This window comes from Oreochromis aureus, linkage group 1 (genome assembly GCF_013358895.1).
Source record: "Oreochromis aureus strain Israel breed Guangdong linkage group 1, ZZ_aureus, whole genome shotgun sequence".
NCBI classification, from domain to species: Eukaryota; Metazoa; Chordata; class Actinopteri; order Cichliformes; family Cichlidae; genus Oreochromis; species Oreochromis aureus.
The window spans coordinates 25,389,458-25,522,100 of NC_052942.1; the positions used below are offsets into that span (position 1 = coordinate 25,389,458).

General features: G+C 38.6%; 4 protein-coding genes across 7 annotated transcripts in view; all 4 read right to left on the bottom strand.

The window, feature by feature from the left end:
- Positions 1–8,615, bottom strand: part of ppfibp2a (PPFIA binding protein 2a) — an 18,651-nt gene extending 10,036 nt beyond the window's left edge. Inside the window, exons 1-7 of one of the 3 annotated variants that reach the window (XM_039611340.1) lie at positions 8,549–8,615; positions 6,702–6,788; positions 5,575–5,688; positions 3,801–3,932; positions 1,518–1,610; positions 205–316; positions 1–3 (exon numbers count right to left, since the gene is read on the bottom strand). The exon at positions 1–3 is cut by the window's left edge and continues 30 nt beyond it. In XM_039611340.1, the coding sequence (XP_039467274.1) occupies positions 1–3; positions 205–316; positions 1,518–1,610; positions 3,801–3,932; positions 5,575–5,688; positions 6,702–6,788; positions 8,549–8,596 (589 nt within the window). In that variant the 5' untranslated portion in view covers positions 8,597–8,615. Of the gene's footprint in view, positions 4–204; positions 317–1,517; positions 1,611–3,800; positions 3,933–4,011; positions 4,159–4,799; positions 5,012–5,574; positions 5,689–6,701; positions 6,789–8,548 lie in introns of those variants that run through there. The other 2 variants (XM_031756941.2, XM_031756942.2) reach the window with 2 other exon arrangements.
- A 939-nt stretch (positions 8,616–9,554) lies between these two features.
- On the bottom strand, positions 9,555–11,027 carry LOC120439939 (liprin-beta-1-like). The gene is made up of 2 exons (XM_039611357.1): positions 10,935–11,027; positions 9,555–9,980 (listed from the first exon to the last, which is right to left on the bottom strand). The coding sequence occupies exons 1-2, from the start codon at positions 10,996–10,998 to the stop codon at positions 9,691–9,693; spliced, it is 354 nt and encodes a 117-aa protein (XP_039467291.1). The 5' UTR covers positions 10,999–11,027; the 3' UTR covers positions 9,555–9,690.
- Positions 11,028–19,923: 8,896 nt separating this feature from the next.
- syt9a (synaptotagmin IXa) lies at positions 19,924–40,067 on the bottom strand. Of its 2 annotated transcripts, XM_031756953.2 has the most exons (7): positions 39,246–40,067; positions 31,077–31,572; positions 29,866–30,421; positions 24,476–24,596; positions 24,208–24,379; positions 23,824–23,953; positions 19,924–20,409 (listed from the first exon to the last, which is right to left on the bottom strand). In XM_031756953.2, the coding sequence occupies exons 1-7, from the start codon at positions 39,391–39,393 to the stop codon at positions 20,341–20,343; spliced, it is 1,692 nt and encodes a 563-aa protein (XP_031612813.2). In that variant the 5' UTR covers positions 39,394–40,067; the 3' UTR covers positions 19,924–20,340. The 2 variants fall into 2 exon arrangements, with proteins under 2 accessions (XP_031612813.2, XP_039464993.1); XM_039609059.1 differs by lacking the exon at positions 19,924–20,409 and having other exon boundaries at positions 23,815–23,953.
- A 22,432-nt stretch (positions 40,068–62,499) lies between these two features.
- Positions 62,500–120,410, bottom strand: spon1a (spondin 1a). Its single transcript, XM_031756925.2, has 16 exons — positions 119,793–120,410; positions 118,750–118,856; positions 114,233–114,366; positions 104,850–104,923; positions 104,335–104,457; positions 100,270–100,418; positions 78,622–78,686; positions 71,366–71,567; positions 69,200–69,340; positions 68,162–68,237; positions 67,874–68,056; positions 66,234–66,404; positions 65,960–66,127; positions 64,484–64,648; positions 63,470–63,736; positions 62,500–63,395 (listed from the first exon to the last, which is right to left on the bottom strand). The coding sequence occupies exons 1-16, from the start codon at positions 120,022–120,024 to the stop codon at positions 63,232–63,234; spliced, it is 2,421 nt and encodes an 806-aa protein (XP_031612785.1). The 5' UTR covers positions 120,025–120,410; the 3' UTR covers positions 62,500–63,231.
- Between the last annotated feature and the right edge of the window lie 12,233 nt (positions 120,411–132,643).

Here is a 132,643-nt window from a genome sequence, read left to right on the forward strand (position 1 = left end):
CCTCTGAGAGAGAGAGAGACAGAAACTCATAAGACAGTTTACTTAGGGCTGCGACTGGCTTTTTCCATAGTTGTTACTTTAACTGAAAGTTAATGAATGCAAACAAGAGTCATTAACTGTGTCACCTATCAAGTTGGGTAACTTTGAGCGAGAGGCTGGTGTTGGCAGGTTGACTGAGGGCTTGAGGCTGGCAGCTTTGCTTACCTCTCTCTGCGCTCTCTGTGGTTAAAGAGGGTCTGGCCAGCAGCTGAGAGTGCAAGCTCTCAATCTCAGCGTTCTTACTGTGCAGGAGCTGCTGAAGGCTGCTGATCTCTGCCTGTGGGTAACACACAGTGAGAAATAAATGCCAGTAAGCGGGAGATGATGTGTACTGTATGTGCTATTTAAAGATTAACACCTAAAAACATTTCCACATTCATAAAAATAAGATGTATGTATGCATTTCAAGTTTAAGTGTCAGCACATGTCCTCGAGTGAAGCCCAAAACTTTTTTCCACCATTGCTTATATATGAAAACCCACAAGAAGGCACATAAATATCACTTCTCTGATGTTTAGAGTACCAAATGTTAGGTCATTGCTATCTGGAGTTTATAGGTTGTTTTGAAGCAAGTTACAGAAGGAACACACAGATGGCAATGAAATTAACTCAAGCTGATCTGTTTGCCTGTGTTTTCTATCAGCATGCGTGTGGAAGCAAATGAGCAGTGGAAAATAAACTTCATATCTCAAATACTAATCAGGACATTTGGCCCTGATGCTAGTAACCAAAGATTCCACCTGAGAACTGCAAGGAAAAATGTTTCTAGAAAATGTTGCATTTATTCATTATGGAATTCGCCAGGTTGCAATATGTTTTTGAATAACAGAGTATTCCAACTTATAATAATTATTGTCAGCCTCCCTTGAGAAATAAATACCCTAAAGCCAGTCGAGGTGTAACTATACAGTTTGCCAATTACCATTTACAGCAGCTTGTCTGTTGTGAACAAATAGATCTATAAGGGAATTAGCAGACGTGCCCTTTGAAACCAGATTTGCAAGGAGAGCAAACAAGTTGACACCATAACAAGGCATATTTAGCATTTAGTTGTGTATAGTTATTGTACCACAAACATAGCAAAAGAAAAACACTGGGAGAGATGTAAAAATAATGGGAGTGTTAGAGATTTTATCATAATAGAGGACAAATGGTGAGAGCAAGTAAAAATGGGAAAAGTCTAAAAGTTAATATCATTAAATAACTCCAAATTAGAACAGTAATGATTAAATAGCTATTATTAGGTCTATTTCTATCATGCTTTAACTTAGAAAGTAAAATAGCTTGCAGAGTTCCCAAATAAACATAGGTGTCTGAGAATGGGAGAACATGTGCAAAAGCAAATGACTCACTTAACTGGCAGGAACATCAGATTGGACAGCTTTTAGGAAAGCTGAGTGGACAGTTAGTGGTGGAATTTGGGCAGTGATGGTGTAGTGCAACGTCCACACAGCACATAAACCTGAACTTTCTTTTACCTTTGTTGCTTTGAGTTTCTTCTCGTACTGCAACTTCTGATCCTCCAGGTGTTCGACTTTGTCCTTGAGAATCCTGAGTTCCTTAAGTAAGCCCTGTAACAGAAAGAAAAAATGTTTTCTTTTACTTTTTAAAAATGATTTATTTATTTGTTTGTTTTTTTGTTTTTTCACACAAGACCAAGCACACTAAATGCAGCTCTTAACCGTTACAGGCACTTATTAGTTTTGCTGGTTTTTCTACAGCGACATAAATGCTGTTGAGGCTGTTTGGTGAGCGGTTGTTTCATTTGCATCTAAACCTAAGGATCCCACACACCAGAGTAAGACAACGCATGCTGTACGCAACAACAGAAGTCATGCAAGCAAGCTATGCCTACACTTTGTCCTCCACAGTAGTACTTTTGCTCTGCATCTGAACTACCCTCTTCCAGGGTAGTTGTGTTTCCGTCGGCCCCATTTGGAGCGCCCTCCAGTTTGTTCATTATCCCTGAGGTTTTGTCACAAGGCACCCCCAGGTTTGAATCCTGGCTTTCAGAAGACTCAGCGGGGCACTCCACAGGAAGTCTGCTGTCAGTTGGGATCTCCAGGGCCTTTTTCTCCTGGATCTTGCTATTGATTTCCTTCTGAAACTGATATATTTGCTCCTGCAGCTCACTAATGAAATTCACTACAGTCTGCCAGATGCAGTGGGAGAGAAAAAGATTGAGAGAAATGTTTAGAAAGAAAAGACGAAACATTGTGGGGCAGGTATCTGTCTGTCTGTTTGTGTGTAAATATATTAGTAGAAATTAACCTTTTCAACATTTTTTGATGTATTTCAGGTAGATATGGAGTTTTCAATAAATAACTGATTAAACCTTTGAAAAACGTACTTCATTGGTTGGTTTCCCAGTGTCAGTCTCTTTTCAAACGGGCATTGCTAAGCAGTTGTGTATGAACATGGGCAGCTATTTATGTTGATCATAACTATATCGCCATTTTCCAATTTATTTATTTTTTGTCATTTGCAATGATACATTTCAGTAGGGGTGAATAGGTTTGTGATTATTTCAGAGGTGATGCCTGTCAGTGTTCCTTCAGAAAGCAGCCAAGCAGCCAAGTTATGCTGGGACTGTGGACAGAGGAAGTCTCATTTGAGGTCCAGTACAGCGGATATGACAGATGATCCAGAGCGCCTTGATGGCTAAATTTAACTGTGAGCTTGCTGGCTCTACAGCAACGAGGCATGTGTAGAAGCATGAATATGTGTGGGCATGTTTGTGTAGTAGAGGCAGCACGTGGGAGACCATTAAAGTACATTTTTTTCTACTCTGTTTATTCTAAGCAGCTGGGAAAGTTGGACTTAAAAAAGCAAGTGAGAATTAAAAATGTAACTGTAAATTAGTTAAAAACTGCAATCTGCTAAAACACATAGTGCTTTACTGTGGGGGGTTTTTTCCTGCTTAACCTTTACAAAATTCAAAAGTCTTCAAATGATCTTTTTTTCAATATGGGGAGAATAACCTACTCAACCAGTAGACACCACTAAGAATAAAATTCTCTGGGTCGAAGCCTACACACACTCATATTTGGCCTGTCATCCACCATGCCTGAAGTCTTTTAACCTGAGGACACAAAGAGGCTTTGACCAGCAGTGTTTTGACAGTAACTACATACTATACAGTATCCTGTCTAGTAACAGTCCTGCTTTCCCTGCTTTCTCTTTCTAAAGTCGACACTGAATGCTCAGAGGTCTATTGGTAACCTAACACAGTAGCCTTAAGCAAATACAGGATTCAGTTGAGACTGACAAAAAAATTAAACTCCTTGAAGACTTTTTTTTTTCCTGTAGACTTTTCCCAGGAACAACAGAGCTGGGGTTTGGTTAAATGTTTCCCTTCATCTGTCCAGAATGTGTTTACGGTCTTCCATAAAATCAGCAGCAGGCTTCAAGGCTAGATCCATCAGAACACAAAGCAGATTTTTGTGTTTACCTCGTCATACCAGGAAGAGTTCAAATTTCCAGGGACTGAAGTGAAGTAGAAGCTGATGAAGATTTTAGATAATCTAATTTCTCCTGTCCCCACCATTTTCAGGGTGAAATGATTGATAGCCTACCAATTAAACTGAACAAGTGAATCAACTTTTGGTAGTGCTTAATATGGCTGCTTTTTGCTTTTGGATATATATTATCCAAGAGAAAATGACAAAGTGTTACATTGCTGACTTAAAAAAGTACATTTAATTGGAGTGTAAATATCTGGTGATAGGAATTGTGCTGTTTAATTTAGTGAGAAGCCATACCTCTGCTTTGTGTTGCCTTTCACCCCCATGGCCCTGTTTTCCTTCCATGTCTGCCAGCTTTAGTTTCAGGTAGGACACCTCCCCCATAAGACTCAGCTTCTGGTTCTCCAGCGACGCCCTATGCAGGAGTTCCTGCCATCAACAACATTCGGCAAGAGCATGAAGCAACACAAACAGACATACACAAATACATTATCCCCTTAATACTTACTGAACAAAGCCAACATTAAGCATGAGACACAGCGAACTACCAGCTCTGTAATGACAGTCCCTTCTGGTTTTAGAAGCTGTTTGAGAGGCTAAATATACACAACCCATGACCACTATTTATAATGCCCATTTCACAGCTCACTCAAAACACACAGCACTGGTGGAGAGAGTGAGAGAGAGAGAGAGGTGGCAAAAGCATGCCAAACATCCTTGAACAACATCAAAATAACTTAATATCTTCAACAGGTGCTTTTGTCCTGTAAACAGCTGCCTATCAAACCCAGTGCTAAGAGAGACTGCCACTAAATGGTTCTGCGACTGTCTGTGCTGAATGGCTGACAGGCTTGAGAGTCAAGCCAGACTATGCGGGCAGATGTATTACTAATTTGGTTGATGTCAAGCAGGTGCTAAATCACTTAAAGCCTAGAAATGATCATCGGAGGCAGGCAAACTGTACGTATGGATACATCCATTTAAAAGGCTGACTTTGGAAAGTATCTGAAATTCTTCCAGAGTGCACATGGAAAATATTAGAGCTTTGTCACCAGAAAGAGATTTACGGCTCAGGTCCAAAGCCTCATAATGACCATGTCTCCAAGAAACCATTCCCGGCTGCCCTTTGATACTCTCCACACTCGGGCAGCATGGCACAGACAAGTAGACATTGCAAATCAAATTCACAGCTAATCAGGTAGCTAAGAAACATTTCTGGCACTCTAGAAATTTGTCAGAACTGACTGAAACAGTAGAATGGAGCTTGCACTGCATTAAAAGAATAAGACATACTACCTGGTTCATTTTCCAGTGTCTGCATGAAGTAAAGGAAACCAAAGTGTATTTCTTTCATGGATGCTGTGGTATCAGTAAACTTTCATACGTCTATTCCATTCAGCGTTCTTTGCACTGTTTAACAAAGTCCTTGAAAGTATACACACTTGTACACTTGTAACTCTTAAAGGAGCACCACCTCATTTTCTTTTTTCTCCAGCCCATCTCTCCACCTTTTTTCAGCTGTTCCTCCTTCCTCATTTGTTCCTTTCTTCGTCCCTTTCACCCTCCCTCTGTTGTTTTCTCTCTCTCTCCCTCTCTCTCTCTCTCTCCCTCTCCTCTCCCTTTGTTTCTTTCTCTTTTAATGCCTGTTTGCAAGCAGTTCTGGTGGTTATAGATTAGGGGTGTGGCTACTCATGCTATGATCACCTGCCCAGCCAGACTAGTCTGGCCCTGCATGAACCAGACAGACATTCTGAGACGCTGTCCTGGAATGAGTCTGAGCGTCCTAAATATTTTGGTTGCTGGGGTAATCTGCAGCCAGATGCACTGGAATCTGAGCAAGGAATTTCTTTCCATGATGCTGAACTCATCCCAAATAACATTCTGAAGTTTATGAGAAAAAATAAATTAAACGATAGAGGGACAGTCTGAGGCCCTGTCCTAGTTAATTATATATGGGTAACAGTATTGAAATAATAGCTCATACCTTATTTTGTTCCAGCAATAAAAGTCAAGTATTTAGTACAAAGAAGGTTTTGACAAAAATGAGCATGATTTATAGTAAGTTGAATACCTGCTGTAACATTTCCTCTGTAGAGTTGAGTTTGTGCTGATGCTCCATCAAAGAACTCTGTAAATCGCTGATCTTCACCCCCTGCGCTTCCACCTGGTCTGTCAGCACACTCACCTGTGTGTTTTTGTGAAGGTGGATGGAAAGATATTAGACATGAGGATGTCTTTTCTAAGCAAAGGTTGGAGAATAAAATGGTTTTAACATCGCTTAGATGCAAACTTTATCACATAAATACAGCCTGGGCCTAGCATTCTTCAGGATTCAGATTTTCTCTTTTACTACAAAGTTTCTCACAGTGCACTATTTATTAATATCAGCTTTTCTCAGTTAATGACTGCTGCTCATTTTTGTTGACATTTCCACATCTGTGCCAGATCAAACTGTGTAAACATTTCCTTTCCAAAGAAATGAACTTTTTTTTGTGCCGGTTTAGGTGCTTGCCACACTTCAGTGACTCCAGCAATTTCAGCAGAAACCAGGTTAAATTTAAATCTGCAGAGAAACTATTAAGGCCACATAATAGCTAATCATATGCCAAAAAGCTGGCCCAACCAGCCAACTAGAACGGATTTTCCAAAGAAATGTTTCATGTGCGGGCTGAAGAAACAAACAGGGCATCTGACTTCTCTCACACACACAGCTACAGCACATGAAGGTGCTAGCCTCAACCTGTCTTAGACACACTTGCCGAGCAGTCTTGAGTGCGAAACACACCTACACATACTCTGACAAACAGATCACACAGAACAAGACATTCAAGTGTTGTAACGGCACCAAACCCACTTTGAAACTGTTACTTCACCCACAAGTTGAACAAAAACACAGTTACGCAACATTTGCAACACAATACTGAGACCTACCTTTGTCCTTTCACCTTCCTTCTCTCACCTCTCTTCTCTAACACTGCTATCTGATATGAGCGCTGATTAGATTTACTTCCTACTGAATGTGCAGTGTCATGTTCCAAATTTCTTTTCTTTTTCATACAGTGATTCAACTTTATTGTTACATATGTTGCCAGTGCAACAACCTTTTCATAGGTCATATACATTTTATAAACAGAACCCAGTGGAGATGTGTTCAAGATGCATGAAACAAGTGAAAAGCATCCAGAGAAATGTCTGTACCTGTAGAATTAGTGATTCTTTGTCTCCTTCCAGGCGGGACAAACGCTCCTGGTAAGACTCACTGTTAGCGTTTGAATGGAGGTTTACCTTCAGAATAGAGGGCAGCAGTTAGGCTCACTAGTTACACTGCTAATTGAGAGTAGCAGCACAATGGGTCAAATCTGTCTTGCAGACGCACACACACACATTTGTATTGTGTCTAATGTGTGTAATGTGTGCAAAGACTGTAAGAGGTTTAAAAGTTCTTATCGAGCATTAAAATTTGTGTAGAACATTTTTTTACCAGCTGATTACTGGGGGGAAGTGTTGGCTGACGTCTGAGTTCTGTTTAGTCAGGGATAATTCAGAACCTTTAGTGTACAAGGGCAGTAAAGAGCAAACAAATGACCTCGAATTTCTCAAAGATCAAGCCTTTCAGCAATACTCATAGGGACATTATATACTCCAGTTTAAAAGGTCTGGACAAATGAACTCAAGCAGTTTGTGATAATTTACATTTAAAAAAATGTATAGTCTTTCAAATAGTCCATGGATCATATTTTTTAAAAACTATTTTAGCAGTATAATATTTGAATATGCACAGCATACTTAAAATGTATTTACACACTTCTTTTTTCTTTACCCAAAAGGATAATATATCAAAATAATATGTTGCTTACAGTCTTCTTGCTTCCTTGCCTGATTAATTGTGTTAAGTTAAAACAATACAACCCTGACATTCAGGTCTTCCTCATATCATATGTGTTGGGACAGGAACAAATAATGGCATGATAATGATGTGAATGGTCTCCCTGTTGTTTAGATCTATACACAGCATTGAAACTTATCACCAGGTGTTAAAAGTCCATATATGTTCTTTAAAAAATAGCATTACTGAAGCTATCTGAAGCTTCAAATCAGCATTATAGTTGATACATTCAGAAAAGAGACTTTTTGAGGCTATCTTGGGAGTAACTGGAAGAAGGATAATTTCTTTTAACAATGTTCAAAAGTGAGCAGTCATTTCTAGTTTTTGAATCTTTGTGTTTTCATAGTTTTGATACAAATGTTATGTTATGTTGTTTTTTATGCAAAAACAAACTGAAAGTAACATTGCATTGTCACACAGTATTATGAACGTTAGTATTATCTATATAAACATTTTTAGATCATCAATTTTCCCCTTGCAGATTCTTAAAAAATACCAAACATATGATTAGCTTGTAGGATTGGCATGAAAAGGATTCCTTTAAGAATTCAGTAAGAATTACACCAAATGGGGGCAGTGACAAGTAACAACTTTAATGGAAGCAAGATGGTATGTGCTATTCAAAGACTCTATAGGTTAAAGAGTCAGGAAATGATCTCACCCTGTTTGTCCATTTATTATTCTCAAACAGTTTAACATATGACGCAGAAGTAAGCTCACTAGTCAACCTTGGTTTGCTTCACTGTTAATGATTCTGTAAAAGTGTTTTTTAGCTTCTTAAAAACACTTTTTGCAACCAACTTTTTTTTTAACGGAACATTGAAAAATTGGAAGCGTTTCTAACAGCCACACTTAAACTAAATGGAAAACGTTTTTCTAATCACATACCAGATAAAGACATTTGGTATTTTTAATGCTTCATAGTCATTGCCCCCTTTTCTGCTCCACAAGGGACCTGTGTGTTTAAGATGGCATGTGTTCTGCAGCACACCTCCTTAGTTCAAAAACTAAACACATCTTCCCTCAAATTATCTACCATGGCAACGGCAATTATACTGTAAAAGCAACAACACTGCAAGAAAATAAACAAACAAGACCCTGCAATTTTGGTTCAGTATGAAAGTAAGAAGAGTGGACATGCAAGTGGAAAACATCTTACCTTTCTGAGCCAGGCAAAATGTTTGTAGAAATCAATATCATACTCCATTCTGCAGGCCCATTACACTGCAGGTCTGACTTTTAATGTTAAAAACTGAAAGAATTCAGCCCCTGGTAGAAACCAGAACACAAAATCCATAGCGTTTTAAAAGAATGGCTCTTTACTGTGCTGCACTCTCTATCTCCTACTTTTATAGAGCCTCCACATTGCAGTTGCAGAGTGTGCAGAGAGGATCTAGGTCCGTGTGGTTTGGAGTCTGGGCTGCCTGAGACTTTTAGAGCTGAGCTGAATAAGTCAAACTATGCCAGTTGGCTGTACTCCCTTTCTTTCTTCTTTTCCCTTTTTGTACTTCTTTTCAACTGCCCCTCTTTCCTTCTCCTGTTTCTCTAACACATGTACTCAAACTGCTACAGTGTTTACCACAACTCAGCATTTCTTCTGCATCTCATGTATGATCATTCATCTTTTTCTGCCCTGACTTCCTTTCTCTGGACTTCTCTCTGCTTCTCTCCAGTATTCTCTTGCACTGTCTTAAGTACCTTCCAGCCAAGCTAATTTTGTGGGGCTTCCTAAAGGGGAACAGGGGAGAGGAAACTTTTTGCCACACATGCTTGTCAGATGTGGTGCAGAGAAAGAAGTCAGTACAGGCAAAGCAGAAGGGGAGGGGGGCACTATAGGACACTGAAGGGGAACACGAGCATAAAGTTTACAATATCAAAATTGAGCAGAAGCATAGTAAAAGAGGGCAAAAACTGTTGAAGGACGACTCAGACAACTACTGCAGAAAAGGAAATGAAGGAGATAAGGGAGAATTAAAAAAAACAACAACAACAACCAAAAAACGGCGAGCAGCTGCTTGTGCTTTAACCAGTAGCTCTGGATCTCATTAACACTGCCATTTGCAAAAGATCCTGCTTCCAGCTCACTGCTTCTTCACAGACAGGAAAAAGCCCTCCAGGTACTGATGGCCAGCATCAAAGACCTCCAAATCATGCAGCTAATAAAATCCATGTTCTTTGTAGCGCCAGTCCATGCCAAAATATTAGTATATGTATCAATTCAGTTCTCTTGTTGAACCAGAATTAGACATTAGCTTGTAAATATTTCATACTGAGGTATGGATTTGCATGCTAGGTGAGGTGTTATATAACTCTGTTATGACAAACCTGGGAATCAGTACTCACCCCACCTCTTCCCAACCATTTTAATATAATATCTGCAGTATCATCAGATACTTGTTTCCTGAGAGCATCCTGTCCTTCCTCATCCCCCTGCCCCTCCAGCACTGCCCTGAGGGCCTCAGTCAGCTGAAGAGCCTTGAGGGCAGGATCCAAGGGTGGGGGAAGGGTCAACTGTTGACTGCATTCTGGAGATTGATAATCTTTGACATCTAACCGCACACGAGCACTGAACAGGCCTTCCCCCATTTTCCCTGGGGACACATGAAATCAATACTGTAACATTCACACAGCTTAATTATTTAACCATCCTACTAGCTTCTTACAACTTCTTGGGTATTTGTCTTAGTACACAACTGATTAAGTCAAAGTTTCGAGGAAGCGCAAGTAAGAATAGTTCCAGAAATGACCTCTTGAGGGCACTAATATGCTCTCATGCAGCTTGCTGAATGTAAATAGCATCATACTTTGACTGTGGCTTCTTAAGTCCACAAATTAGAGGTTCAGCATGTAGTAGCAGTTAGTGTAATCATCATCTCTAAACTGCAGAAAGTTACTTTCCACATATAATATCTGAAGTTAAATTAAAGGACAATAATACACTCAGGACATATGGCAGACGTGGCCAGATGTATACTTTGTAAATATTGGTTTCTGCTGACAGAGTGTGATTATTAGTTATTGCACGTGAAATGGTTTTTCGCTGAAGCATGATAATGATCGAGCTGTCACCTCTATTAATAGAGCCTTGTTTTTTGACCCTTTGCAACAGCACCACTGTGGCTGTGACAAAGAGCAGCGACTCAAATGTGTCACCTCTGCTAGAAAACACAGTTGGGAAGAAGCCAAAATGTAAGTCGTGGTATTTGAATTTAGTATGCTGTGAGATTTTCAAACCAATGAGAAATATTAAAATTGCAAAAGTACTCTAAGAATGAGAAAGAATTAGGAAGACAGTTGCAAAAAGAGGCAAATCTGTTATCTCATAAAAACAAAAAACTGTTTTCACTTCCTCAAGACTTGTCTCTCATGCTCTACATGCTTTAAAACTCTGTTATCTTTATCTTTAACTTGTTTTTCTACTTACTGTGCAGAAATGTGAAGAACTCACACTCAAATCATGTGAATATATCTGGTTTTATGCAAGCCTGCAATTACAAACTGGGCAGTCTTTTGAATTTCAGATAACATGAGTAGGGACCTCTTACCAGCAATAATGTCATCCATTTGCTCCAGGGCAGCCTCCAACATATGGCTGGCATTCGATGCCATGGCAACACGCCGTCTTATAAAGAAGCAGGAGATCCTCACTCACTGGTATGACTGGAATGACTGAGGGTGAGAGATGATCAGCAGTATGGCAGAATGCTGCAGACTACTCCTCTTCCTTGTTGCACTTAGATCTTTTTACAGCAAACAGCTGAGTGACTTCCAAGTAAATAACCTCCTGAATGTGGCTTTTGGGTTTAAACTTTCCTCTCATTTTGTGACCAGAGCCTTACCCATTGTCAGTTCTGTTATCCACAAAAAGGCAGAACTCATATTTAGAATAGTTTGTTGCTTTGTTTTCAGTGTTTGTTTGTGTATATTTTTGCTCTACAAAAGATATCTGTGAATTATTTTGATCGTGCTATAAAAAGTATAAAATCACCCATATTTTTTAAAAGTTCAAATTCAAACATTTTTTTTGTTTTTTTTTTGTTTTTTTTAGCCGCAGCTGAGCACATCAGCAATTTGGATGATAGTGACTAGTTTTGATTGACATTAATAACAGACAATATGATTCACAATTATGCGCATGGCCCAATGAAGCCAATGAATCTGGAAAAAGCAGCAGCTGAGTGAGCAATTGCACCATTTGGAGTTTCAGTTTTGGTTATATTTCATTTAACTATTTGATGTCAGAGAGTTTTGACAGTCCCATAGGATATCTGACATGTAATATTATGATTTATTGCCGCTCTCATCTAGCAAAACAGCATCAACAGCACAAGCCTGTTAAAAATATGTGCTCATAACCACACATAAAAATATGATGAAGTGACAGGTTTTACTGGGGTAATGACGGTCTCACACCCAAAGAAAACATGGCTTTGTGCAGGAATGCTATTGCATGCATGTGACCGGATTTTATATTTTAAAATAATCTTCCTTTGTTTCAGTTTGACTAAACTCTATAAATAACAACGTTAAAGTTAAGTGGGCTAAGTTATTTATGAACCTCTTACAGTTGAATTCAGAGAAAACAGGGGAAATTACACTGATTACATATAGTGCAGCGTTTATTTTATTATATTTTATTTGATATTGCCACGAATCATGTTGTTCTTCCTTAGCTATTTTTCGTCTGTGGCTGGTAACTACATCATTTCCACCATGATTATATCTGATATAACCTAGCTTCTTATTCAGATACTATGATTTATTTACTACCTGCCTTTCATATTTTATTTCTGTTTTTAAACTGTGCAATGTTATATACAAAATGGCCAATAGGGTGCGTCACTAGGCAAGGAAAATATCTTTACATGGAGACATTCAGCACTTAAAAATGGAAAAAAAAATGCTGAAATAACAAATCAAATGGTTGAATTGAAGAGTTGTTGCATTGAATGTAACACAAATCCAGATCTAAGTCTCCTGTGGAAGCAGCTCCCAGTCTGGGTTCAGGAGACAGACACTCTCTATACTTTTGAGAATATTTTCAAAGCTCACCCCGTGATGAATCTTATTGTGATGGCTGGATTAGTTGACCCTGCTATGCTGCTATAGACTTCTTGTTGAGTTCCTTTAATGCACTGAGCATTCGTTCGCCACTCTTGTCTTTTCACTCTTGGGGCTTTTATATACCATAATTGCATGTCTTTGACTTTTGTGTCACTCCTGCAGTCTGTAGTCTGTTGTCCATGGTCTGTGTATGCTCACTTCTTTTTCCACTCTCTCTCCAACAAGGCAGACGGCTACCCCTCCCTGAGCCTGGTTCTGCTGGAGTTCTTCTTTCCCACCATTGCAAAGTCTTTGGCTCACTGGAGTTCTTTCTTTAATATTGTTGGAGGTTTACTTAAAATATAAAACAGATAGCTATTGTTGTGAACTGGTGCTGTATAAATAAAATTTAACTGATTGCAAGTATTCTGAAATTTGTGTATTTTATCATTTGCAATACAAAAATGCCCTATTTAGCTCACAGACGAACCTCTATTCGTCTTACCACCTAATTAATCTATTCATCTATCTTGAGAAAACACATGCCCACTAAACAGTTGTTTTATCTCTTTTATTCACAGTGTAAGTCTACATAGTTTCTAAGTTCCCAGACCTCAGGTAGATATTAGATGCTTGGAGATTTGAAAAACTTGCCTTAGATTGCAAAACCTAACATACCATGTTAACGCCCCCGGTCAGTCCACAAAGAGATACAAAAATATGAAAAACTGGAAATTTAAGTTTTTATTTTATTTTTTCACTCAGCTCTTAATGATCTCTACAATCACACTGATATTTCTTATGAATCTGTTATGAAGGCAAAGACCTAAAAGTAAATTGTTTCATGATTTAAAATGGACATCACGACCTTACCAAATAATAGAAAGCTTTCTTTTGGAGGACAAAGCCATCACTTGCTGAGCTTTGAAGCATTATCATGTAATTTCACAGCAAATTAAGTGAAAACTTTTCATTTCTAAACCTTCCAGTATTCTGCATCTTAAATTTTTTTGTAGGGTATGCAAACAGAATGTAAAGCTATAGCTAAGGTATTACATTTTGTCCATTTTCTACTGCATTTCTACAAATGATAGATGATTTTGTATTTTCTGTGTAGATTTAAAAACAATTAATTTCACATTTCATTGATGATAAACGATTATTGGTTTCTATGTGCCTTAACAGGTAAGTTGTATAAGAAACCCTGGAATATACAGATTGTTTATTCCAGGCTTTGGCAACAAGAACACTGGAATGGGTTTTAAATAACTGTTTCACAGAAATTTGACTTGAGTCCAAACTTTATGCTTAATTTGCCAGTTATTAGACAGTAACAGAGAGCTCCAGAGTAGCTGCAGCATTGAATTTGTGCTGTGGACTCACTTAACCAAGTGAAAAACACCAGTCAGGTTTCAGTTTCTCTTTCACAGTGCAGAAAATTGATTGCCTTAAAGATCAACTACAAAGCCGTAGTCAGCTTGTGGGGTTTCATTGAGCAGGTCTTAACCCAGGAGATAAGCACAATTATTGCACTGAGGAAGATGGGAAATTCACAGAATAAAAGCTTGCACTAGAGCTTTGTTTATACGTATCTATCCCAAAAATCTATCTTAAAACACAAACAGAACCCAAAACTGAAAATATTTCCTGAGGGCGAGATCATGACATTTTCTCTCAGCAACCCAAACTTTCTCTCTTCTATCTTTCAGGTTTATCGTTTTTGTTTTTTATCATCTCTCTGTTCAGTTGCTCCATATTTCTCCCTTTATGTTAATTACTTAACAGCAATGTAGTTGTGATTAAAGAGGATTAAGGAAAGGAGCAGAAACTATGATAACTTAACCTGATAACCTGCACTGAACCTGCAATGAAAAAATATTTGCAATATCTATTTTTTTCCATAAATCTTCTTTTTCTTTGCTGTTACTGTGACTGTGCTATTTTATAATGTTTTATCCCACTTTTGTTATCAATCCCAACATTTCTGCAGTATTTTGTCTGTCCTGTCTCTTTCTTATTTTTTCTCAGTGATTTAAAAATACAAATGATGTACATGTGATTTAAAATTAAAATGAAGTTTTAAATCCTACAATCAATCCTGGACTCCAAGCATCCAGAATCAGGACAGACTGAGAAACCTACTGCTCCAAATCAGCTGTGGTGTGACTCTGAGGAAGAGGTTTCCACCCATGGTGACAAATCTGGACAAATCCAGCAGTGTGTAAGAAAGCAGGGAGGAAAGATGAGCCAGGAAGCACCAGATAAGAAATGGAAAGGAGAACAGCTGGAGAACAGATGGACTGTTCTGTCTTCTTAAGGGACTGGTATAAAAGTTTCAAATAACTAGTTATCTATCCATAATCCAAATTTTAGTTATTTTTAAAGTAATGTCATGAAACTGATATTGTATCAGTTTCAGTGGTAGAATAAGCACTCGGGTCCTATTGAAAAGCTTCAAGTACAACTGAAAAGTTGTACATTCAAAACCAGTGGAAAAGTCTGTAAATGTTATAAACAACATGCACATGAAAAAAAAAAAGTTTTCATTCTGATCTTGTTAGTTAAGTTTTTCCTGTCTTCTTATGTTCCCCATGCTTAGTCTGTGTTTCTGTGATGTCTCCTGCATTTAGTTAGTTTTGTCTTTGTGTTTACTTTGACCTGCCAAGCTCATGTATCGTAGCCTCCGTCTCAGTGCTAGTTTCCTGTCTTATTTTGATAGTCTCTTGTTCTGTGTGTGTTGTGTTCAGTTTTGCTTCCCTCTTGCTTGTTAATCAATTCTGTTCACCTGCGCCTTGTTTTCCCAGCTGTGTCTCTTTCCCTGATTACCTTGTGTGTATTTAAGCCCTCAGTTATCCTTTGCTCTTTGTTGTGTTGTACGGTTTGTCTGCCAAAGTATTTATCTTGTGTATTACCTGCTTAGATTACTTTTGAAACCTGTTTCTTTCAGCCTTCTGAATTTGCTGCCTCATATAATATAGGTTTGTTCAAGTCTATTAAATCCTGTCCTGGAGTCTGAATTTTGGGTCCAATACACTTAAAATTTCCTAAAATGTGACAAAAGGCTGGTAATTTAAAGTTTTGTAAGTTATATAATTTGACTTCGATCCTCTTTTTTTTCCTGTCATATGTTATTTCCTATGTATAAAAAAATCATAACTTTTCATATATTTTAAAATAAAATTTCTAAAAAAAAACTGCAACAATTAGAAGCTAAAAAAATGTGTAATAACTTTGTTGCCTTTTATAAAACATGGGTTTTTATTTATGCCTTATCCTTGCCTCAAAGCTTTAGACCCCTTACCCATGCTGTGAGTGATGTGAAACATCCGCTTGACTCCTCTAAACTATTACCATATGCACAGCATTCAACTTTGTTCAAAAAAAACAAGTTCAAATGATCTTTTATTCCACAAGCCATCAAATTTCTGAATGTGAGTGACACATACGTTGCCAAATAGGTGAAAATCCTCCCTAAGATCCAAGGAGAGTGAAAGTGTCTGCACATTGTGTGCCTATCTTTTATGTTGATGTGCTTGTTTTTATGTGTTGTATGAATGTCAGGTGACTTCCGTTGCAAGCCAAATTCCCATACTGGGGACAAATAAATGTATCTGTCTGTCTGTACTCAAAAATACAGTGTATCCATATTCTGAATGCATTTCTTTCTTCACCTGGAGATCTTATGGTAACACAGGTTTTTATTCAAGGGTTAATGTGTTTGCTTTGACCTCAAACAAAATACACAGTTTATATCTTCTGATCTGCAGCCTCGTTTCAGTGATTGACAGATGGAATAGGTCAGTGATATTTTAACTGGCAAAGACAGGTTATTGTTTTTTGCTTATATTCTGCAATGTTTGAATTTACTTTTGTTCTTGGAAATTCACATAAAATCAGGAGTTTCTCAAGATTTTGATGTCACACAAGAAAAGTGCACATTCAAGGCTTCCATTTAGCTTTTAATAAATTCTGATCAGAGAGTGTCTGTATGTGTTGACATTTGTGTGTTTATAGTGTTTTAATCACTTGTGAGATCAGCTGTTACTTTTCTGTGGCTGTATTTTTTTAGTGTTAAACAATTTTAGTTGTGATTGCTTCATTCTATATCATCAATTCGCTACCATAACATGAACTGCGGATGAATGAGCTGTACAGTAATACATTCCTTCCCTTTCATGCTCAGAGACTGCATAAAATGTTATCAAAGGCTGCTACTGGACACAAGTGGTACTGAGCTAAGCTGCCTAGCTATAGAATAAAGAGGGGAAAAAAGGCTATGATTGTATGTAACAATGTTTTGAATATTTGTGGATTAGAATATGAAGGCTTTGAAGAGTCAAACAGCAGTAATTTAAATGTAGTTTTTGTGACTTAAGCAAACTGTACAAACGTTTGAATTATATTTTTAAAAAAAAAAGATGAAGCGAGATGGAAAATGAGTTTAGTGCCCCTAAAAATCAAGACAACATCAGATATGGGATTTTTCAACTTAATCGCTTTTTATTCTGCTGCAACATACTTTTAAATGCATGAACCAACTGGGAGGATGACACTGTGTAGTTACTCGGTTCCCTCTCACAGTCCAAATGAATGCATTATAGGTTCATTGTTAATGTGTGTAGGTCTCCTGTCCATGGTGTATACTTGGTTATCATCTATTTGTACAAAATGAAGCATCTTACCTCTTACCTCTTATGAAGATAAGTAAAGATCAGGTTTTCTATCAGGCTGAACTCGTTTTCCAGTCAGTAGTTTGTAGTATGTAGCATGCACTTGTAAGCCTCTTATTAAGTTTCTTTTTTAAACCTCTTCTATACATTTGGAAGGAGAAGGAGGACTGACCTCAAGTGAAGGTTTCCATACTTTAGATGAAGCTGAAGTTTATTTTTGAAATTTTTTTTTTTTAAATTTGCTGTCCTCGCATCTTGAAAAAGAAACAATAACAATACATGTCTAATATGACAGGTTGAGCTGACCAGGTGCAGCCAGAACCTTTGGATTAACATCTATAAAAAATATCTTGTTGAAATATGTGCCCTGTTGATATGGTTATTGACAGTTTACCATGCCACACGCAAGTCTTTAATGGTCTGTCTTGGTCTGTGATGTACGATTGTCTTTTTTTTGTTTTTGAGATACTGTTCTCACGGGCGCTACAAGCCATCCATTTAATCCGGATGGGAAACATTATTATTATTAATACTCGATGCACAATTTTCCATGAATACAGTTTTGCATGTAGTCAAGTGTTTTTGTAGCGTTTTATTACTGCTTCTCCTAAGGGAATGGTTTGAAAAATCCTTTTCAATAAACCACTCATCATTGTCAGCTAATAGTAAATACACAAAAACACTGTCATCTTCACCTCCTTCAGGTGACACACAATTTCAAAGATGGCCTTAAAGAGGAATTTCATTAAAGGAGAAAAAAGAAAAACATGCTCACTCCCTCACTCTCACATCTACCTACCTACTTGCCAAAAATCACCCCCCCACCCCCTTTTTTTTTTCTTATGTGGCTGTAATATTTTGATAAAATATTAATGTCCTTTCCTTCTGGCTGTTTTGAAATTAAAAATGCTTTGAGGATTATGCCTACCACTTTGATTTCTCTATTAAAACTGTGTTTTGCTCTATGCAGCCTGAAGAATATATTCAGTGCATGTAATAATAAGGATACATAATAATAAAAAACAATAAAAGATTGTTTATTTGCTCTTAGAAATATTTCTCCTAATTTCTGTTGACTGGCAGAGCTAACCTTTTACCAGTGCGTGAAGTAAAGAAAATAACTGAAGCACTTTGGTTACAGTGCCAGTCATAAGCCATTTAAGCAAATGAAATGAGAAAGGAGCTTAAGGGGACTGTCTGGAAACTGGTAATTAAGTTTCCTTTGATTTTCAAGTTCCAGCTCACCGAGTGAGTCAGGCAACTTCCTGGATGCAGTTTACTGTTGTTTACTTCTCACCGATAAGTTATGGCACTAAATTGTGACAACACATCCGGTGAATATTGTAAAATTAAATCAGCTTTTCACTACAAAGGGAACAACATCAGATGTGCTTTGTGAAAATATATTTTCAGTAGATTTCAGTAGGTTCATAGTAGTAAGTAATCTGGCAAAAATGAACTACGAAACATTATTTATTTAATAAGAAATAAGACAAAATGCAGAAGCAGTGTGTGAAAAACTAAATACACTCTTTGTGCTTCCATGGGAATTAAGAAAAAAAAGTAGGTGCACCTCTATATAGTTTTGACAGCTTTCTAGTCATCATCATGGGTGAAATCAGCAGTGATCTTAAGAGCTACATCACTCCATTAGCATGGTAAAGTTTAAATTGAGGAAAGCTCTCTACAAAGAACATAGCATGGCTTAGGTTTGCAAAGCTGCATCTGAACAAACTACAAGCCTTTTGGAACAATGTTCACAGATAATTGGAGACAGCATATCAGCGCAAACACTGCATACCAGCTGTCAAGAGGTATGTGCTGTGACGGGTGATTTTAGTTTGTTTTGCAGCTACAGGTCTTTGGAGCCTTCTGTCATTAACTTGACCATGAACTCCTATGTATATGATAGTATTATACAGCAAATGTCAGGTCATTACTCTGAAAGCCAAAACATGGCCAAAATTATAACATTAAGTAAGCCAAACATAAAAAATCAGAAAATATAGAAAATGATTACTTACTACAAGTTATTGCTGTTAAAGGTGGTTCCATATGATTCTAATTCATGGGGTAAGCTATGTTTTTTACCTGCTGCACTTTCATTTTGGCTTCATTTTTGTTATAAATGATGAATGATAATAAACAGTCTAATTGATTTTTGGTTGCATTTATTACTATTAAAACCCGATAAGGACTAGATAATTGTTTATTATGTCCTGATATGTAAAACCTTGGAAATAAAATATTATATAAAACCTTCATGTGCTTGCGTGAGCTGTTTGTCTTATATTTAGTGCTCTAAAACACTAGTCTTAAACAGTAATAAATTGCTCTTAATTTCATTATTTTTTGTTTAACATATTAACCAGATGGGGTTTTTTTGTTGTTTTTTGTTTTTATTTTAAATTTGTATTCAAATTTTTGTAGTGTTTATATTGTCTGTTTTGGTACTTAACGTTCTGTTTATTTTAACCTTCGTATACAGCACTTTGTGACTGCCTGTCTACGAAAAGCGCTTAATAAATAAATAAACTTTACTTACTTACTTTATCTTGAAGAGCTAGTATTGTGTACTATGGTTGCTAAAATGATAGAAATCTAGCAAAATATGAAATTCTTATTCACATTCAAATTAACTGAATTGAAACTGATGAACATTTTTCTATGGAATAATTTTTATTCATAACATTTAACATACTTTTACTTACAGGTATTTTGCCTAAAAATGAACTGTCACTGCACATCAACTGACAGAACAATACATCTTATTCAAAAATTAGAAACAAAAACCAACAAACAAGTAGAAGATATCCCATCAAAACATGACCTCATGCACCAATTCACAACCCAAAAAAAGAACAGTATGGCAGTTCAACTGGTTGTAAGTACATTGTGCAATTACAGACTCATCTCATTAAAACAAGTAACAAGACTATAAAAAAAGGGTAATGAGTTTATAAACTCAGGAACAGCTCAGACCTGAAATATCTGCCTGTGCTGGTTCTTTTTCTTATGGAACATCATAGAAAAAAAAACATCCATCTTTGCAGTCATTCAACATGCAACTGATCCAAAAGAGCAGAGCTCGAGACAGTTTGTGTCTTTCTTTTCCATAAGTATTAATGCATGTGTTTATTTTTTTATGCTAGGACCATATATGAGCAAAATTCTCTATCACATCTGCCCAAAGGTACATATAGCACAGCCTTCGGCTTATTTGAATTGTTGCTCATGGCTACGGAGAAGGAGGTGTCTTCAGAGAATTACAGGATCCTCCCTGGCTACTACCTGTGGTCCCCTGGTACTGCAAGAGAATAAAGCAGAAAGATTGCAATGATAGTTAGTGTAAAAGAAACAAACAAACAAAAAAACCCCATCTCTATTAGTCATATAAACAGATGTACGATGAGATCAAAAAAATCTAGAGCCAATCCTACCCTTTTATCTTGGAACAAATGTACTCACCACCTACAGAGCGATGAATTGGGCAGTGAAACAAACACTGTATGTCTGCCATTTCATTTTTTGATTTTTGGGAGGTCAGTTTATTTATGCATTCACTAAATTTTATTAGCATAGACTTTTTTTCTATGGCACCTTTTTCTTGCCAAGTCCAAGTGAAAGGATAAAAGCTTTTTTAGATAAAGTGGTTCATTTGGCATAGAAACACATAAACAGACCTGTATTTGAAACCTCACAGCATAAAAGTACAGTACTTTCCTGTTTTGTGAGTAGCATGAGAATAAGCTGACTCAAAATTGGGCAGGATAACTATGGTTTCTTTAGCATTCAGTGAATTTGGCATAGATACTTATTAGGTTGACCATCATTGTAAGTGAACAAACTGAAGGCCGATCATTAACTAAGAGCAATAAATGTTGCATCGAAACCAAAAAATAGAATTTTTGCCAGATACTATATTTCAGAAATCTGCTCATTGGCACTTAGGGAGTTTCATTCCTTGGGAAAGCCAATCTCACTCCCCTTGCTGTTTCCAACTAAGGGAATGCTGCAAATCAGACATTTAAATGCTGTTTATTAACTGTTTTTAACCCTTTGAGCTCAGCTACAATGTCTATCTCCTGTGGATAGGAGGGCACAGAATGTCATTTGCATGGAGGTTGGCCAAAGATTCTCACTTCAGGTTTGTATTTGTAACCTGTAAAACACAGTTTTGTCAAAGCAGTATTAATATCTGAGAAAATATTCTCAGGTAACCTCAACAACTACATCATATTCAGTTTATGAAAGGTAAACAGGTCTTACCACTGGGCTATTCAAGGAATAATGTGTATCTATAGAAAGAAGGTTCAGTGTGCAGGAAGTGATGGGTACATGAATACTTACCTTTGCTGCAGAAGAGGCAAAAATGAAACGAAGAAGGAAAAATATAAAGCCTGGAGATATTTTTGTCAAAATGGAACCTACTGCCCCACACTGGCTCCTGCACATTTTCAAGAGGCTTGGAGACTTTCCAAGTAAAGGACTTGTATGTTGAGTGCATCCGCAGATGATGACTAATGTCACTGAAAAGCCTGTGACTAAACTTAGGCTGCTATTGGAACTTGAAAATTCACAGGTCATCCCAATCATTTTGTAGATGTATATGTGTACCTGAAATGTATAGTAAAATCTAGTCACTATTAGACTGTGTAAATATTCTTAATTTCCATAGGTTAAAATGGTCACGTCTATTAATTATTATAACTTGAACAAGGGTTCAGTAGGTGTTGATATTGCTGGATAGAGGAGCACTGAACTTGTAGAGTGAATGTATGTATGAATGTAGTGAACTATCTTGGTTTATGAAGCTCTATGGATAAGTTCACACATAAGAAACTGAACACCCTTACCATTCACTCAATAGAAGTAGCTTAGACATTTCAAACTCACAATAGTTTCACTCCACACTAGAATAAAGTACGGCAATTAGTGCATGAGTTTTATTGGTGGCTTTAACCTGAAGGATATCTATTTTGCCATTTACAAAACATGCTGTATTGTGTCAGTGCTTTGTCTGCTATGTCTACCTTCCCTAAAAAGCTAAAAAGCTAAAAAAAAAAAAAAAAAGAAAAAAGAAAAAAGAAAGGATTTGGGATGAATATTAGGAATATCATAATCTCAGAGACAAGGGTATAAGGCCAAGTCATACTGGTAAATTACAAAGATGACTACAAGTTCTAAACTAGCTTGTATTTGTAGAAAAATAAACATTTTTACAGAAGGCGCTACATTGCTATGGAAACTTTGGCAGCCAATTTGATCTGTGGTGGAGCAGGTTATATTTTAGCCATCACACACAGATATGTAATTTCACATAAAATAGCATCACCATCTGTGGACTTTTTGGAGAGAGCCACTTTCTTTTTCACTGAAAATGATTAAATCAGACATATAATGTTTTTGAGCTTTCTAGGCTTCTTGTCAATTCTGGCAATAAAGTGATTTCCATGAAATGGCAGACATCCTCTCTTTTTTTGATATAGCTTACAACCATATTCCCTTTACCACTGACCAAAAATCTTTTCACAGCCGCATTGTAACAACACACTTCAGTATCAATGAATAGTAATGAGCTCAGTGTGCCTTAATAACTGGACAGTGATAAGCTTCCTACCCACTTACACTTTCTTTTTCTTTTTCTTTCATCTGTCAACTCTAACCTCAATTAATGATAAATGTTTTTTATCATTATGTTTATGTTATAAATATTTGATGCTGCTTAAACTTCAGGAAGATGGCCCAACCGACCTGAATACCTCAGGCAGCAGAAACCCAAGAAAGAGGAGGAACCATCAATGAAGGACAGGCCCCTGTATGGTATGTACCACTGGCACATAGATGAAGTGGCTGACATCCAGAATCCTACCAATGGCTAGACAAAGCTGGACTGAAAGACAGCACAGAGGCACTAATCATGGCAGCACAAGAACAATCTCTAAGCACAAGATCCATAGAGGCTGGGGTCTACCACACCAGGCAAGACCCCAGGTGCAGCTGTGTAAAGGTGCCTCTGAGACAATCCAGCACATAACAGCAGGGTGCAAGATGCTAGCAGGCAGGGCATAAATGGAACGCCATAACTGTGGCTGGCATAGTGCATGAGTTTTATCAGTGGCTTTAACCTGAAGGACATCTATTTTGCCATTTACAAAACATGCTATATTGAAGCATCTATTTCGAGTGTGGCCTGGAAATCCAAGGGTCAAAATGGGAGACGGTCCCTAGGGTGGTCGAGGATGACTGAGCTGAGATACTGTGGGACTTCAGATGGACAAAATGGTGATGGCTGACCAAATCGATATAGTAATGGTAGACAAGCAGAGGAAGATGACCGTAGTGTGATAGCCGTAGCAATACCGAATGACAGGAACATCAGGAAGAAGGAACACAAGAAGATGGAGAAGTATCAAGGGCTCAGAGAAGAGGGTGAAGGTAACAGAGGTAATCGGAGCACTAGATGCAGTGAGTCCCAAGCTAGGTGAGTGGCTCCAGCAGATCCCAGGAACAACATCCGAGATCTCTGTCCAGAAGATGGCAATCCTAGGAACAGCTAAGATACTGCGCAGGACCCTCAAGCTCCCAGGCCTCTGGTACAGGACCCGAGCGTGAAGCATAGACCCCCCTCAGGGGTGAGAGGGGAATTTTATACATATATATATATATATATACATATATATATGTGTGTGTGTGTGTGTGTCAACACATGTCATCTCACCTCAACGAGAGGATGCCAGTGGGCGACAGGTTTTCGGGGATATGTAAGCATTTCACTCCAGTGATCTCGACCGAGGCTGTCAGCATCATTGCCGACTCGACACACACCAATGACCTCATTATGGCCTACTCTGTAGACCCAGGAGGATAAGGGAGAAAGAAAAAAATATTATCAGTCCTCCCATGCTTTCCAAAAATAATAATGTCTTACATATTGTGTGAAAAGCAAACCACCCAAGACAATATGTTACAGAGACAAAGAGCTTGAGGAAATATTTACAAATGTTCTTTGAATATATTTTATCCGTTTTGCCATGCAGCAAGTATAAATTAAACATTGACTCATGCAAAAGATATAGAAACTACTCTATAGAAACTTTCGAACCGGTCATAATCCATCACAGCAATCAAAAGGCTGATCTGCTCTATGTTTTCTGGAGGGACATCAAACACAATGGCCTCATTATAGACTGGATTCAGAGTGTTCCTTTTTGTTGATGTCTTCCTCTTCTTCAATCTGCGACCGTCACACATCAGTGAAACTTTCACATATGGATCTATAAAAAATGACACAAACAAGAAAAATTCACTTGATTTACATTTGGGATACCAGTGGGGTGATGCAGTCACAGTCAGTATCAGATTTTAATTACCAGATGCACCAGTGATATCCATGGCCTTGAGGTTGCGAGCTTTTATCATGGTAATGGTCAATCTGCCCGCAGTAGGCAAATAACAAAGTGAAAACATCAGATCCCCAAGGTCCACATTATCCTAAAAGACACACAAAAATGTTTACTCTAAAATGAGTTTGATTGTTATTAAACCCCGATCCTTTTGTCCCCATGATAGAACAGAGAAAACCGACTCATAGTGTGTTAAAGCATTTATATTTCTTTTTATTCAATCATCTTCCGGAAGAGAGAGACCCCTGCACAGCTCAAACGCCAGTTGCAAGAGCTCTAACATTAGAATCATAAACTGTGTCTCATATAGGTGTTATTTTGGTACTTTACACGTCACACAGTCTCAAACATTGCTTATATGGAAAGTTCCTCTTTTCTGTGTCTTATCTATTAATATGCCTGTGCACTACAACTTCCTGTTTTTCAGTCTGGCTGAGCACTTAGTTTGTGAGTCAAAAGTGGCCTTGCTCTACAAGCCTTCATTATATTGTATATTGTATATTGTACATAAAACAATATAATGAGCAGATACACATTAAAAAATATTTCTTTTGTCCCTGACATTGTGTATTATTCTGGTCATTTATTTACAGTGTACAACTTTTCTACAAATACTATTTTCTGGCATATCGCTCTAATTAAAGCCTCCCATATTTCACCCAGCACAGAGGCTTCAGTTCAGCTGCTGCTCACTTATCACTAGTGCTTAAAATAACTCCACAAAAGAAGTGCGAACCAGGAAAGCACACAAATGTGTGTGGTAAAGACACCTACAGTAGAATCTCTTGCTGATCTGCTGCTATGTTGGTGAGATTGTGCTGGTATTTCAAAGCACGTGTCATCAACTCATCATCATCATGTGATCATTTACAAAGGTAAGCTCAGTAAATTCAACTGAAGTGCAAAAACAACAACACTGAAAACTAAGGATCTAGTGAGTTTGCTGCGCCATTAATTGTGATAATGACATCAAATTACTCAACTGCACTGAGAAATCTAAGACTGAGATTTGCCCCATATTGTTATAAAGCTCTCATACTAAAAGTAACAAAGACCAAGTGGGAATGTTTTTTGCAGCAGCAGGGCAATGAAAAAAAAACTCTTATGTATGCTAAGATGCCTTTTTAATTAAGATATGCAAAATAACTAATTTGTTATCCAAAGTATAATGTATGGTAAGTGCTAGTTTTAGAAGTATCTGTGAAAAGGGAGATGGCTGCAGAAATGTAATCTTATCTCCTATCAAGAGGGACATATCCATACAATTGGCATACAATTTCTACAGCATGTCTTAGGTATGTGACACACACTTGGACACTATTGAGATTTTTTTTTTTTTGTGGTTAAGCTAGAGAAACTCTGTGATATGCCATTTTGTGAGTGTGTATTTCTGTGTTGTTTTTTGTTTTTTTCTGAGAGAGAGAGAGAGAGAGAGACATCACCCATGAATTGCACTTGTATATTTTGCTACAATCATGATCAAGTACTCATCAAGGCTTTTAAATGTGAAGGATGAATTAACTCAAAAACCCCTCCAGAAAATGCATCCCACATCCCAGAACTATCTGTTTTACATGCTTCATGGTCTAAGAGTTGTGATACAGGTGGGAAAGAGATTATCACTGTGTTTTACGTGCTCCACAAAACCTCTTAGGCATCAAATAGCATGTAACATCTGCAGGTTGAATGTCATGCTCAGCGTTTCTGATAATCAGGCTGGTATGCCACAAGTATACTCTGTATTTAAAAGCTCAAACCATCAAATGTATTACACAGCTTTTGTTCATACTGAGACTGTCATTCTCAAATCCAGCAAAAATAACACGTTCTTCATTAATCTACAATCTGCTTCTATTGCAGAGCTAAACAAGCTAAAATCTGGCAATGACACATCAATATGGCCAGTCCCACTGGAAATCAAGACTTAATGATAATTCTTTATTTTCTATCAAATAAGCTCTGTGCACTGGTTACAGAATGTTCTGTCTATGTACTGGTGTCCAAAGATAATTAGCTCATTTATGAGGATATATGTGTGGGGCATCTGTGCCAATCTCTGAGAACAAGCATTTGTGCAAGTGTAAGAGTCTGTGTGTACTCTATGTGGGGTTTTTTTCTGTTTGTCTGCATTAGCTGAGTGCTGTGAAACTGACAAAAACTGAACAGTGTGAAAATGTGAGAATTCCAGATTCTCTTAATCGCTGGTTCCCATCAACCAGCCGTCACACGCCATTCTGTTCCAACCAGGCAACATTGATTAGCAATCAGTTAAACAGGGCAAAAGCGCACTGACCCAGTAAACATCCATATGTTGATGGATCAAAACAATCCCAATACTTTTTGTGAGCATTTTCCCCAGAAGGCTCTATCTGGCATGCTCATGTATCGTCATGCTGTTTTCTCAGCATCTCCTCCCCCCTCTTCATTTCTCACTTTTATGTTTTCCAGTATCTTCTGCCTCAAAAGATGTTATTTTACTGTCTGTGAATATCTCAGCCATTCTGAGCACTCTATAGAACCCATTAGCATGACATTCAGAATGCGTATAATATGCATTCACATCTAGTTACTTTTTCTGAGTAAGCTATTTCTTTTTTGTTTTACTTTAAACAATTTGCACACTAAAAGTAGGACACAGCTGATGACTTTGTCACAGCTGGGTTAAAACAGGTGTGTCCGTGTCTGTTTATGCATTTGTGCGTGTGATAAAGAAAGACAGAGACATGTTGAGAAGAAAAAAGGCAGGCAGAGATAGATAAAGAGAGAGAGACAGAGTAAAGACAGAAAGAAGAGAGAGATTCTGTCAGTATTTTTAGAGGCCATGAGTAGGAAGCCGTTAATGGTCTTTGGCACACTGTATGTGAGACTTTATGCACTAAAACCTTTGCTGCTATCAGTAGCCTGCAAATTAGACAGGCGTGGACTATGCCACAAATTTGAGCTCTGCGTTGTCATGATTTAAACTGACACAGCAATAAAAAGCACAAAATAACACCACATATCTAAATTTCGATGAGGTGAAACAGACGAGATCAAAAAGGCAAAAGAAAACTGATTACTGTGCCTTTACCATAGATAATAAAATGCATGGATAAATGTGGCAGCCTTGATGAGAAGAATACAAAAGCATGCTAGCCATACAAAAAAGTGAACATTATAAAATACATTTAATCACTCTTTTGAAATAATACCAGGGATTATAGGTATATATGCAGTAATACTCACTTAATTACATATTGCTGTTGTGAATAAACAATAAATATGTGTGATAATGCAATCTTAAGTTGCATGTAATGAAGTTCTAACAAAGAATGAGCGTTAAAAAACAAACAAATAAAAACAACCGCAACAAGTGCGTGGTGATAGATTTAATATTTAGTTGATTGTCTCCCATGTGTATTACTGTTCTTAATCTGAATGAAAGTATAATTGTGAAATGAAAATCTAAATTCAATGATGAAGCTCCTTATACTAGAGATGAAAGCATAACAATTTGTTTTACATTACTAATGGCCAGTGCATCAGGCACACAGACTCTACTAACTAATGTGCTCTCCTTATTAAAAATTATATGGCTGCAGTGCAGACATTTGCAAAAGATGTAGCAAAGTAGCAGACAAGACACCAACAGAGGCAGATGATGATTTGCTTATTAGATAAACAAGAAACAGACATATGCACAACACAGACACACAGCTGCTCAGTCAAATACTCCCATGCTTTTTTTGTCTGCTGTCGAACTGGCTTCATGTTTTGCTCAAAAGTAACAGTTAATTCTTATAGTTCGGCAGTGGTCAAAATATTGTTTTAAAGAAAAGTGCAGTACATTCAGTCATAGCAACACTGTGCTTTCTGAAAGATTTCAGAAAGCTGCAGCACTGCTAAAGTAAGTCCAGTTGCAAAGACACTCCACATCTTATTAAAATCTTTTTGATGAGAAGGTTAACTATGTTCCACAGTAAACATTTATTACAGTTTCCAGACTGACTCACCACGGCTGTTCCTGTTGGACTGTCTTATTGCTTTTTAAGCAGTGTTGCAATGTTTTAACTAAGATTTATGCCCTTACACAAGTAACATCATAACCAACATAGTGACTGGGAATTGATCTCATCTAAATTCAACCAATAGTTTTCCTTTACACAGCTGTGCTTTACTGATGTTGTTTTATTGAGTTCTGTCGCCTAATCTGTTTCCTGCAATCAGCTGCAAACAGAATATAGCGATCAGTTGCACGTTACAGCTGTTTAAGCTCAATAAATGAAATACCTGTTAATAAAACAGGCCAACCTTTAAATACCAATGCTGTATTGTATTGTCAGGGATCTTTCACCTCTAAAGGAGATGAGCAGGAACAGTGAAAAACATTATAAAGATCTTAAATAGCTAATAATGTAAGAAAGAAAGAAAGAGAAATGGCGCATACATCTTGTGCCCAAGCCAGTTTTCACAGTTTTTTAAAAAAATATTTTTTTCTCCTGTTCTCCGTTTCTTTCTCTCTCACACACATTTGTTCTTATAAGGACGCACATACACTGACAGTTTTTCTCTCTGTGCAACTGTATGCTCACTTTATAGGTCTAACAGAAACTGGTCCTAACAAAATGAGATTTACTAGCACGCAGTCAGTAAGGTAACATAGCAAGAGGCATGTAATCCTGTTGACCTTAAAAAGTCTCAAAGGATTTAATTTACTCATGGTAAACAGGTCGTTCCAGCGGAGCAAACTGAATTTAGATAGGTGGGAGCAGATGCAGTAAAAGTAATTGCTAATAAAAGGCCTCAGTCCTTCACTTGTGTCATCTATTTGTAATGTGTGCAGCATCAAGGATTGTTAAAGAAAAAGGAAGGTATAGTATTAAACACTGTTCTAAATACATATTTTTTAAATTAGTATTCCTTCCAAAAAAACATATTTAATGAAAAATCTATTGCTAATCATTCTCCGGGCATGTAAAGGCAATTTTAAAAAGCATATAATATCAATACAGATGCCATAGATGTCTTGTGTAGTAAAATTTTACGCTCGGGGTCACTACATCTGTTATTAAACAGATGCTTTTTTAAAGTCTTTTCATCTCGACAGCAGAGAAAGACAGCAAAGTAAAAGAAAACATCAGTTTTCAAACACAGGCCTGATCACCTTACTTATTAACTAATTTTTGTCCTGTTTTTTCAGACCTGACAAGTGATAAAAGAAAAAAAATTCAGTACTTTGTACTGCCAGTGGGAGACAGAGGGACAAATTTCAAACTCTCCACACAGCTGTCACACACAGCCTTTGCGGGAAAAAGTTAAATATAACCTGGCAGATCTAAGTAAAGATGACATAATTTTGAGTGAACGTTCTAACTCACCGAGGAGACATACTGGATGTCTCGACAGAGTTTTGTCTCCCTGGGGAAATCTGCCAGATCCAGGAAGTTGTCCACCACCACTTGACCAATAATGTCATGCCGTGAAAAGCGGTCGAAGTCATAGACACTGAAGTGTAGCTTTCGTGTAGGAAGCTCAGAATATGCCACAGGAAACAGGAAGACCTCATCAAACACAGGGTTGAGTGTCTTGCGGTGCACCTTTGTCTGGTGCTTGGTCTTTCGATCGGGCAACAGGTAGATCTTAACATAAGGGTCAGAGGTACCGGAGAAGTCCTTGGCTGGGAGGTCCTCTGCTTTGTGGATCTTAACTATTAATTGTTCTAGATCACAGTCATATTTGAGGATAAAATGGAGGCGCCCACAACCTCCGTCTCTTCGACTTCCTTCGTCCCCCTCAAGGGAGCGCTGTTTGTAGAGCTCGGGTTTGAGGCGGCCCAGGCCCAGGCCCATTCCAGTGAGGGAGTCCTGCCTTTGGAACTGGGCCACGTTGAAGTCTGGGTTAGAGAGGTTCATGTGTCTACGAATGGACCCTTGACTGCGCACAGAGGAAATCAACAGAAAACAAAATCATACAACATTAACACAGTGAAAAGAAGGAATGTTAAAACATCAGTTGCATATTTTTTGAAGCAACTTCCATAATGGATTGTTCTGCATATCATCATTTATATCTAGCGCCAATGCTGCTTTTCACTTCAAGAACATAGTGTACACATAGTGTGCTGTATTATACATTTTACAGTCTAGCAGAAAGAAACTGTTGTTTTGGTTTCATTATGGCCTTATAATGTGTCTTTTTTTTAATACTCACATCTGCAAATGACATTTAGTCATGTTTCAGACGCCTACACTTAACAAAATCCTCAATTCAACCAAGCCTCTGAACTACCTAACCCTAATCATAAATAAGGTGTACATTGTTTTCCTTGACCAAAATCATTAAATGTATTATAGTTGATGCACAAATAGAAAGTAAAAATGTGAAACATGTTGGCAGGAGTCATTATTAAAGTCAAGTCCAAGTCATTTTGTCTTTCAGCTCTCTTGTCCTATTGGGAAAAGTAGCAGAAACAATTAATAGTTTGAACGTTAGCATTTTTAACAGAGATCATAATTGTTAGAAGATTTTTAGCAAATAAGGCTAGCATATCTGATGGGAGCACATAAATCAACAAATACCTCATACTGACCCTATTTCAGATATTGAGCATCCAGAAGGTGGGGGTTCAGTGGTCTGTCTCTGCATTCGGGGGTTAGTGTGAACTCCATTTTCCCTGCTTTTACTCTGGGCATCTAGTGGTATATCTGGAGATGTGTGGCTGATCTTCATAGCTGCCTCTGGTGTGGCCATGACCACAGGTGGTGGTGATACAGGAGTCACAGGAGCCTCCACTGAAACAATAGATGCCACGGGAGTAGGCTCTCGGGCCATGGAACAATGTGATGATTCACGGCGGTTGTGCATCGGGGGGTCCACAGCTGTGTAAACTGGCTGCCTGGGTGCAGGCTGTGATGGCAGAGGGCTCATAGTCGGGTTGAGGTGCCCATGGACTTCCTTGGTAGTGGGGGAAAGCCCACGCTCCCTCCATGGTATCCAGCAGAGCTTCCATGAGACAAAGAGGGAGACCCCAAAGAGGGCCAAGCCACAGGCAGTCACTACCAATGACAGCAGACTCACAGATATGTCTGGAAAGAGAGAACAAGATCTGTCTGTGAATGAAGTCTTCTTTTTGCTTTGTTGCACTTTGATTTTTGATCACCATCATATATAACCATTTCACGATTAAGTTACTCAATAAATGTTTTAAAAATACTGCACGAGGAACATGTCAGGGACACAGCTGCAGGTTCTGTTGGATTTATTTTTTTCTTTTCTTACAGATTCTCATAAAGAATGCTCAATAAAATCAAAATTATGTACAGTAGTAGTAGCAGTATTTAACTGTCCAATGGGGGCTCATATCTGCACTCTAAGGGAAGTGTGCCCCCCATGTTTCCATTTCATTTCCTTTGCTGATAATTATGGTGAGAAATGAAACTTTAAAAATGATTTTTCCACAAAAGAGGTGCAAATACAACAAAACCAAATATAGACATGCAGCATTAGAACCACAGATGACCACAGTTCTTGGTTTGTTGTTGTTGTTTTCAGAAAATAAGTTAAAAATATTTTTGTTGCATTTTAACATCACAATTCAGAAATTATTTTAAAGCATGCACATGGGATTTGACTTTTGCTATGTGGTTTTTCTTGTGTGTATTTGCAAAGGAGCTATTGTCATACTGATGAAGATCGGTTTTTTTAACTTGCTTGGATTTGTCTGTTTGTAGATGTTTATTTGAGTCTGGTGAGCTCTCCTGGCTTCTGTAGGAATAACCGATGAAGAACGTTGAAAAGAAAGCAGAATTAACTCTCTTCTATGAGTATAATTTATAGTGTGAAACTGTCAGTGAGGTACATTAATTGCAAGAATTTAAAATGTTCCCAGTAGTTTTATAAAGTGCTAAACCCGAGGCGCTTCATACTGCCTGTGTGGTTAATGTATATTATCATGTAAATAAATGAGAGGGTATAAAAAACAGCTTGCAAGAAAAACATTTACAAGCCGTTATATATGGTCTGTGGTAAAAAAAACAATTTGACAAATGGGGAGGGAAGGCGTGAAAGTCACAATTTATACAAAACAGAAAAAAAAACATTCTAAAAACAGATGATTTTATAAGAGAAATACTATTAAATCCCAAAATTCAAGGATAAGATCACTCCTGAAGCTGCTCTACACTGGTACATGTAGGAGTTTAAAGGGCTCCTAACAGCTACTCTATCTCTCCTGTTAAATCTGTGGATCCACAAAGTACGTATAAACAAACTGAAGATGTCACTCTAAAGGTAACAGCTTTGCAAAATTAAAGTTACTACTCTGTTGCTGTTCACACATGTGCATCATAAGCCGTGTGATTATATATAAGCAGTACTTGTGGGCAACAACAGGAGTAATGGCCGTGGGAGTATAAAAAGTTTTACCAGCATATCAATCCAGGTCTTCATCTATCAAGTTCATAGTTTCAAAGCATGACACTGAATAATTCTTCAGTGCATTGCATTTGTTTACACCAGTCCAGGGTGTGCAAGTCACCATGGAAAGGGAGATGAGGTGTGAAGCAACAGAGTCATCAAGGGCTTCTGAATCATCTCTGCTCTCAAGAAGCAAAAGCACAAAAAAATGCAATGACTCTGAAATAACTACATGAACTTTGCAACTTTATTGCAAGTAAAAGGAATTTTCATCCTAACATTGATAATATATTAAGTTACATTACTATTACCAGTCTTTTCTTAAATGATCTTTACTTTTCTGTTTTCACTGTTCTGCTTTCCCTCTTTCCAGAAGCTGCAGATGGTCACAGAGCCTCTTTCTGACTATTAAAGGGAGGTTCTTCCTCTCCACCTTCACCAAGTGCTTGCTTGTTTCTTTCTCTCTAATATTGTTAAGGTCTTCTACCTCAACCAACATAAAGCAACATAAGACAGCTGTTGTTATAAGCAAATAAAACTGACCTGAAGTCTTGTTTGGGATCATACGGACCCCATGGAGTATTAACCATTTTCCTCAAATTGAGGTAAAGGTATGTATGTATTGACATATATTAGATGTATTAACCCCAGAAATTTGTTCATTCTACAGATATTTAAAAACATGTAATAATGTTGTGCCATATTAAAAAGGTGCTGTTAATGCCAATCAAGACCATGGAAGATATGAAAAAAGGTTGCATTTAACCATGTTTTACAGCTGGAGTCTCTGAGATACCAAACAGAAGAAATGTGGCTCTGTAGGGAACTTTAAATGTCACAAGTTCAAACACAGCCTGTGTAATTTTCATAAAAATTAATTAAGGCTTTAATTAAAGTTTAAAGTTGTTAAAACAGACTCGAGATGGTTTGCATCCTAATTGGTGTTACAGATATGCACACTGTTTTGCTTTGAAAATCCCATATGTCATGTTTTTGAGATACTGTTTGATATCTGAATTTGAACAGTGTATTTTCATGCATCGTTATTTGATGATGTAATGTCACTGAAGCAGACCAGAACAATCTTATAAACTCCTTATGTCTGCTAATGTCTTAGTAGTAGTTATTAAGTTAGGATGGGTCTGTCATGAAGGAAGAGGTGACGAGGATCCAAATGCTGGACTGGCTGACAATTAGACACAATATTCAAAAAAAGAAAAAGAAAAAAAACTAATTAAAACAACCAATGAAAACTATGAAAGTAAAACAGGAAACAATCCAGAACACCTACTCAACATGGGCACAAGAAAAACAGTTAGGGAACAAAAATGATAATCAACTCCAGACAGAAACTAAAAAGGCAATAATATCTCACAACTGAAATAAATCACAAGTATATTAAACCCAAAGTAGGAACCAAAAACACAAAAATTTAAAAACAGCAGCAGTGAAAGCAGAATAGAAACCAGCATTATATAATATTTAACAAGAATCCAAACCTTTAAAACATAGCCAATCCCAGGGGCAATGACAAGGTCAAAATAAAATAAGGATGGAGTACGCATCTGGGATTGTGTAGATTTTAAAGCTATTATGCGTGTGTAATTATGGAAAAATCAAAGGCTTACACTTTCTATATGCTGAATTCCCTCATTCCCTGAGCTCTTATCCATCCTTGAGCTTTTATGAGGCAAAAAATGATTAAGTGGTAATTACTTTAATTGTTCATCACCAAGATAACAGAAGAAATAAATGCTGTTCATAACATGGCCAAGTGTATTGACTGTTAAAAAAAATACTACACATACTGACATGGTGCTTTACCACTGCATCGTTAACAACCGTCTCCAGTGTGTCATTAATGGTCATCAGTCTTTTTTTTCCTTTTACTCTTATTATTCGTATTATTATTCAGTTGCCTGCCTGTCCTGCAACAGCACTGTATTTACAGTTATCAGCTGTTACCAGGTTATTTTTTCATCTCTTGTATGTGACAAATCACATTAAAATAAGGAATAGAGAATCTTAATCACAACCATTTAGATTATGCATGTCTTAAAAGACATATAGTTTTAAAGTCCTTTTTTCCCTATTAGTTGCAGAAAACCTGCTATTAATGCTGTACCTCATACTATTATTGACTCATTTAAGTGGCTGCTTTCACAACCAGCTCATGCCCTGTAATTATAAGAATTACATATGAATTGGCAAAACATTATATCATATGATAAAAATGAAAGTGGCCACTTACATAAGTGTATCATGTCCTTATACTCATAACCTTATGAAATATGTGCTATATGTTTGATTTAACCAGTAGAGATAATGGGTAATTATATGCAGTTTTTGTATTTTTATTCCATATAGTTTTCTACACTGCCACGCTTCAGTGAGCTCCAGTCACTTCAGTCACCTGTCTTGCACCCTCATTGGCCAGCACTGAGGATTCTTCCCGTAACTAAAGATGACTCTGGTTTCCAGCAACCATCCTGTCTAGCACCTTAGCCGACAGCCAGAAACATCTGAACTCTTCTGCAACGTCAGTCTCCGTTGCTCAGTCCATCTGCCTGACCTCTTCTGTTCTGGCCCACCAGCAGAGGTCTCTTGTTTCTACCCTTTAAGTCCCCAGGGTGTCCACCTGAGCTTTCCTGCTCTGCCACTGTCCGCTGCTTCCTCTAAGCTTTGATACAAGCTAAACTGACTCCCCAATCCCCCTTCTAACCAGTTCCCCATTGTCTCTGTTTAACACATGACTTCTATTTATTTAATGTAACGGTCTTTCATCTTTGAGGTAATTTTGCTTATTGAAAAGCCCAAGCTGTTGCGCAGTGTTTTGAATAGAACCAGTCTGCTGTATCCACCTGACTATGTCTATTTTTGGCTATGCGAGGGCAGCGATACAGATTATTCCCAGTTTATGTGCTGACTATGCAACAGGCTATTATTTGCCCATAGTAATAAAGCAGAGATATCCTTTGTCCCTTCATGTATGCAAAGACAAATCAGGCTTGTGAAGACTGGAATAAAATTTTCAACAGAAAAAATCTTAAAAGTGTAATATTGGTGTAATCTGTATTAAGTACATTAGTCATAACAATGAGTGAAAGCAATGATTGTTTTCCTGATTAACCTATCACTGTTAAGCAGAGCATGTTATTTTATTAGCCTATAAAACCTCCAGGAAATCAAGTGATTGGTGTGGTGATACATTTAACAAAAGGGTAATAATCATGATGTGCATCACATCAAGGAGACTTTCTCCTCATGAATACCTGAACAGAGAATCTGCTTAGACACTAGCAATAAATGTACAACTAATGCACAATTAAATGAAACAGAGAGTGGATTAATGAGATACAGGATTATCATTATAATTTATTTATCATTAATGGCTCTACAATAAGTTTAAATTGCATTGCAACACAAGGCATTTGATTAGATGTAGCATCCGAAAGCGAGTTGTTGGATAAGTTCGCTCTTACACAGTTTAACTGAATGCATGATTTTATTTTGGCAGCAGCCAAGTAAAAGTAGCTTATATTAGAAATGTTAAAGCTGTACACTAATCCAAATTGTAGCTGACAGATATCATGTTACGTTTAGTAGAAGCAAACTATTTCCTGAACTCATCACATTTAATCCTCTCATTTTGTTTCTTTTTAATTGCATGCTATAGCAACAGAACATCTTGCCTGTCAAAAACTTCTTTTTTCTTCTTTTGTTTTTAATGAGCGAGATTAATAATCGTGAACTTTAGAATTTTTGCATATAAACTTCTGCTTCCACTTACAGAGCTGGGCACAGATTTAGAGCTGTCTTGAGTGTTTGATCTGACTGATACTACACAGAAGAGCTGCTTTTAAAAAAGTAACTAAAATCATAGCATATGAGAGGACTCATGATGAGCTGAATTATGCCTGACACATCTAATGTAAAGATCACACTTGAAATTAAGAGTCTGAGGCTGACTTTTTGTCATGGTAAGAGTATTAGATAAAAGTTAATGAGGCTACACATCAATTGCATGACTGTTTTAGTCCAAACAGCCAAAAGCATACTTACTTAGCAATAAAGGTTTTTGCACTTTTCACTATATGCTGTTGGTAAGGTAACCCATCCTCCAAATCCCACAGTCCTGCAATTAGGACTGGCTCTGTGTGTGGGAGCTGTCATAAGACCTTGCACAGGAACACAGACCAACTGTCCTTTCTGCACTGTGAAATTCTGTGAATACCAGAGTATGTGTGATTTGAGAGAATAATGTGGAGAAATTGAGGGACTTGCCATCTGAGGACGCTGAGCCCACAGTCGGTTTGGCAGGCCGCCCAAATGTTGCCTGGTGGAGAAGAAGCTATAGACATCTGGAGGGATTTAAAGACTACATTGGAACAAAGAGGGTGGACCAATTTTAGTGCACAGGACCTTCAAAGGTGCAAAAGTGTAGGAGGCAAGCAAGTGCTGAAAAGGCAATATATGTAATGTCTACTTCTGGGATGTTGTTATTTTCCCAAAGAATACCTCTCTGTAAGTAAAAACTGTTGGAAATCTTAAAATGTCCAAATTTTAGTTTAAAGTTAATATCCAGGGGACAATAGAAACAATGTAATATGTTACACATGTACAGTAGGTGGTTCCAACTGGCCGTTCCCAATGCTGTAAAGGATGAAGCATTCGATTGCATTTGCATTTCTGCAAATATGTTCTTGTTTTTTCATTTTTTTTGTTTTTTTACTTGCTTATTGACAGACAAAAAGACTAAATCCACTCATATACATATCTGTTAAATATAAAGCTGCACTCATAAACTCTGAAACCTGACTCTGTTCCAAGGTAACTTAATCCTACCCGTATCTCTAAAGCTGATTAATTGCCACAGTCTGTTAAATAATCATGCTAGTTTTAAAGTGTAAAAATTAGAAGCTGTGATATGTGCTTTGAACAGTGGAAGGCACATTTTTCTGTTCCTGCTAAAGCTAAGCTAATTGGCATTTGGCTTCAGCAGGACAGGCATTGATTGATTGACTACAGTCATTGAGATTGATATTAAACTTCTCAACATACTCTCTGTAAGAGGGTCAAGAACGGTATCTTTCCAAGTGGGTGACTAATCCATTAAAAGACATGTTACACATCTTTATTTTTCTTTCATGTTCCAGTTCGTATTTCATTGATCCTTGATATTTTATGATCTTTTGAGAAAATAGTTGTAAATATGTTTACATCATTGATTTAAGTCAAATCTGAAGTCAAAATTATGTTTTATGTTTAGCATATTTGTAAAAAAAAAAAAAAAAAAAAAAAATGAACGGTACACTCCCAGCTTCAACTCTGGCTGAAAGAGTATCTGTCCTCTGCCTTGTACTTATTTCCTTTGTTATTCTCTTATGGCTTTCTTCCATCACGCTGAGTGATATATGCCAGCTGGAACAGAAATTAAACCCGTAAGCCCTCTTGATAGCTAGCCCCACGGGCTACCCACATAATTTCACTTTTGAAAGTGTCAGTGTAAAAGACAAGAGAAGATCGGCCTATATGATGAATGAGGAAGCAAGAAGAGAGCTGGGACTTTGGGGGATAGTTGAAGTAAAGTGGTAAGGAACAGAAGGGAGAGCTGGGGGGGTTGGAGGAGACTGACAATTCACAAAGTCCTGTCACGTGATGAATAATCATTGATGCAAACTATGGAAGCAGAATGAATGCAGTGGGTATGTGCAGGAATTACGCTTTCTCGCGCCTCCAAATAACGCTTTCTCGCTCGCTCCTTCTCTCCTCCGCATACATGCACACAGCCACTAATTTATGCATGCCATTTAGGCGAATGTGTTTACCCTAAGTGTTGGTAATTATGAAGCGAGTCTGGCCAATTCTAAATCTAATTATAAAAAGCAAATGCTTCACGTCGCGCTGAGGTTTTAGGTAAGAATTTTAAAAAAGAGGCAAAGTTTCAAAGTAGTATAACTCAATGTGTGTGACACGCCAGTTATGCACGATGCAGGGCAACTCATCCAGTGAAACATATCTGATGAGTGTTCAGAGACTAACCTACACGATGTCACGCCAACCTCATAGAAATGGGGAAAAAAATTGGAAGAAAAAATTGACTTCCTCGAAAAATGCATAGTTTAAACGGATTGGTGAGCTAACTAATGTGAAAAAAATAATGTACAAGTCTAATTTTTCTTTTATATTATAGACTAATCTTCGTCGTGAAGTAGTCGAGCCAAGCTTGGACCACCTATAGTGTGTTTTATGCGTGCGATGTTCAGTGAAAGAAGTCATATGCGAGTTCACTTCCATTGAATTAAGTGCAACCGTTGAATCAAGCTTGCAAATGATGCCTCACCTGAATCCGTGTAGCGTGGTCTGGCGAGATCTCGGAAATAGTAGATAAAATCCCGACAGTTTTCATTCTGTACTTCCCCCTTCGAACAAAGATCTGACAAGAGTTCGAGCGCCTTTTGACAAATCTCGTCATCTCTGTCTCCAGGCATTTCCCACCAGCATCCTTATAAAGGGAAGGTTTCTTAGGCACCACCACACCACTCCTCCCGCCTGACAGTCACCTATTCCACGCTACTCAGCACACAGCTTCAAGAGTCAGCCACTCTCGGCACGCCTTCCCACACGATGGAATCGACAAAGACACCGTGTATTAGGAAGAACGAGAAATACACTAGTCCAAGTGCAGAAAGCAAAAAAATCCTATCAGATATGTGAGGTAAAAAGAGTTTTTGTACAGCATTCAGTCAAACGGTCCTCTCACTCTGCTCGTTGAAAGCCACCGGTTGAATCCGCGCACCGCCTCTGCGGCGCCGTGCGCTGTCCAACGTGCTGAAAATGTGTGCACGGAGTGTCTTTGCACAAGGCGGTCCGGTTGGCCGTATTCCGTTATCTTTAAGGTTTCGAACAGTATCGATCGCCGGGAAAGTTGAGCAGCACTTCACTACAGTGAGAAATCGCTGGATTCGCCAGCAGTAATACCGATAGCATGCCTCTATTCTTTGCTCCGATGAGGCTGGTGTGGTTTTACGTGCCCGCACATGGCCAATCAGAGGATGACATGTTTTTTTTTTTCTTTTTTTCCCTCCACTTTGTGAAATCACTTTACCCTTTTACATTTTAAATGTTTTATAAAGCCTACAAGTTTGGTAAATTAACTCAAGAAACGCACCATTCACTTGGAGTTCCTACTGCAGGTAATTTAAAACACCTCCCCCCGGTGCCATCTTATCTTTGTCAAGATAACTGCTACAATGACATCTACGATTTGTTTTGTCAAAGACTGAACTTAGAATTAGGAAATACTGGGGACCAAGCAGTTTAGTTGCCATGCCAACTTGAATCACCACTTTAAAGCTGGGTTATTGGCCCTCATTTTTATGACTAGTTATTGCAACCTCTGAATGACGTGAAACAGCTGTTAATGTATGTTCGAATTACCCGATTTATGGATTTCATGGCGATTTCAGTTGGCTGTGACAGATTCTGTAAAATAAATAAATAAAGGTTTTGTCAACATTTCATCTATTGCCCATTTCTGCACTCGTTGAACTCCCTGATCCGGTCTCGGCATTTTCTGAAGTTTCTCACACGTCGCTCAGTAGATTCTCCAGGTCAGGTGTAAGTACTGGAAACACATACTGCGGTTTTGTTCAGTGGTTGAGCAGCATGCAGGAGGCAGGATGCATTATGCTCACTCATTCCTGCGAATTCTCTGGACAGTTGCCTGAGCTATTAACACATGGGATGGATTGTATAGTACAGTGATTAGGGAGCTGGGGTAAAAACCGTTTAATGTCCGTTCCAGCTGTTTGATCCTCACATACAGCTCTTTGGGGTACTGCTCAGGCTAGAAGCAAGATTATTTTTTTGCAGGTAACAGTGAGTTGAACGGAAGTTGTGTTGTTGTGACCGTTAGGGATTTGTCAGGAGCCCAAGCACTACATAAAGTTTTAGAAAAAAAATGTTTGAAACTCCAAAAGTGAAAACTACGTACTTCTCGTATTCAGAAAACAAACAACAACAACAACAAAAATAAATAAATAAATAAAACAAATAGTGGAAAAGAAACTCTAAAACCCATTACCACAGAGAGGCCACCACAGAAACAGTATGGGTGCCCACATAGCTGGACTGGCCATCGGGCATACCGGGCATTTGCCCGGTGGGCCGCTCGTGATTTTTCGTTTTTATGGGCCGATGGGGTTTTCTTTCTTTCTTTCTTTCTTTTTTCAACGGTATAAATGAATAGTGGTGTATTGGCCAGTTGGTCATGATCGACTCTGGGCTGGACCAATTACAGCCGAGGAGGTCGAACTTTAAAGTTGAGGTGAAAAGCAACGCGATTTGTCCCGATCAGCTGATCAATGATCAATGATCAGCTAATCGGCTTTTCTCTCTGCGTCAGAAAGAGCAAACCAGCGGAGGTCGCGTTAAACAACAGAAGCACCTTTAAACTTGATGAGCTGTTGTTAGAATTTATTTAATATTAATTTCTAGTATCAGCTGATGTTTGCTGGAGGGATGAAGGGTTGAAGGGAAGTTATGAACTGTTTCTGGGAGACAAATAACACCAGGATCTGTTTCTAAGTAGCTGACAGCTGGTAACTGTGCAGGGGCGGGTCTTGCAAAGTTTTGCCAGGGGGCCAGGTAGGGCATTAACAGGGAAAGGGGGGCACAAAAAATACGTTTCTTTCTTATTCTCATTTAAAATTTCTAGCTTTTAACAAATAATTATCTGAATCATACAACCAAAGTTTTCATCTGATGTCAAATGTATAGAAATCCATTATTGTACATAGTAATTTTTTTCAGGGTCCCAACATAATTTCTTCAGAAGTAAGTACTGTATATGATGCCAGTATTTTCCCACATTTTCTAGATTCTGTACCAGTACTGTGTGTAAAATGCCATCAAAAAGTCAATTAAGTTTTATTCTTTCTCACCTGTCTTTCTGTCTCCTTTCACTTTTTAAAGGTTGCCATGTTAGAAAAAATATTTTGCCCTGCCATGCTGTTTATTGATGTGGTAAATAAATAGTTTATGAAAATATCACTAAATCTGTCATTTATTATTTTTAATATTCAGTAATGGTCATGTCTCACCTCTAGTCTTCTCTGTCTTAATTTCAGGTTTCCACCATGTGTTGTAGAAAGTTCAGGAGGTAAACCAAGCAGTCTTTGGGTTTCGGCTAAGTACTCTTTAGAATACCAGAATAGGGAGGATGGTGTAGGTTTAAGTTAAGTTCTAGATTGATACATATATACCAACAAGGCAGTGTACATCACTGTCACAACGACGTTTGTTTTCATTCAAAGGCTTTATGGTTTTTCCTATAATACCATGGTGGGCCGGTCTCTAGTCAAAATGCCCGGGCTGATTTTTTGTCCCAGTCCAGCCCTGGGTGCCCACACATTCAAGTAGGATGTGTTTATTTATCGCCCGTCTTTGTTATACATTATTTTTAATCCTTTCCGTGTTGCTTAATGTGAAATTACAGTCAACAGCAACACATACTATATTTCTCATGGGACAGCTAATGTTAATATTGATTATCCACAAACCAAAAAAACAACATTTGTTGCACAACAGTGTTTCTCTCCTAGCTGTCAACTTGCATAGGATAAGCAAAATGTAAAAAAACAAAAAACAAAATTTAATTAAACAATTGACACTTTTATAACTCTGGAGTGTAGTTCTCTTTGGATAACCTGTGATGTGCTGTCACTCACGTATTTCATTAACCATATTCTTTCGTGATATGGTGTTAGTTTCACCTTTGCTGAGTTTATTTCAGCAAAAGACAAGCTCACTTATTATGGTATATAATCCTTGTGGTTATACAATTCATATCATTACACTTGAGTAGATAAAGTAATGGCCTGACACAAAGCCACAGAAAACATATATGCTAATGACATTTAATGAAAAAAAATCTCCTCTATGATATGAAATGATCCATTGATGTATGGGGAGAACTCGTAAATGGGAATGTGGAGGTGGTGGGGGGGGGTGGGGGGTGGGGGGTGGATATAGTACTTAGGAAATAGTGTTTTCTTATATACATCGTTTTTTATTTATATATTACAGCTTCAAGATCTCAAACACGCTGATAGCTATAATTTTAAAAGGGACAAAGGAAAAAGAAATTCTGAAGGAAAAGGATGACAGGGTGAGAGAAATGACAGATAAATGGGCTCGCTGTGTTGATGATTTTCTTGCTTGTTCCACCAAGAATAAAGAGCCCAGCAGTCAGCTCTCATCAAAGATAAACACAACTTCTTAACGAGTGCATTTATCCTGTTGCACTGCTGTCTTGCAAATGATGTGCTGCGCTCATCCCTTTTTTCCCTCTCAGTGATTTTTTGTGGTGTTTGTGTTGTTAGTTTTACCTCATTTGAATTGAGGACCCATCTCAGCAGATGTATGCTGAGTTCACTTGACCTGCCCCTCATGCCTTGTGATAACAGGAACCCATAGTGTGCCATTTATGTGAAATCCTTTTCTTTTTTTTCTTTAACTTAAGGAGGTGGGAGTTTTAGAAGTGGAGAGACATAGGTGATGACAATTATGATGGCATTTTATTGTGCATATGTGTTTTTCATTGTAAAAGGTTCACACAGCAGTAACTCAGCTTTCTTGGTGTCCATGGCAACTGTAAAAGAAAGAAGGCACACTTCACCCATTTCTTCTCTCGGCTTATTTCGTTTGTCTCTCCCCTCCATGCCATCCATTAATTCTCTATTTTTCTCAGACCTCCCCCAATGTTGTTTTCAGCTTGTCTACTTGCTCTTTTCTTTTGTTGTAAACTAGTTCACCTTGCAAGCACACTTCTAATTTCTTATTTTGCCCTGGTAAATCCCTGTAGTTGGTTCAACCAGTACTGGCACAACTGCAAAATTGCTCTTTATCGGCAAGAAGAGGATGATGGCTCCAAGAAGGTATAAAATAGTCTTTTCTGAATTACCACTATGAATCAATCCAATGATTGAGTCATAGTGTTCACATAATAGTGTACACAGTTAATTCACAACCTGCCTCATGATTTGAATCACACACTCAGTCACTTCGCTCCATCCCTTTCTGAAGAACACGACCAGGAATTCCTGCAGTCAACTACAACGACTAGATCGGATTAGCTGGTTGAGCAAACGATCCATATGCCAAAGGCAACTGTAGAGGCCTGGGTTCAAGTCTGCCCCAAATCATTTCTTGTGTGTTATTCCCTCCCTACGCTATCCTTGCTTTCCCATCTACTCTCTATATTATCCTGTCAAGAAAATCTGTAACTTAACAGAGAGACCAGGGAACATCTTCTTGTGATAAGAAGCATTTTGGTCCCAGTTTCAATGAGGTAATCATGTGTGAATGGAACTATATTGGATTTCATTAGTTTCAGTTTTAGATTTCAGCATAAATTGAGTTTTCTAAATATTCTTTTTATGTACAGACATAAGAGGGAGAACAGGAAGCATCCATGGCACATGGATTAATCAGCCGCATAAGAGGCAGCAGAACATCATATACTATGTGACTAGAAAACTGTGGAAGAGATTCATTACTTGTCATTTTCCACAAAATCTCACATCTGCTGCCCAAGCTTCTCAGCATCCTTTGAAACAAACAAAGTGTTTTCTTAGATGAGCTGTGCAGAGAGGAGGAGGATGGGCTGGAATTTTTTCTCATCTCAATTGCTCCATCTCTATTTTTCTGTACAGCTAACAGTGAGGCCTTAAGGGTTTGAGCAACTGGTCTCAAGAAGAAGAAAAAAAGAAAAGGCAAAGGCTCAAAGGCAAAGCCAATTCAAGATATTTTTGTATGTGTGTGAGAGAGACAGCGTGGTTAAGAGTTAGATCATGCTGTGTATTTGAATAACAGAATAATGCTGGGTGTGAGTGTGTGAGGGAAGAAATGAGAAGGAAAAGCTGTTAAGGAGAGAAAAAAACACACAATGACAATTCAGGAATACATACATAGGTTTGTGAGACTGTGATTTGTGTGCCATGCATGTATCATAACATTGCTGTTCAAAGGGATTAAAACTTAAACTTTCCAGTTGGGTTTTATTTAAATAGTCTGAAATATTACAAACTGATTTGCTAATACAATCGACAAAAAAGATGAAATCTAGTTGGAAAGTTGATGCTACTGAAAACCCTATAATAGTATATCACTTTCTCTGTTATTGGTTGGATTATATGAAAATGTATTCTTTGCATTGTTACATATTTCCTTTACATTTTGCTATGTAAATGAGAATAGGCTCTGTGATTAATTGAAACGTGCAAACATGGAAATTCAGTGTACAAGGCTTAAATATAACAAGGTTTAAATTCGATATTTTGTATCACATATAATCTTCAACACAGCCTTCGGCACACTTCAGCCTTTTCTCCTTGCTTCCCTTACTTATGAATGGTTTCTTGACAGCTAACCTTCCACTGAGACCATTTCAGATGAGGCATTAGCAAAGACAAAAATGCTAAAAAATAATGAGATATGTCACTTTTTGACAATATGTGTTTTTTTTCTTCCTTATAATGTCTTGGGGAGTATCAGATAAACATCACTCAACTGTATCTGTAGTTATATGGACAGCATGCAATCATATAAGCAGATGAAACATGAAAGCTAATTAGAAAGGCCAGAACACTCAAGCACGTCCCTCTGAAGAGAGGTACATGCAGTTACAGGAAACATAATGAGGCTTTGAGGGACTCGATGCAGGTAAGTAAAAGGTCACAGGGGAGAGAATACATGTGGGCAGGTAAGATACAGTCAACAACACAGATTTACAGATGACACAAGAAAAAGAAAACATATTCAGTCTATGTGGAGTAGCATATTTTTGATTTTTTAATTCTAACAAATTGTAAAAGCAGTCTCAAAATTGGATGGGAATCTTAATTTCCAAAACATAGCACTTTCTCATAGAAATAAGCAACAAAACTGACTTTTAAGTGACAGGCAAGACAGCACACACGAAGAAGTAAACATGGTTGTCCAGAGGGAATAGAAGAACACACTGAGTCAGTAGTGAACAGAGAACAGAATTTGAAAAGAACTAGGTAAAGTGATATTGTAACTAGCTCTAATTATACTGTAGAGAGTTTATCAGCAGCCGTAGTGGAGGTATATCCTCATCTTTTGTAATTATCCTTTGTTCAATTTGATGGACAAAAGCTTTTCCATTAAACAAGGTAAAATTGGACCATTATAACCTCACAAGGATTTTTCTTCCATATTACTGCTGGTTTGTGTGCAGTTAAGCCTTGTTCTGTAAAAAAAAAAGGGAACATTAATTCAGCTTGGCTCATATTAATGCTTCAAGCCATTCTCTTTGTTAGTGAACCAGCGACTTCATCACTGATGAAATCACTGATTACTGATTTTCAATTACTGCAACGAGAACTTCAAGAATTAAAAAGAAGACTGTTTGATATAAAGTACTTTCCGTGTGGGTTAACAGTTGCTATTGATCAGTAGGTGTATAAACCAAGAAGTTGTTACCTCAGAAAAGGAGGTTTTGTTTTTGGTAGCGTTTGCGTGAATGCGTGTGGGCATGTGTGTATGTCATTATGTGTGTAAACATGATAGCTTGAAAAATGTTGAATAAATTCTGAGAAAACTTTGTAGGCGTGTAGAGTGGGATCATGTTAACAATTCATTAAAATCTGGCTTACATCCACCAAGGTCAACTTAATGATTTATTGATTAAAAATTTCCAAAAGCTCTTATAACTTAGAAACTATGATTCTTTCAATTGTGTTGTATGTATTCAATATATATAAAGTAGCATAGAAAGGATGTAGAATATCATGTGACATCTGACTTCTGACCTCTCCTTCAAGGTCAATAGCTTAATCTAAAGGTCAAAGGGATCATAACACTGTGGAGAGTTATTTAAAACTAGTTTTCTTACTGCCACTGTTTTTTACTCACAACATACAGGCATATATCATTATTTAGGATCTCTCCTGGACTCCTCATACGAACGTTGTGATCAGAAAGTCTCATCAGCGTCATTTCCTAAGGAGGCTTAGGAAGTTTTGCATGAGCGCCAACATCTCCTTAACCTTCCACAGGAGCACAAATGAGAGCCTGCTGATGGGCTGCATCAGAGTTTGGTATGAGAGTTGCTCTGCCAACAGCCAGAAATCACTACAGAGACTGATGGAGGTAGCAGAGAACATTACTGGCAGCAGCTTCCTGCCATTAAGGACTTCTACCTCCAGCAGTTCCTGCAAGGCCCACAGTATTATAACCGATCACAGCCATCCAGCACACCAGCTATTCTGCTTTTTACGGCAGATGGCACAGGGATGTGGCTGCATAGATCACGAGATTATAGAGCGGGGGGGGGGGTTGTTGTTTTTTTTGTCAAGCCATCGGATTACCCAACTGCAACACCTGACACTTGACTGCTGCTTACAACTGTTAGATGTCTATGTGCAATATGTTGCATACTAAACCCCTCCCCATGTTATTTATTACTTATAAATGAAAAGTGTTTTTCCCTTTTTTTAATAAACATTGAAACAATTTTTGCTAAACAATGAAATAAATGCTACACTAGCTCCATCCACTTAAAAAAAAGAAGAGAGTTAGCTGCTTTGGTGGAGGTTTGCACTCTCTGAGTGCTATACCTTTACTTATACTTCTCTATAGTGACTATAATAAATCTGTGTTTGACAGCTTTTGACCTAATTAACAAACAAACAAAAAATCCCCCATAATGTAAAGCAAGAATTAAACAGTTAAATTCTTTCTCAGCATAAAAATGTACAGCATGACCAATAAGCTTGGAGATTTGTAAAAGGGTGTGAAAATGTTGGCGATCAGGGCTTTATATGACTGGCTGTTTTACTATGATATACTGTAACAATAATAGTTTTACTGTATCCTTAACAACATAACCACCCACTGTCTGCTATTATTCAATATGATCACTCTTGCACTTAGCCCCAGGTATCAGCTTGCTATCCCTTTGTTGCTGAGCTAAGACTAAAAGTCTCTTCCTCTCTTACTGTAGTTTAGGGCTTTGCTCTCCTGCAGAGAAAGAAAAAAGAAACATGAAGCTGAGCTCAGCTTCTTCCAGTGAGTAAGCAACCGTTAGCTGTGAATTATCCCACTTACTTGCATATTCAAAGGCACAAAACCATAAAGTTCTCTCTCGGAATTAAGTGGGAAAACCATGCCAAAGGCAGAACACACTGTGAGGTGCCACATCATGCCAGTGAAAACATCAAAAGCGAGGGATTCCTGGGGGACGAAGGCACCTGAGGTAAATAAATTGAGGCATTTACAGTGTGTTTAATTAACAAATAATAATGGATTTAATAACACACATATATATATATATATATATATATATAAATCACTTTTAATTTGAAATGTACACCAAAGCCAATGGTCTATTTTATTTACATTTTTATATCTTATTCCCTCATTATGATTTATAGATGTACACTAATAATGGAGCCAGAACAGTGTGACAATAGTAATGTATACAGGTACAGTTATCATAGCAGCACACCACACAGCTGAATCAGTTTGCACTAATCCCATGCCTATTTGCTATTATGGATAAAACTGTCAGACCTATGGGCTCCCAAGCATGAAATAAATTTCCTTTTTACCGGAGGCACAGCTGAAGATGGCCGAGTTGAAGATGCTAAGATCTGGAGTCACGTGGATGGACAGGATTAAAAATGAGTGTATTAGAGGGACAGTTCAGGTTGGGCGGCGAAGAGAAAAAGTTAGAGTCCAGACTGAGATGCTCTGGACATGTCCAGAACAGGCATAAATGATATACTGAAAAGGGTATATTGAATACAGAGTTGACAGGCTGGAGGAGAACAGGAAGACCACACAGAAGATTCATGAATGTAGTGAACAGCAGATGATCCATAGTGGTGCCCTCTAAAGAAGTTTTTTTTTCCCCTACTCAACTGATCTGTGGATAAGAGGTTGTAGAGGTTTAGAAAAAGGAGTGGAAAACATTTGTTAATTAGACAGTTATGTTCAACCATGAAAGCACTAGCTTTGAAAAGTTCAGCGTTAATGCCACAAACCTCTCTGCATGCTTGAATGCAAAACAGTGTGTGAATGAAGCTAAAAATAGCCACAGAGGCACATGCAATTCTCTGTTACCCGAGAGAAATGGATTAGATAGAATATGAAATTAGATATTCTCTCTCTCTATCTTCTCTATCTCGCTTTTTGAATTCCATTAACTGATAGTGATGCACAAAGTCTATGAACTCTTAGATTTGTATCTTGCAACGTAACCGTGGGTTGGTAGGCATTAGCTAAAACTATATAGGTTTACTTTATAAACCTTAATAAGGTGGTCTAGTATGTTTTGTTTTAATAAAATTACATGCTTCTGGATATCAGTCTGTGTTTTTTGTTGACTGTTGTGTCTTCGGGAGAAAACAGACCTGCTATTTTAGACATAAATGCATGACTGTATCAACACAGAACACATAAATAAAGAAAAAGTCCCAGGAACAGTGTAACATCCCTTGGTTTAAGTCTGACCTTTTCTCTAACATCCAGTGTGACCATAATTATAGACCTCACCGATTCACCACAGCTGCACCGTGGTATGTGTTTTATTGCACTAAAGTAACACAATAGTGGCACCAGATGTGCTTAAAATGTGACATGCATGGCATTTCTAAACACATCAGACAATAGCATATGACAAAAGATCAACTTTTACACTACTTGCTGAAAATTGAAAAGCGGGTGTCCAACAATCCAAAAACAGTGGTTATATGTATAATTCTGGTCTTACGAAAACTCATTACCCCAGGCCCAATAATACACGCACATTACACATACAATGTGTAGCATTTAATTACCTTTATTATTTAACCTGGGGTTAGATCTTTTCTCATCTAAACAGTGTCATGACACAAAATAAATGTGCTCTAACTTAATATCATAAAAGTGTACATTGTACAGTGTACAATATATATTAAATACAACAATAATTTCTTATTATTTAACAGTAACGTTTAACAGTTATTTAACAGTAAAACTAAAAGAGAGAGAAGAAGAGAATGAGAGAACATGAGCACAAATCAACCCTCTACCTGAAAAAAGGTCGTGCTCAGAGCCTTGGTAGATGTTTGATTTTTTGACCCAGAAAATGATAAAAAAAAAATCTGGGGTCAATCTTCTATAGAAGTCGCCATACAAGAATCAAAATCAGAAATCTTGAGACTTGAAATGAACCACCTACCATGTGAACTTTAATAAAGTTAACATGTTATTTTCTCCACAGGGAGCATTATATTATTTTGAAGCTGATGGAGAGTCATCTGCCTGTCCATCATCTCCGCCCGCATGACTGGCAGACTGCAAGCTACTCTGGGAATGAGATGTGTTGCTCTGCTAGATGGTGTGTTGCCTCAGGAGGGAGCCTCCCAGAGAGAGGTTAACACCTGCTAAACCTGCTGAGGCCCGTGGGAGGATGCTCCTATAAAAAGAATTTAGTTGAGGGAGAGAAAGATAAACAGAGAAGCACTCATGGACACATGCACACAAGCATGCACACACATGTGCTTTCTGGGTAAATGCATATTAAACAGGTATTAGCAGCTTGAAACCAGCACACAAGCAGACCTCTTTGGGCAAGTGTTTTTTCAATGTCTATGTGATCTTTAGAAATAAAAAACAAACAAACAAACAAACATGGACTTGATGCCTGTCAGCGTGCACTTTTTTTTTTTTAGATTGTCCTAAGTCTGAAATTCATTACTGCTATTGCAACCACTGTATGCTGCATGCCAATGCATTATAAAATCGGCACCTGAGAACCTGTTAAGTGCATAATTACATCAAATATCCATCTTCTTTTGCATTTATATTAGCACTTTATGTAACAAATAAATTATTTATAGGGATTATTCTTCACAGTTCCAGAGCTGTTCAATAAAAAGTCCTTTATTTGCACACAATAAATATAAATTTACATTTGAAAGTGATGGGACTGTTTTTGAATGTTTAGATGCTTTGCATTACATTTTGCCATGGGCACCAGGAAACATTAAAGTCTGAATTACTTAGAAAATGTAAAATTGCTAGTAGCCAGAAAATATTTAAGCACTCCAGTATACTATATGGACAAAAGTATTGAGCCACACTAAGGCAGAATGCTTCTATTGCCAGTCCCAAGCCCCGATAAATGAGAAGTGTTGAATCAAGAAGGTCATGGGCCAACAGGTTGGAAACTTTGCCACTCTTTCCCAAAGGAAAAGGAAGAGGAGAGGGGTAAGGTGTGTTAGGAAGCAGCGTGACAGTGAGGATTTTATATGTAGGGAGTATTATGAAAGCGAAGAGAGAGTCAGATAGGGTCACGAGTTTGTCGCTGAAACTGAAGAGGTGGTGTTTTATATTGCCAGGGCTTATTCCCCACAAGTTGGATGTCAATTAGAACAGAAAGAGGAATTCTAGGGTACCCTGGATGAAGTGGTATATATGAGGGACAGCTCAGGTTGAGCAGTTTGGAGACAAAGTTAGAAAGGCAAGACTGAGATGGTTTGGACATGTGCAGAGGAGGGATAGTGGATATATATAGGTCAAGGGAAGCTGAATATCAAGCTGCCAGGCAGGAGATAAAAATGAAGACCACAGAAATTTTCATGGAGGTAGTGAAGCAGGACATGCAGAGGGTTGATGTGATAGAAGAAGACGCTAGGGATAGTGTGAAATCGAAGAAGATGATCTGTTGTGGTGACCCCTAAAGGGACCTGCCAAAAGAAAAAGAAGCCACACCACTTAGTCTTAGAATCCAGGTGTTTTCACAACCACTAGCTGAGGTGTATAGAGTCTTTACAAAGATTTGTGAAAGAATGGGTCACTCTAAAGAGCTAGCTGAATTTGAGTGTGGTATTGTAACCACTGCAACAAGTCAATTTGTGCAATTTGTTTCCTCATAAATATTCCACGGTCATCTGTAAGTGGTATTATTGTAAACTGGAAGTATTTAGGAACCACAGCAGTTCTGCTATGAAGTGGCAGACCACGTAAAGTTCCAGAGCAGGGTTGTTGAGTGCTGAGACACACAGTGTGCAAAAGTCACCAACGCTCTGCTGACTCAGTAACTGCAGAGCTCTAAATCTCCTACGCATTAACATCAGCACAAAAACTGTGTGCCAGGAACTTCATGTCAAGTGTTTCCATGGCTGAGCAGCTCCTATAGGTAAAATGTGTAGGCTGCCCAGTTGATTTGGCTGTAGTGCATCTTAGCAGGAGGGGCAAAAAGAGAAAGAAAATGATATAATTGAGAAGCTGACACAGTTTGTTGAAAAAAAAAGATAAAAAGCCTTTTGAGTTGTTTTCTCTTGAGGAATCAAATTTTGTATTGTTTACAGTTGTCTTTTTGTCTAAAATGCACAATAAAACATCTATTATATGTGAAGAAGCCAGCATATAAAATTAGTGCAAAGGAATTACAAACAGTCAGAGGATGCCTGCACCTTCTCATTAGTGAGCATGAAACCACACGTGTGACTCACATATAATAATGCTGATGAGTTTTATTTGTTGCAGGCTACTATTGATTTTGTTTGAGAGATATCCTTACCCCGAGGGCAGTCTGAGCAATGTAGTAACTATCTCTTCTGTTATTCTGACACTTTCCCAGAGCATCAACAGTCTTACTGCATTGCTGGGAAAGAGCTTTGTAAGTAGACCCAGGGGAGCAAGACAACACGAAGGTTCACAGTGTTGTGTGTGTGTGTGTGGAAGCATTCATGTGTTTGTGTTAGTGCGTGCATATGGTGTATAACGCATGTTTTTGTGGACTATATGATACTGAACATGCAATATTCCATTAGGGAATTCATTTGTTTTGGTGACAGTTACCTGTCAGTAATAATTCATCAGCTGGGTTTTGTGATGCTCAATGCTGCATGTGTGTCTCTGAGTTGTAGGAACAACTATCATAGTTTACAGAATAAATGCTGCATACTTGGCAGTTTTCAAAGTGTATTTTTTATGATAAAGGAAAATTTACTTCAAGCATAATATAGAAATTTTATATTATTTCTTCCTTTTTTTATAAAGTTTTAATGATTGTATTTATGCCTAATTTGTATTTAAGACTGATTGGTGAGAAACATTTGACCATATGTAATTCACACACACACACACATGCACTCACACACAGATGCACAGACAAAGGATGCTTGCTTAATGGCAAAGTCTGACATGGCTTTTACATAACTGAATCATGAATTATTCTTTTCATGCTTCATGTGATTAGGCTTTAATGTGTCAATTATACAGCCTTTCCCATTTGCCCATTAGAAATTTGCTGATTGTCCACCAGATCAAGGTAGAATGAACCACTATCTGTGCCACTCAGAGGGCAGAACAACCAACTGAGCTGAACCATTGCACCATACCACCAACAGCCAATCTCAGAGAGCTGATGATGATGCCCACCCCACCCCCACCCCCCAATGTTGCCATGGTAACAGAGCAGCGAGTACCTCTATAGCTCTTATATCTGTGGTTATGGTTGTCCGTTTCCATTTTTAGGTGCAGGGATTGATCACTATTCTGCTCACCAATCATCGAATCAGGGTGGCACTGGTGCAGAACATCTGAGGATGGCCCCAGCTGAGACTGACTACCTGCTTCTTACATGAGAAATCACATAAGAGGGAAAATCTGATGGAACCTATGAGAGATGAAATTTGTTCCATCCACCACAGGTGGAAACAGCTAACCTAATGTATTTGTGACCGTCATCACTACAAACTTGTAAAACCCTCATTAACTTTCAATCTAAATATTTAAACACATTGTACATTAATACACAGAAAATAGTTGCAACCTATTAACATCACACATTGATGATGATGTAGAAAAACTGGTGTCTCTCTGAGCCTAACCTGAGTATGATGGAGTAAGTGTTGATTAAAACGGTTTCTTTCTGGCTCCTGTATCAGCTGGTACAGTTGAAATTGCTTAGCAACACTGAAGAAACTAATTAAGAAATTATGTGTTTGGGGTATGGCTGTGAACCACAATGTTATCACATGATAACAGTGTTAGTCACAAGGATGGTGGAACCTGTTAAGATGCAAATAACCATGACAATCCACACAACTTTGTCTCTTAACAGGGGGAAGAAAACCTGCAACAATATATCATTTTGACATGTGACAGCATATCAGAACTGCTCAGCTGTATTAATTCACAATTAACTACATCAGCTACAGTATTATTTTACTCTATTCTTTGTCTTTTATTACTGTAGATTTTAACATGGAATGTTTCTGTCTGCAATTTTTGATTTATGCAGGTATTTTTGTTGTGGAGAGAGCACTTACGATTTGTTTAATCTACAAAACAAACAAACCAAAATCGCCAAAGAGTTTCTCATAAGAGAACAGAAAAAAAAAATCCTACACAGTTTCTTCCAGTATGCTCAGGAGATGCTCTGTATCTAAATAATTTATTTCTCTAAGTCTGCAGAAATCTTCTGGATCTGACATCATCATCTGAAGTTCCATTAGGTTCCTCTTATGCTTCATTTACATCTGCTATCTTTTATTTTCGTCATGAAATTTTTTCAGAGAACAGAAAATTAAAAAATGTTTATGTGCTAATAGGCCTGAAACACCTGGTTGGTTTTCTTTGACTATGTTTGTCCTATAGACACCAATAATATCTGCAACAATAACATGCAGTACCCCTTATCCGGTTTAGGGCTTCGGTGGTGCTGGTGCCTATTCCTCTGTCACTGAGTAAGAGGCAGATTACACCCTGTGCAGGTCACCTGTCCATCACATAACTGCAGTTACTGTCCTCTGCAAAGTATTGTAATTTTCAAGACACTTATGATAAATGCACTTCTTCAAGGAGTAACTGCTGGAACATGTAACACATATTATTGATTTATTACTCCCCTTGAAAATATACTCGAACTAATTTATTATCTAGCATCAATTTAGGAGTGACAGTAAGGTCTAATCAAGTTTCAGGGTTTTTTTAGATTACCTGTATCCCTATTACCTGGAATTGGGAGCTTTCAGACCCATCTTCTGTGGAACCAGCTCCCAGTTTACATTTGGGAAACAGATACCCTCTGAATTTAAGATTAAGCTTAAAACTATTCTTCTCGACAAAGCATATAGTCAGGGCTGGATCAGGTGATTAAATCTTTGCTTATTTATGCTGCCTCGCTTAGGCCTAGACTGCTGTGGGATTCCCGTGAGTGTTTCTTTTTCACTCACTCACTTTTTTCACACACTATCTGTTTATACACAACTCTTAATCATCAGTTATTATTAATCTCTGGCTCTCTTCCATAGTGTGTCTTTCTCCTGTCTTTCTCCTATCACTTCCTACCGGTTGTGGCACATGGCTCCCTGAGCATGGTTCTGCCAGAGGACTCTTCCTGTTAAAAGGAAGTTTTTCCTTCCCACTGTCGCCAAGTGCTTCGGGGACTTCTGATTGTTGGGGTGTTCTCTTTATTATTGCAGAGTCTTTACCTTACAGTATAACGCTTATTGAGGTAACTGTTGTTGTGAGTTCATGCTATGTGAATAAAATATAATTTAGTTTAATTTAATTTAATTTAATTTAATTTAAAAAAAAATCTTATTTGACTTCTGTGTTAAAACAAGGAAAAATGTGTATTTTTATCATATTTCTGTAAAGACTTGTACTAATACTGAATATATACATTTCCTATAGATTTGTTATGCTAGTATACATATTGATACATATTGGGTCATCATGCTGGCCTATAATGTCAAAGTAAAGTTGTCTGAAGCCACTGAAGAAGCCAGAGTTATATTGCCTGTGATAAAGATTTCCTTTGGGAGAGGTGGAAGAAAAGAGAGACAGAAATTAAATGGTATGAGGAAGACATTACTGGGACCTATTACATGCACTGACACTGCTCTGGGAACCATTAGCTTGCATAAACAGGTCATTCCTTTACTGAGCTGTACTCATTGATCTACCTTTGCTCCTCCTTTCACTAAATGAGCAGCAGCCAGTTCAGCACAAATGTTGCGGCAACCAAAGATTTTGAGGCTGACCTACAAGGTCTATCAAATGATTTAGTGCCTTCAATTAAGTTCTGAGAAATACAGGCTAGATATTATGGTGTGTTTAAATTTATGCATGCTGTACCATCTGTAATAGTGGTATGTATATCTTTTTCATGTTTAAAAAAAGGTTCTTTGGTAAACTCCGCCATACCATAAACAACTACTAGGTGTACAATCTCTTTTTGCAATCATCCACATGACAATGTGCCAGAAGCCACGTTTTTAACTGCCAGTCTCACATGAATCCACAGAGACTTAAAGAACAGTTAATATAAGCTTGTTGGAGGCTTTATGTTTACACTAAGGCATTTGTTCTAAGGCCATGTCCCTTTACACCCTCTAGGCAGAAAAGCACTCTGGAAGATGAGTTGATGTTGTAAAGCAGCATAATACAAGACACAGAGTGTGTGCTGACAGACTTCTAGTTGTAAAGTGGTCTCCATCTCTACATACACATCTCCTTCTCCATTTTGCTGTGTTGCTGAGCAAAACTGTTGATGTGTTTTGTTTTGTTTTTTTGTTGTATAAATTGGAAGCGCTAGAGGCCTTTGCATTTTTAGATATATTTTTTTAATATAACCGAAATCTTTCAGCAACATTTATGTGGAGTTCCTTGAAAATGAATAACATTTAAACAAGGTAAAAAAAAAAAACACAGTGTCAACAAATGTTAACATTGTGTTTTCTCAGTCCATCAAATATTTGATGGACCATCAAATATTTTAAATGTTAAACTAGGGAATGTTTTATTTTTTGAACTCGATGCCAGTAACACAAGGCCATTGACTGGAAATAGTTATGCAATTATGTTGGCATATTGGTACATATGCATTGGTGCACATCTCATATATAGATTAAACACCAGGCACTACTAATGCTTAACAATATTTTCAGTAGCTTTACTAAACAAAAACGTAGCCATGCTAAACCCAGGCAGAGTTAAACAGTCTAATGGGTGCTGACCCACTAAAAACTACTTCAGATCATCAGCACTAACAATTATAGAGTGGTATTAATAAATATTACATGGCAAGAAATATTACATGCAGAAAGAAACAGATGAATTTCAGCCTGTGGTTTTTCCAGTGTATGGTGGATACAGGTCACAATAGTTCTTCACTCATCGCCATCGCTACGCTAAGTAGAACAATTTCACACATTCTTACAGACATTATTTAAGTACATTATATGTACACATAACAAAAAGTACACATAACATTTACATACAAAAGCCTGAAAAATGATTTGATAGTAATGAAAAATAATCCATGTCCACTGTGAGAAAAATACAAAATATTTTTGTTGTTATTTTGTTATATGCATATACAACTACGATAAAGCCTCCTTCATATAACCCTTGAAGCTTTTCCTCTATAGATAAAGGGGAAAACCTGAATTGTAACATTTTAGCAGTTGGTTATTTTGGAGGTGTCCTGAGGGTCACTTATTGTGATTAATAAATCAGCAATAAATTGTTCCCACTGAAAAGTGCTTTAATCAATGAAAATGACAGAGTTATTTGGGGGAGAAAGATTTGTCACCACACAAAATAACCTTTGTGTTACCTTTAACAAAATGTGTCATGTTTAACACACTTTCTATTTATGCAGTCCTTATAGGAATATTGCCAAACTATAGAGTGGAGAAACTAGGCTTTATATAACAACATCAATATCTCAAAGCTTTTGCCAAGTCTTGTTAACAACACTGAGTGAGAACTGCCAGAGATAGTTGACTTAATTTGCCTACAGTCAACCTTACAGCTTCACAAAATCCTTTTATATCCATAACAAGCACCCACTAAAATAATTAACTCTGCAGAAGGGGGTCATTTATTGTGTCTGACTGTCTGCAATGCTGATAAAAAAAAAACAAAAAACGTACAGATTTCCATGAAATTCGTTAGACAGACAGTCCTCAGGCGGTTGAATAATTGATTCAGTTTTGGTGGCGATCTAGATTTGGGATTTCTTTCCTGAGACAATTACCCCATTTAGCCATGACTATCAAAACTGTTTTCAGCCATCAAACTAACCGAGATACAGACAAATCCAAATCCTAAGGGTATGTTTCCAATAGGAGCAAACTGTTAAGCCCAGTTAATTAAAAATAGGAATGATATCTTTTGATTTAACCTCAAGAACTGTCTTGCATCTGCAGCACTTTTTGCTCACTTTTTATTCTTCCGTTTTATCCATTTACCTGCTGTTCTAATAGTTTGGCTGACAACAATAAGCAAAGACGTGAGAACAGATGGATGTGTGATTCTGGCTTTCTCTCTGTTGTCTTCTGATTCACTGTGACCCAGGCCAGTCGGTTTGGAGTGAAGGAATCAACAGCCTTGCTGAGAGAAGGAGGTTCAAGCTCTTTCAGGATGTAGCCAAAGAAACATATTGTGTACACACCCACATATAGACACATCAACAAATAACAGCGTATTTTCTTTTCAAAAGCAGTTGTGAGGGTAAAACACGAGAGGTGTTTAATTATAAACTATTGTGGATTAAAGAACTAACTCACAAACAACAAAGGACAAAGGGTAGCACTTTCTATTTCAGCCAAGTATTAATGTGCTATTAGTGGGGTAGGTGGAAATGAGAAGGTAATAGCAAGTTATTAAAGCTCAATTTCCAAAATAATATCCAAAGCTCTGTGATATTATATTAAAATTTATGTAACTGGGTAATAAAAGATCAGAACCTAGGGGTAATAATGTAGTAACAAGCATGTTGTTTGTTTGGTTAATGTTTCATTTAAGGTTTAAATGTTTGATACTTTTATTTTGAAAGACAAAAGTGGCAGTAATAAAAACAATGGCAGAACGATGGCAGTCTTATATTTCCAGCCTAAATTCTGCATTCCTATTTTAATAATGCAAACTCTTTGGTCAAGTAAATAAATTTAAAACCTTAAAAATGAGTCTACGATTTCCAAATGCTTGAAAGTAAAATTCTCAAGCATTATCCAAAAACATGCCATATCAGCAATGAATCCAAATTTAAAACTTTTGGTGTCTGCAGTCATCTGTAAAACATGATGAAAGATCGGTCATTGTTTGGAGGAGCATTTCGGCCAGAGGTTTGGGGAATCTTGTCAAATCTGATGAAATTATGAATACAGAAAAGGACCATTCATGTGGAAATGTTCAGTCTGTCTGAAATGTGCAAAAGTACTTTTGCACATTTCAACAAATCACTCCACATATTTACCATTTTCTTGGCAAAATAAAAAGAAGTGATGGATGCGTAGTACGGTAAATGTTAAACTATTTACTAAACAGCTACCCATTTCCAGTCAACATGCTGAACTTACATAAATTCTTTAGTGACAGATAAAATTTTGCTTATAGTTTGCAGTTGTCTTTCTCATTGCTGGTGAAATATCATTTTAATGGCATGAAAAGTGTTAAGAAATGTGTAACTTGTCCCTTTAAAGAACATATGATAATTCAAGTGTTCCTCCTACATTCCAAGACTCTGAATTCTAGCAGTCCAATGCTTTTGGGTTTTTTTACTCACATATCTAATTTAAGGTCATAGGGTTGAATTTATTAAAAACATTTTTAAAAAGTCCAACTTGCCCACACTTTTTATTCATCAACACAAAAACACGCTTTGTAGTTTCAGCTCATTATATGTATACACATAGCAATTTGTAATGGGCAATACTCACTAAGTACAGGATTCCTAACAGTCCAAGAAAAGGGGAAGTCATGCAGTTCACCTCAGGCTAACAGAGATTATGTCAAGCAAAATACAAATTTTTATAAAAGGCCTACTATTACTATGTAATATAGGCATTATAATACCTATATAGTATGTGCAACATTATTTTACTGCCCTGGTATTCATGTGTTATCACTCTCTGAAGCTAAAAACAAAACAAAAACATTCTGAGACAATTTGAAGCTTTTATAGTCTTGCTTTGGAGTGCCACTAAATTTTAGGTTGTGAAGCAAAGAAAAACGTGTTTCCCCAGCAACAGGAAATTAACATGACAGTGAAATCAAATTTTGATATTAGTGTAAAAGGCCCTTCTAGTTGCTACCAACATTACAAAGGTGTGACAGCAAATTATAGTGGGAGAAAAGCAGAACAATAAGCAGAATTGCCATTTGTGCTTTGAAATAAATATGCATTCATAACACTGGATCCTTAAAAATGACCATACCCTTGAGGAAATAGCTGCAGCCTGAGGCTTCAGACTTCACAAAGCTCTGCCTCACTGCCTCACTCACTCACTATAACTGTTGATTTAATTAAATATGCTAAACATTTTCTAATATAAACTGAGCTTTCACAGTGCAGGACACTGATTGTTGTCCTAGTCTATAAATTTGAGGAAACCAGTCTTTGCAGGGCTCACAACCTTATTGATTTTCCCTCTGAGGCTTATTAGTTTATGAAATCCTGTATTTCCTCTGTCTTCCTCTCCAGACTGAGGAATTGCTTAAGAGGACAATATAAAAGGAACTCAAACCTTGTACTTTTTTTTAGATGAATTTAATGGCCAAGAGCTTTTTTTCACAATCTTAGCCTCAATTCTGTACCAACAAAAATGTTCAGAAACCAGTCAGAAATATTAGAACATCATATTATACTGGTTTCTAACTAGCTGCTTAATGTAATGTAGGCTTCTCTAAACTAGGATGGGCCATTATCTCAGAAGCCTGGATAAATGCCTATAAATATTATATAGATAATTATGACTTCGGTAATCCTCAACAGTTCTTCTCACTACAGTTCCAATACCATTTTTATGAGGAAATAAATGTTTCCAGAAGCCTCAGCAGTAGATCCTGCTTAGTGTTAACAGATAATGTCCTGCCAACATGTTAATAAAGATTCAACATGCTGTGTGTGCTAAATACAACATGTTACACAGATGTTAGCCTGGGCTTTATGTTAACATGTTAGAGTTAGCATTTACCTCAAAGAAATAACCTTGCCTAAGAATCGTTTCACAGCGCATTAGCATGGCTGCAGACGCATTTCAGTTCTATGACCAGATGTATATTCACATCAAAAACTGAATTATTTCTTTATCAAAGTACCTCTGCTTCTTACAGGTATCTTAAGAATTTATGGAAGATTTGTAGGCAACACAATTTTTAAAAATGGAGAAACTGATGTTCAGTGGTAAAAAGAATGCTTTTCTGGGTGATTTATGACACCAAAACTTAAATAACTTATCAACAATGAAATTTATACCGTGTAACTTTTTGCACGCCATTCAAAAAATCCCATGCCATTCCATGCACGAAGAACTTCTGAAAGTAGGACTGTTTTTGCAGCAGGCTAACATACATGAATATTTGAGGCTAAAAAAGCTTGTATCACTTAAGATGATGTCAGCCTAACCCACATGGAGGATATGTGTCTCTATCCCAACAACAGCTGGACCTAATTTATTTTCTCAGTTGGAGTCAGAAGCATACAAAATGAGGAAGAGGGCTGAGAGTTAAGCTATTATGTCAGTAGTGGGTCCTGTCCCCTGAATATAAATATTTATAAATTTGTCCACAGATAGAAGACACTCATTACAATATCAGGGACGTGTAAAGTTCACTTGCACCTTTGAGATAATTTTCAGTCTGTTATAAGAGCTTGAGCTGGGCTAACAAATCAGCAGCTGGCTCTCAACTAGAACTAGAAACTAGATAATGTCTACAAGGGTTTCTAGGGGTTCAGATTACAAACAAATATAAACACACACTCCTTGTAAATGCATCTTTTTAAAATCCCATGCACTTCTCATTATAGCTTCCACAGCATTTTTTGTTTTAGCATCTCAGTCACGCCTGTAATAATTCCCCCACCATGTTTCCATCGCCTGTGCAGTGTGTAGGCTTCCCCCATGTGTGGTTGTGTTGGCATGGAAACAGGAATGACATTATGATGTGTGTGTATTGAATTTTTCACCCTTGTCCCCAGAGTTCCACACAGTGAGGAAGGCCTAACACCATCCCCTCCCCCCACCTATTACATGATGGGGGGGGCAGATTCTTTTAAGATCTCAGCAAGCACGTCCATAAAAACTCAGCACTCTCCAACTGCTATGATCCTTTAAAGTGAGAGCAGACCCTCTGTGTAGCTAACAAATGCTCCTGAATGCTCCCCAGTTTCTGTCTACCAGAACAATCCTGTAAAACGATTTTGTTGATAGGAGGCTTTTGAATAGAGGTCGTACCGTTTGATGCTGTATGAATGATAATAAGCAGCAAATTATCCCAATCAGTTTCAGGAAATTTCAAGTATTATTTGCAAACCAAATCAACACTCAGAAATGAATAAAATATCCTTCTCTTAGTATGAAATTATCTTCATTACATTGCCCCCTTGTGGCTATTCTATAGAGAGAGCGAGGCATAACAGGCAGATGAAGCACCAGCCTCAGGAATGACCAAAAGGTTTTAGGCTCGTTGTCCCCATCTAGTGGTAGCACAAGGCTATATAACCGTCCTTGTTAATGTGCCTGTTAATCCCCAGAATAAAAACACAGATCAATTTGACAAGCTGTCACATTTACTTTTATTGTAAAGGTGATATTATTCCAAAATATTAATATGTTAGAGGAACAGAGATAAACAAAATGAGGGAAATACATCTAGAAAACATCTACACAAGACTTTGGTAAGAATCTTGGGACACATTCTTATCAAAAAATTCCACTGCAAAAAAATAATACATTTTCTAATAATGCTCCAAACCATATAGATGTCAGCTATGGTGCATCTACATGTACAACGACATAGCCGGGTATAAAGTCAACTGGGCTTTTTGTTCCCTAGAAACAACTGAACAACTGAAGGCATATAAAACACTGGAATGGCTGGGCACCTGTGCTTTAAAGTCTGGAATATACTGTACTACTTAAGGATACCACAAGATATAACAGTTCTTCTTTTTATGAAAACAATTTATAGTTCATAATTATATTTTTCAAGATATAATATACCACAACAAGTTTACAGTAATGTTGCAAAAGAGTCATGTCAGAGCTAGTTTGAAAGCACAAAAGAATCAGCTTTAAAGTTTAAATCCAGACTTACAGAGAAATGTTTGACTTTTTTTCTTCTCTTAACGACAGCTGACCTGAAGTCTGGATTTAACCAATACAGATTCAAGAATGTGTCGTTTCAGCCCTAAACAGAGTGCATTGGATCATTGTGCAACAGTGTGCCCTGTACTCTTCCCAGTCCACTCATCCTCCCATCCGCACCATCCTCTGTTCCCCTACTCCTTCCTAGCATGGGTGAACATTACAAGCTCTGATCTCCTTCCTGTCCTTGCAGCTGGACAGCTGGGCAGTCTTAAACTTCTGCTTTACTGTCATGAGGCGTTCTTGAATTCCTCCGCCACAAATCTTTGTACATTCTGTCCAACTTGACCATGGTCTCATTCTACACCCTAAGAGTAAGAAAAAAGAGGTACATTTTAAGTGTTGTAGTCCTGAATCAGCAAAAAGGACGGTGGATACCAACCTGGATGCTCGGAGTTGCCTTCAGCTCTGCCCTGTTTGCTCCTCCTCTTGTCACGCTGTTCCTTGCGACGTTTCTTCTCATCACTGTTGCCTTGCCCTCGGTTGCACTTCCTGATCTTGCACTTTTTCCGCTGGATCCCTTCAGGACAAGGATCTCCGCCAAATTGAGGCTCAAGCATCACCATGCGTGTTCGGATTGTATGACCTTTCCCACATGACTTATTACACTCTGACCACTCGCTCCACTCTGACACGACACAGTCTATGGCTAAGAAGGAATATGAAAAGAAAAAGCCTTAATAATGAGTAACCGTACAATAAATCACACAGATGACACAAAACTAATGAAGGACGTTAGTTTTAATTTCTGAATCAAATTTTAGATAACATTTTTTTGGATTACTGTCTTGGAGAAAAGTTATATCTCTGCCGAGATTCAAGATATGCCTTGACAGAACCCAATACTCTGAGTCATTATTTAAGAGAATCCATGATAATTACCATATAACAAGACGGACATTCCAGTGGTCCATTCATGCAAAAAGTTTCAGTCTAATCTTATCATTTGTTGAAATAGATCTCAAGAACTCTCAAAAGTGTGACAAGCAGACTTTTTGCTTTTTTCCATGTTCAGGAGGTTTGTTACTGTACCATGAATTTTGAAGTGCAGCCAACTGTCTCACTGTCACAGACATGTTTGTCACTTATTAAAAACATTTGTTCTTGCACTGCTACCTCTTGAGACATCTCCAACTTGATCTTAGGCATGTTGCTACTCAACTTCACTATCTATATCAATACACATCAACACAATAAGAATAAACAAGAAACTTAGAATACACAAGATAAAGACCAACTCTGTTTATTTGCCCTTTCTTACTGTGAGAGAAGTCCCCTTATGAATGTAAATATTCACAAGACGTGAGGTTTTATAACAAGTATTAGATGATAAATGACATAAATTAATAAATTAGAGATAAACATGTTCAGTACATGGGTGGAGTTTATTACTTACGACACTCTGGTAGCATGCACTTCTCAACCTGTTCTAATTCTTCTGTACACTCTCCCAGTTCCACAGGCGACTTGAGCATACGCTGCCGTGTCCTCAAACCCTTCCCACAAGTTACACTGCAATCACTCCAGTCAGACCACGGAGTCAGTAAGCAGGGAATTGTATCTAAACCAAAGAAAAACACATACTTTTTCTCATTTGCTTAGATGAATGCAATATCAAACATATTCTACAACCTGGTTTCCAAATGAATTGGTGCCCTGTGTAAAGTGTAAATCAAAAAATAATAATAATAAAGCAATGCAGAATAGTACAAAGTGAAATAATACCAAGTCAACTTATGAAATGTTAAAACTGAGAAATTTGATTTGATTTTTTTTTAAATATATATGTTTGCATTTTATTCCAGCACTGTGTTGTGTTACCTCTTCTTTTAATAACACTGTATTGAATTTGGGAAGTGAGGAAACTCATAGCTGTAATCCTGTTCTGTTCTGCCCAGTTTAGCACCATTTTTTATGGGTTTTGACCTTCTCTGTAATGAACTAAACCAGCATCTTGGCAATGGCTTTCTGAAGTATACCTGACTCCATGCTGTGATATAGTGATTTGCACTACAGAATTGTCTTTTAAATGCCGTGCTGCCAAAGTTCTTAATGTCATAGCTGTTTTCATTTTTAGCCATGTACATTTCATTCCGATATCTCGTTGGATCCTCTGAATTATTTAATTATATTACTTAACACAGTTAATGATATGCTCAAACTGATAACAACAAAGGTTACAAAACATAATAATGTGCTTTACTATTTTTTCTGCTTTTTTGTAATACAGTCATTTTGAAAATTTTAGCATTAAAAATATAATTTCTATTAAACACTTTGTAGTTAACCACCTGGTCGAGTAGTTATTACAGAGGCAAAAAAATACCAATATTGTTAATTTAGCACAGCAATGGCATAAACCATTAGATGGTGGTCTAATGAATTTGTTATGCACTGTATAATCTATGTATTTCTTTTTACAAAAAAAATTCACATTTCTTAGTTTCAACATTTGAAATTTATAAATATTGCAACAAGTAAATACAGTGTATTCATTATTTTATCATTATTGTATTCAGATGTTATTTACATTTTATACAGCATCCTGACTTTTTTTGGAAAGTTGTAACAAAAGTTTTATTTTAAATGCAATCAAAACTTTTAATTGAAACTTAGAATGAAGGCACTAGAAAGTTTGTCATGAAGGAACAAGGGGAGAAAATTCATTTCAAATGACTGAAGTTCAGGCAATGACTACGGGAAATCCATTTGGTTATATCAAAAAGAGTTTTAACACTTTGCATGATGTGAAAACACCGACTGCTGAAATATATTGTGATTGGTGTAGATAGTGTTAATGGGGCAATTTTCACCATATTTTCACCGTAGGCGGTTTTAGGATAGTTGTGTGACTGAAAATGATGCTACTCACGACATTCTGGCATCATACACTTCTCCACTTCTAGAACCTCTGCCCCACAAATGGAGCCATCTGCAGGCGGCATCTTCACCATTCGCTCTCTCCTTTTCATGCCAAGACCACAAGTGGCACTGCAGACATCCCATTCACCCCATTCTGTAACTAGGCAACTACTGGGAGCTAAGACCAAGAGGAAAGTGCACGGTACAGAAAATTCAGTGTTACTTCCATTTGAGAAGTGTTGATATGAAAGTTTGATAAACGGAAAATGAAAGCAAAAACTCACAGCATTCCTCATTTACCACACAGTTTTCAGTCTCCTCTGTGGGCAGAGTGCAGATTGAGCCATCATCAGGGAACTGTTTAACATAACGCTCCCTGGAACGTGTCCCTGCACCGCAGGACACACTGCATGGAGACCAGGTTATCCACTCTGACATCATACAAGTGGAAGCATCTTGAGAGTCAAAGGAGAAAGATGAAGCAGCCAATGAGTCCAATGAAGGCGATGGTGATTTTGGCAACAGAAAAAATAATGAATTTTGACTGCACATAATCACAAATTGCATTGTATTTAATTAAACTGCATTTAAAATGTTAATTATGTTAAATATTCTTGGACAGTATGAGTGAGGTGCCCTTGGAAATTATTTACACAGAATAATTTGGCTTATAATAGAATCTCCCTGAATGACGCAGTTGTGATTTGCTTTTCTGTATTTCTGTTTTCATATATAATTCCTATGTTAACTATAATATTGTTTGTTGTTCCATACTGTTAATCTTTTATCTCTCTGCTGTCTCTTCACCCAGCCTGTTGAGGCAGATGGCCTGTATCCATGAGTCTGGTTCTCCTTGAGGTCTGTTATAGTTAAAAGGGATTTTTTTTCTCCCCCCTGTTGCCAAGTGGTTGCTCATAAGGGAATAGCTGAGTTTCTTTATACAATATCTACAGATCTTGATCTCATTAGCAACTTTGACAAAGCCAATATGACTATGAAAAAAAAACTGCTTTTAAAATTATGGTAATTTTTAAAAATAAATTTAGTGGAATAACACTATTGTATCGTTCAGGATGTTAAGTGATATTACTATTATTATTACTACGAATGCTCTAATCATTCTTACTTTCTTTTTATCATCATAAGTTTGATTGTACCAGAAACACAAATACAAAAAAGTAAGATTGATGTTAGTGCAGACTCACTGAAACTGCCCGTGCAACATATAAACAAAAGATTTGCCTTTTTACCGTTTTTTTGTTCGTAGTCATTTGTTGTTAAAAGTGAAGGATTTGACAGAGAACAGGAAAATAAAAATGGCTTGAATGTAGGCATCATGCCTGTTTTAAGTGTGGGAGCAGTCTTAATGGACAGCTGAATTCCTCACATTATTTATTCATACGTGTCACATGATGAATTAAATCATCCATTCCTTTCATCTCGAAATACAGAGCACCAACATCTTTTCTCCAAGTGTAATAAATGACAAACTAATGGCTAGGTGAAGTCTGAAAACATAAAACAAGCCTAACCCAGCCCTGAGGCAGTGCAAGTACCTCCAGAACACAGAGTACAATTTACAGCCAAATGTCTCTTATAAATAAATATGCTTAATGGCCTCTTCTAAACAAAGTGTTCTCTTCGTCTGTCTTTCTGCTCTCACGTTCTTGCTGCTGTAGAGTGCTACCTCGGGTATTTTATGAATAACAAACAAAAGAAGCATTTCAAAACATGCCATAACTTCTTCAAGACATTAATGGGTACAATAATTATCACAGATATTAAAAATGCTCGTAAAGGTGCTCAGTGGATGGGGAATCTGTGGAGGAATCTTAATTAATTACAGTGTTTCTCCATCTTCAAAGCAGTCTTCTACTTTTTTCTGGCCAACCCAGTGCGATTAGTTTTTTAGATAAATACCCACCCTCATCACTACATCCAGGCCCCATGCAAGGCTCAAAATCCTGAGTGTGTGGGCAGGGAACACTGAGGTCCAACTGTGCCTTCAGCATCCTCTGCCTCATCCGTTTGCCCTTTTCACAAGTGGCCGAGCTGCAGGCAGACCATGGAGACCAGTTTGAGTAGATACATGTCTCAGGAGTATCATCTGCAGGACACAAAGGGGAATAGGCGTTCTATAATAGCCTACCATTGTTAAGTGTGCTTTTAATCTTGTGTGTGTGAAAAAGAGAAAATGGAACAGGATGCAGACCTTCCTCTTTCTCCTCCTGGGCAATATCTGCTACAATGTCATCCACATTGTCTGGGACAATGTTGCACTGTTCACCCTGTGAACACAAGACAGACATTTATATTGCTACAATAGTCCACCGCTGTGGAAGTGGTTTGTTGCTCTGGGTTTCTGTTTATTCTTGTTCAGTCCTTCTATTCACCTCCTAGGGCTATCAGAACAAGCAGAAGCACACAGGTAAGCAAAAGGTCACCATACATTTAAAATGATCCTAGCTGTGGTAGGCACACAACATAGATAATGACTATAGAGTACAGGAATGCATTTCATAATGTGTGGATGTCAACACAGAATCATGCATAAAAAATCCCCACAGCTGCCTCTAGATGCCACTGAAGGACTGCTAACCTTTGAGCCCTCTTGCAGCGATAATGTTTCATCACTCCTCATAATTGAAAAAGCTTAATATCTTGTAGAAAACTAATTTAAATACCTGCATTAAATGGTTTAATTAACTAAATGTTTATGCTGTACTTCCTTCACAAGCTGTACTGAACATCACAATACTACTGCTGCACATATTGCTACTACTGATATCACTATAAGAGAAAATAATTTACATTTTTTAAATAAAATATTAAACTGAACCACTAATTTGTTCATAAGTGGTTTAAATATACACATTTTTTTCACTGTACTGCCCTAACAGAATACAGGAAGTGAATAAAAAATGCTACCTAAGCTTTTTTTTCTTCATGTTTGGGGAGGAAACCCCTATCTCCCCCTTCATAAAGGGATCCCTGGATTGATGAGTTTTATTGCTCTGTAATGGAGCTTTCTTCAGATCACCAAACTGATTGCACTGAAACACTTTTCACAACTAAAATACAAAGTGTGGTAATCAATAAAAAATAGAATGATCAACTGTAAACACTGTATGATGACTAAATGTTTACCTTTAGAGGTCGGTGTATGCCTGTCATAATGAAATTGGGTGCATTATATCACTATTCCATCAAAGACAGAAGCAAGACTTGACTGTTAGGAAAACAGACAAACCTTTCTGGCAATGCGTTCGACCATCACCCTCGCCACAGGGGTAATAGCACCCCCCTCAGGATCATAAAAAGGGCTTTGTGGATGATCCAGACTGGTTAAGGGACGGATTTTATCCTGGGGCACAGTAGGCTTGTTGGGAGACTAAAAGAACCACAGACAAAAAAAAAAATACATGAGCCACAAGAAAGTGGATCTTTGGGATTTTAAAAATAAAACTCTGACAAGACTTCTTTGAAAAATACATTTCCACGTTAAGGACAATGAGCGCAAAGTCACAAAAGTTACACAAAATTCAAGCTGAACAAAGGACAAGTTTCAAAGTCAGAGAGCAGCTGTGGACGAGCGGTGTAGTTTATATGGGAGCTACTCTCAGTCAACAGTAAAGGTCTGCCAGCAGGGGGCTGATAGAAGCACCACCGCCAGAGGCAGTCTGGAGGCAGAAGACCAGCTCATCCTTCAACCCCCACTGAGGCCACCCAAAAGAAAAATAGAGAAAGAGCAGAGCTGTTTTTGTTTGTCAGAGAGGGGAGGGATAAGCAGAAAGGTGAAGAGCGGTCATTAATCAACCGTTACTGTAAAAGTGCAATGGTTGAGACTTGATACTCTGTTACAGACCTGTGCGTTTAACAACTTTGTAACAAAGATGCAACGTCTCATCCTCCCACCCTTGTTCAGAATAGCAACAACAGACTTCTTAAAAAGCTTTAGCACTACTGATATGGTCATTCGTTATTCTCAACAACACACTTATTTTATTTTATTTTGGCAATATTTAAACAATGGAGATTAGAACAGTGGAGTCTTTTCATTGCGCTGAAAATGATGCATTTAGATAGAGTAAACTTAAGAGTGCACTGCATTACTTAGATCTAAAGACAAAATGAACATTTGTGTTTAACATTGCTCCAATACATACAGTTCCAAGAAGGAACGTTTTTTCTGTTATTCACATGCAAATTTACTGACATTTATTTGAGGCGGAGATCTGCAGTAATTACATTATGTTAAAATGCATGTCAAACAAAAGCCAAAAACTGTGGATTCAGACTTCCCTCAACCAGCATTAAAGTAGAACAGTTGTTGAGGCTCATTGTGCTATTGCCACAATTGCCTTTTATATTTCTTAGCCTACATACTCCTTTCGGTTCTTCTAGGTCCTCAGAACAAGGTGTTCCTCTCACAAGCGGTAATTTCACATATTTTAAAATCCACTGCTGAATACAATTTTGTATTTTTGTACAGTAAAAAACAGAGGAAGAGAAAAGGTCAACTTAACCGATAGGCTGGCCAAAATAAACAAGAGGCTACAGTTCAGTGGGTGAACTGTATGAGCTCTAATAGATCAGCCAAAAGTTTCATACATGTTTAGTCACAAAATTTGGTCAAACTTTAAGCCTAATCTCTTGGTGCTGACAGGAGACATTGAGCATGCAGCACCTGAGAGTGAGGGCTGAAGAAGGAACATTGCTCAAGGCTTTTAGAGGAGAATTGGATGGGCGATGACACTTGAATTGTTGCAGCCTGGCGGTATGATGTGAGAGAGGGAGTGATTGTGAATGTGGGCAGACAGGCAGATGAAGAGGTTGGTATAATGACAAGGTCAAAATGTGAGTGTGAAGGGAAGTCTCAGCTGGTGATGAGAGCGAGGAAGGTTATCCAGGGGGTAAAAGGCAGAGCGAACAACAGCTTGCAAAAGGCTGCGATTGCCCAGGGAATGTGGGGTTGTAACCTTATTTGAGTGAGGGACACTAATGTTTTTGTTGCATAATTTTCAGAAGGTTTTACTTAAAATTAGTTAACTCAAACCTTAACTGCTTATTGAGCATGCATTAAGACAACTTAACTAATTAACTTAATAAGCTATTACGTCAACATGTTTTGATATTCACATACAATGTTTAGTAACATCTGAGTAGTAAATTGTACAATCTTACATTTTAACAAACATGGAAACATTGGTATAAGTGCTTTTCTCACCATATATTAGATTAATGGTAGTTCCTCATGTTTCACTTTAGGAACCCGCTGATGTCACAACAAATTTAAAAACATTTTACATAGCACAAGCACGCTTAGAGCAAAAACAGAAAAAAACACTTTATTGTGCCATTGTTTGAGGGTAAATTATTAACATATTACATTTAATTTTATAAAATTTGTACCCACCTCATATGACACCCCACTATCAGTGCCTGCATCCCAGGGGATAAGGTCCTGGACCACCTTTTGGACCCAACCACACTCCTTTGTACACAAGTCCTCAGCAGACAGACCTACATTCCAGTCTGGACTGGGCCCCAACATCGTCAGGAAGGACATGAGGTGACGTGTCCGGTCTACTGAAAATTCTGCTGAGGGGGCAGCCCGCCTGAGGAAGAGCATGAGTATGAGTTCTGAGTGCATCAAACCACTATGTGAGTAAGGGAGAGCCCAACTGACAAGTGGGAATCTCCAAAGTCTGTGGCACACAATGGATGTGTCCTTCATAACACCTTAGGGTAAGCTGCACCTGTTCTGGACAAAACAAAATCCAGTAATGCATTTGGTGTATCCTCATGTGTTTGTAGGGCCGTGCATTTTCAATTTTGCCCTCAAGTGTCCCAAAAATGAATGATAAAGCTTGCAGGTTATTGAGATTTCTGAGGTTGTGAAATGTTTAATCAGGCAATCAATCACAAAAGAGATATCCAGAGTTAGTTGAACCGAATCAGGTGTCTTTAATGTTGTGTGCACATTCAAGCCGTGATGTTAAAGTAAATAATTGGTACTTCTGGTTCCTGGCACATTGGATTTTGCCATGCAACTTGGTCCAAGATTATTGTATTTTCACAAAAGTTAATATAAATTGAAGCAGAAATAAGAAAAATAACACTCTCAATATTATGCTCAGCTAGAAGGAAAGCTTATCTAATATTGTGGAAATTTACAGGCAAGCGTATAAGAATATAAATACACAGCTTATAAGTCATAGCAACTGAACATTTCTTTGACATTTTATAGATTCAGATTGTCAGACCACATCTGTCTCCACACTACATTTGCTTTGTTCTAACACTGGAGACTCACACACATGCACCTCTGGCCATCTTACTTGACCAATGATTGACAGCTAAACTAATTGCAAGAATTTTTCCAGATAACAGAAGAATAATTAGGAGCGAGAAGCTTCTTCTAAGAGATACAATTAGCCAGTGATTCCTCTTCACCTGTCATCATGGCTACATAAACCTATGACTTCAGCCAACTCTGTCCTGCACTTGCACATTCTGCTAATGATGCCTCTGAGGAGCTGAAATAACTGTTATCCCCTGAGAACACACAACTTGACTCAACTCCCCCGGGTCTCTGTTCAGAGAGTACTGCAAGTCTCCGCTTTATCTCAGAGTGCCACCTGGGTTCCACAAAAAAGTCAGGTGTAATTGACAGAAAAGAAGAGACAGAACACGGCTGGTTGCAAATAAGGCAGGGGATTAATCACCCTAGATAACCCCAGTGAAATGCTTTACTAATTCCAAAATGTTTTGGTTTATAAATATGCGCAGGCGTGTTTTTGGAGAAGAGTTGATATAAATTTTAGTAGGTGTCAAAATGTTGCTACATGGATATATTCAGTCATTCCCTTGAATATGACAGTTTCAAAAATGACTTGTGTGGGCGGTTAATCGGTGTGTTTGTTATGCTTGGTAAAGGAGACATAAACTACTTTCTTAAGGTAAAGGAAATATTTCCTGCATGCAAAGCAAACAAATGAAAAACAAAGTTTTTTCTTGACACAGTTACTTTTGATCGATTTCCACTGCGTCTTATTGCATTGCTAGCTATTGTTTTATATCATATTATACGACATATGTGCACGTGACATGTTATACGACATGTCACGTGCACGTTTTGTGCACACGACATATAATGGACTGATGCTCTCACACTGCTTCCATAATGTTTAGGCTCAAACTCTAAAGAGGCCAGTCCATTACCGATGATTTTCTATCCAGGTCTCAGATGTTTCACAGGTGGTATTCATGGTCAATCAAAATTTGATCATATTTTTCTGCGTTTATAAAATTTTGACAAGATCCCCAACACCACTGGCTGAAATGCAGCCTAAAACAATGACAGAGCCTCACCTGTGTTTTACAGATTGCTGTACTGTTGTACTTCTTTCCTGACCTCCTCAGTACATACTGATGAAAGGAAATTTTAATTTTTATCACTTCACGAGACTTGTTGCTACTGATTTTCAGTTTTTTCTCTCCGTTTCCCTTCCTTATGAATGATTTCTTAACAGTCACTATTTCAATGTGATCATTTTTAGTTCAGCTGAAGGGTGAGATCCATCTCGCAGGTCTCTCAGGTCTTGTTGGGTTTTTTCCTGTTTTCTTAGGGACATGACTTTCAGATGCTGTTTTGTTGCAAATTGTTTTTTTTATTATTATTATTTCATTTTATGCCTCCCACTTTTTCTTTCATCCTCCACTTGTTCAGTTTCCTAATTTTTTTAAGGACACACTGTACACCATTCTGAGATATGCCAAGATTTCTGGCTATAAGCTCTTTGGGATAATACTATTTAATGCCTGTCAAATTGTTTCATCACTGGCATTTATTGTTGATCCAACTCAAGAAATGGGAACAAATGATGTGTTTTTGTGACAGGCTGCTCAGAATAAAGTGCCCAAAGTGCCAATTTAAAATTGGTTCTTTGATAGCTTGTCTGTTGTGAGACACAACACTGGTTCATCGCTTGAGTTATGTCCCCTTTCGTATGCATGACCTAAAAGTCCTTTTAAAATGGGCAGGTAATGGAATGAATATGAGCGAAAAAGCAGCCAGTGTCCAAAGTAAAATTCTGAAAGACCTTCAGAAAGCCTGGAAAACTATTGCTCAAGAGCACTTTAAAAATTAGAAGCAAGTCATTGCACAGGACTGTATAATAAAGTACTTAAAGCTTTTAGCTGCTATTCACATAAAACTCACAGAATAACACCATAGTCCTGGTTAGCGGGAGTGGGGAGGCAATAAGAAGCCAGTGTGAGTGTCATGGAGCTGTCAAGCTGCCATTCATTCATTTATTTATTTATTTATTTATTTATTTTTTACAGACCAAAGACAGAAACAGTGAAACTAATAAAAAGATGTTTAGTTAGAAAACTGAAAGCGCAACATTGTAGTGAAAAATGTGAGTGAGTCAGAGAATAAAGCGTAGATTCCTCAGAATCTGCGTGAATCCTTCAGGAATATCTATTATGTTAACGCCCACAACAAAATCTACCGGAAAACTTGCGTTGAAATGTTTTATGTAAGTCTGACATCCATTTGGGACTGAAAATGTGTGTGTTTCAGTTGTGTTTATAAGCAAACGCTGTCAATGAAGTTATGTTTGAGAAGTGGTCTTTAGTAGTTTGTGAAAATAAAGTTGTAACTTTCTTCTAACCTTTAGAAAAGGCTCAAACTGAGATTCTAAGAAGCAACACTTTGTGCACTAAAACTGATTTATTGCATTTAGTTTGTTTTAGCGCATCTTAACACATAACCTCTATCCATACTGATGCTGGTGTTACAGTAGGCTTTACAATATTTAGGAAAATAAGACTTTTCTTCTACAGTGTAAAACAATATTGACATGATAGTTCTTTTAATTACATGTTACATTTCTTATTACTGAAATCAACAGCGCTATTTCTATAATATTTTATAGATAGACAGTAACTAAGACTGCCTCAGACGCTTACAGTCAGGAAGCTGAGATAGATCATGACATTTACCTGGACTATTTCAGGATCAGTGACTTTTAATACAATAGCCAGCATTATTTGTACTAGGTGAGAGTTCAGGTTTAAAATATTCCCTTTTAAACAAGAAAAGTACCGGTCTGTACTGACTGCAAAATGATATGACAGTGGAAGGACTATGGAGATAAGAATGAGAAACCTGAGAAGCATAATTTTTCAGATGTTTCTAAACAGAGCGTTGACTCGAAGAAACACCTGCAGCATACTGAGGCACAGAGCTTCTTCTTCACTTTGAGCGCTGAGTAGTTTGTTGGCTTATTTATTTATTTACTCAGTCATTGGCAGCCAAGAGTTGAAAATTTTGAACTTTGGGTAAAAAAGTGCTTTTTGTAGTTGTCACTTTTCATCCAAACGTCCAATCAAAGTGAAGAGGTGTTGAGAAACACTACATTAACCAAAAGTTGCATCTAATTTGTGCCAACGGAGATGGGATGCACAAATGTTGGTCTCTGAGTATTCATGTCTGTACTACAACAATATTGCTATCAAAAATAATGCTTGAAGAAACATTCATTCACCATGGACCTGCCAAATCTGCAGGTACTTCCAAATATTGCAGACAAAGCATCTCAGTCAAAAAAATCCTGCACCTCCTTTCAAATACTCTTAGCTGGGTATTTTCAGAAGAGGATCTGGCATATCCAGCTGGCAAAATAGCTTTGTTAGACATGGCAACTTTGGGGAATACTCAGAGAACTCAAATTTCATCATGCTAGCTAGTCAAAAGAGCAAACTGAACATCTGGGGAAGCGATTCTTAGACAATCTGTCTAGCATTTCTTAGACGTATTGAAAAGAGGTGTTTCAGTAATGCTCAGTTTAAGACAATTTGTTATTTTAGCATTAAAGCACATAACCCTATTTTGGCAGGCATATATAATAAAAGCATATTATTATGGACACTTTAACTTCGGGATAAAGGCCCATCTCTACTCTGTGTTTAGTCTAGGGGTTGTATAAAACAAAATATGTAAATTTCCCATGGGTGCTTAGACTTTGCACAGAAAAGTTATTCATACACCTAAAGAAGCACAAACACTGAGACACACCAGCTTAGATATTTGCATTGCTTTGCTGGTACCTTTAACACACAATTGCACACAAGTACACGTATCCAATTTTGTATGTAATTTCATATGCAAACCTAATAAGACTCTTTTAAACACTACATGGTGCATTTTCGAATTTCATGACTGAAATGTATACTTGACTCTTTCGACGCACAGTGACCATGGTTTGTAATTATTTACATAAAATGTCCTTTCCTTTTTCCTCCTCCAACCAACACAATTGATCCTACACACTCTCGCATGTGCTGTTCATAATCACTGTGTGAAACAGTTAATTGGTTGCATATACAGAGCAGGGTAGGCTAATTAGCCCTTGTGGATATCATTGCTTCTATTCCTGGCTGTGTTCTTCCCTTCAGATATTAATCCCATTGCCCTTATTCTAGCTCTATGGTTGGAGAAACAACACACACACAACAACACACAGGACATTTTTCTATACTAACGGAATAAAACAGGTTCTTGTTGTTGACATGAATGAGAATGTAAATGACTCATATGAATATAGGGGTAAATAAATGTGCAAAGTTAGTGTCGCTGGTGGTTTTCACTGATCAGCGAGCTCTGATGATCTAATTTAAAATGATAACTTCATCTTAAAAACTTCACAGGATGATTTAGTCATCATCAGCCTTTATTTTTGCTGCAAATCTTTTTACTTCAAGGTAATCGCATTTCTTTATCAATGCAGTTAAAAATATTTGTAAGATTTAAAAAAACAAAACAAAATAAGACTTTTTACTTTAAAGTTCAAATATAGAATCAATTTGCACATTCCCCAATGTCTTACAAAACAGCCCCACAGCCTCCACTGCACTACCGATTAGTGTTAGTGAACTTGAGTGAAAAACTGAGTCATTTTTTCACAGTACTGAACAAACTCTACTGATAAGATTTCTTGCTTGAAATGGCTCAACAAATCCCTGAAATATTGGTTGGAAATCAGAACTGCACTGCAATCAATGATGCATTTAAAGACCCTACAACTGGCAATGATTAAGATTTTGAAATTTCATTAAATAGAAATAGTGAGTGTTCCTTAACCTCAGGACCACACCCGGGAGGTTGAGAGTTCTGTGCAATATGTTAGCTGTTTCTAAGACTGCACACCTCTGGACAGAGACCTCTGATGTTGTATCTAGAATCTGCTGGAGCCACTCTTTCAGCTTGGGGGTTGTAGCGCATAACGCTCCTATTACCACTGGGGCCACTTTGGACTTCACCATTCCACATCTGTTCAAGTTATCCCTTCAGCCCTCGGTACTTCTCCGTTTTTTTCTGTGTACTCTTTCTTTCTGATGTTGCTGTCCCAGGGGATTGCCACATCAATCATAATTGTGGTCTTCTGCTCCTTGTCAACCATCTGTATGTTTGATTTCTTGGCCAGCAGCTGCTTGACTGTCTGGACCTTGAAGTCCCACAGGACCTTAGCTCTGGGGTTCTTAACCACGTCTGGCAGTATCTCCCATCAGGAGCTGGGAACTTCCATGTGGCATGAATGTTCCTCTATGATATCCCAGTGACTTGGTTGTGCCTCTCACTGTATAGTGTCCCATATTGAATTTTATGTATTACAGCTATGTGCTCGAGAGTCTCTGGGGCATGTTTGCACAGCCTGCAACTTGGGTCCTGCCGGGTTGTTGCCTTACAAGAAAGCCTTTCTCCTTGGAAGCAAAATATGAAGAAATGAGGCTCAAGACTACGATACAGCACCCTGCCAGCCAGTCCTTTTTCAGTAATGACCGTCTGTAGCTCCTTGCGGAGGGTGCTGATGACTGTGTGTACTAGACTAGACTGATTAGACCATATTCATAATGTTTGAAAAATAATTCACTGTAACTCAAAATTAAATATTCTTATAATCTGAAATACTGCATTTCTGTTTTTCATGACCTATAAGCCATAATCATCAAAACTAAATAAACAAAAACATATAATATTTATTTTTTTGACATGCACTAGTATGTATCTAAGATATATTGATTTCAAACAAAAATCATCGAATTCCAGAAGTGATCCTAGTCAACTTAATTAAACTTGTTCCTGTGTACCAGCTCTGACACATTATAGTCCCATATCACATTGACAGGATTGGCTCCTTGGATTTGATAAATTTATGATTTTTTTTTTTTTTGTCTGTCATTGATACACTGCAAATCCAAGATGCAAATAAGCACCGCAGGCCTTGACAGTTTATTTTCGCTCACGAGCCTTTATGCATCTTTACACATCTAAGTCCTAAACAGCATTAAAAAATCAAGTTTAACTATTTATATTATTCATTTTATACAATAAATTAGGGTTTGCAAGCAATTTATGAATTTTGTCTATCAATTTATAAGTGAAAAATGTTTTGACTTTTATGTATTATTGTCTAAAAGAGTTTTATTTCACAACCTCAGGAATATTTGAATGCATGACATGATAATCACCTAATTTATTTATTTATATTATGATAACTGAAAAGTCCTGGTATTAAGCATAAAATAATGTCCTGTTACATTTCTTATAAACCTTCCAAAACCACAAACAGGCATCATCATAATTAAAGACATATCACTTACACGTTAAGCGGCTGCCAGGCTGGCCACTGTGCTTTCATTTTGATGACTGTCAGGACTTCATCACCCTACAGGAGAAAGATAAATGCACACAGATTTAGTGTTAGTCTGCTGAAATTATCTAACCTCTCACTTCAAAAAAGACCAGTGAAAGACTTTCCACACTCTATGACTTGGATACATGTGATATGTGTGGTTAAATAGCTGAAAGCAACCTCATCCATAGATAGAAGCTATCCTATATAAAACTATATAAATGTAATGAAATTATTAGTAATTGAATATTATGGAAATTTAATTTTAAGCTTTTAATCTGGCAGTTAAAAGAACTGCTATTGGCTCTGTTCCAGTTGGAACTCTCCACTCTCAATGACAACAACAAGAAATTACACATAAATGCATTTTGTTGTCATCTCTTTGTGTTCAGTTTTCTTCTAAAATATATTTTCTATGTCATAAATACTGTAGATCCAATCTTAATTCCATCTGTGATGCTGTATCATATTAAGAAGATTTATAACCTTTGCGTAAACTCCTCAGTCTGTCAGTTTTAAAACATACGTTAACGCCACACTTGCAAATTTAAAGCGAATAGCAGTTGACAAGTGTGAATATGAATATGAAGTCGAGTTATCACTTTTGAATTCGTAGGTCAGTTCACATATTGAAGAAGGTTTTGGTTTATTCAAAAGGAAAACATTGTTATTTTCTCAGATGTTTTTGTATTTAAAAGAAGTGTGAGATAATAATGCAGCATCTTACATTACTATACCTGTGGTGTATTTGTTTTTATCTCGACCTGGAAAGGTGACTGAGGAGAAATGTTTTGGCCATGTAACTTTCCTGGCAGTAGGTTAGAAGAAGTGTTTACCAGTTTGTAAACTAATGTGAAAAGAGCTAGCAAATATTGCTCTAAGACCGATAGAAAAGCCAATAACACAACAAGCAATATTCAAGACTACCACAGTAACAAGGATCACAACTGCACAAGGCAAAAATGAACCCTTTTCTGACATTCTAGTCGTTTTGGAAGCTGTAAGGATACGTTTCAGCTTCTTTACCTGCAAACCCAGAAACAATAGAGCCATATATTTTAAAATAACTACACTTGAATGGTCACATGATATCATATCAAAGTGTTAATAAAATGTCACAGTGGAGAGCTGCATGTAAAAGGTAACATGCTGCACCTTTTCTAATATGAGCATCTTTTTTTCTTTTATTGTGAAAGGACCTTCTTTAAAAGAGAATGACAGGAGATGATATGATTAGATGTAATTGATGCCAAAATCTAACCCATTAGACTTTCAATGGGCACAATGTGTGCCTGTGGTTAGGAAAATATAAGAGCACTTGAAAATAAACTAGTAAATATAATGTATCAGAGTTAATAAATTTCTGCAAAAAGTAATAAAAAAAAACCAGGACAGAATAGAATCTCAGTGGTATTCCCCTGGCCATATCTTAGACAGTGGCCGTCTGTTGAAAGTCTTTTCAGGAGCAATAAAGAGGATGTCATCTAATATTTCCCATCATTACTCAGTAATTGCCAGATACCCATCACTTAGTAGCTCTCTAGACATTTTAATGGAATGGATAAGTGTCATAATTAATAGGAGACATGTCAGTATCTTGTCCGCAAGCTATGAAGTAGCCTCAGGCACATCTGCCCCTGCCCTCGGTACTATTAATTTTTAATTTACCTATAATTGACATCACCGCTGAACTTATCTTCTAGTGAATTTTATTTTATGCTAAAATGTTCCAGTTTTCTCACTCAGAAGTTACACAACATGGTTCAGAGTTGCAGTTGTTAATATACACATAGACAAACACAGATAGCTACTTACAGTTTCTAAGTTGGCAATAAGGGAAAGTTCATATCTACAATATACAGTTTTTTTGCAACTGTTAAAAAAAAAGAATAATGTTTGAGTTTTAATGTTAGTCACATGAAAAATATGCAAAACAAGAGCATCAAACAAGCAAATAGTCTAAAGCACCTAAAGCACAACTCAGCTAGTATATCAAAATTACACCCTTATTGACTATGTTTGATACTGATATGAATTGCTCTTTTTGTAAAAAAAAATAATAATAAAAAAAAAAAAAAATGTTTTTATTCCCATTCAAGCAGAAAGGAACCAGCTATCAATGCAAAATCCAAAAGGAAAAAAAAAGAAAGTTAATGGAGAACTGCTAACATCTGAGCCAAGCTACTGTAGCTTAAATAACTGTTTGACTGGCAAATAGGTTTATGTGTCTATCTTTTACTCTAAAAAGGGAAATAAAAATGTTTTATTTTGTAATTGCAAAATGATTACTTCTGAAAAGAGATCATCCATCTTCTGTTGCATCTATCCAAGGGACAAATATTTTAATGTATTAGAAGCACCCATGAAAACAAACACTCCATACAACTTTGTTGCTAGCTTTATTGAGCAGAACAGAGAACACACATTTATTGGCCTAGTGAAAACAATCTGCAACAGATCATTACCTTGGCACAAAATTCCAAGAGTCTGAATTAATTTTTTAATTAACATGTATAACGTTGCACGTGTATTTTTTCCATGTTTTCTTATCGAGTGCATCTACCATAGATTGTCGTGCTGCTATAAGAAAATCTTTATCGCCTAAGCAACTGGTTCCTGCAGCGTCTCTTTATGGCAGTGTCTCGAAAGACAGAGTATCATGCCATCATGTTTCTGCTTCCCAGATGGCTCTTCATAGAATTTATTAAGAGATGCTTTGATTTCATTACTGTCACCTTTTTTCTGTTAATTTGTTTGTTTCTTTATAATATATAAATATAAGTTGTTTTAATGTTGCAGTTTTCCTGCTTAGAATACTGAATGTTATTGGTCAGCCTACACCACTAATTAAAGTGTTCTCACTGGAAGAATTATTTCAAATCTTTTGCTTTTCCTCATGTGTATGTCAAAGGCAGCCACAGAGGGATAGAATTTCAAAGATTAGGTGTAAGTAGACCTCCTACTGCCTAAATTGACTATATATCCAGTAATGACAGGGAAGTCTAAAGCTGAGCCCTATTACCAATGTAAGTTGTCCCTTGCTTCCCCTGCAAACACATACAGTAGTTAGCTTTTCAGAGAACCTGTCATTTGCCTCAACTAATTAAATACTGAGCAAAAGCAAACCTATAAATCTTTTGCATTTCACAGGGTGGCAGCTAAGGAACAACTTCTCAGGAAGTCATTAGAATGGACTCAGAAAGTGTCTTTTCAATTTATATGCTTTAGTACAGAAAAAAAGCAGTTACTAATAAATCCACAGCTCTTCCTTGCTTTCACATGTCACATGTTATAACTTGAGTGTTTCCTCAAGTTATAAAAATGTCTATCCTGACAAACTTGCAGAATTTCTGCAAATCTTCGCTAATGAGTAAGTAAGTAAAATGTATTCATACAGCACCTTTCACAGATAAAAATCACAAAGTGCTTCACAATGAAACCAGAAATAAAATAAAAAAATAATGTAAAACAATAAAATGACAACATAAAACAACAAATTAATTAAAGGCTTGTAGAAATGTCGTCAGCTGTTCATTTAGGAAATACAATTTTTTTCTCATCAGAATCAGTGAAATCTATTTAAATTAACCTCATTATATTAACACATCATGTCATACACTATGGTTAATTCCATTAATGAATCATCATGTTGCGATAGCAGTCAGATATTAAATTAAATATTAATTTAATAAATATTGAATATTATATCATATATAATTAATACAAATAATTACCTAATCATGTGACTTTGTCAAATAAGATTTGAAAATATGGAAAAGAAAAAAGAAGTGTTTTACATTTCTTATATAAATGTAAACATTTCTTTCATGATCTTAAGCATTTGAAAATAGTTCAGATAATGCTTTTTTGCTCATGTTTATCAAGTCTAGAGTCTTTTTTCTGATTATGTTATGGTTACGCATGCTTACAGAAGTGTAGCAGATTGACTTATTACTGCTGATGATCAGACTCTTCTGATATAAAAACAGTTTTTTCTGACAGAAAAGTGACAGAATTTTAGAGTAGGCTTGAAAATGTAATATTTTGGTATTTTGTTTATTGTTTCACAACCTACTAACAAAAATTCAGTCAAATGAAAAACACAACTGTATTCAAAATCTCATGAATTCTTCCTCGATTAAACCGGGATTGAGGTCATACTTGAGGTGAACGTGTAGTCTTTTGGTCAAAAACATTGTAATTATTTCGGGAAATCAACATATGGTCCTCAAAAATGTGCAATGACAAGGACAGTGATGAATGTATCCATGCATGAATAAATAATGCATCTTTAATTTGCATTGGATTTTTCTCTTGACCCTGTTAAAAAGAATCATCATAAGCTGGAATTGATCCCATTGACAGAGTCCTCGAAAGCCACTGGGTCAAGCCTTTCCTGCTGGGATAGAACTGACCTGTCGCACTCCCTCACACTGAGGAGATCAGCCATGAAATTGGCTCACAGCGAGCTGAGGGTATAGTCTTTAAGTACTGCCTCAGCGAGGTAATATCCAAGTTGTGCATGGTTCCCTATTGGAAAAAAGGGCAACCATCAGATCTTTTCCTTTAACTTCATTACCAAGACAACTGTGCAGGGTGGCTTTTCTTCAGGCTGTTCTTCAGGTTAGGCAATGTTTTTATTCACAAAGATAAATTAGATGAACACAGATGCATTTACTAGTTGTATACAATCTTTGATTCTCTGATCTGACTCTCAGTAATTTTCTCCTGTAAAATTTTTCACTGTAAAGGTCACACTGCTTCTTCTCCAACAGTCATACAAGGCAGCGGACACAGGGCAGTTCTTCACATGGTTTTATATGGGTAATACAAATTGTTAAGTGCCTTACAAATTGGCACCATACACAAATTTGAGTGGCCTAATTTTAAAGCTTAAATATGGTTTATTGCCCCCCAAAAGCAATACAAGTTCTAACTAAGAGGAAGAGCTCATAAAGAAGTGTGTCATTCAGGCACCATGAACATGAAAACATGGAGGGTTTCAGATGAAGATGTTAAAAAAGTCATTATGGGGAGTCAGGAAGAGAGAAAGCATCTGCCCACACACCATCAACACCAATAGATTATTTATAGTATTGTCATATGTGTTTTATTTACTAATACAATTAACAGATATTACTGTTTAATTTTTCAAATATATAACATTGACACACAGAGAAAGGAAGAGAAAGAGAAGGAGAAAGACACTCAAACAGACTTGCAGCTGCTGCATATACGCTAGCATAAACATGTTATTTTAAATATTGTTTGGAGACAAAAACTAGATTATGTCATAAAGAAATACTGTTAAAAAAAAAAAACTCTGTAGAGTCATTTTCATAACAGAGTAGTATTTGTATCCATTAGAGAAGACACATCATGCAGTGCAGATGACATACTCTCTCATCTTGGAGGGAAAAGATTCATATTGCATGAATAATTTCCATCCAGTCCTGACAAGCACAGTGAACATTCATTTGTGCTGCTTGATTTAGCATTTGTAATTCCCTGTTAGGCAAGAAACGGCATTTAAACTGGCATCATTGCAAATAAGAAATGGTTAGCAACAGAGTCACAGTGTTAATATGGTTTAATATTGGCTGCATGCCCTACTGACATTTGTAATGGTTTCATATGAATGTGGCTGGAATGGCAACCATACATTTGTTTACACGCTTTAATGCAGCAAAATGAACAATCTTAAATCTGTCCCAAATCTGCACCGCTTTTTCAGTCATGATAGTGATGATAATGTAACTCAAACACTCAACATTTACAGAGAGTAACAAAAACACATAAAAGACTAAATCTGAGAAAAAGCAAAGCATTGGGATATTAGGATGTTGTTTTTTGTTTGTTTTGGGGGTTTTTTTGTTTGTTGCTTTTTTACTGAATATACAACACACAAAAATGTGCTCAGAGTAATTTCAAAATGACTTCACATTTGTTTCACATTAAGTTAACCTTCACACACAGCTGTGTTGTACATGGATGGTAAAACAGAAATAGTTATTTAATGTTAGATATATAAACGGAATGAAAACTTAATATATGGATTAGGGTGAAGGGACCAAGTCAGAAAACATCTCCAACAACTGGAAACACATAAGGCAATGTACATGTTTGTCTTTGGTTTAGTTACATATACAAGAACGTATTTGTCACAGTTAAAGAAAGACTGTTTACTTCATTTAGGTTAAGAAGGCTTTACAGTCGTGACTACACAAATAAACACCTGGTTACTATAGGGAACATTCATTCATTCTAAGTTTGGATAGTTAATAGTGCATAGTTAATTAAAATATTCATAAATAGCTTTAGAATTTAGTCACTGAGTTGTGTTTGGGGTCTTCGAATACACTCACATAACTGATTTTTTTTAATTTATCTGAACACCTGATAAAGCAACTTATTGGCAAAATTCTTTCAGTCCTCAAGTTTTCACATTTTGGGGAAATCGTCTGTAATGCACACTTGATTTCCCTGTCACTGATGGAGATTCACATAAATTAACAGAATACTCAACAGCCAGGGACAATGCAAAAACACTGTAATATATCACATAGCTTTCATGGTGAAAGCAAATCATTGATTTGCTGATTATCTAACATAAATACACCGTTCAACCCTGAAGCTGCCACTACCAGCTTTTAAGGGGAAAAAAGAGCTGTCACATAATTTATTCCTACAAGTATCCACCTGCTAAAAGGTCAATAACCAGTGACAGAATAAACTATTCAGACTGTTCTTTTGTGTACACTTATTGCCTAACTGCTTTATACTACAAATCTTTTAACTACACTGTGACATTTTTATTTGTATGCCAGACATCCCATTTCTTCTGCTTATCAAAAGTCAATGTTAGCTGCAGGCTAAGCAGAGTATTCCACATCTCCCTGCCTACAGCAATGTTCTTCATTTCCTCCCAGGGTAGCCAAAGGCATTGCCATTCTAGCTGAGATACGTAATTCCTCCACTGAGTTCTGGATCTTTTGGGGGGTTTCTGTCTAGCTGGAAGTAAACCTTCAAAGAAAGGTGGATTATATGGTATTGTATGATGACCAGTGCCCCTAGAACATACTGATTCGCTATTTTTTTTCAAGATCTGGTTACAAAAATAAAACGAAATAGTCCATTGTTTTGACAAAATCTGCACCAGAAACAAGACCAGAGCAATTGTTCTGTTACTTTCTCTGCATGTTTTTGTATGTCTGTACCATAAGATACAAAATTTCTTGGACAATAACACCACTTTTGTAATTTTGCCTCTGTACATATCCATAGATTTTAAATCACGCAATCAAGACGGGAACACAGCTCACCGTGCCATCGGCAATTGCGGGTTAAAGCTGTATCATGCAAACAAGTGAACACAGGAACATGATCCAGAAACAGTGAACATTTAAAGTGGACTAAGGCAATGTTTGAAACTGTTCTTTGGTCAGACAAACAAAATTTGAAATTCTTTTAGAAAACATGGCCACTGTGTAACAGGTGGATCAAATAGGTGAGGAACATTGGGTTCAGAGATAGCCTTCACCTGTGATGGTATGGGGCAACATTAGTGCCTATTGAATTGGCAGGTTGCACATCTGTAAAAGCACTATCGGTGGTGGAAGGTATATATAGGTTTTAAAATGACAGATGCTCTCACCTTCCATATTTCAGAAAGACTATGCTAAACCTCATACTTCCTCTGTTACAACAGCAAGACTGTCTGGGTGCTGAACTGCCTGTTATTGAGACCTTTGACCAGCTGAAAACATTTGGTGCATCATGAAATGAAAAATATGACAAAGACAGAGGACTGTCGAGCAGCTGGAATCCTGTTTGAGACAAGAATGGAACAACACTGATGCAATCAAATTCATCAAATTCTTTTTTATTTTTCTAACTGTCACATTTTCTCATTTTAAACATTTGATATTTTTTATATGCTTAATTATGAATAAAACATGGGTTTATGAGATTTGCAAATCATTTTACTCACATTTCACAAAGCATTCCTACTTTTTTGGAGTTGGTGTTGTACTGATGGCTAATGCCACTTCCTAGTGGCTATGCTAACATGAGGGAGGGAACCAATTACTCACTCAATGCAATAGCAGGAAGACAAAGCTGTGACAATAAAGCTTCTTTTCAGATCCCTCAGGAAGTTCAGCCTCAGCAGACACTCATATAATCACCATGCTAAAAACATCATTAGTGCTAATTACCATGCAAATACCTCAGTTATTTTGTCACCTCAATATTATTACCATAAGAAAAAAACATATTTCCTATGTGTGCAGAATTATGCAGATTAGTCATTCATATGCTTTGCCACTGCTAACCTGACCTGACATTGAAGACTGTAAATAACTATTGTGTTAACTTATAATTTGTCTGCACACCTGCAATTTCAAATGTACTTAAATATACTTTCAATGAATTATTATTATTATTATTATACAGAACTTACAACATTGTTTGATTATTGCATAATGCTGTTGGTAATAAGATGTGGGTCAGAAGGATTATTCTTAATGAAGAGATGCCAGAATATCCCTTCTGTATTTAAAATGGTCAAACTATTCCCTAGGACAGTACAATTATGTAGAATTAAGAGCTGTTTTCTGCCTCTGAGCCAAAGCCCCACTTGGTCTAAAGCAGTCTTTTCCCTGGGTGAGATAGGAGCACGTCTGATGTTGTAATCAAAGTTCTGCTCAGGAATCTCTGATCTGTCTGTCCCAGCACGTACTCCAAACTATTAATAGACATAAAAAATTGCTTCGAAATTCCAATGGGATGCAAGCTGGCTGTTATCAGCGCACAGCGTAAAGGCTTACACAGCCTTTAGGTGTTAATTAAATCTCCACTGACATTCCCATATCCTGCCCTGCAGAATAGGCTGCAGCTCAGATATTGCATAGGTGAAGTCACTTCAGTCACACCAATCTTGCTCAAAACAGGACAGGAGAACATCCCACAGGCTACGGGGAAAATGTGGTGACAAGTGAATCATCCATGCTAAAGGCAGATGAGTTTGCAAGCACTCACTACTTCTCTAGAGAGCTATGAATTGATTTGCTGACCATGGTTGTCCTCAGTGGCAATCTCTGAGCCCTGCAGCACAGTCTGGAAGGCTATAGTGCTGCCTGGCACACTCATTCATCAAGCAGCCTGAGCCATCATACAGGCAACTCTAGCAAACCTGGGCCCAGGGCTAGGGTATATTATTAGAGATGAATTGAGGTAACTGCCTTTGATGACCCAGTTTAGGGTGTCTCTGCTCTCTATGCTTTTTCTTCCATTTTACTAACTTTCATTCTTACTTTCAGAATTTGTGCTCTCTAAGGAGGTCAGTGGCCACTGTGGTTAGATGTACTGCACTGCAGAGTATGTGATGATCATAAAACTGCCAAATGTTAGTAATATTAAAACCAGATATAATCCAGCCATGCATTGCCATCCATACAAAATTAGATACCTTTAAATCATTACTGACTCTAGTATTACAAACAGCTATGAATCAGAATGCATAATTCAGTTTGGAACTCACAAGAGACATTAACTAAGCAAGGGGGACACACATGCTAAAGGCAAAACATAACTTAGCATAAATACACAGTATGCAAAACAACAAAAACTGTCAGAGCTATATCTCTGTGCTGCATATATTGTATAACAGTGCATAGCTATTTTACAACATGTGAGGTAACTGAGCTCAGCTGCAGTGCACAAACAAAGAACACAACTATCTATGCGGACACCACTGTCCCCGTTAATCTTTACATGCAAGAAAGTTATTATAAGGCAGCTTTAACACACATACATGAAATTAAACATTTACCAGTTGTGCTACAAGGACCAGACAGTTTTACTGCCCCTAAAATCTCCAATCCAAGAAGAAGCTGACTCAAGCAGATAAAATTAATATCATGTGTTTGTTAGTTCTCTCTAAAGGCAGTGAAGAATCATAAGTGTTTTGTTTGTGTGCAGTGCACACGCAAACACACACACACACACACCCACGCACACACAGAGACAGTAATGAGCTTTTTAATGCATTTGAGGAAATAATACATTAGAAATGAAAGACACTGCATTAAAAGTAAATGAATAAACAATAACCCAGGATTTTAAAAAAAAAAAGCTGTAGTGGTACAATAACAGTGTTTCTAGAGAATAAATCATGGCTGTCTCCCTGACGTTCATAGGAAGCAACTGTAGACTAATGATAGTGATGACAAAAGATAAAGCTATCTATCCCTCTTTTCCCTCTCACGCAGTTCGATTTTTATCTCGAAACCTGGTACTGAACCATTATAAATAAACTCACACAGTGCGCTCTATTATCACCGAACGCAGCTTCTATCTCTGAATGTTGCAGGACAGAAGCATCCGTTGGAGGTGTAATTTGTAAACGTCCCACATTTTTAGTGTTTTTTTTTTTAAAGATTTTAAACCAAATAATGCAGCTTACAGGTTCATTTGTTGCCTAAAAATGCGTGGATTTATCTCATGTGTTCTGAAAGTAGCTGATAGCAGCTGAATGGTTGCTGCCACACATCAGCTAGAACGTAACTGTGACTCTCTGTGCCTCTTCATGTTTAGACACAGTTTTTCCTTTCATTATATTTCACTAATGCCCGCAGCAGCTGTTTGTTTTACCAGCAATGTAATAATGCAATAACCTTGCCAGCTAAATCTTTCTATGGATGAATTTAGTGGCATGCAATCACAACGTACTCTGCAACAGAGGCTTCATGGTAGTGTCTTACTGGTTTGCCAGGCCCTTAGCTGTCAGTCAGTATTTCTCTATTTGATCTGTTTAACCCATGCCTGTGAAGACATACCCTTAGTCCCCAATCTGCCAAATGATATGGAGATTGGGGTGAATGGTGGGCCTCAGACCCATGGTCTCATTTTCACAGGGACAACATAACAGGTAAGAGCTATTACTGAAAACAGATTTATCGAGGCACCTCATGAATAAAAGATTACACAAATTTATAAAGATGATTTATTTATTTAGTTGGCCTTCATCTCATGACCATCTTAAAAAAAAATTAGAGACGCTTCCATTCTATAATTCAAAGGTACGTTCAGACTTTGTAATGCAAAATACTGCATGCAGGTTGTACTGTAACTTCACAATATGTTACCATGATTAACCAGCAAAAAAACCTTAAAGCCCAGTATTTTTGTTTAATGTGTTACATCAAATGTTAACCATGTACAGTACATTAGAATGGTTTCAGTTCCCAACAGATGGGAAGGAAAACTACACTGAGTAATACATCCATCCATCCATCCATCCATCCTCATCCGCTTTATCCGAGATCGGGTCGCGGGGGCAGCAGCCTAAGCAGAGAAGCCCAGACCTCCCTCTCCCCAGCCACCTCCTCCAGCTCATCCGGGGAACACCAAAGGCGTTCCCAGGCCAGCCGAGATATAATCTCTCCAGCGCGTCCTGGGTCTGCCCTGGGCCTCCTCCCGTGGGACATGCCCGAACACCTCACCCAGGAGGCGCCCAGGGGCATCCTTGTCAGATGCCCGAACCACCTCAACTGGCTCCTTTCGATGTGGAGGAGCAGCGGCTCTACTCTGAGCCCCTCCCGGATGGCCGAACTTCTCACCCTATCTCTAAGGGAGAGGCCAGCCACCCTTCGGAGGAAGCTCATTTCTGCCGCTTGTATCCGCGATCTCGTTCTTTCGGTCACTACCCACAGCTCGTGGCCATAGGTGAGGGTCGGGACGTAGATCGACCGGTAAATTGAGAGCTTCGCTTTTACACTCAGCTCCCTCTTCACCACGACGGACCGGTGCAGCGTCCGCATCACTGCAGCCGCAGCACCAATCCGTCTGTCGATCTCCGGCTCCCTTCTCCCATCACTCGCGAACAAGACCCCGAGATACTTAAACTCCTCCACTTGGGGCAGGAACTCATCCCCGACCCGGAGTGGGCACTCCACCCTTTTCCGGCTGAGAACCATGGCCTCAGATTTGGAGGTGCTGATCCTCATTCCCGCTGCTTCACACTCGGCTGCGAACCGTTCCAGTGCGAGCTGGAGGCCCTCACCGATGAAGCCAACAGAACCACATCATCCGCAAAAAGCAGAGATGAGATTCTGAGGCCACCAAGTGAAAGCCCTCCGCCACTTGGTTGCGCCTAGAAATCCTGTCCATAAAAATTATGAACAGAATCGGTGATAAGGGCAGCCCTGGCGGAGCCCATCACCCACCGGAAACGAGTCCGACTTATTGCCGGCAATGCGAACCAAACTCTTACAACGGTTGTATAGGGATCGAATGGCCCGTAGCAATGGGCCAGACACCCCATACTCCCATAACACCTCCCACAGGACACCCGAGGGACACGGTCGAATGCCTTCTCCAAGTCCACAAAACACATGTAGACTGGTTGGGCAAACTCCCATGCACCCTCAAGTATCCTTGAGAGGATAAAGAGCTGGTCCAGTGTTCCGTGACCAGGACTTAAAACCGCATTGTTCCTCCTGTATCCGAGGTTCGACTAACGGACGAACTCTCCTTTCCAGCACCCTGGCATAGACTTTCCCAGGGAGGCTGAGGAGTGTGATCCCCTGTAGTTGGAACACACCCTCCGGTCTCCCTTCTTAAAGATGGGGACCACCACCCGGTCTGCCAGTCCAGGGTACTCCCCTGATCTCCACGCAACATTGTAGAGGCGTGTCAACCAGGACAGCCCTACAACGTCCAGAGCCTTCAGGAACTCGGGCGGACCTCATCAACACCAGGGGCTCTGCCACCGAGGAGTTGTTTAACTGCCTCAGTGACCTCGACCCCAGAAATTGGCGGGTCATTCCCTCATCCCCAGACTCTGCTTCCTCCTCGGAAGGCGTGTCAGTGGGATTAAGGAGGTCCTCAAGTATTCCTTCCACCGTCTGACAATTTTCTCAGTCGACATCAGCAGCGCACCGCCAGCACTATACACAGTGCAGGTAGAGCACCGCTTTCCCCTCCTGAGACGCCTGACAGTTTGCCAGAATCTCTTCGAGGCAGTCCGAAAGTCTTTTTCCATGGCCTCTCCGAACTCCTCCCACACCCGAAGTTTTGCTTCAGCCACTGCCCGAGCCGCATTCCGCTTGGCCTGTCGATACCTGTCAGCTGCCTCTGGAGTCCCACAGGCTAACCAAGCCCGATGGGACTCCTTCTTCAGCCTGGTGGCTCCCTTCACCTCTGGTGTCCACCATTTGGTTCGGGATTACCACCACGGCAGGCACCAACCACCTTGCGGCCGCAGCTCAATGCAGCAGCCCGGCAATGGAGACGCTGAACATGGTCCATTCGGACTCAATGTCCCCAGTCTCCCTCGGAATGTTGTTGAAGCTCTGCCGGAGGTGTGCGTTGAAGATCTCGCGGACTGGGGCCTCTGCTAGACGCTCCCAGCACACCCTCACTCACGCGTTTAGGTGCACCGGGTCTGTCCAGCGTCTTCCCCGCCACCTGATCCAACTCACCACCAGGTGGTGATCAGTTGACAGCTCAGCCCTCTCTTTACCCAGTGTCCAGAACATATGGTCGCAGGTCTGGTGATACGATTACAAAATTGATCATCGACCTGCGGCCTAGAGCATCCTGGTGCCACGTGCGCTTATGGACACTCTTATGTTCGAACAAGGTGTTCGTTATGGCCAAACTGTGATTTGCACAGAAGTCCAATAACAAAACACCACTCGGGTTCAGATCAGGAGGCCGTTCCTCCCAATCACGCCTCCAGGTCTCGCTGTCGTTACCACGTGAGCATTGAAGTCTCCCAGCAGGACAACAGAGTCTCCAGGTGGGGCACCTTCCAGCACCCCCCAGGGACTCTAAGAAGGCTGGGTACTCTGAACTGCCACTCGGCGCATAAGCGCAGATGACAGTCAGGACCCGTTCCCCGACCCTGAGGCGCAGGGAACAAACCCTCTCATCCACGGGAAAAACCCCAACGCACCGGCAGCAAGCCGGGGATATTAGAATACCCACCCCAGCCCGCCGCCTCTCACCAGGGGCAACTCCAGACTGAGACAGAGTCCAGCCCCTCTCCAGGAGACTAGTTCCAGAGCCCAAGCCATGCGAGAGGCGAGCCTGACTATATCTAGCCGGTACTTCTCAACCTCACGCACTAACTCAGGCTCCTTCCCCACCAGAGAGGTGACATTCCATGTCCCTATTGCCAGTCTTGGCAGCCGGGATCGGTCCGCCAGGGCCTCCGCTCCTGGCCGCCGCCCGACACACAATGCACCCGACCCTATGGCGCCTCCCTGCGGGTGGTGGGCCTGCGGGAGGATGGGCCCATGTCTCCTCTTCGGGCTGTGCCCGGCCGGGCCCCATGGACTAAGGCCCGCCACCAGACGCCGCCCTCGGGCACCCTCCCCGGCCTGGCTCCAGGGCGGGCCCGGTAACCCTATCCCGGCAGGGTAAACTGTTCCCTCGATGTTCTTTTCATACGGGTCTTCTGAATCGCTCTTTGTCTGGTCCCTCACCCAGGACCAATTTGCCATGGGAGACCCTACCAGGGGGCAAAAGCCCTCAGACAACATAGCCCCTGGGATCCCTGTGACACACAAACCCCTCCACCACGATAAGGTAGCGATTCACGGAGAGGCTGAGTAATACAGCCTTTTGCAATTGAGTAAGCATGTGTGTGAGCATGTGAAAGGCATATGGTGGTCCCATGCATATGTCTCATTAACCATGTACACTATTCTGCTACTCAGTGCATGCTTAATTTAAACACGCTTTCTCAAACCATTTCCCAATCCCTCTACACCACTTTGTCAATTCCTTATACTTTGTTCTGGATCTGCAAGATGTAGCAGTCTGGACACTTAACAGCAGAATACTCACACACAGGCAGTGCCACGTCAACTAGGAAATCTGAAGTTGACTTCACACACAAACAAGCTCAAAAGCACACATGCATATAAACAGATAAACACATGAAACACAAGGGAGGTATTAATAGCTTTGATTATCTTTCTCCCTGATACAAGGGAGAAAGCTAACCCTTAGAGACTACAAACTGAGTACTAAGTCAAAGCATCCCAATGTTTAGCATAAATTTTAATTTTAACTTCCCTAAACTGTCATCTCGCACTCTGAGGAACTGACAAATATTCACAGAAAAGTTCTGGCAAACAAGACACACAGGGAAAATAAGCAGTCTTTGAATGCCTTGAAACAATCACATGAGGGACTACAGCACTCCCTAGTCCTCTCTATGGGACTTGGTATTGGGATGGCTTTATCAAAGCTGCCTCTGGCCAAGATGTGTGAGATTCCAGAATAATCCACCTTTTATCCTTATGACTGTGTAGGCAGCCCTGAAATGTGAGTCAGCCAGTTACACCCAACGCCAGTTAAGTCAACATTAGGGCCACACACACACACACACACACACACACACACACACACACAAACACACAAATGGAGGACATATAAAAACATATCTGCATGAATATGTCTCGAACCTGTTAATATAAAAATGCATTTCTTTGTGCAGTCAAATGCACACAGACAGGCACATACACAAAGCACACACTGGCTTACTTTTACCCCACCAAATTTTAAAATGTGCCTGCCTCTGGCTGTACTGTTCGATTGTGGGAATCATAATAACAGTTCTGGGAGCCAAAGCAGGCATTAAGGTTTTTGAGAGCTTTGTTTTCTCAAACAGGAATATCTCTGCTGGGCTCATAAAGCTGACTTGACAGGCCAAGAAAAAAATGCCAGCTGAAATTAAAGAATAATTCATTCCTAAAGTCGAGGTTTTTTTTATTTGTTTGTTTGTTTTTGTTCATATACATATATATATATATATATACATATATATATATATATTCTACTACCCAGAAGACAAAATGTGGAAGAAAAAGCCAAGGGGGTTGGTACTGTGGTAGTGGGTAGTGAAGTGTTAGGAATTTCTGCATGCTCTTTCACCCACTGGGGTTTGGCACAGTCCAACATGGCTTGGCAAGGCTGGATACAGAGTTAGGGTCAAGACTTCACTCTGTGGGAGGCCCCTTTAGAGCTAATTGCTATCCCGTTGTGGCAAACCTGAACTCATGCACCAGCATGCAAGCGCAGACACACAAGAAGTACAAAAACGGTATACTAGAGTTTAGTACAATAATGAAAGCCACAAAACGAGAGGGGGGAAAACAAGCATGCAACTTATGTGGCAATTGATATACCAATACAACAGTACTTAAGATAATACATAACTATTTAGACATGTATGAAATTGTTTATCCAACCAAAAAATTGGAAGATCCTCATCTGGCAACAGTCTAGAACATGGCCTCCTTTAAGACAGTGAGTTTCTCCTTTCGGTGCTTCATTATATTATAACATGGTTGAGAAAGATTTAGCTCAGAAGCACTTGAGTGTAAAAATCTGAACCACCGTGAATTCAAACAGCATTTAAAACTCCCAGCACCTGCACAACTTGACCCCTTTTAGTAAGCCACTTGTCTTTCATGTCAACAGTCATTAAAACAAAGAGTGTGTGTTTTTAGCAATCGCGAAGTACACTATTTCATGGAACAAAATAAAAATAAATAAAATTTCATTGATGCATCTGTACAGGTGGTGAAATCATTTTTTTAAGCAGTGTAAGCGTTTGCAGGTTTTTCCTTTTACACCCAGTAAAACACTAATCCTCAATTACATGACTCTTTAATTACATCAGAAAACCTTCAGTATAAGAAAATAAGTCTAAGTAATTCTTCTCAATCTTAAAAAAATAAATACATCCACTCATGATGAAAATGTGAATACAAATTTGAACCTACTTTAAAATTTGTATGCTTTTGTAATTCTGGTTTCATGTTGTGCTCCTGATGTGTATTTCAAGCTCAGCCGTGCACACATTTGTCCAGATACTTTTGAGGTTTCTGTAGCTGTTTCTGTGCAAATTATTGCATTAGTGGAGTTGTTGGTTAAAGAAAAATAATCCAGCTATATGAAACGAAAAGTGATCACAAAACAGCATTGATTCCTCATAAAGAAAAAACACTAATACAAATCGAAGATAACAGAACATTACTTTATTCTTCTCATCAAAGACTAGATACAAAGTAGGAATGTCACCAGAATCGATTCTTATGATACCTTTCATTAATAAATTCTAAAAATGGTACTTTAAATCAGTGCTTGCTTTTTTTTTGTTGTTGTTTTTTTCTTTTTGGTCGTTCTTGTTTTTTTGGTTTTGTTTTGTTCTGTTTTGTTTTTTTCAACCAGTGGGGTTTGTGTTTGGTCAGTACTACCAAGACAGGTAATTAAAGTATAGCAAAAACCACAGGGAATAAAGATTTCAATGCACTGAAGAGTGGTTTTGAGGTAATTCTCTGTATACAAGCAGAAACACACATACACACCTGCTCATTCAGTCCGAGTCAAGGACCCAAAGGAACCTGCATATCTATTATTCTCTCCCACGCTCCTAACTACAGGCCTCCCACTTACAGATGGCAAACCTTACTGTTCTCACAACAACTCAACTGAAGAATTATCATTTGAATTCTTATTAGGAGCACACAAAGTGGGAGCAGAAGGAGGAAAACATTAAAAACAAGCTAACATTTTTTTCCCATAATACCTGTTGTTCTCCTAGTCAGCTCTAATGCTACTTTTAGCTTCCATCAGCAAGACAATTTGACAGTAATAAAATGCAAGCAGCAATCAGGGTAACAGCTTTACCAACTGGATGAATCCAGCTCAGAAATCTCCTACATTAAGCTCTGACATTCAAAATGGAATTTAGAGGGGATCTCAGTCACTTTTACAAACAAAATTTAAAAAAATAAAAGTGCAAAAAAAGGCAATATTTTAAGGGCAACAGGTGCATCTGTTTATACAGATCTGCATTTCCTGTCATTAATCTGTAATGTCTCTTTCTGGCTCCAGCCCGAGCGGTGTTATCGCCGCTCTATGACACAGCTGCAGAGCTCACGATAATAGAGAATTCCATAAGCGTCTGTACTGTGCAATAATGAAAAACACCCCATGCTGTGAAAGGAAATAGGAGATTTCATAATCCGTCTAAGGCCTTGGCCCTGGTCGCTTGTCCTGGAGAGAGTCTCATTAAACTTCTCATTAGTGACACACTGCGCGTCTGTAATGATTGAATGCATATACAAATCACCTCAAACATGAAAGGAGGGACAACAACAATGAACTCTGGCTGCATCCCGGTGCTGCCGAGTCCTCTGATAACCGCATTTGTATATGACATATGGAACAGTATGCACATCTGTTTACTGTCCGAAAGCCAATTTTTAAAAAAGAAAAGAAGTGTTCGGTCCTGCATTACATTCTCCATCTCACCTACTAAAGCTACTTTACATATGTCTTAAGACATGTGTCTTTTTATTTGACATTGGACCAAAAGACCTTTTAAACCAGAAAAACTGAAAAATGTTTATGGCAATTATTTCAATATATGAATCCTTAAATGAGTAATTACAGTAACATTTATCATTTTAGTTTAATTAGTTTAGTTGTATGGCACAGGCTACATAGAGGATATGAGGCTGAAGGGTTAATTTAAAAAGTCTCTGGCAGACTTTTTAAAGACAGTTTTATATGGAACTGCTTGTTAATTATGCAAGACAAGCAGAAAGCTAGTAGAGATGGATAAAGTAAATATAGCCACCTGTGCATGTCACATTAATATATTTTATCATTCCTCTTCTAAAAAAAAAAAAAATCCAATACTAAACATTGGTGCTGTTATCAGTAGAGGTGTACTATACTGAAATTCCAATTCTAAAGATGTACCTAATCCCAGAGGATATGAGATGTCAAATATTTTTTGCCACATATCTGAGGAGCAGGAGCAGCAAGACACATTGTAGAGCCAACCCTTGTTGTAGGTCTGAAAGGGTGGCAAAGTTGAATATAAAATAAAGTCATCAGAGTCTGAACTGACACAGGCAAGATAAAAAAGACTGTCTGTATAAATGTTTTTGGGGGGTTTTTTTTCTGTGTGTGTGTGTGTGTGTGTGTGTGTGTGTGTGTGTGTGTGTGTGTGTGTGTGTGTGTGTGTGTGTGTGTGTGTGTGTGTGTGTGTGCGTGTGTGTGTGTGCGCGTGTGTGTGTGTGTATTTGCGTGGTCTGCATAACCGCTTGGCTCTGCAAATGAAACTTTGTATGAACACTCTGATCAGCGGATCCCTTGGCTGGAGTGAAGCCTGGCTATGAATATCAATTTTGCATTCATCGCTAGCTGCTCCCCCTTGACGCCTCACCTGACACAAAAGCGAATCAGCTTTCTGTTTGCGTCAGCGTTTACCAAGCAGCGTTGCACTGCTCAAAAGAGGGAGTCTCCTTCACCGAGCCTCCGTACTTAAAAGGCATCGGCTGACTTTCTGTGTTTTATTAGTTGTAGAAAACTGGATACGGTGGACATGTGAGGTGATTGCACAAAACATGTTTTTGAGTTTCTGTTCATCAGACTAAACCCGTTTTCAACAAACAGGGATAACGCATGAGCCTCGTGAGGGAAAATGACCCATTTACAGAACCATCATACCTAATGTCTTACTACACAATTCTGTAAATGACGCTAATTAAGCCATGTAAAGATGACTGAAAAAGGTTGGTTATTCACTACTTTTCCATCATGCCAGGCAATGAATAACAGCATGCATCTTACTAGTATGAGACCAATCAGGTTTATACTGATTGCCAGTGTAACCATCATCCTGCAATCATGTGCCAATTCCACTTTACTACTGAGTCATTATGCAGCTGTTAGGCAACATAATTGTAAACAAGGGGTAGCTCTCAATACCTTCTTGAGATAAAATAAACTGCACAAGCCAAGCCACACTCGGTGATGATATGATTGTTATTAGTGAGAAAAAGTACCTCATTTACTACAGTACAATCATTCGCAGCAATCCTGGGTGCTCGCAAAAACAGCCAAGCAAGACACCATCAAGAACAACTAGACTTCCCAGTGTTTGTTATCTTAACTTCACTGTCTGCAAAATCTCTCAAAACTGTGTCCCAAAAATGTAGCTTGTTGAATAAAATGCAAAAAACTTCTCAGCTGCGAGTGGGAAACCCCGGGTCACACAGCCAAACTGCTAGGGGAGGGTTGACCAGGCAAGGCACCAGAGAAAATCTCCCCCTTTAGTGATGTTGGCAACTGTTCCATGTATAGCCAGTGCCAATAATGCAGCGTGGATTGTGATTAATCAGTGGATTCTTCTAAGTCTGTTGGAGGGGGGCTTTTTTGTTTTGTTTTGTTTTTTAAATCAGAAGTTTAATCATGTATATTTGCAAATGTTAATCTTTAAGTTTCAAAACCTAAAGAAACATTAAAAAGCAAAAAAAAAATATTAAAATGTTGTTTGCCAGGTTTTTGCATGCTCTGTCACATATTACTTACTGTTTGCTGAAAAAATATAGCGTCCAGTCCAGCAATGTAAATCAACTAAAGAAAAGTGGGTTCTCTTTCACAGTTTGATTACATTTGTGAAGAATTTCTGTGTCATGTTCTCCAGATATAATACGAGGAAAGCCAGTTTCAATAAAATCAAATTTGTGTTTTCTAGAAAACTTTTTTCTATTTGTCAGTCAAATCTAAACCCAATTTCACTTTCACCTCTAACCTTGGAAGAAACTTGTCTAATGATCCAGGCAGAGAGAAAAGAATAATAGAGTGTGTTGTAATAGCTGTGGGAAGGTAGCAATGACATGGAGACCCCTTTGCTCAAACTATGCCCTCATTATCTGCTACAACACCAGGTCTTCAAAATTAGCTAGCAGTGAGCGCTCAACGGGACCATATGCTCTGCCTGCATGGGTAATTTTGAGACTGAGAGAGACAGCAACGCTCAGGAAGGAAAAAAATAAAGATATAACGTGCTATTTGTGGAAGTAACAGAGATTATAGTCCAAGGAAGCAGGAAGAACATGACAAGTACAAAGACTGTATAAAAAGTTCAGACTTCATTCGAAAGAAAACCAGATGCTGTAAAAGACAGTTAAAGTTAAAATAAAAGAAACATCCTTTGGATACACATAGAGAGACATAGTACAACCTAACTGAAATCAGCTACTAATTAACTGTCTTGATGAAAAACAACAGGTTCCTCCTTTTGCCTTCAAAGCACTTTCCGAGTTGTCTCAAACCCCATGTTGTGATCAAAGATTAACTGGTGCGGCTGCACTTTTTAGAGGTATAATTGGTCCAAATTTCATGAAACACCTGGGAAAATATCTTCTAATCTTCTGACGTCTAAACCGGTTCCCAGCAGCGGTACTGCTCCTGATGCTGTGTACTGGTTAAATGTAGTAGTAGAGGCAGTCTAAGAATAGCAAAGATGCCTGAGAGCACTAAATGATCTGGACAACAATGTCAAAGCAATTCATCGTATATCGCACTCAGGTGTGCATACCCTGGAACATCCCCGGAGGCTCCTGTAGTGTTGCACAATTCATTTTTCCCCTTTTTTTCCCGGTTTTCGTCAAGGAAAAACATTCTTAGAAATAAATTCATTTACTTGGTAAATATCCCAACTAAATATATTATTAATACAAATTTAAATGTTATTTACCACATGTATAATACAGTCATCTCAACTGGAGTATCTTACCTTCTGTCTGATCTCCTCCTCCATTTTAACTGGTGAACCCAGCTCAGCCACTTGTTTGACGCCTTCACTGGCAAAGCCCCCATATTCCCACAGGACATAGTTCTTAGAGTGGGAGGAACCAATTATTGCTGACCAATGATTGGCACGACCTGTAAAGCCAAAAAAATAAAACGTATTTTTAAATGGCCATCTCACCCTTTTTCCTAAAATGCCCTCTGCATCATTCCATTACTGACCCCACACCGGCAATCAAACCAAGAATGCAGCAGTAGACATCACACCTCAACCTCCACTATTATGTAAAGCATAACAATATATAGAATACTGTAGTTTATCTAGGATCAATAGGCTCCTCGTTGATGTTTACAGGTCATTTTTTTGTCCTTACTATCTTACTGTGGGGTCACAATAATCTAACTCAAGCTCTTGGTGTTTCATGTTTTCACATTCTTACATTATCCCCCCATCCTATCTTATTATCACCTTGCGTAGGATCTTATTATGCACCGGTATTGAAAGGACACCTTGCTCTACCAACCAGAAAGTATAATGATGTTTGTATAGCCCTGGTCAAACCTATGAAGTACCATGAGCTTGTGACTAAAAGCTTTATTATATATATTAAAAAAAAGTTAAATTGCAAATGAAAATACAATGCTGCAAAAAAAATGAGTTAATGCCAGAGGTTTTTGTAAAGTTTTTGTTCACTTTAAACAAGATATTCTTACCCACATGTGATGGAAAATAGTGTTCGATAGCAGTCAAGTGGCAAGTCGTATATTTATCTGGGACATAATATAAGCCAGTTAAATGAGTCTGGATGTTTGGATAGAAGATGAATTTAAGACAGTGTAGTTGTGGTGTTGAAAAACTTTGATAGAGCTTAGAGTTTAAACTTTACATTATCTATTACACTATTATACACTATTATTTACATGTAAAAAGATGACAATTTTTGGTAGCTGTGAATGCACAGGCTTGTGAAATCTTACAAAGTAAATTAATATTTAGTCCAAGGAAAAAGAAGACAAACAAGACAAAAAATGAAAGACATATTTTTTTAATATATTTTGTTTAAGTTTGATAGAGGAATACTGTTCTTTTTTATTCTTTTATCTTAATATCTTATATATTAATTCTATCAATCTTTCTAGGGCAGGCGTCTACACTCTGTGTCCAAGGGAACTGCCATCACTTGCACTAAATAGCCGCACTTGTCTGTATGACATATAATGGGGACAAAGGGGAAAAAAGAAAATAGAACTGTCAAGGTTATCATGTCACGTAGTTAAAAAAATCTCCTGTTGGCCTGTTTTACACTGAAATGTGGTCAGCCCAGCAGTGTACGGCTTCTGCAGTTAAAGGAAACATAGTTAAGAATAGGAGAGTGACATGTGGCTCAATAGCAGATCTAGTAGCAAAAAAATTATTTGTACTACAGAAGAGCAAAATCATACTATATGCTTTCTGTGGTGTAGTCAGTGAATAATATTATGCAGTACAATATGTGCAGAGTTATTTCCACTACTTACCAAGGAAATAACTTTGTGCAAGGACGAATCAATCTGTAGCAAGGGAAAGAAATAGAAGCCACACAGCTTGCCCTATCCTTTTAACAACTGATCTATCTGTGAGGTGTGGGTGTGTGTGTTTTCATAAATTTGTGTGACAGTGACTCTCATATAGCTACTTCTTCTATAAAACAGTGAATTAGCTCGCTTTTCGATCTCAGGGTTTATCTTATTCCACTCTAATCGGCATATTGATCTGAATGGCAAGAGCCTGATTTAGACAAGAGAGCCAGTGTAATCTTAAAGTCCATTCACATCCTGATTGTGAGTCTCAAGGTTATATGCATTGCACCCAACCACAGTAAAACAGCTCAATACCCACATCATTACTCAGGCCTATAACCATAGAGCTAAATCATCCACACTGTAGAGTTGCTGTTTTGGGAAAATGTGAGATTTAGTTAGCTATTCGTATAGGTTTAGGCTATTTATTTGGGCTAGCTATTTAAGTTTGATCTTAAATCCTTCATTATCTTCCACAAACCATTCCTGAACATTTTTTGTAGTGTGTAGTGTGAAACACATTTTTCCCAATAATAGTATCAACAAATTCTTGTTTATCCTTTTCCCATACACAACTCCTATTCAACTTAGTTTCATTCCATATTATTTACCCTGTTCATCTGGTTGCTCCACAGTTTAGCAAACACTGTCACAGTGAATCATGCAGCCATCTTTTCCCCAGGTAAACCACAACAAACACGCATCTATCCACATTATACAACAAAATAAGTTACACTTTACCTCCCAGTAGCTTTAATGGTCTAACTAAATTGTGTATATTTTGGTGGTTTGCATAAGTACCAAAAACTGCCTACTGAGGCAGGCACCAAAAAGAAGTCAATCCCTACTCCAGTGTTACAATTCTCAAATTTCCAGAATGCTTTCTGCATGTTGTTCAATCCTCCATAACAATTTCTTTCTTACTTCACTTTTGTTTAATTAAATCCTAGTAGTTTATTAGTCAGTAACTTAGCAATTCGGATAAATTCTGTTTAATTTATTTGGCATCAAATCACAACAACAGTTGCCTTCATGGTACTCAAGGTAGAAGGTAGCCAGAACTGGCTATGTCCTACGTCCCTACATAATTTTTTCATACAGTCTATTTTCCCACTGACATCCAACCTTTTCTGTGACTCTTAGTTCCAATCCATTATTTTAGAACATCGTTTCAACAAATCAGAAGACAAACACCTGTTTTGTAAGAAGGCAGTGTGGTTTTGAGTTTGTTGTTACCAAAACAGAATTAAATGGTCATAGTAAGAATTTATAACCACAGAAGAATAAGGATGGGTACCGGTATCCGGTGCCATTATGGCACCGGTTCTGACATAAACGGTAATAACCAGACCGAAAAGCAGCGCACATTTCGGTGCTTTATTTCGGTGCTTTTTTTTTCTGACATGTCATACACTTTGGATTCTAGCCAATCATTTTACCTTTGCAAGCGTAGTAGGCGGGCCCAGGTACGTACGTTCTTTTAGAGCAGAGCTACAGATTAAAAATGCCCAAGGCGGTCAAAAGTCTGGCTGTACTCCACAGCTAAAGCTGCAAACTCAGCAGCCTGCAACAAGTGCTTTAAGCTGATACTGTGATACTGTGCAAAGGAGGTAACTCCTCGAATCTGATTAAACACCTGGCGACGCATAGCGTTTTTTTAAAAGCCGAGAAATGCACCGTATTTGATAGCTTGCTGCAAGACCTCACACCGTGCACATCTACTGCGGGTGTGGTGCCTGTTATCGGACCCAGAGTTAACAACATCCCCCAAGAACCCGAAGAGTAGAGTCCTGGCCCCTAGCCCTGCCAGTGTAGCAGAATGATGACGGATGATGATGGCAGCAGCAGCCGTTCTCCTCTGCGTGAGTAGCTTCATGTTGTTCGTGTGTAATTTACGTTGAGTAGGCTAACCACGTTATTATATTAATGCATGTAAGGTGAACTAGCAAACACCATCGTAGTTACATGCGGCTGTCTTCTTGTTTGATGGCAGATACTCCCTTCACCCTGGCCAAAAAGGCTAAAATGACCAAAGAAAAATTGAAAAACAGCTAAACATGAGAGGTTTTTGGACAAAGTTGGTGTTTTTTCCATTGTTTAAGCACTGCTTCCAGCCAAGAGTGATACCATGTATGCCCTATAGCTGCAGAAAAGGCTGACATTGTTATCTTTTTACAAAAAAACAACTGAACATGAGAGGTTTTTGGACAAAGTTTGTGTTCTTCATTCTTTATGCACCAGTTTGAGCACCGTTTAAGCACCGGCACCGTTTCAAAAGTACCGGTTTGGTACTGGTATCAGATAAAACCTAAACGATACCCATCCCTACAGAAGAATCTATGCTAATTTAAATTAAAATTGTGGCTATGCCCACAATGCTTGTTAGCAAAATCACGTTACTACAGGTTTAGTTTTTTTAGTGACAATTCCTTAATTCATGCAGTATGTATAAGACATGAGATGACATGAAGAACTGAAAAGTTGTGCTTACGGGGATAGTCTTTGGGGTGAATCTTCTCTGACCAGTTTCCATAGAAGGTGACTCTGTACTTTGCCGTTCCACAGGCACAACAGTCAAGCAATGGTTTATCAGTAGTATCTCCATACAGGGATTCTGTACAGAAGTGATGGGAGAGAAAAACAAAAGATCACACAGATACACAGAGTAAGATTACTGATTAGTATAAGGAGCAGAAGAGATGGGTGCCTGTCATATAAAAGAGTGATAGTTAAGTAAGAGGTGAGCCAAAAGGAAGAACATGGAGAAAAGGTGTGCAGCACTGTTCTTTTGATTCGCCGCTCAGTGTGGCATCCATCGCCATGCAACCCCGGGGGGTCGTACTCACAATCATTCGCATCAGTGCATGAAAAAGTGTAATGCAAAGATTGCGAACGAAAAAATTGAGTAAAAGGATAGAAAAAAATAAAAGGTTGTCAGTGGGGAGCAAAAATAAAGCATCATTTTGATAGTAATACTTTATATCCAAACCGTTATAAGAAACCTACCTCTCTCACACAGTTTCTTGGTGAGTAAGCCTTCATCCTGGAAATAGATTATCCTTTTCTGCACAATGCTAGCCCTAAATAGAGTAACAAGAAGAGAGGGGAACTGTGAGAAGCAAAGTTTGTTGAGGGGAACAGAAAGTGCAAGTGTAAAGGGAGGAAAAAGTAAGAGTGTAAATTACAAAAAGAAAATACCAAGACATGAAAAAATGAGGAAATGTTATTTATTTATGTATTTTTAATAACAAAACTAGTCTGAGCTGTGGATCATGGCAGAGCTAATAGCTGTAGAGTTATTCATATTTCTGTTTTTCAATATCTTCCTGAAAGTAGCTATTAGAGCTCACTAGGAAATATAAAAAATGTTTTTCAAGTTATTTAATGCATAAAACTAAAATAAACAAAAAGGCATGCCTCAGTAATAAAGGTTAAAGTTAGACAAACGTTCCTAAGGCAGTTCACCAAAATACCTGGTACAGTACAGCTGGCTATGCACTATGTCAATAAAGATTGAATGACAGGCCAAAAGTAATGGCCACGAAATGTGAGGTCTGCTATGGGGAGGTTTTTCTAGATTGAGCTGTTTCAGAGGCTTGTTTCATTCAGTAGTGAAGAAGCATGTGTCTATGAGGGGCCTTGACATGTAAATTAGCCACAAAGAGACCTTTTCAGATGCCAACAGACTTGAGAAGCAACAACAGAAAACAAGCCACCGGGGACCTAACTTCCTCACAAACACCAGCTATTTACACCAGCCATGGTTGCAGGAAGGTTTCCACGGGGATAAACCCCAACAATGAGATACTGGATGCAAGTCCAGGGGTAACATCTGATCCAGGTGGGCCCCTTCCAGCTGGACAGTTTGGATGCTATTTATTCTGGAGCAGCAGCATGCTCTATTGAGCTGAGCTAATCTCAAAAACAACAGGAAATGTGCATTAACCTACAGGGTGTGAAATCTTATATATTTATTGTGTTTTTACACAGAGCTGCACATCTCACTGCTGATATGTCCACATGCACCTCTCACATAAATTAAAAAAAGCATGAATGACCACTTCAACTGCAAATCCAATGTCTATATCAGTGGATAACAGCAATATACAATAAATTCGAAAATCCATATTTATATTGTTAAATAGCAAAATATTAGTTTTCTACAAAACTGGAGAAACAAGAGATGATCACTGTGAATATCCATTTAAAACCAAGATGTTCAACGCAAGTTATCCTGCAGATTAGGTGGAAGATCAAGAATTTGATAGATGCTGGGACTTTAACACATGTATTTTTATGATATCCAATTATCTCTGTGTGTACAATAAAGTCATGACACTCTGTAAGTTACTGAGAATACTGTATAGTTTGAAGGATAAGACAGTTTGCAAGTAACAGTAATAGTACCTTTCCACCAATTCCACCCATTATAACTACCTGCCAAAAGAAAAACGAAGAAAAAAAAAACATTTCAGTGCCTGAAAGGCTTACAGCTGTTGATTTTAAAAAATGTATCTGCTCCTTAATTTTAACAAAACATGGTGAATTTTGGGATCCCTTCATTTACCTTTTCAACATATTATCAACAGTGCCACTGAGCAGATGCAGTCTTTGATTTCAAGAGGTGGTGAGCCACAAAAGGCCTGACTGTAGTCGAAATACTTTTGAATTAAGATTTCCAACAGGCTACCATTCTCCACCACGTGCAATGTCAATTAGTCAGAAAATTCTCATTTTTCACATCACACAATTAGACTATTCCACATGCCGTACGCCATCTAATCTCACTGACATAAAGCCCATTGTGGTGTGGTTTGTGGCTCAGCTGCACGGGAGGGGTGAAGCAGTGGGTTCAGGGTGTGGTGTCAGGGGAGGCTGACCCCCACAGCCGTTTTTCATTACCTGGTTATGCCTTTCCTATTTCAGTAGATTGCCAGGACCTGAATGGAGCTGTGTGGTGTGTGAAGTCGGAGAAGGCAGCTGAAAAGCTGCAGCAAAGCGTGTCAGGAACAGTTCAAAAAACTTAAAACACCTGACAACGTGTAAGGCTGTGTGCGCAGGTCCTTTATTCCTGACACAGTGGTGCCGAAACCCGAGCCGTGGCACGGCGGAACCACAACCAGCCCTGCCAACTGAGGCACTGGCCTGGATAGTGGCCCAGCTGGTAGCCATGCTCTGGGAGCAGGCAGCAGAAATAGCTGCAGGACCAGTCTGAGTGCCAGACAAGGTGTTGGAGAGTCAAGTCGCTCGGGTTGGTTCCTCGATGACACTGCCGCTGCTCACAGCGGTGCATCTCTACAGCATGGGGGAGGGAGACGATATATACATATATGGGATATAATAAAACTCTGGAGCGTAAATGGGTAGACTTAGTCGGCCGTGCATCCTGGTGGACATCCTGCCTGGAGTGTCAGCTGGTTAACCAGCCGGGCATTCCGCCTTTGCGCCTGTAACCTTTAATTGAGGTCCCATTTGAGCCCGTTGGCATGGACCTCATTGGCACATTTCCCCCGAGTGCACGTGGATATCGCTCTGCATTAGTCCTGTTGGACTATGCAACGCGGTATCCTGAAGCAGTGCCGCTGTGCACCATTTCTGCAAAGACTGTGGTGCAGGCTCTGTTTCAGGTCATCTCTCAAGTCTGAATCCCAAAAGAGATACTGACTGACGAGGGCACATCGTTTATGTTTTGCATGCTGAAATAACTGTATGAATTACTGGGTATTAAATCTGTTCTGACCCACATCTACCACCTTCAGACTGACAATTTGGTGGAGTGGCTGAATAAGACTTTAAAATCCATTCATCCTTGCGAAGTTCATTCGCAAGGATGAATGCAATTGGGATCGCTGGTTAGACACTCTGTTGTTTGCAGTGTGTGAGGTGCCTCACACCTTCTCTCCCTATGAGATACTGTTCAGCAGGAAGCCGCGGGTGGTGTTGGAGCTAAAGAAAGAAAACTGGGAGGAAGGTCCCAGTATGGAAGGCCTGACCGTACTTGACTCATAGAGCACCATTTTGAAATGTGGGGGTGAAGTGCCCCAGAGCCTCCTCCTTGGAGTCGGTGTTTGTGGCTGCCCAGCTGCCTCCCTCGGCCTAGCCCTGGATGAGGAACTCCTCGGCCAGGGCTAGGCTAGGCCGGATGGGTCCCAAGCCTAAGTTGGGCAGTGGGGTGTGGTTTGTGGCTCAGCTGCAGGGGAGGGGTGGAGCAGTTGGTTCAGGGTGTGGTGTCAGGAGAGGATGAGCCATACAGCGGTTCTTTATCACCTGGTCATGCCTTCCCTATTTCAGAATGTTACAGGGACCTGACTGGAGCTGTGCAATGTGAGAGCCGGAGAAGGCAGCTGGAAAGCTGCGCAAGCAAAGCATGTCAGGAACAGTTGGAACTAAAACACCTGTCAATATGTAAGGCTGTGTGCGTGGGTCCTTTATTCCTGTCACACCCACACCTCTGCCTGCCACTGTATACAATATGCAACTGACATTACTGTACGCTTCTATCATCTAAATGCCAAATGTTTCAATATTATACAGTAATTACATTATTGCAAGTTTTACAGTAGGCTACTTACACTTGTATAAATGAAAACAGTTTAGATGCACTATATCAAAATCACAGCCGCCATTGTTTTCTTTGATGGAGCAAAATGGGGCAAAATTCATTCCTTTGCAATTTGGGGAAATTGGTGTCTTGGAGAGTGAGAGGATGCCTGAAAAATTGAAAGGAGTTTGCTCGTTTTCAAGAACAAGGGTGATGTGTGGAGCTATTTTAACTACAGAGGAATAAAGCAGATGAGCCATACCATGAAGATGCGGGAAAGAGTTATTGAAGCTTGGTTAAAAAGAGAGGTGATGATCAGTGAGCAGGAGTATGGGTTTATGTCAAAAAAGAGCAGAGTGTTGATGGAGAAGAACAGAGAAGGTAAGAAAGACCTACATGGTGCTTTTGTGGATCTAGAGAAAGAATATAGGGTGTCAAGAGAGGAACTATATATAGTACTGAATGAGGAAGTCAGGATCAGCAAGCAAGTATACGAAGGTGGTGCCAGACATATATGAAAACAGCAAGATATGTAGGAGTGGTTAGAGTGTCCGATGGATTAAAGATGGGGATAGATTACATCAGGGATCTGCTCTAGGCCCCTTCTTGTTTGCAGTGGTAATGGACAAGCTGACAGGTGAGGTCAAGCAGCAATGAACTATGGTGTTCTCAGATGACACTGTGATCTATAGTTAGAGTAAAGAGCAGGAGGCATCTAGAGCGCCTGGATTTGGATATATGTTCTGGAGAGAAGCAGAATGAAAGTCAGTAGATGCAAGACAGAATTTGTGTGAATGAGAGGGAGAAAGGTCCAACCGTGAAGCTGCAAGGAGTAGAGGTACTGAAGGTAGATGGGATCAAGCATCCAAAGCGACAGACAGTGGACAAGAGATGAGAACTAAAGCATTGCAGGCAGGGTGGAGTAGGTGGGAATGAGTATCAGGGGTAATTTGTGACCAAAGGATAGCAGCAAGAGTGAAAGTGAAGATTTACGTGATTATACTGAGACTTGTGATGATGTGATGATGTTTGGAGATGGTGGTAGTAACAGAAAGCCATGAAGCAGAACCGGAGGTGGCAGGGAAATCAGAAATCGAAATCAGAGGGACAGCTCAGGTTGAAATGTTTGGAGAAAAAGTTAGAGGCAAGGCTGAGATGGTTTGGACCACTGTAGAGATATGTGTAGGGATAGTGAATAAACTGGCAAAGGATGTTGAAGATGAAGCTTCTAGGCAGAAGAAAAAAGGAAGACCAAAGAAAATAGCCATGGATGTAGTGAAGGAGGACATGAAGTGTGTTGGTGTGACAGAAGGGATAGGGGGAGATGGAGGCAGGCAATCAGCTGTGGCAACCCCTAAAGGAAGCAGCCAAAAGAATAAGAAGAAGCTTCATATTGTTATCATGCTGGGATATTCCTCTTTTGCCAGGCTTCTAGGGGCTGGGAGGCATCTTGTCAGCCAGTGTTTTGTTATATCCACAGACATGCATTGTGCTCTCTATAAATGTTGTGTCCTCAACACTCTTGGATCCGCAAACCCACACTGGCTTAGCGTTTTCATCCAGCCATCAGGACTATGCATTCACAGTAGTAATCCTGACCAAATTCCACCAATCTTTCAGTGCTGTGCTGAAGAGAACAAGAGAAGAGAAAAAGGATTTTTCTTGGACATAATCCACAGGGGCTGACAGGATGCAGTCTCCTTCACATTGTCCAAGTTGTCACAGAAACCTAAATTTCCACTGATTACCTCTTTACTAACTCTGAAGCACTTATTTTAGGACATCCTGCAGCTCCAAATAATGTTACAGTGGTTCAATCTATATCTCCTGATTATTGCTGGAAAAGTTTTCCAAAACCTTTATTTAGTTAGCCATTGATCTTTCCCCTGTCCTTTCTCGTTTCCAGTAGTTGGGTTAATTAGAAATCATGTCTGTGATTCTGTTCTGATGATCAAAGGTCTTCTAGCTTGCATCAGTGATCACAGGTGTCTTAACTCTTGTTGCACTTAGTTTTCTTTTTTTATTTCTAATGAAAATATTCTGTTTGCTAACTTAAAAATTTGGCAAATACTGAGAAGTTAGACAATTTGGGAACCTCTGACATTAAGATCATATTACACATGAGAGTACTCACTTCCCTCGCATCCCTGCTTGATGTAAGATTAAAATGGTATTTGAAAGAAGGTATGATTTTACTGCCAAAAAAGCCTCTCATATAACGCAGATGAACTGATTCAAGGTAAGTGACACCACCAGCACTTCTCTAATTGTTCACACCTTAATTCAATCTCACCCCAATTCCACATATCTCCAAGAGATAGACGAGCAAACTCTGCTTCACTGCTCGCCCACTTTCCTGGACTGGCTAGACAATCAGGCCGAGTAATGCTTATTTAACATCCAATTTAAATTCTATCTTACTTTGCTGGATCCACACCACCGCCGATCCCAATCACCACAAAAGTGCACTGATTTGAGAGTGTGTGTGTACGAGTGTCTGTCTCTGGGTAGTGTAAGTCTGAGAGATTAACAAAAAGAAAAAGGAAAGACGTGAGAAAGAGAGAAGCAAAGGGAAAAAAGTGGGGGGGAAGCAGCAGAGACTGCTGTTTTAAGGCTACAACCAGCTCCTGCTACAACAAAAAGATGAAATTAATGAAGATCCATATTCTCAGTTGCAAGAAGAACTCACAAGATGCCTAAACATAAATCCACTCCAAGACAAATGTATTTACATTTAATTTCTGTAGGACTGCTTCCAGTGTTCTCAAAGCATCCTTTATCTGTTGTGTCATCTAACTGATGGAGCTAAACACGCTCTGACAGCTGCATGTGGTTGTGACATTCACCAGATCACTGATATACTCAGACAGCTCATCAAAACATACCACACTACTATCCATATAGCATGCCAGAGGGAAATTACAAATAAAACGTCTCACACCAACAAATGGAAAGAGACAAGATAGTAGCAAATTCAGTGGTGACAGCAACATATGGACTGAATTTAGTTATAGCTTCCGTGGAACAATCAGGATGTAATCAACCAGAGGAACTACACTCTGATAATACCACTGACACCAGAGTACTTTGTGTCACTAGATACTTATGGATATGGGTTTTTGGGTGCATTTAGGAGATGAACAGAAGCAAAATATTTTAGCTAATTAGCAATAGCTAAACATTTGGTGAAATCAAAAATAGACTAAAACTTGATGTATAAGGTGATTTCTGTTAGATTGGGTGTTCTGTTGAGAACATTCGGGATAATATTAATGGACCAGATAGGGGAAGGATTACAATAAGATGATGAGTTTTATATTTATCGAGCATTTTGGAGTCTCTTCTGTTCTATTTCCAATTAAGGAATAATAATTCACCAAAGTAATAAATAGAGGACTAAGAAGAAAATCAACTTTCTCAGATTTTGACATTTTTTTAAACCTTTTTGGTGTCTAACTAGGTTTGAATTACGATGGCTAGTAGCAATTTTTCCCTTAAGCTCAAGGGAATAAATAAATAAAAAACTTATTAAATGATTATTTCTCTCTTGAACAGTGTAACACGCATATAGCAGCTTCTTATTTTAAGCAGCCACTTTCATTAATAACGGTCATTATATTTGCTAATAGGCTCATAGCACTCTACAAGGCCTATATATCTATGCATCGCTTCTGCATACTATCATTTTAGTTAAACAAGAGTGAGACACCAACAGAAACCCAGCAAAGGAAAGTTTGGCTTTGATTTGAGCTTATGAGAAGGCTAAAAATAAATGGTAAGATTTTCAAAATGAGTGCTCTGAGTTCAGGAGGTAAATGAGCATCCTTGCCTAACCCTATCATCACAGATCAACCTTTGAGAAACCCAAACCACCAAGCTCAGACTTTCCATCTAAAAGACAGCAACTGCCCATCAATTATACTGTAGCAAACCACTCACGAGGAGCAGGATTTCCTGGTACATGTGAGTCAGTTTCTATGAGACAGACTTGTGCACAAACTTGTAAGTTCATAACCAGATGTTTTTTATTTGTCTGTTTGTTAGTTTTTTTAAAGATGACATTTTACCAACAGCATTATTGAAAGGCAGCTACCTTCCCTGATATGGAGAAAATTAAAAGCAAATATTTACCCTATACCTGCATTGGTAATGAAACTTGTCTACTCTAAGCTAATATAAGATAAGAAGGTATTTCACATTATTATGTTGTTTTCTGCTGTTCAGTGATTGTACAGTATGTGCCTGTTTATGCACAAATGTTTTACTGGAAGTTGTGCAATATAATAACCACCAGTGAGCAGCAACGTATCTCCCTCTAAGAAGTTTTTCATGCAGGGACTTTCACATAAAAATTTTACAGAGTTGTACTTTTTATATCAATAAGACTGTACTAGGACAGTGGCTGCATTCGAGCAGAGTGGCATATGCAAAAACCTTGTCATCATTACTGCAGTCAGGGTGAAGAGCAGAGACAAATACCCACTGCCAGCCTGTAATTATGATTTTCACAGACATGTGTTCTGAACAGTAAGCTTCTTACTCTCTCCTTTCTGCATTGTCTATGTGCTGATAGTGCAGCGACATCTCTGCACTTTTAAGTATCTCTTTCAAGGCTGTGCACTCTGTCACACTTTAAACTGTTTCCTTTATCTATTAAGTACCAAATACAATTCAACCATTATCTCCCTGGCCTCTACAGGGAGAGCATACATATCGTGGAACGTGACCAGCCTTTTGAAAATTAGGATGACAACATATAGTGAGGATGAAAACAAAAACAAAAGCGATTTTTAATGATTCTTTTGTAAATAAACAATGATAGATGTAGATCACACACCAGAGAAAGAGCATACAAACGGTTAAATAATGCATTTATCAGAAGCCTTCGTGAACCGCACAGACCCTCGGTGCCTTTCCACTTCATGCACTCTCATTATTTCCCTGCAGTGAAGTACAGGATTAATAAATGGATTTCTGTCATGATGTGTCCTCAGCTTAACATGACTAGTCTTCTGTGTTCAAGTAAGCCCAGAGCACTTACAACAGCACGAAATGAGTGGTGCATATCAGGTATTAAACTACTAAAGGTAATATTTAGTTTATCAAGCCAAATGAGAGGATTTAGTTAAAAAAATTTAACTAAAGTCATTGCACTAAATCAATCTCTTTTAAAAATCCTAGTTCTAAATTATCTATATAAAATCGAAAAGCTACTTACTTGAGACTTGAGGCTAAATTTCACTTAGTATACTTGTATAAATATTAATTTATTAGATGTGGACTTGAAATTAAGAGAGAGCAAGACAGTTGGTAAAACAAAAAACATCTTATTTAAATATCTGAAGATATTTATAAAGCTATATTAAATCAGGCAAAGCACAGTAAGTACAGACAGTTACAGAGTGTCAGATTTGGATTCTGTTTGCGATGGTTGCAGTGTTGTGGGGGTGTGCGTGTTAGTGTGTACACACCCGAGAGAAAGCACACACTGTACTGTTTATAAAGGTGCTCCTCTGCATTTTTTTTTTTAAATTATTGCAAAGTTCCTTGTGACAATACAATAACGAAGCATTATGTCTGCCTGCCTCAACAGTGAGTTTCTTGTTCTGGGTGCATATTTAAACTGCAGTTGGTCCCGATTCTGCTTTGCAGCCTAAGCGCCATCAGCCTAGCTTCAGCTTACATGAATCAGTTTCACATGAGTAATACATCTGGAGGATAACCTGCAATTACCCGTATTTTTGACAGAAGGCTGGATACGTAGACTAAATTTGACTATTGTTTTCATTGTTTGAGCTGAGGGCTTGACTCTGCTAAGCAGGCTGACCAGCCGTTGCTGTATACATACTTGAGAAAAACACAACCGGAGCCACTAGGGGGTGCAGTCCAAAACACCTGGATACTGGTCCTTCTGCGAGGAGTGCTCTCTGTCACTGCAGGGGGGCAGTTGGTCATAAACTGTGTTTCCTCTTCATCAATTATCTGTAAAGCATCGACACACAAACACACAAAGAGATCAGTAATGAGTATAAATGCATCAGACAAGATGTGACCGAAAAAGAACTGGAAACACCTGCAGGTAATTTTCTTCACTTGATGCTGGATCGCACAGATACATTTTGTCGTGTCATGATCTCACAAACATAATTAACAGCTGAACTGAGATTAAACACAACTTTAAACACGCTTTAGTTCTTAGAGAACACATTTCCAGCTTTAATAGTTACTATACTGAGTTGAACAGCATGTTGGCTGAGTGATTACTGTTGTTGAGGGTCCGTGGTTTAAACCTGTGCTAGATGTTGGCCCAGGACTCTCTTAAAAATAGTTTTTTAATCTTGGGGACTTTGCATTTTTAGATACATACATAGATAGCCTTTGTGGGTTCCATGATAGTGTCAAAACACAAAAAAAGGAGCAAAACCTTCTTCCACAGAGAAGATATTAAAAGATATTTAAGGACAAACTACAGATATCATGGAAAAATGCTCTAAGGCTGACGTGTTCGGATAACAGAGAAAAGGAAGACTTAAAAAACATAGACATACATGCTCAAAGCTATCTCCCAAGGGTGGTAATGTGGGAGCTTAATGGCTTGATATATATGTCTGATGTGCCTAAACAATTTTTGTTCTCTTACAACAGGACAAATCATGGCTACAAACTATGCAAGAGCTATTTATAGAAGATGCTGTGAGCAGGTATGCTGTTTATAATAAAATGGCATCAGGATGCCAAACCTACCAACTGTGCTGCATATTTATATATTTTCTGGTAAACTGAAGCAGTAGAACAATCTATTTTACTGAGCGGAGAGATGCTTGTGGCAGTTGAAACGAATCAGCAGTTTTGGTTAAAGTAATAAGCTATTGAAGGCTCCACCACCGGGGGGGGCTTCTCCTCCCTGAATAGAGGGGGGTCACTATCTATCATGTCAGCCAAGCTCACGTTGGCTCGCCTGGCTGTACGACTAGCAGGCAAATGTTGGCCACTGCAAGTCTCAACCTTGATTTCAGAATTTTTTCTGGCATCAAAGCACAGTGTGAACATCCCTGTGGGTAAGCCAACCAAGCTCATAAAAGCTATGCACACCAGGTGAGGTTTCTTGGCCGAAGCAGAGGCACTGCATGACGTGGGGCACAGGCGGGATGCAGTCACTTTACTTTCGTTTCTGATGTCTTCAGGTCATTAAAAAAAGTCCCCAGACTTGAATTAGGCTGAAGAGTCCAAATCCGTGCTCCCCTCTTTACTCAGCTCCACACCTGAGATATTAAGCACCTGAATGATTTTAACTGTTGGACAGAAAATTAGTTGAGTTGGCTGCATGAGAGAGCACAACCGCTGAGACCAAGGATCTGTTTGATAGGAAGTGACATCCGGGCAGTAAAGACAGGGAACTTTCTCACTCCATAAAGCTGTCAGCAGAGAATTTCCTTTGTCATGCCACGTTATGAATGAGTTCCCTTTGAAATTGTGTGTGAGAGAGTGTGTTAAGAGTTAGACGGAGAGTGAGAAGGGGAGTCCGGGAGCTGTGTGTGTGTGCATGCCATCCATGTGTATGCAGCCGATCGTGGTCTGAAAGATTACACACCCCCTCCCCTCCATGTTCCCATGGTTTCTAACAGGCATTCTGGGCTGCCCTGAATGGACTACACCACATGTTAAAAGCAGAGAAGTCACATGGGACTCCACTGAACACCATCTGCAAAAAGAAGCGACTAATTTGCTGCAAGACAACCTATGATCCTGTTTTTTTTAACTCCCTCTTTTTCAGATCTTCTGACAATAGCTTGACAATGGCTGTTAGGAAAACTAACAAAATGGGACATTCCACTGGAATACTCGAGTTGCGTTTTCTGAGTTTATGCAAGAGTTTTGTGTCAAAGAAAGTGCTTGGCTCTATGCTATGCCCTGGTCAGAGCCAAACATCATTCAGCAACAATCTAAAATAAGATAGGGGCAGCAGAAAAGTAGCTGCAAATGGCACAATCCGCCACAGAAATTTCAAAACACATCCTGACAATTCCAGCCCACATATAGCCACACAGCCACATGACAATTTGCCTTTTCTTGTCCTATTATCTCACCCTGCTGAGAAGTAATGTCTCATCAGACATCGCCAGCGTTCCCTGCTGGTTTACACTCTTGCCAAAAAAACACACATAGACACACAGTGGCAGCTGACCTCCCCAGAGAGCTCAATAAAAGTGCTTTTCATCAAGTCGGGAGCTGTCCTAAGACGGCTGAGATGGGGCACACCAGCAGATTTCAAATGAGCTGTATGTTAAATAAAGCCTAAAGCCTCTGTTGCAGCTTCCTTTTTTTTCTTTCTTTTCCTTCAATTCCTGGGGGCTGGTCCACCCAGAGCTCTTTCACAAAGGAGCAATAGTGTGTCTGTGCGCGCGTATGTGTATATAGGTTTCTGACATCAGAGACGTAAAGCATGAAAGACTGACTGAGCAGGTGATGATAGAGACATATCTCTTTAGACAGCAGTTTATTTTTACTGCTCTGTCACAGACTGCTTGGAAAGACAGGTGATCATCTGCAGCCGTGAAAGAGACCTTAAACTTCTAAAAAACCCAGCAGGAGTCCAATCAAAAGCAGGTCACAGTACTGACACATCTGCTCTTTTTACTTCTAAAGTGAACATCTAAAAGGCAATGATCAAACATCTATCCATTTTATCTATTATTCTCTGTGCACTCAGCACCCATTCATGTGTTGAGCGATGTGAATGTCATTTAAATGATGCAGTCTCTCCTATATTAACTCCTGACGTTTAGCGCCCCATCACGCCAAGCCACACTCCGCCATATGGCTAAGGGACGCACTCGAGGCTGGCATTAAAGAAAAACGTCATGAAATCAACTGCAACAACAAATACGAGAGAAAAAAAACCTTGGTGGTGTTAATACTGGGTAATGAGTTGTGAGGTGCAGACAGGACAAAAACAACGTGTTCCTGTCTTTATGTCCTGTCATATTCAAGGCTTAGGTTCACAAAGAGTGCCACAGCATTGCAGTAACTGTGATCAGAGCAGCCTGTGCACTGCTGTGTGAACTGCTCTCTTTGAACTGTAAAGGTTTAGTAAAATAGCGGGTTTTTATGTAAGAAACAATTAGAATGAACAGGTTTGAAGGAGGCTAAACAGGAGAAAGCCAGACATGCTGTTAAAAGTTCTCAGCAGGAATATGGATTTGGCTATCACTAAGACTGAAATGGGTTTTTCTTTATTATTATAGTATATTAATGTGATATAATGGCTTTATTATACGCCTTATTAAATATAATCTAGGATTTTATGAAATATTTATGAAGCTAAAATCAGTTATTTCCTTGCTGAGTTATTTCCAAATCCTTTGTGTCATCTTATGCAACCTTTAAATTGTACACATTTTTTAAACTGCCATCCGGACTTGAATCAAACAGGCTGTGATAAACTAAACAGTACCAACAAAAATAAATATAATATGGTATAGAGTGGTGAAGGTAAATGTTATAAATGTAGTTCAGGTTTCGTATCCCCCCCACCACACACACACACACACACACACACACAAACCTGATAAGGATAAGCAGAACAGAATGGATGGATGGATGAATTTTATCACCTTATAGTGTAGTTCCTTTGTATAGTATGAAGTAGCACAGACTACTACAAATTATTGTAAATTGTAAATTACAAATGATTAGAAATACACATGAAATTTCATTAACTACCATGTCTTTTCTCTACCACTTGTCTCATCACACTGCATTACAATTACACAGTCCTCACATATTTGGCCATTATCACATGTGCATAGCAGCACCAGTTGCCTTGCCTTCTCTTTTTTTCTTTCACACTCTTGGCCCCTCTCTGTTCTCTTCCTCCTCCCTACAGTACTCCAGCTGGACCTTCTTGTATAAAAAGTTAATTAGCCTCTCATCTACTTTGTTGTACAGTACCTACATACATGCCTGCTTTTGAATAGATGGCTTCTCAAACTCCACACACATCTTCCAGCAGCCAAAGTAAAGCATAGCTCAAGGGAAGATGTGCTGAGAGTAGGCTCCTTTCACATGCTATATCAAGCCTTTTAGAGGAGGTGAGGTGAGAATAATCACACTTTGACACATGTGAAGACAGGAGGGCTGTCTAAGGAAAATATCTGTCCCTCCACTCATGTCATGCACAGTTGTTATGCTAGATGAAGGATGGTATGAAGAGTACAATAAATATGCTGGCTAGTATTAATTTAAAAATTTCTGTGTCCCAATTTAAAAAATAAACATGTTAGACAAAGAAAGGGGATGGGTTATTAATCAGTGAGAAATTTCTAATCCATAACACACGGCCATATGTGTTGGCTGTTACCATACCTGAAAATTCCCAGCATAGTCCTCGTCCTTGTCACCTTCTGCACCATCCTTTAGGGCAATAAGGGTGAACCCTCTGAAGTAGGAGGGGCTGGCTGCAGTCACAGTCACTACATGGAAACAAAAAAATATTAGAAGACAGCATCACCTGACAGGGAACAGCTTAACTACAGTCCTTCTTCCAAACACCTGATTAAAGTGGGTTAAAATACCTGCTTGAGTAGTGTTGTATGTATAAATAATACTATATATTTTAAGCTCAAATATATAAAGGACAAGCTAAAATTAATGTAATTTGCACGTTGACTTTCACAGATTGTCAAATTATCCAGATTATGTTTAGGATGGGATTTCTGCCCATTTTTACAATCAGTCACAACATCAAAGAATGTTGAGTTACTGCAGAAATTCGGCAACTTAATTGGTGTCTTTAGATATTAACAAATACTGATTTAAACTGAAGCTAAATCATTCAAACTTTTAAAATAATTCAGTTGTCATTTTGATTGCTAAACAAAAATTAGTTGGAACTAAAGCAGGCAGCGATGATCCAACTGCAGCGCAACACATTGTCGGAACCAGAAGGGCAGGAGACTAGAAATCACAGAGCAGATGGCACATGCCCATTTACTGCACCCAAAAACTTTCCTTTTAGGAAAAGAGAGAGAGAGAGAAATCCGGGGCTGGCTTTCAAGAAACTTGTTAAGTATGGAACACAACACCAAAAGCACGCAAGAGTTCACAGAGGGATTTAGCTTTCTCAGAAAAAGCCTTCTTAAAATTATGATCATACAAAACTATTTGAAGCACTCTATTTGCTCACAGATGTTCAAATCAGATTTAAAATGATCTCTCGTTACTCTTTTAGTAGTTAAAATACACGTCTGCTTATTGTGATTGCGGGTAATCATCTTAACATCCCCCGCATCAAAAGTAGATTGTGCAGAAACTTATCTTAAGTTTACATAGTCTGCTGACTGTGGCTTAGAGGCAATGCACAGGCACAATGGAAAGCAGCGTACTACGCGTATATCGCTAACACCAACCTTTGTATGTGCTCCCTGGCTGATAGCTCTCCGGGTCTCCTTCTACCCGGAGCCGAAACTCGCTGTTGCCCTCTTTCCTATTGCTCTGAGCCCGTAATACCCGACTACAATACCCGTCCGCCTTCCCGCCTCTGTCAGAAGGCTCCTCGGTGAATGCAAACGTATTGCACGCCGCGGTGGAGATGAAGCAAAGCAGGAGCACAAAGCGTGGATGTAGTCCGGTTGCTGTCATTTTGCAGATTTGCGTCAGCCAAGTTAATGCTCGGAGCTGAAAGAAATCTTGTCAGAAGAAGAACTGACGCTTGCTTCAGCTTCTCCTTAACGTGAAACCAAGTTGCCAACTGCTGAAGTACACTTCTGCTGTGCTAGGAGGACAGCTCCATCCCGGAGTGAACGGGAGAGAGGAGAAGTGAAGACTGACTGGGATGTGCTCTGCGCTCGCTCTACAAGAACTGCACACCGCGTGAAGCTGGTTAAAGTGAACAGGGTAGCAGGGGTCCGGGGGGAAAGCCAAGCGCAGAATGAGCGCTGTGTAGCTGTCTCCAGGGGCACAGCTATTTACAAACCGAGTGAGTGATGAATGCAAAACAAGAGAAAAACAAAAAACAAATTCTTGCCAATGAATGTTTACGCGGAGGAAACGCATTTAACATAGTTGGACTGAACTCTCGTGCGACGACTGTGTGTGTGCGTGTGGCATCACTTAAGTGCCTTAAGAAGGGCATGTGCACCGTGACACAGACAAAGGAAATAACAAAGCATGCTTCACGGTTGTCAAGGTGACTAATTTGGAAAGAAAGAAAAAAAACTTTAGTCACAAATAGCTTCTCTGTAATTGCATTGCTCTCTATTTTCTTGCAACACAAAAGTTAAATGATAAAAATTATAATGTTTGTACGTATGCCTTTTTTAATGCTTGGGACAAAATCCCACACTGTCATTATAAGCAAAACAAGAATAGATATAGATCTTTTCAGCACTTCTCAGAGACTATTGATCCCCCAGTAACATCTGAAAAACATTCACCAAGCAGAAGCAACCCAGCTGTAGTGCCGCAACCTGTTAGATCCACATACAGACAAGTAGACAGTGATTAATTTTTGATAGCAGGACAGAGTGACCCTACATATTTGCTACATAGATACGTAAATATGTAATACTATTTCCCATGGAGCTGTCTGTTGAGATGACAGTTGGTCATTTAGTTTGGCCACCATTTGGTACAGACTACAGTCATTTAGTGTTCTGCTCAAATCCACCACGACAATATTTTAATTAATTACACAACAGCAAAATGTTCCTACACAAAATTGCAGTTTTCTTGCAATTCTTAGAATAAAGTACATTGAACTACAGGTTTGTATTGAATACCAGATTGATTGTTAATTTTGATTGAAACTCAGCTGTTTCTTTTGTCTGTATTCTTTTATTTTTACTTGCTATATCCATACTCCTGCTCACTTTTTACACTTTTAGTTCAAATTAATAAGCTTAAAGTCAGTGCAGAACTGCTATCGTAATCATGAGTGTGCCCAAATGCTCTCCTTCAGGGAAATTGTGTTTTTCACTAACATTTATTTTAAAATATTTATGAAGCATTGATCTGCTAGTTTCATTTACAGGTATTGTTCTACTGATTTATTGGTTAAGCATTTAATACCTCTGAAAACAAATCCTCAACCTCAGTAGCAGAAGCGCTTTAGTGCTTTAGTTCTGGGTTTTCTCTGCCATTTCCTGAAGAAAAAAACAAAGAAAAAACACTGAAATGAGTGTTAGTCTGAAAAACATAGACACGTAGTTTATAATTTTTTAATCCATCTTGTGGTTTGTTGTATTTTGACCTCATGTGTCTCAATAACAGGCTGAGAAATAAAATATTTTCTTCTGATCACTTACTGCCTCCGTCTCTTGTTATCTTCTTCACCTTCTTTTCTGCCCTTTTTGCTCCTGTGCCTTTTTTTCATCCAAAGCATATCTGTTTCAGGCAGTTGTCTCACTACAGTTCTCAGGCTTTGAAATAAAAACATGACAATGACACCACTGGATGATAAAAAGTGAAGTCTTGATGTAATCCCTCTGTTTCTTTGCTTCTTAATCTTTCTCGGGTGGTATAGGCTATATTTTATCATTTGTGACATTTTTCTTGCAACACCCCCAGAGTTTATTTTAGACTTCAGAGGGGTCAGCAGGCATGTAATGGGCATGCAACCGTTTCTGATAGGCACTGACAAATGGAGAGTGGCTATGCTCTGTGCATTTACTGCTGTGTTGATGGATGGATGATGGGGAAGGAAGGGAACAGACTTTAGATAGCAGAACAGTAAACCAGCAGGTGTGATGAAAGCATTTTGTCTCATTGCCCTGCTGAGCAGAATCTCTTCCCTACTTTCAGAGCCAAGGTTATTCACTGCCTTTTACAAAATATAATGTGGATGAGAACAAGATTTGCACAATCATTACATTCCCATCTGTTCATGCAATTCAAATCTTTGCACTTGGCACAAGAATGTACAGTAGTTATAAAGGTCTTGAGTCGCCCCTAATTTCTTTATATTTTGCTAAGAATATTGAAAATAGGTAAACATCTGCAAACATATATAAAATATAGTATATAAGGCAAATACGTTGTTTTTACAATTCCAGTGAGCTTGAAAAACAATATTTTGTATGACCACCTTTGTTCTTCAACATATCTTGAACTCTCTTAGGCAAGGGTTCTTTTATTATACTTAAGTAGTCTTCAGAAATAGTTTGCCGGGATTCTTGAAGGACATTCAAAGCTCTTCTTTGGATGTTGGCTGGCTTTTATTCTGTTCTCTGTCAAGATAATCCTATCCTATATGATCCTATGATGCTTCAGTAATATTGAGATGTGGGCTTTGGGGAGACCAGCCCATGACTGACAGTGTTCTATTGTGTGTTTTTCTGTTCAGATATGCTTTTGCTGCAGTATGTTTGGGATCACTGTCATGCTGAAAAATAAAGCAGTTACCAATCAGATGCTTTATAGATGGTATTGCATGATATCAAATGAGATACTTTTTGACAATTTTGACAAGATCCCCAAAAGCACGGTGAATCATCCCAAGCCATGACTAAGCCTCTACTGTGTTTTACAGATGGCTGTAAACATAATTTTTTGGATTCATTACTCTGTATAACCCCTTTTCACAGATTTTTACTTCTTGTGTAATATCTCTGCCTTTTCTCCCTGCTTGCTTTCCTTAGGAATGGGGTCTTGACAGCCACTCTTTCACTGAGACCATTTCCGATGTGGCTTCAATGGACAGTAGATGGATCAACTGAAGGGCCAGACATTGGCATAACTTTGTGCTGAACATTGGGTGGTTCAAGATCAATGTCTAAATAAGTAAATAAATCTGGGTAAATTCCCAGATGATTAAACATGCAGCTATTTTGCTGGTAGTACCTGAAATTAGTAAAGAAAATCAACACCTTATTTATGCAAGATAATTCATAATTTTATCGGGGGGGGGGGGTTATATTGGTTGGGTCTGATTATTGGGGGGGGTCATAACCCCCCTAACCCCCCTGGAAATTACACCCCTGTGGCCAGGTGCATCTCTCAGATCTTTGCTGGATTTGTTGTCCTATTTCTCCATCCATCCATCCATCTTCATCCGCTTTATCCGAGGCCGGGTCGCGGGGGCAGCAGCCTAAGCAGAGAAGCCCAGACCTCCCTCTCCCCAGCCACCTCCTCCAGCTTATCCGGGGGAATACCAAGGCGTTCCCAGGCCAGCCGAGAGATATAATCTCTCCAGCGTGTCCTGGGTCTGCCCTGGGCCTCCCGGTGGGACATGCCCGAACACCTCACCCAGGAGGCGCCCAGGAGGCATCCTTGTCAGATGCCCGAACCACCTCAACTGGCTCCTTTCGATGTGGAGGAGCAGCGGCTCTACTCTGAGCCCCTCCCGGATGGCCGAGCTTCTCACCCTATCTCTAAGGGAGAGGCCAGCCACCCTTCGGAGGAAGCTCATTTCTGCCGCTTGTATCCGCGATCTCGTTCTTTCGGTCACTACCCACAGCTCGTGGCCATAGGTGAGGGTAGGGACGTAGATCGACCGGTAAATTGAGAGCTTCGCTTTTACACTCAGCTCCCTCTTCACCACGACGGACCGGTGCAGCGTCCGCATCGCTGCAGCCGCAGCACCAATCCGTCCTATTTCTTAAAAATAAAAATTTCAGATACTATTTATTTGCTATAGATAGTTTCTTTTAGGCATTTTGTCCTCTACTAGCTATGAGAATCACCTTGTTAGGGAAAAATACTATTTCATAGAACAAATAATGTGCTTTTGTGACAGACTGATAGTAACAAAGTGCCTACAGCACTACTTCATCCCTTGAGTTAGTTGCCTGTTTATAATTCAATTATTCATAGATAAGTATTAAATGTTTTTTTTTTTTTAAAAACCTTCTGAAAACAGTCAAGTACAAGGACTGAACTAACAATAAGTCCAAAGAAACTTCGAAAGACCTCCAGCAGAAGGAGAACTATTGCTCAAGACAACGTTTTTAAAAACAATTTCAAGAAAATCTGCCTCATTAGAAGGAAACATAAAGAAATGAGAGGTGACTGAAGACTTTTGTACAGTATTGTGAATGCAAAAAGAAAAAAAAACAATCAATTGTGAGTCAACAAAGACTCTGGACTTGTTGAATATGGATTTCTATATAGGTGACTTTTTTTTGGTTTGCAGTCTGGCTTTTCTACTCTCTGAAGCAAATGTCTTTGTATTTTTGTATATGTACATGTAGCTTTTAACCAGACCAGGGATGTTATGCCTTAAATAACCACACGAGTTAATAGAAACTGAGTGATGAAATTGAATGAGTAATGAACTGTCAGCCCTTCAGCAGTTATTCTTTAGTTGCCCTTGAGTGGGACACTTAGTCACAAAAAGCTTCAAGGGAGCCAGCCATTCAAAAGCAACAGCAGGAGACCATGAATGTGCTACTAGCAAGTTACTAACAGGTATGTCGGTGTGCAACTAGTGATGCAAAATATAGAAATGTTGAAAATGGCCTTTGTTTTTGGTAACAATTTTTGGACAAGAACAGATGTCATTACTTTTTCTTGTATTACTAAATTTGTGTTCAGTTGGATGGCACAAAAGTAAATGAAATAACACAACATTTGTCTAGTCTATAAGTTGGATGGACAGAACTGTGTGAAGAGAAATGTAAAAAAACAAAAAGTTTTGACTGAGCAGAGTTGTGTACATGATTTATTGGAAAGGCTTAATATGGGCAAAGAAGAAAGGGGATAGTTTTTAAGGATTCATGACTTCAAGTTAAAATCATTCGATCTGTTGAACAGAACACATGTGGCTTGTGGATGTGGTGTTATCAGCACACAAGAGTGTTGCTGTTGGTCTAGACACCCACTGTGTGGTTTCCTCTAAAGTGACGCCATGGTCTGCTGGTTACTTGTGAAGTGGTTTCATCAACTGCCACATCTAAGGCATCAAATCTTAGGACAGTTTTCTAACAGCTGGTCTGAAAAAAACAGATCCTATCTTTTCTGGCTGTCATTTAAAGCTGCCATTTTGGCTTATCTATTTTTTTTCCTTTTTTTTTTGACATACAAGAAATTTTATTACTTGGGCAATATGTAAGGCATTCGTCATTTTTCAAGTCCACAGGAAAACAAGACTACCACTCATTTGCACTATGGCATCAGTAAACACTTTTATTGGTTTATAGTCTTAAACACCCTTTAATTCAATTTAATTCAATAGTTTCTAGTTATTGCAATAAGGTAAGTCCACTAGCTGCTTGTAATAGCTTTACTTTTCACATTTCCCCAAAAAGTATCAAATATTCTTCTATGCCCCTTTGAGTTTCTTTTTTTTTTCCATTCCATGTCTGCTTGTGTAGGTGAAAAATTCAAGATACTGCTCACGAATTTAAGGAAGAGTGTGGTGATATAAGTGCCGTCTATCATCACGGGCAAAATCTCATCATTATCCTCTTTCTCCACACACCTCTTAATTTCTCTACCGCAGCACAAGCCTTTGAAAAAAAAATCCCCTGTGCTTTGTTGTTTTCTAAGAGGAATAGAGGTCAAGAGGGAAAATGAAATTAGGCTCTCATTTGAACATGGTGGAGCAGGAGAGTGTGCTCATTAAACAGCCAAACCCCCCGCTGCAAAGTCATTAAGGCCATATTTACCATGCAACAGCAGTATGTGCAGAAAACCTAAGATTTACCATGTTGTTTCCACTTAATTTGAAGGAGAAAAAGAGGTAGCTACAGAATAATGCTAGAAAAGAGAAGGAAAACAAATATGAAAGTCACAAAATTGTATCATTAAATGTTGATTATAGTAATAGATATATAGTTCAGACATTATTACTGTGTACATCAAGTTGAAAGGCAGAGGCATTCACATAGAAATGACCCCTTGATGTACAGTAGTATGCATAACGACTGCAACTGTAATGCCACTCAGCTCAGTTCAGCAACCTTGGTCTGGAGATAGAGTTAATGTCTTTATTTCCACCATGGCTTCATGCATTCAGACCCCCATCTACAGCTTTGGAGGTAATGCATTTTGATGTCCCTCTAAAAGCCTGAGTGAAACATGTGCTGTTGGGAGACCAGCAAGCGTACAGGGGCTATCACAAATGATTACAGTCAGCCAGAGGGTGACGGGGACCGCCAGGTGCTGGGGCTTGTTGAAGCATTACTTATTGAATCCTGTCTTTAACGCTAAGGAGACTCGGGCCATATCTAAAAGGCTTTGAGGAAATCACACAAAATGTCAGAAACTATTACATGTCAGCCTCTGAAACACGAATACCTTGGCCAAAGTTTGCCACAAGTTATATACAGGAGTTGTTGAAGACTTGTTGACTGGGGACTTAGCATAAATGTCTTTGGACAATCCCCAAAAGTTCATTGTGTTCATCTGGATGTAGTGTTTTCAGTTTGAGAAATGTTTCGTCAGTAGCGAAACAAACAAGAAGAACAAAGGGCCAATTTATCTAACAGGATAGCACAATTTCCAAATAGAGCTCATAGGTGTGGATAGTTTTACAGGTGATTTACCAAAGCTGTTCTAAAAAAGCTAAGCACAGGCACAGTCAGTTAATTTCAAAATCAAGCATCACCACAATTAGTACTGAACTTCACATTGCAAACCTTAGGAAATTATGTCACATGCTTCCTTTACATATTATTCTTCTTCATATTTTGCACCTACACAAATGAACTCCCAGAAATACCAGCATATACCTACAAGACTGTCAGTCGCAAAAATCTCTGAATTTCCACCTCTTACACACAATCTTGTCACTTTGTTCTCTTTGCACTTTATTAATACCAAAATCAAGTTTACACTGGTACAATACATTAGTAAATCTGGCCCAAACAGTCCTAAACAGAACATGACCTTCATGAGTTCGATATTATAAACTCAGTCTCAGGGAGCCTGATTCTACAGAGAACCTATGGTATTTACTCCAAGATGCTCAGAACAATGTTCAGTAAAAAGCAAAAAAAAAACCAAAACAAAACACACAAATAAAGTTGCTTCATTCAATTCAGTTCACTTCACTTCAGTTTAATTACGTTTTATTTTCATAATGCTAAATCACAACAACAGTTACCTGAAAGCAATTCATCTGCTGCAGCTTTCATTGCTAATCATATCCAGTTATCAGTATGAGAGAAAAGTTGAATCATATTCTTTGATGACACCACCCATTCTAACCTTGTGTTACCTGACTGTAAATAAGTTCAAACCAGGATTTAGAATTAATCATAGCACAAAAACAGCATTAGTAAAAGGAACTAATGATCTTCTCCCGGCCTCTGACAGTGCGCTCATCTTTCTGCTTGTATTGCTAGACCTCATTGAGGCATTTGAGTCAATACCACTGATCACAACATTTTAATACAAGACCAGAATACAATGTTGATATCAAAGAAAATGCCTTGCATTAGTTTGAATTGTATCTATCTGAAAGATTACAATTAATATATTTAAATTGGAAATCTTCACACACGAATGTTATCCATGGATTTCACAGAGTGCTGTGCTCAGATCAATACTTACGATGCAGATGATACCCAGTTAAATTTATGTATCAATTTATATATATATATATATGTGTGTGTGTGTGTGTGTGTGTGTGTGTGTGTGTGTAGGGATAGGACCAGCTCAATGTGCAGGCTGGTAACTGCAAATTCAGGTGGGAAGGTAAGCCTCTGAGAAAGGTCTACACTGATTTCCCAATCCCTGGATGTATTCAGCTGGCCTGAGTTAGGAGGTGTAACCTTGATCTGTTCTTTCCCCCCTTCCCAAATGAAAGATGTTACTGGAAGGTGATCTTGGCATTTAGGGGGATGACATTAACTGACATTCTTTTGTTCTCTAGTATTCAGGTCTAACACCTTAGTACTTGGTTATGGTGTCAAGTGTATCTTCCTTGGATTAAACCGTTCTTAAAACACAGAAGGAAGTGTTTGAATGTAGCTGGAGTGGCACACTGGTGATAGGCTTGATCCTCACCACTCGAGCAATGTAAATTTGTTGTAAAGGCCAACACATTATAGGTAGCTCTGACAGTGAAACAGTCTGTTTTCATACTCCGCAGCTTGCTCCATTTGACTTTTTGCCACTCTGTGCCACATCACCTCATCTGGCAGCCTTCTTGGGAGGCTGCCATAGTACATCTGACTGCTTTCCCTAGGCCAATATTTTCCCAAGTCTTTTTTAGGGGGCCCACTTTTCAAAAAGGAAAAATTGCAGCCTAACTAAGGGAGGATTCAGGGTCACCTGATCCAACCCTAACTATACGCTTTATCAAAAAGGAAAGTTTTAATCCTAATCTTTAAAGTAGAGAGGATTTATGCCTCCCAAATCAATCCAAACTGAAAGCTGGTTCTACACAAGAGGGGCCTGAAAACTGAAGATGCTCTGCATCCCATTCTACTTTTAAATACTCTAGGAACCACAAGTAATCCTGCAGTCTGAGGTGAGGGTGATGTGGTACTATAAGGTCATTTAAATAAGATAGGGTGTGATTTTTCAAGACCTTGTATGTGAGGAGCAGGATTTTAAATTCAATTCTGGATTTAACAGTCAGTGAAGAGAAGCCAGTAAATGACAGCTATGCTCTTGCTTTCTAGTCTGTCAGTACTTTTACGCCAGCATTTTGAATCAACTGAAGGCTTTTCAGGGAGTTTTAGGACATCTTGATAATAACAAATTACAGTAGTCCTGCTTAGAAGTAATAAATGCATGAACTAGTTTTTCAGCATCACTTGGAGACAGGATGTTTCTCATTTTGGAGATATTGTGCAAATGGAAGAAAGCAGTCCTACATATTTGTTTAATATGAGCATTGAAGGACATATCCACAAAAATGACTCTATGATTTCTTACAGTGTTACAGAAGGCCAAGGTAATACCACCCAGAGTAAGCACCTGCTTAGATACCACATTTCTAAGATTTTTAAAGTCAAGTACAATAACCTCAGTTTTATCTGAATTTAGAAACAGAAAATTAGAGGTCGTCCAGGTCTTTATGTCTTTAAGACATTCCTGCAGTTTAACTAATTGGTGTGTGTTATCTGGATTCATGGATAGATAACATGGGTGTCATCTGCATAGCAGTGAAAATGCAAGCTATGCCTTCTAATGATACTGCCTAAGGGAGGCATGTAATAGTGTAAAAAAAAATGGTCCTATTACAGAACCCTGTGGAACTTCATAATTAACCTTAGTGTGTGACGAGGACTCTCCATTTACATGAACAAATTGGAGTCTATTAGATGGATATGATTTAAACCACTGTACCCATGTCTATTGGAAACTCTGCTTCCAATAGACATGGGTTCTACATGGCATGTTTATCTGGATTTAATCATTATTAATCTCTGGCTGTCTTCCACAGCACCTCTTTGTCCTGTTTTCCTCCCCTCCCCAGCCAGTCGCGACAGATGGCTGCCCCTCCCTGAGCCTGGTTCTGCTTGAGATTTCTTCCTCTTAAAAGAGAGTGGTTTTTTTTCCTTCCCACTGTCGCCAAGAGCTTACTCAGAGGGGGTCATCCAATTGTTGGGGTTTTCCCTGGATTATTGTCTTTACCTTTACCTTGCATTATAAAGCACCTCAAGGCAACTGTTGTTATGATTTGGTTTGATATAAATTAAATTGAGCTGAAGTGAATTAAACCGTGTTGTCTTCTTCTTCTTCTATTCAGATAAATTTTTCAAGGAGTTGTGAGTTTATTCACATTTATCATCATCATACTACACTAATGGTACTCTCCCTGGGTCTTAATCACCACTCTGAACTCATCCATCTTTCCCAAGAACCTCACATTTCTCATGATGATAGTTGGAACAGATGGTTTAAATCTCTTTCTCTTAGTTCTACGCTTAGTTCCAGTACTCTATCCCCATTGTTGCTTTCATAGGTCCTCAGAGATCTATTCAGTATTCAACGCCATCAGCTGGTCCTATGTGTAAACAATGCAGCACTCCGATTACAAAAAAACAAGTAAGCAAGAAAAAAGATGCTTAAAGTAACAAAGTCACAAACCTATTACTAATTGACAATAATTGGGTAAGTGATTTAGAAAATATATGTTAGAAAATATATATCATGAAGTGAACATGATCCAAAACACTACCATCTTCTTTGGGACAAAACTAAGTTAAGATGGAATAAGGCAAATTGGAAAACTTTTTGGGGGTCAAATGAATTTAAATTCAAAATTGTTTTTAAAAGAAATGGAAATTTTGGAAGAAATTTATTCCTCTGGAATAAAGAGGCAAGGAACCACTTCAGATTTCCAATGAGGTGATATGGGGGTGCTTCAGTGCCAAAGGAACTGGTGGCCAGACCAATTGAAAACATTTTGAGCCTCATGAAACAAAAGAATCTCATAAAGAAAACCCATGACTGTTGGGCAGCATTGTTAAAAGAAAAGGTGATGCTACACAGTGGTAAACATGGGCCTATCCCAATATTATAAAAAGCATGTTGCTGCCATCAATTTTTTCTCAAAATGGCATATTTTCTCAATGTAAACATTTATTTCTGAATAAAATATGGGTTTGTGAGATTTGCATATCGTTGCATCATTATTTTTCTGGATTGGGGTTGTATCTTTCAGTGGCTGTTGGATATATTATACGTAAAAAGTTTAAATACATGACACCCAACTGTGCGGCCTGCTTTAAATGTCACATTAACATCTATCCTGTCAGAGCTATAAGTGCTGTGGCATTCTCCAAAGTTCCTTTGTGTAGCAAACTCATCTTTCAAAATACAAACCGGAATCCAAAAAAGTTGGGACACTAAACAAATTGTGCATAAAAACTGAATGCAATGATGTGGAGATGGCAAATGTCAATATTTTATTCAGAATAGAACATAAATCACAGAACAAAAGTTGAAACTGAGAAAATTTATCACCTTAAGGGAAAAATATGGTGATTCAAAATGTCATGGTGTCAACAAATCCCAAAAAAGTTGGGACAAGGCCATTTTCACCACTGTGTGGCATCTCCCCTTCTTCTTACAACACTCAACAGACGTCTGGGGACCGAGGAGACCAGTTTCTCAAGTTTAGCAATAGGAATGCTCTCCCATTCATGTCTAATACAGGCCTCTAACTGTTCAGTCGTCTTGGGCCTTCTTTGTCGCACCTTCCTCTTTATGATGCGCCAAATGTTCTCTATAGGTGAAAGATCTGGACTGCAGACTGGCCATTTCAGTACCGGATCCTTCTCCACGCAGCCATGATGTTGTGATTGATGCAGAATGTGGTCTGGCATTATCTTGTTGAAAAATGCAGGGTCTTCCCTGAAAGAGATGACGTCTGGATGGGAGCATATGTTGTTCTAGAACCTGAATATATTTTTCTGCATTGATGGTGCCTTTCCAGACATGCAAGCTGTCCATGCCACACGCACTCATGCAACCCCATACCATCAGAGATGCAGGCTTCTGAACTGAGCGTTGATAACAACTTGGGTTGTCCTTGTCCTCTTTGGTCCGGATGACATGGCGTCCCGCATTTCCAAAAAGAACTTCGAATCGTGACTCGTCTGACCACAGAACAGTCTTCCATTTTGCCACACTCCATTTTAAATGATCCCTGGCCCAGTGAAAACGCCTGAGCTTGTGGATCTTGCTTAGAAATGGCTTCTTCTTTGCACTGTAGAGTTTCAGCTGGCAACGGCGGATGGCACGGTGGATTGTGTTCACTGACAATGGTTTCTGGAAGTATTCCTGAGCCCATTCTGTGATTTCCTTTACAGTAGCATTCCTGTTTGTGGTGCAGTGTCGTTTAAGGGCCCGGAGATCACGGGCGTCCAGTATGGGTTTACGCCCTTGACCCTTACGCACAGAGATTGTTCCAGATTCTCTGAATCTTTGGATGATGTTATGCACAGTTGATGATTTTTGCAATTTTTCGCTGGGTAACACCTTTCTGATATTGCTCCACTATCTTTCTGCGCAACATTGTGGGAATTGGTGATCCTCTACCCATCTTGGCTTCTGAGAGACACTGCCACTCTGAGAAGCTCTTTTTATACCCAATCATGTTGCCAATTAACCTAATTACTGTTAATTGGTCTTCCAGCTCTTCGTTATGCTCACATTTACTTTTTCCAGCCTCTTATTGCTACTTGTCCCAACTTTTTTGGGATTTGTTGACACCGTGAAATTTTGAATCGACATATTTTTCCTTTAAAATGATACATTTTCTCGGATTAAACTTTTGATCTGTCATCTACATTCTATTACAAATAAAATATTGACATTTGCCATCTCCACATCATTGCATTCAGTTTTTATTCACAATTTG

What these genes read in the sequence shown, in the direction of transcription:
- LOC120439939 (XM_039611357.1), bottom strand. Translation starts at nt 10,998, where the DNA reads ATGGCATCGAATGCCAGCCATATGTTGGAGGCTGCCCTGGAGCAAATG. An exon ending in AATGGATGACATTATTGCTG is followed by an intron (nt 9,981 to 10,934) that starts GTAAGAGGTCCC and finishes ATGTGTCCCCAG; the next exon opens with GGAAAATGGGGGAAGGCCTG.
- syt9a (XM_031756953.2), bottom strand. Translation starts at nt 39,393, where the DNA reads ATGCCTGGAGACAGAGATGACGAGATTTGTCAAAAGGCGCTCGAACTC. An exon ending in ACCACGCTACACGGATTCAG is followed by an intron (nt 31,573 to 39,245) that starts GTGAGGCATCAT and finishes CTCTCTTTCCAG; the next exon opens with ACATATCTGTGAGTCTGCTG. An exon ending in TGCTCAATATCTGAAATAGG is followed by an intron (nt 30,422 to 31,076) that starts GTCAGTATGAGG and finishes CTCTGTGCGCAG; the next exon opens with TCAAGGGTCCATTCGTAGAC.
- spon1a (XM_031756925.2), bottom strand. Translation starts at nt 120,024, where the DNA reads ATGACAGCAACCGGACTACATCCACGCTTTGTGCTCCTGCTTTGCTTC. An exon ending in CCAGGAGGAGAAAGAGGAAG is followed by an intron (nt 68,057 to 68,161) that starts GTCTGCATCCTG and finishes TGTGTCCTGCAG; the next exon opens with ATGATACTCCTGAGACATGT. An exon ending in GTGTATGATGCCAGAATGTC is followed by an intron (nt 64,649 to 65,959) that starts GTGAGTAGCATC and finishes TCTTTGGTTTAG; the next exon opens with ATACAATTCCCTGCTTACTG.